The following is a 144,179-nucleotide window of genomic DNA, read 5'->3' as shown; positions in this document are numbered from 1 at the left end:
TTTATTTTCAGCTTCGAACTGTACGGACAGATTCGTCACTTACAATAACGAATAAAGCAGGTTTCGAGTATCTGTGTCCATCAGAGTTTTTAATTTTCCCCGGATTCAGAGTTACTAAGAGTTAAGTGATCGCAGTATGAAATAAACTTTTGATAGAAATGTAGCCATATACGTGTCCCAACACAGCTGTTAACAGGCATTGACAAGACGGCTATCGCGTCAGGGTCCTTAACAGGTGTGTAGCCTACTAGCCTGACCGTGTGGCGGCGGTGGAGAGGAAAGAACAGGTAGGGAGAACTGCGGGAATATTCAGCTCGAAACGTTTAGTTTTACTTCACGGTGAACTGGGGCAGGCATTTATGCTTCTTCTAGTTTTTAGTTTAATACGTGGTTCGTTGGTAATGATACATTTATACTCGTGACTGAAGTTATTCATTCCTTAACTTCCTAGAAGTGTATGCACACAACTCCGTTGCATTTTCAGGAAAGAGTAATGTTCCAAAAACGTATTATTCGGGGGAGAACTATTTTAAATTTCCATTCCAGGTGATACTTCCCCATCCCAACCATCTTCCCCTACAACCCACCCACCGCGTGAAATGTATTGCCAAGAAGGCCAGCCGCTAACGCAATACGAGGCTTGCTAGATTCGTCTTCCTGTAGGTACCCACAAAGCTGTACGAATTCGTAGTTAAATTAAATTTTGATCGTTACGAGGGAAGTGCCTGTTTATAATGCCCATTTTCTATAATGTGTCGCTTAAAGGGACGTCATAGTTGCGCAACGTACCGCAGCGTCCTGGGTTCAAGTTCAACTTATTCGCCATTCGTTGACCTTGTAGATTCTGCGCGCTCTCCCAGGGTTAGTTTCTCCAGATGTTCTTGCTGCCAAGACGGGAATAAACATCACTCTTTAGTTATGGCAGTTCAGTGTCACAGCTTTGTTTATTACTCTTATCTCGTGAGTGAAGCCGACTACTGTGGAGTGCAGAAATAGCACGCGATAGTTTACGCAGCCTCTGAATACTTTATACTCCTTCAAAAGCTGTTAATGATAACATACATCTACCGTGACATATTGCCAATTCATTCTGCAAACAGAATTGCAGTTAAAAATAAGGTGTTGTAGTTACATTTTTGTCAATGTGGACAGTGTGCGGATACACACACACACACATTTTGTGCGTCCTAAAAACGTACAGTCGCATATATTCAAAACATGTATGTTCAGTACCTGTGGCGTAACTGCTTTAGATTCGCACTTGTGTACAGAAAAGACAACGCCCTGAGCGCTTGCTGGCAACGGTGAAACAGATTCTAGTTAAGCATAGAAAACAATCTTCAGGCACTGACAGTGTGTGCAATATGTACATGATGTATTTATTTATTAAGAATAAATCGGGCTTCATGTTTGCAATCAAGAGTTTTTTCAAATGCAGTTACCTCCACTTTGGAGATCACGTCATTTGTGTTTGCACTGAATCCTGCACGTTTGGACGAACACCAAAAATATGGCGCCCGATCAGTCCCTGAACGAGGTCACTTCTTCTGATTAGGTTATTCAGCACTTTTCCGATGGTCAGATTGGCAACATGATTGTTTAGGTTGGGCTGTAATAACAAAATACTTAAAATTGTGATGATTTTGTTATAATAAAGAATCTTCATGTAAATTACCCCAACGTAAAACTAGACAATATGATTTTTGCTGTTTTTTTAATCTATGTTTACAAAAATGTTTTTTTTTTTTTTTTAAATTTCTTCAACTTTCCTAGCCCACTTTTATTTTTAAGCATGGCCTCCTTGAGACTTTCTACCTGCTTGCTTTTGTGTGGTGTCCTGATCACCTGGTGTCAAATTCCCGGAGGTCTCATGCCAGTACCGGTGGACAGAGCTGATGTCAAAGAAGCTGCAAAGTTTGCAATTGATGAATACAACAAGATTTCTAATGATAAATATCTCTTCATGCTGAAAGAAATTACAAAAGCTGAAACTCAGGTAAGTATTTTTTTGTTCTCTTTATTAAACTCAATAAAGACCCTAAACTTAAACCTTAAACCTAACCCTAAACTTAACATTGCTTACAGTTTTTAAACAAATATTTTGCTCTTAACAGGTAGTTGAAGGAGTCATTTACTACATGGATGCTATGATCGAGCTTACAAGGTGTGAGAAAAACCAGGGTTTAAATTCTAATTGTTCTTACTGTCAAGGACAGGTACCAACAGTTTTTTTTCCTTTTTATTCTATTTTTAAAATGCTGTAAATTGTTTTGTGTGACAGAACTATGTTTAGTCTTGTTTTGGATGGTACAGCAGATATGCTGTGTGCCCCTTTTTCACCACATGTCAGTGGTAGAGGAACTCCCTCTGAGGACCTTGGCATTGGGAGTCTCTTATTAAAAATGAAGTATTCACATTTGCATATCAGAAGCAGCCATATTTATGCCAAACTCTTACTTTTAATAGGAATGAAAAAACAGAATGTGGTGTGTTTATTGAATTGAGCAGTTTGTCCTTGTTAAGAAGGAAAGATTCAAGCAAAAATATGTCCATTAATGGTGGTTATTTATAGTAGTATATGATGTAATTTAATTGTTCTTCTGGTGCCAGCTGTTTTATTTATTTATTTTCCTAGAAACTGTGTCATTTCAAAGTACTGGAAGTTCTCTGGAAACACTACACTGAACTTCTGGAAAGCCAGTGTGATGAGATATAGCAAGCGTACTTTAACAATGGGTTTGTGATCTTTCTGTTTAATTCTACTGTATATTTAAATCCAAAGAATCTGAACATAGTTCAGTTTTCGGACATGAATATGGAAATAAATTAATATCTTCACAGTATGTTAAAAATCTGACAATTTGATTAATGTTTTTTTTTTTTTTGTTTTGGTCACCTTCTTGTTTCACTCAGTGTCTAGACCATCAGAACTCGCAGTATTTTCTCCGATGTGTCACAAGTCAGACCTTATTGTAGAAGCTTACATAAAAGTGTTCTACTTTTGAAAAACCAGGTCCTCATCAAAAGAAACAGACAATGACAGATCACATCACACACTAAATGAACGGGCAAGGGGTTGGAGGCTGCGTTGCATAAAAAGGTGTAAGTAGCAGAACACAAGTTTTAGTCTTAGAGGACAAAGCATGAGAATATGATAAAATAGAGTGAATAGAAAATGGAGAAGACAGAGAAATACCACAAGACTTGATAATGGAATAAAAAAAAATCTAAATTCTTAATATTTTGTAATCCCCTGCTAGTTTTTATAATACTGGTATTAGAATGCACACGCACATGTTACTCATCTTAATACTACTCACACATACAGTATGACAAACATACTACACAGGTAAAGACAACAAAAAAAGAAAAAGTTGCAAACTGCTAAACTATACAATGTAATTACCTGGAAGATGGTTCTCTTAAACAGATGTGTTGAATCAAAATTCAAATGTAATTAGATGGTATCAACTGCAGTTTCTCCTGTAATGCCAAGTCACCAGTCTATTGGATACATAGGCAAAGACTTAAGGATTATCTACTATAATGAATGGATAATTGTTTGTGTGTCTGTCCTGTTGCTGTGTCTCTGTCATTCCAAAAGATGGTGCATCATAAACATTTCTGGTAATAAAATGCATTGTATTTATCATTCCAATAGGTGGTGCATCTCAAACATTAATAGTGCTTTTACAAATCCCATTCTAAATGGCATATAACAGAGACATATGTGATGCATGGTGCACCGTAAATGTTAAAGTTGAGGTCTGCGTTGATTACTTATATTTCAACCATTTAAAGATGAGTAGCACAGCTAGTTAATTATAATCTAATAAAATCTTACATTTCAATATGTTAGCCAAGAAGTTTGAAGAGGGATCCATCTATACCTTGGGGTTAAGCAGATCCCAACAGCTCCACTGGCTTTTCTGCTTCAAAGTTTTTATGTTTTTGTCATATTCCAAAAAAAAAAAGACAATTTGAATAGGATCTCTTCTGTCCACTGCTACCAGGAAATTCAGTACTTCTTCCTGATATACTCTTTAAGTTCATTTTGAAATTTCTGCACAATATTTTTATATTGTTCAGTTGATTGACTGTATTGTTTATCCTATGAATCAGTATCCTAACTTTGTTATGTTACTACTGCTGTATGCATGTAAATTTTCCCTTGGCATCATTAAAGTTTGTCTAATTTATTAACCCAGGGTAATTAAGATCGGATGGGACATCAGCCTGAGGAAGAAAACATTGATGTAACAGGATTATTGATTGTTTATGTAATCATTGTTAATCCCTGGTAAGTGAGGCCCTTAATTTTGGGATGAATGCTGCACATAGAGAAGGGAACAAATAAGAAAGAAGAACAGGAGAGCGATAGATGATCTTCGTCACCCGCAGCAGACATCTGCATTTTCTCAGTGAATTGGTAATATACTCTCCAGTGTGAAAGTAATCTGAAACCACTATGCACTTAAAAAGGATTCGTAGTAATCCATCATCCATATCCTTACAAAAAGTACCCAATAAACAGTTTTTTTTTAAATATACATTTCATACTTCTAATACCATTGCTTTTTCTGTGCTTTATTAATTTTGCTTTTTAGTAATATCTGTATATATATAGTTCACTAAGGCAACACACCCATGGAAAGCACGCCGGAAGGGGCGTGGATTCACTAAGCCGCCAACAAGTAAGACACCTATGGCGCACGCAGGGAGGAGCCACGCCCACCAACTCCAAGACCATTGGATACGACGACAACTCGCAGAGCCACGCCCACCAACTCGGACGCGATGACAGAAACAACAGCATCATTTATATTCGTCTGTCGTAGAGGCCTCATGTACCTCTGAGCCACCTTGACTGTTCATAAAGGCATGTTTCTCACGGAGGTGAGTCGCCATATGCAGCGTGTAAAACGGTTTGCGAGGGGTATCCCATGGGATCCTTAAAACAATCCTTTACAGCTGAGGTTAAAACACAATGAAGTAAGCAGTCTTTAAAAACTGAGTTTTTGGTTACGACGCACGACCGCGTGCACCATAGCAAACTGTTTTACACCCTACATACAGCAATTCGCATCCGTGACAAACATGCTGCATCTTCACTCATAGACAATTATATGTTGCTCTCTCCAGAGTTCCATCTTTTCATTCACTTTCTGTTGTATCCTCAAACCCTCCCTTTTTAGACAACTGTGTCTTTCCAGAAGTGTTCAACCATGAATAAATAATTATGTGGCGTTTGTTATGCCGCGGGTTCACTATTGTATTGTAATTTGCTCTCGCCAGAGTTCCATCTTTTCATTCACTTACTGTTGTATTCTCACACCAACCCGTTTTAGACAACCGTGTTTTTCCAGAAGTGTTTAGCATTCAATAAATAATTAAGCATGAGATTGAGCGTGTGTCTACCCAGCGCAGAGTGGCGTGGGTAGGCCGTTGAACCCCATTCGGGCTGCAAACCGTGGAATTCCCACTAAGTGCGACTCATACGCTCCCACTGTTTTCGTCCCTACCCTTTGTGCACACTCCCCTCCCACCTCGCTACTACTGTGGTCGGGTGTCTTGGTGGATTATATATAGAAAAGAAGCCAAAACCGCACAGAGCAATGAAACGTCCACATGAGTCACAGGTGCATCTGGACTGTGTAAAGACGACAATGATTCAAGTGACGAGCTGGAGGTGGGCACATGAGCGGTCAGTGCATACTGAACGAGAAATCAGCAGACTAGCATGACGGAGGGAGCTGAATGGACGTCCTTCTCCTCTCCTCCTGTTCCACACTCCGCGCCTGAGCGCACCCCCATCCCTCCGTCTGGCAGGAGAAGGCGCGATTGCGGTCCGCCAGTTTTCAGTCACGGACGATTGTGTGTTGGTTCGTTCCGTGCATTGTTACAATGTTGCTTTTCTTGCTGATTTATTACATTACCGATTTTTCAAATGTTAATTTTCTCCCTGTGCTTAAAAAAAACGGCCTGTGTCAAGGTATATTGTTAAGAGCACCTTGTGTGGATGATTACTATATTCCCAAAGGGGCTAGCAACTGAGGAGGATGTCTCCAATAGAAAGCAGCATAGTGAATGGGCATCAGCTTTGGAGAGTGACACTGGTATAGCACAGGTCTGAAGACCTCCATTTGATCTGCTTGTGCAGAGCTAGTAGGTCTCTTTGCTTGAAGCAGCTGTCCACAGGCAGATAAAGCTGTACATGTAGGGCTCTTTAAAGTAGATATATTTAACACTCACATACAGGGTGAAACTTGGAAATGCACAAAGCAGTTGTGGAAAATGGGATGGTGGCAAAATTGGAAACCATCATGAAAGATCCTCTCCAGGAGGCACTCTTTTGGATCACTTTTAGGCGCAGGCTAATTCCACAACGGTGTGCTAAGAAGTTCCTCAGGGGTTCATTTCCTCCCACTGCTATCAGGAAATTCAATGCTTCATCCCAATGTTCTCTAAGTTTCTGTTTATTTACTTATTATTTGATTGATTGGTTCTATTATCTATCCTGTGGGTCTGTATCCTTGTTTTTATGTTTCTGCTGCTGTATACATCTGAGTGTTCCCATGGATTTAATAAAGTTTATCTAATCTAAAAATGTCATTAACAGAAATTATAGTGTAGGTGAACTAAAATCACAAACGGGGACTTCCATGATAATATACTCAAGGTATAATAAGAGCACCCGGTGTGGGTGATTACCATATTCCCACAGGGACTACCACCTGAGGAAAATACTTTTTCCAGAAATATCAGCATGATGAGTGGGTGCCTGCTTTGTTGATTGTATCTCACATCTGAAGACAACTGTTTGGTCTGCTTATGTCAGGTAGCACGTCTTGTTTGCTTAAAGCAGTTGTCTGTGTGCATACAAAGCTGTACACACAGAATGCTATAAAGAAGCTATAGTAAATAAGATATATTTCTAAAACAATAGTGTTGAAGGTTGTTAAGATTATTAACAGTTTCTCTGTACTCTGTAAATATGGTAATACTATGTGACGGATGGCAGCCGATGCCATTACTCATCCAGGATGCCGCTGAGGTGGAAGGACGGTCGGAGAGGACTTCCAGGGGGCACTTTTTTTCCCTGAACTGTTATTTATCAGTCCCCCGGGTTGCAATGGTGCCTCAAATGCAAGTGCAGGACTGTATAGGAATTTCTGTTTGCCAGCACAGCCCTGCAGGGATCTGCTTCAGCTGCACCTGGGAGGAATTTCTGACCTCCTTAGTGAACCACCTGGAGTGCACCCGGGTGTGGCTTTAAAAGGATCTAGCCGACTCCCATAAGAAGCCAGAGTCGGAGGATAAGGGTGGTGAGGCTCATATATGAAGAGAAAAGAGGCTGCAAGGCTCTAGAGAAAACGGACACAGTTTTACTCTGCTTGGAATTCTTGGTATCGGTCCTTGTGGACTACTCTGGATCCAAGTACCTTTCCATGAAATAAAGGCGTTTGTTGGACTGAGCTGCTGGTGTTGTCTATTTGTGTCAGGTTGGGGCAGCAGGTGCGCCCTGGGTCTTCTCAACTACTACAGTGTACTACTACATGTATTACCACCATAGCGGTCCCAACCGCAGAAGTGAGTAAACAGTTGGGGACACCGTGTGTGTTATCACACTTGTCTTAAAGATGTGGTTCATTACAGGAAGGAAAAAAAAAAAACCCTTTGTTTTTCTTTTTAAAACATGTTTGTCTCAAAGTTTCATCAGTAACTTAACATTTCAGGATATACAGTAAGGAACATTGGGGCGATGCAGAGTCAGGCCACAGAAACTGCAGAACTTGTAATTTAAGAAGACGGATGGTAATTTTAAGATCTGAGGTTGAAGTACAGAGACAAAGCATGTGAGTCATCTATAGAATACACAGTATGTCACTGGCACACAGTCAAAAATACAAATAAGTCTTTTGGGTCAAAGAAATGCTCAAGTATGTCAAGCAAATTATCATGTTTTGTGGAAGGGCAGAGAGGCCCTGAGGAGGAATAAATGCAGGAAGGAGCATATTGCAATGGCATCTAAATTAGACTTCTTCTGCAGTGAGGCTCAAGGCAGGGGTGTGTAATGAGAGCTGCAAGGTGCTTGCTGGTGATGCTCTACTTCATCGGCTGTCAGTCAAAAACACAACTTTCAGTACAACAAGATAATGAGGGACTTTTTGGCTGCTAGAGGAAATATTACAGATGTATTGAGATCTCAGGATTAAAAGCATCCTGCTTAGGGATCAAATGGATCACAGTTGGAATGATAGAAAATAACCCAACCACATTCTTCTGTAGCAGTGGAAATATTCATCCATCCATCCATTATCCAACCCGCTATATCCTAACTACAGGGTCACGGGGGTCTGCTGGAGCCAATCCCAGCCAACACAGGGCACAAGTCAGGAAACAAACCCCAGGCAGGGCACCAGCCCACCGCAGGGCACACACACACACACCAAGCACACACACACCAAGCACACACCAGGGACAATTTAGAATTGCTAATTCACCTAACCTGCACGTCTTTATTTTTTTAAAATGGCTTTTAGATGCTTCCTTGCAGAGTCGAAGCCAACAAACTCTTCTTTTTTCTGAGCCTGAGAGCTGAAATTCAGTCTGTCAGGCTAAGCATTGAACCCTTTCTGCTTAGAAACGGCTCATAGTTCAGGAAGGGAACTTTAGCATCTAAACTGAGCATCTGAATGAGTAATGACTTTCTCTATGAAGTGGCAAAAGACAGCAGAAGACAAGCTGAAGAAGTAGTAGCATGGTAATGCCAAGGATCATGCAGCAAAGAGAAAGAGTGCACTTCAACACATGAAGAATCCTCCACTTGAACCTGGAGCAGCAAGAAAGCAACAACTCCACATAATACAGGATATCATCCATAAAGACTTGGTATCGTAAAACTATTTATCTGCTGAGATAAAGTAGAACTCTAAATACCAGCCTATATGTTAAATGTTTGCCTGTCTAGCCTGTCTGTGACTGTATCATAATTCTATAATCCTTGTGTTTATCAATAAATTGTATTATTCTGTGTCTTAAAATAAGTGCACTTCAGTTACCTTGATATAAGTCTAAAGGTCAGAGACCCCCTTGTACAACAGAGAAACGCAAGATAAATAAAGTATTAGCCCTGGCAAATTATTAGATTCATTATCAGTATTGTCAAAGACAAAACTGATAATTAGTTAACCAAGTTAAACATATCTTTTTAAATCTCACATTTTTATGGGCATCTAATTAATTATTAATCATCAAAAATCCTATAGTGTTACAGTGGGCTACATTGACACCCTCAGCAGCAAATGGAGCACCATTAGTGCGACCCTTACATCTTCTAACGGTATGCTTAATGTCTTAATGTCTCTGTTAATTTGTGGTAGCCAAATAAGATGAAAGAAAATGTATTTTGCATGGAAGGCTATTAGTACTAATGAATCTAAAGTTCATTTGAATTGCTGACGTGTACAATTACATTTTACATAAACATACATGTCTCAAACCTACTTAATCCATTTCAAGGTTCTGGGTGTCTGGAGTATAGCAGACAAAGCAAGGATCAATCCTGGATGAGATGTCAGAGTAAAAAAAATCAATAAAATTAAGGAGACGATAAATGAAAGGGATAAGTCCATGGAATTAGAGAAAAGGCAGGATTCCTGGTAGGAGTGCACACTAATGCAAAAATCCACACTTCTCCCTCACACCAGGCTATTTCAAGTAGAATTTAGCTGTGATTTATATACTTTATTTATTTTTTCAATTTTCCTAGAACCTGTAACAAACCTGTCATAATATATGCTGCTAGATCTTTTCCGTAATAATTTCCTTATTAACTGTGTGTCTTTGGGAATGCTGGAGGAAAAGTAGAGTACTTGGTATTATTGTTAGCCAGGTTTCCTCCCATTCTTAAATGTCTTTTTTCTTGCCTTTTCTATTTATTTTTGATTCTATTATTACAACTGTTTATGTTAATGTTGTTATTTATGTTTATTAATTAGATGGTGTATTTTTGCCAGTTTTGTTCATTGTTTGGTTTAAATGTGTGGATACTTGGCCTGCCTTGTGTTTTGTGGGAGGTTCCCTGTCAGTCTCTAATGAGGGACTGCTCTCAGCCCTACAAAGGCTCATGGGAATTGCAGTCTCTCTGCAGTACCTTGTATTTACTTGGGTTTTGGAGATATTGTCTCCTATTGTTTATTGTTGGTCTTTAGAATTTCTGTCTCTTTGACATTTTTTGCTCTATTTAAGGAGTTGGTTACTGTGGATTACCTTTATAGGCAACACCTTTTTTGCTCTTTTGGGTATTTTGCTGTGTTTCACTCCTTTGTTAATAAAATTTTAATTTTATAAAGATTCCTTACAGGAATTGTCTCTGCTCTGTTTTCCCCTGGTGAGACATTTTCAAGAGTATGAGACTGTTTGCTGTGTTTTGAATTTTAAAAATTTATCTCCATTTTGTGGCCTAGTTGGACCTTTAAGCCTTCGATTTTCATGGATCATGCTGGTATTGGTTAAGATTTGTTCTGTGGGCTTTTTGGAAGCCTCAACTCGTTGCTGTTTTGTGGAGCCAGAGATATACGACAGAAGGAGAAAATCCCACAGGGAAATGGGGAGAAGCACTCTCTACAGAGACAAAGACAGGGACAACACTAGCCACTGTGCCAACAGGAAATTAAATTGTATTTGGTGAGGGTTAAAGAATGAATGCACATAGTTATTAATAGTTCATTATATTTATTGAATAAAAAAGAATGTTATAACCTCAAGAAAGTTTAATGTTTCTCACGCTGTTTGAAAATGACAACATTAGGGTTTCCTTTCAAAACAGAATGAATGAATTTATGTTTACTGAATTTAATTTGTGGAAGTTGCTGGCAAAACAGTTAAATTGTTAAAAAATTGTTATTTCACTTATGTGATATACAGGATAAGAAGCATTTACATAATGATCCTGAATGTTTTAAGGAATAAATATACATCAACACCAGCTGAATAGTCATTAAATTTAAGTTTGTAAGTACAGAAATGCTGAATACACTCAGCCAGACAGAAAACAAGTTGAGAATTATTACAGTAAGTTATTTTGAGCACATCGTAAGTGTTTGCATTTCAGCTCCAGGTGGCAGGACACTCATAGTTCAGTAGATGCATCCCTTCAAGCCAGACTTTAGCCCACACTACGAAATTACAGATTTTCTGGAGAAAAAAAACCAAACAAATCCAATGAATGATACATTTACAGTTTTATATTGCACCTCATCATTGATATATTGGCAGATCTCCAGCTGGAGACATCATTTGAAGATTTATTGATACTAAAAATTTAGATGGTAAATAAAATGACCATGAGATGATGTTATCATTGGAATCAGATGAATAAGCAGAACATGAAGTTAGTTCAACATACAGTAAAAGTTACAGAGGAATGTAGTATAAGACAAATAAAGTGGAATTATATATAATTTTCCTATATTTTATTATGGATGGCGCATAAGGGTGAGGGTCCTGGCTGTGATGGGGTAAGGATCGATACCTTGCCGGGAGTCCAGTGTGATGCACGGATGGGGGAGACAACCTGTCAAGAGTACGTGCTCCCCTGATACTCTAGATGACAGCATCCCTGGGTTAGGATTCCCACACAGACACACAAAAGGCATGCTGGGACCTGTAGTCCTATGGGTCAGCCCTGACAGATTCCATGGGGGCTGCCAGGGGCAGCTGCTCGGATTACAAATCCCTACTTTATGGGGCTTCCGCATGACACCAAAGTGCTTCCAATGGGCTATGCCTTAGCACCTGAAGTACTCCTGGGTCCAACATAAAAGGAGCTGCTTGACTTAATCCGGACGAGTTGGAGTCTAGAGGAGCTGGGTGTGGAGGACAGAATTGTGCTTGTGTTTATGTCATGTTTGCCTATTTTGTAAGGTAGTTGTGCCAATAAATATTTTATTTAAACTGGGACTTGTGTTGGTGACGTTGTACAGGGGCCATGCTTTTGTCTCTGTCATTTCATCCAAGGGTCATGCCAAGACCAACCACAATACTAAGACAGAGAACCACCTGGTAGTCTAAGCACAAAGATGAACAGCTTACTATTCCTATTGTATTATTTTGCAAACATTTTTACTTTTCTTATATTAGGGGCAAAATTGGAAACTTTAAGTTAATCTATGGATAAAAAGTATAACTTTTTACTCTGCCTGTTCTGGTACTGCACCAAATTGCCTGGGGCTATAGATGTTAAAGAAATGGGGATGTAATAGCAGTTAACTCTGACTGTGACCAGACTAATACGAATAAACATGCAAAAGCTATAGATAAGATTTTGGGCATTCTTTTATATAGCAAACAGACTACCACAATAGAACAGATGGAACAGATAGATAAATAATGTAGATAGATAGCTAGATAGATAGAACTTTATTTGTCCGCAGGGGAAAATAATAATTCTATTTGTTGATTATTATCTTATTTACATTAACTGAAATATTACAAGCTCTTTTGAGGAAAAAAAAGCTTTATTTGAGGTTTATTTTAGTAACACAGTGTATATGTTAGGATGGTCCAAGCCCCCTCCTGGCAACACCCCTTTAACTTCACCTATATTTTATAGTATGTAAAAGTCAAATAAAATAAAAAAAGGAATACCGTGTCATAAGAGAAAGCACAAACTGAGTTGATGGTCTCCCCTTTCCTACACCATGTCCTCTTGATCCGTATTTTGAAGTGGTACATTAGCCCAGCAGCCATCTGTTAGAAGCACATATAATCAGTTGAGTGCATAGCTACATTCAGAATCATTATTCAGAAAAGTAGTTATATGTTACCTGGATCTTTGTCTCTACAGTTTCCTTCCTTAAGACAACATAGTCATCTTCTGACTCATTGTTGTATTCCTGCACAGCAAATTCTGCTGCTCCAATTTCATCAACCCATATCATTAAAAAAGGGTCAATCTGTTCAGATGATTCACACCAGGCTGAAAGAAGTCCAAAAAGCAGAAGCACGCATACACTGGGCCACCAGTAAGCCATACTGATAAGAAGAATGGAAGATATAAGTTCTGTATATTTTTTGATATTAACAAATGCTATGCAATACACATACTAAACACTCCTTAAAGTAGAGATTGGTTATTCTGGTTCAGGCAGATCATTGAAATTCAAGCAAACAGCCTAAAAGATCAAAGATTAAATAAATAAGGATATAATGTTCATACTACGAGTTTTAGTTTTATTCTTGTATGGTTGTAGAGTCAATACTAACATGCGCTAAGAGTACAGTGAAATTTTTACTTGTATATGTTAGGCAACATACAACATGATGCCACAAGTGTTGATTCACAAAACTTGCAAAAGTGTACTTCACAGCGAATTTGCTGGGTTCGCCGGTAATCTTGTTTGCTGAATATTTCCCCTAAAAGTTTGCCATGCGGCTGGTTTAGACAAGCTGTTTTTTCCCAGCTCCCCATGATGCTTTGGTAGGCCAGAGTCACCCCAAAGAGCTGAGTAATAATGTTTGATGGGGGTGTCACTACTGGAGCTCTGCTACCTGCCTGATGAGCAAGACACACTTGCTGATCTTTCATGCATGCATACTAACACAGAAATGTGCGGCGCTTTGCATATGTGTGAATCATTGTTGGTGTATATATGCATGTGTGATGCAACTACACAATCGGTACTCCTGTCAGATTTGTACCATGTGTGTTTTAAAAAAAAAAAGACAAAACTCAGTATTTTAATTTCAGGGGTACATTAGCTGACCATAACATTGGTTATTCTGCAAAGATTCATTGTATGTTGTGTCTTCACTGCTGGATTAAGTATGTTATGCTGCTCGCTGAATGTAGCATCAATCACGCAGTTAGAGAGACAGCCTCCAGAGCATATAATGCTAATCCCTTGCATCACAGGCTCTGTGTGTGTTAGTTATTTGTAGTGATAGAAGTTTGGGAGACACAAAAGGAGATAAAGGACTCAGAGTGTTATGGATTTGGAGAATAATTTTATCTCAGGGAGCCACAGTGCACAGGGGTTAGCATAGCCTCCTCACTGCTCAGGTCACATTTTTGGCCATCATAATTGGTCCAGCATTGTTGGTAGATGCCCTCAGGTACCACAGACAGCACCATTATAATCTACTGAATATTACTGTAGTTCAGGTTCTCTTTTACCATGGACTTCAGTGCGCATTTCATCAAGTTTGCTGAAATTCTTTTTCTGTGTTTTCATCGGATAGCAGATTCAGTGGGGTTTGCTCGTCCATATTTGCTACTTTCCATCTTATGTTGATTTTTCCAGGATAGTATGATTTTAAAAACTTGTATTTATACAAAACCTATAATAATAATCTCCCTTACTATCTAACCCGTGTATGAAAATTAATAAATTCTGTATCTATCACAATTTAATTTATATGGTATAAAAGATTAAAACTAGTACTGCATAAGTGCATATTTTGCCTTTGTTCACAGTGATGAGTATGACTGTTTTCATACCATATAACTATTATCCATTCCTAAATATTTAGATCTAATTATAAGCAGTTACTAATAACTTCTTTTGTCTTTATTTTTCCTTATCAATATCCTGTGGTGTGGCTCTGTGCCACTGCCACCTAGCCAAAACAGTCTGCATCTATCACCATGATGATACTTGCAGCTTTGAATTGTCCATGGCAGTTGATTCCAAGTTCAGGCCTGGGTAACGCCTATGGCTGTGAACTTTTATTTTAACCAATTTCACAGTCAGGGCACCATTCTTATTTGTAGTTGATCTCACTATTTTTTTTTTATCTTCCTATTCCAAGAAACTCCTAAACATTTTTATATTTGCCTAAACACATTTTCGTTTATCAAGCTTGTAACAACACTGACGACTAAAGAGATGTAATAACTTTAGTGGCATATTAACTTGTCTCCTTGTGTGAAAGAAACACTTCCCAATAAACAGAGAAGTGAAAACGACAATGAAAGCATGGCTCCCCTTGGCATTCAGTGTTGTTTACACCAGTATCTGCACTGCTCATTGTCAACCCTCAGTGTTTGGATACAAATAAAGGTGCAAACTCTACAGAAGGGATACATTAGAAGAAAATCATCAAAATAAATGGAAGCATTTAAAGAATACTAACACTTGTGAATGTCTTAGAAATATTTGTAAGTCTGATAACTAAACCATGAGATCAATTAAAAGTAAACAATTGTGAAATTGGCTGGTAATAAAATCATGTAGCCATGGGGGTCTTCAAGGACTTAACATGAAAACCTCTGTTTCAGGACCTTTCAGCACTTATAGAAAATAATGAATCATTTTATCACACTTACATTCTGTAGAATGTCCAGATGGCACTAGGTAGTCTTTTAGCCTTAAAATCCTTGAGATTTATTATCTCTTGTCAGCTTAAGTTTTTGATTTATTCTACTCTTTGGAGATATAACCATAGCACGTTATTAATATCAAATCATCCCTTGCTATTAACACATTGGCTCCACACTGTTGTGTTCTGAGTCCTCTGCTGCACCCTCTACACAAATGACTGCATGGCGGCACATGATTCTAATATCATTGTCAAGTTTGCTGATGACACAGCTTTGATTGTCCTGATATCTAACAACATAGAGCAGGCTTACCTGGATATATATAGTCTGTCACTACTCCTGAATTTCTACAAGACAAAAGAGCTGACTGTGGACTTTGGGGAAAAACAACAGAGGCACTACCATCCCCTCAGTATTAAAAGCACTCAGGTAGAGAGGGTGGGGAGTTTCCACATTTTTGAGGACCCTACCTGGTCCAATCACATTAACACATTAGTAAATAATGCATGACAATGTCTTTACCACTTCAGACACCTCAGCGGTTTTAGGCTGCCTTGTCAATTACAACAGAACTTCTACACTTCCACCATCAAAAGTATTCTAATAGGAAGCATCACCTCCTGGTTTGGAAACCGCATGTAGCAGGGCTGTGAGGTTCTGCAGAAAATGATGAGTTCAGAAGAACACACCTCTGAGTGTTCAGTCCCTGACTTCAAGGACATCAACTGTACACAAGCAGTGTTGAACCAGGGCAAAGAAAGTTGTCAATGATTTCACCCATGCCAACAATGACCCCTTTTCTGTGCTGTGGTCAGGTAAACACTACCTCTGCTAAAAGTCCCATTCAAAGAGACTGAGCTGGAGCATCTGTCCACAAAATACACATTTTGAATAACGAAAGTGTCTAAAACTAAATGATTGAAAACTCTCTTGCATTAAGTTATTTAGTTATCATTTATTGTGTATCACATATTTTAAATCAAAATGATTTTTGAATATTTATAAAGTCATGTATTATCATATTGTAATTTCACATGGTTCTTAAAGGCACAGTCATTGGAGCTGAGCAACTAAGCATTTCACTGCATATTGTACTGTGTGTATAATTTAACCCTAAGCCTAACCGTAATTTTTTTGTTTTTTTTTTGGAATTTGACTTTTACTATCTTCATTACTGGAAACTTACAAACTAGAGATTCTTCCATTTCCACTTATTTTACAATGTGTGAAAATGTGTTATGTAAATAAATGTTTAGGTTATCTGTTTAGATATTATTTGTTATTTGTGATTGATATTTTCTAATACAGAATTAAGTAAAAATGTGGATAAACAGGCCATTGATCTGCCCATTTTCAGAGTAAAGTCAATGGCTATCCAAGCAGCCAGGTAACAATATAGGAACCCACCCTGGATGAGACAGCAGGGCATCATATAGCATACTGACCCACACTCACACAAACTGGGACAGTCTACAGTTGCCAGTTAATTGAGCATCTTTGGGATGTGGGAGGAAAACTAGAGAAATGGGGTGGGACTACTCGGCACAGACAGACATAGGAAGGACATACAATTGTCACAGATACATTGACTGGGCAGAAATTGAATAGAGTTTCCTGGGTCTACTAACCTCAGCTCCACTGAAGAACAGTCTTTTTTTTCATAAAAATCCTACTTATTTTTCCCATTTATTTTTGTATTTTTATTATTTTTCATATATCTGCTATTTTGCATTTCCCATTGTTTATACCTCCCAGTTTCAGCAATGTATTACTATAATTTTTTTTTCTTTCTAGCCTTTTAGGCAATTTTACACTTGGATAATGCTCTTCTATCTGATAACCTTTTATAGAGGTTTAAACTTATTAAAGGTTGACGCAATTGGTTGATAAGACAGTGGACATCATTGTTGCAGTGGTTTCAGAAAGTTTCATTTTCTGCCTACTTTATTGTGCTGTTTGATTTAATTTAAAATGGATAAATTTGCCATTTTTGTCCATCAACCTAGGGGCTTCTACAAAGTACTGAATTAAGGGTCTGAATACTTATATGAATGAGGGACTTCAGCTTTTGATTTTTAAAAAATTAGTAAACCTTTCTGAAAACATCTTGCCACTTCATCATTATGGGTTATTGAGTGTAGATTGATGGGCTAAAATGGCAAATGTATCTTTTAAAATTAAATCCACAACACAGTAAAGTGCAGAAAATGAAGGAGTCTAAATATTTTCTGAATTCACTGTATATCTTTGGATTCTCATTGTCCATAAGTCAGCTTTTTCTTCATCTCCGTAACATTGCTCATCTGCATTCTTTCCTCAGTGTGAAAGATACTGAAACAATCATTCATGCTTTCATCACTACCCGTCTGGACTATTGTAATGCATTGTTTTATGGCCTCCCGACTAAATGTATTAATAGATTACAGTGTGTTCAGAATTCTGCTGCTCGTTTACTTACACACACTAAAAAATCTGCTCACATCACTCCTGTCCTCTATGATTTGCATTGGTTACCAGTTTCTTCAAGAATCAAATATAAAATTATTCTTCTCACCTTTAAAGCCCTTCATGGTTTAGCCCCTCATTATCTGTCTGAGCTACTGCTTCCTTGCACTCCTGCTCGTGCATTAAGATCATCGGATGCTAACTTACCCACTGTACGTAAATACAGGTTAGTTAGTAACGATTGGTGCTAGCACTTTCAGTGTGATAGCCCCTAAAATTTGAAATGCTCTTCCTCTCAGCCTTCGTGAGGAAATATTTATTATTAATTTCAAACTCCTGTTAAAAACACATCTTTTCAATGAGTATTATTCATTTTCTTGTATGTAATTTCTACTGTCTTGTTAATGTGTTTATTGAATTGTAAAGTGTCCTTGAGTGTATGAAAGGTGCTACATAAATAAAACTTATTATTATTATTAATAATAATAATAATAATAATAATAAATCTCCATATATTTTATGAGCCTGCTTTCCAGCATACATGAAACTTACTTACATGAGACCTGGAAACAAACAGAAATAAAAATTTGGATGGACACCAGTTAACGCAGGGCACACAACCATCCAAACTTACTATAGCTCAGTTTGTTGTCACCAGTTAACTGAACAGGTCCAGGTTGGGATACGGGTGGAAAGTGGAGTACCTGGAGAAAACACACAAGAATGTGAGAAGAACTACTGCCCAGCTGAAGAAGTGAACCTGAATCTCTAAGGTTGTGAGATAGTAGTTCTAACTACAGTGTGAGCATCTCAGAAATTGCACTTGATAGCATAGCAGTATTTGTGGACTTAATAACAAGATTAATTTCTTCAACTGGTATAAAACAACATTATTAATACCAAAGAATTTTCATAATTTCTGTGATGTCAATATTTTTTTTAACAAAATGTTCTTGAATCAAGCTTGAATCAGCATTTTCTCTTCTCTGTTTACCATCCATCCATCATCAGACTTACTTAATGCAGTTTAATTTAATTGGGGCCAAAGTCTTCCTATGCTGCAAGGGCATAAGGCAGGAACCAACCCTAGCTGGGCCACGGATCCATCACAAGGGACACACAAATTCTTATATTGGGCTGATTAGATGCTCCAATGAATTAAACACCAGCATCTTTGGCAAGTGGGAGGCAAAGTGAAATAATCAGGGAAATGGCCAACTTCACTGATTTGTCTTTTTTTGTCCCTGGGTCTTCCAGCCATGCTGTATTAAGCCGCTGTTCAGGTTTGTCTGTAAATCTTCTGTTTGTAATTCCATCTCTAGATACACAGCTTATAGACAGAACTTGACTTGCTCAGGTCAAAATTTTACTTTTTACAGAAGCTCATTCAATAAATAAATATTATCACGCTATGACAAACAACAACCCCACTTTCAGACACACCAGAATGACTACAAGGAAAGAAAACTAAAGAGAAAAAAGCTTCTGATTTGGCTAAAGATCAAAAGAGCAATCACAGTCATGAAACAAATTGCACTAGTATTTGTTAAAGGTGTTTAATAATTATCTGTATAACACCCTTAGAAAAAAGCTTATGCTATTTATAAATATATTTAAAAGCCTTGTTAGTTTTTTTATAATTCATCCATCCATCCATTACCCAATCCGCTATATCCTAATTAAAGGGTCACGGGGGTCTGCTGGAGCCAATCCCAGCCAACACTTTTGAAAATTCAGCATTACACTGGTATACCCCTTATTCCTTTTTTTGTCTGTGCCTAATGCTTTCTATACAATTTCTTCACCAACTTTCAGAACTAATGAGCGGGTAACTATATTGGCATCATTCTCATTTTTTTATTAGCACAAGCACTCCATTAAGTGATAAACATGTTCCTTCAGTCTACACAGGAAATTGTGGACCATTTACTGCAAGTCACTAAATTTAAGTAGAGTTGATAAAGAGATGTAAGCAGTGTTACCATTTTCTATGAGTAAAAAAGATAACATCTTATGGAAAACTTGCCATAATTTCCATACATCTCTCTCTCTCTCTCTCTCTATATATATATATATATATATATTTATATATATACTGTATATACTGTACTGCTCAAAAAAGGAACGCTTTTTAATGAGAGTACAGCATCAAGTCAATGAAACTTGTCGGCTATTGATCTGGTCAGTTAAGTGGCACAGGGGGTTGTTAATCAGTTTCAGCTGCTGTGGTGTTAATGAAATTAACAACAGATGCACTAGAGGGGCAACAATGAGATGACCCCCAAAACAGGAATGGTTTAACAGGTGGAGGTCACTGACATTTTTCCCTCCTCATCTTTTCTGACTGTTTCTTCCCTAGTTTTGCATTTGGCTACAGTCAGTGTCACTACTGGTAGCATGAGGCGATACCTGGACTCTACAGAGGTTGCACAGGTAGTCCAACTTCTCCAGTATGGCACATAAATAAGTGCCATTGCAAGAAGTTTTGCTGTGTCTCCCAGCACAGTCTCAAGGGCATGGAGGAGATTCCAGGAGAACAGCAGTTACTCTAGGAGAGCTGAAGAGGGCTGTAGAAGGTCCTTAACCCATCAGCAGGACCCACTGAGGAGGAACAGGATGAGCACTGCCAGAGCCCTACAAAATGACCTCCAGCAGGCCACTTGTGTGAATTTCTCTGATGTGTTATTAAAGTGTTCCTTTAATTTTTTGAACTGTTTATATATATATGTGTGTGTGTTATATATCATATATACAGTTTAAGGTGTACTGAATGAAGAGAAAAGAAGACAGGACTGTTCCATGTGATGATCCAGTGCTGTTCACATCCACATCAGAGACACAGTCCCTGAACCTCACAAACTGCAGTCTGCTTCTTACGTGGTTATTTAGTAGGTTGTGTGGTTCCTTGTGTAACCATTGCTTGACAAAGACCCATTTAATTCTGGGAAGGGTTCTTCACACATCAAACTGTTTCTTTAGGCCTTGAAAAGGTTCTAAAATTTTGGACCAAACAGAAATATTTATTATATATAGGCTATGTCAGGATTTTGGCAGATCAAGAAACCCTGAACTTAGGCAGTGTTATTGTACGAGGGACGTTCAAAAAGTTTCCGCAATTTTATATTTTCATTAAAAATGGTAAAGGTGGGAGGAGTAGTAATTGGGCATTAAAAAGTTGGTATGACGCTGGGAACATTGCATCACAAACGAAGGTGACTATGTAGAAAAGTGATGGAATTTGTTTTTGAAATTCTTGACAAATAGAGTTTAAAAAAAGTGCGGAAACTTTTTGTACGACTCTCGTATGTAGCAATAGGCCTTTTAAAATCATGAGCCCATTGGTATTTCACAAGTCTCTTATCATTTATTCATGATTCCTTATTGAACCAATGTTGGATCTAAATAAACAAAGGAACTTTCTGGAACCTTCATGTGAATGATTCCCCTGAAGGAGCAATTTTGGCTCTAAGTAACATTTTTATTCTTAACAGTGTTGTTAGTTTTGTTGCCTTACATCTCCAAATCTGGTTGCTGTCTGTGTGTGCTTTGCATGCTCTCCTCATGTCTTCCTTTATTTTCCCCAAATGCTCCAGTTTCTTGTCCCATTCCAAACACAGACATATTAGTTACGTAGGCAGTCTAAACCAGCCCACTCTTGCTGTGTGTGTGTGTTTGTATGTCCAGTATAGGCAGTGCCCCAGGGCCAAGGGGACCATAGTGACAGCATGGGTGTTGTTTTGAAAGGGTTGACATCGGAATAAAAATGTTAATTGTGTTATCATTCCTACAACTACATAAAGCTTACTTATGACCATCAACCTTTTATGTAGCTTCCTGCATATGTTTGATGTATTACATTGATGGTGTTCATTCATTAATTGCATTTAATGTCACATGGGAAGGCCTAATTAATATTTTTGAACTAAGGAGCTTAAAATTCTAGTTACCCCTCTCTGATGGACTGGTGTATTATCCAGGGCTGGCTCCTGCCTTGAATATAATTCTGTTGTAAACTTCTAAAATGATTGAATGGAAAATGATCATTTGCAAATAAATAACATCTTGTAAATTCTCTAAAAGTGAAGTTATATTTGAAATGGACCCTTTAATTTTTCATATATGCCAGCCTGCTCATTTTGAGCTGATTCACAGGAAAGCTGGAGAATATTCCACCAAGCATCAGGTGCAAGGCAGGAACAATCCCTGGAGAGGTTGCCAGCTCATTACAAGATAAACACACACACACTACGGCCCACTTAACAAAGCCAGTCCAACTTACCTGCATGTCATTGGACTGTAGGAGGAAGCTGGAGCACCAAAAAGAAACCCAAATAGACAAAGGAAGAACGTTTAAACTCCACTACCAGTGTGCAGCCATGCCACCCTTATTCTTCACAACTTCTGTTTTTTCTTATTTAGTATTTGACCACTGAAATGCGCATACCCAGTGATTGTCTTGTTTAGAAATGTCAAACTTTTCTCTACTTCATCAATATTTTTGAAATACGTAAGGACAATACTGCCTAGCTTCTCTCTTGTAGCCATTATTCAATAACATTCCTGCCTTTTCTATGTGAATGAGCTGATAATTATCTGTATGCCTTGGGTAAAATGGCGCGCCCAGCACTGCCACCTTCTCTCCTGTCTTTAGTAATTTTGAAGTAGTCATTTAGAGCAAATTGTAAATGTGAACACAAGTATGTGTTCCTGAGTACAAATTATCTGACTTATAATGCAAATCATATTTTCTTTGTGTGTGCTTTTTACCACCATCGAGTCCTTTTGTAAATGAAAGTGCAAACTTACTGTTTTTCTCATCTTCAACACATGAATACAAATTCCATGGTCACAGAATAATTTCTAAGTATGTTTCTACAGGCTTAAATAGTATTTATATATATACATTTTTTTTCTAGTTTGAGGACTACAGTCTATTGTTTTCGTGATACAAATGCAGATTTACTCATGACTTAAAATATCATTGTTATCAGGTTTCTTGTATGTCCGTTAACACCCTAACATGTTTATCCACATTCCAGGAAATTGAATAATTCTTTTTTTCTGTTCAATTCAAGTGGTTTCCTGATTCAGCGTAAGGTATATTTTGTTACATTTCTCAGTTTTTGACATTCCCTTACTTTCTAATTAAATCCCACCCATCATATTCTGCAGTCAGAACTCTCCCACTATCCCAACTCCCTCTCCGTAGGCCCATCCACTTTTAATAATCTTGGCACTTTACTGGATTGTGTGACTTTCTTGCAGAACCATTGGTTGATAAAGAGTAATTTAATTCTGGAAAGGGTTCTTTGCATATAAATTTGGTTATTTGGGCTTTGAAAAGCCTCTAAATATGTGGACAAAAGAGAAATCTTTAATGTGTTTTAGGCTACCTAGCAGCAAACTAACAGATTGAAAAAGCCCGTGTTATTCGGCAAGAATCTGTTTAAAATCAGGAACCACTGGTGTTTCACAACTTTGTTATTATCCGTTCACAGTTATTTTTGGAACTTGTGGGCCTAAACAAAAGGTTCTTTCTGGAACCTTCATCGTTCTTTTGTACCCCAATGCCATTGTTTCTTAAACTGTGGGTCACCACATAATTGTGTAGTAAAATTAGCTGAGTTCTTCTAAGTGCCAGTTCTGTGGCCTTATTAAGAATACTACCAGATGTTGTAATATGCGAAATAATGATGTATGACAAAGAGCTTTTATTTCTATGTCACATAAATACAATAATGTGTTGATTACAGCCAACTGAGTTGAGGTGATTTGTACTTACAGCTGAGGGTCATAGGAAAACAATTGAAAATGTTTTTTATTCTATTGCCATTGCTGCCATTTGTCAATGTACTGTTCAGCTGTCATTATGGTGATGCTCTTCTTGGGTCACAGTATGATGTGATTTTCTTATTTGAGTCCTCAGATTAAAAAGTTTAAGAACTTCTGCCCTATGGCATCGCTCTGAATACCCACTCTGGTAACCTTTATTTTTAAGAGTATACATCTGTCACATTATATTAACTTTTACAAGCCATAGTAAATTAGCCCTGATTTTGAGAAGGAAGGATGTGGAATTCTCTACTATAATGCTGAGATTGCTCTGATATTTTTCGGGTAGGGATGGCAGACGTTTCGGGGTAAGGTAGTATACATGTCGCCGAAGAATGGCAGTGTGTTGTATATTGATTAGCGTAAGAATGTCACTGTACTCTGTACACGTTAACAATAACGACCCTGAAAACCTGTTCTACAAGGGCTACAAAATAACACGTCCGACGCTGTAATTCCATTGCGTTAAGTCGATTTTTATTTCAAACTCGCACCATGTCCAGGTGTACTATTTCCCGTATGCCTTCCGCGCTAGTGGCACAAATAAGGCAATGATAGCAGCACAAAGCGCTGGGGGCCCATAAGGTGCATAGCCTGTATGACGCGGCGAACTAAAGGACTAAAGTAAAGCGCTCGACTTCAAGGGGGCCATACACAACCCACCCAGTCTCTCCCCGCATTCACATGCCTCACTTGTAAGTACATTGGTAACTGAGGCGCATCTCTACGGGGCCGAAAAACTAATTAGCATACCACTTTCAAACCCACTTGTTTCGCCCTGTTCCGTACTTGTTTCCGTGAACAATTTTCCAGACCTGGAATATTCTACTTTTCAGTCGTTTAATATAAACTTTTAATATATTCCCTTATCTTTTCTTGATAAACGAAATGAAGATACACCTTATATGTCTCCAGCTAATTATAAGTCCTGAAACTGGCGCAAGCAAAATATAAAATCCACTTTCAATCCAGTGTCAAACCGCATAATTCAAGTTCGTTTATGGCAGAGCGGCGCTACAGTACATACGGTCTGTCCGGGTAGATTCGGGAGCAAGACAGGAAATAAAAAATGGAAGACGGCGGCTTATCGTCCAACACACTCACGCACATCCGCACTCTGGCAGGGTTTTTCAAAGTGGACCGATGATCAAGTCCAGCACGCATATATAGACGTCAACGACGAGTAAATTAGTCAACTCCCACAAAAATTACATGGAAACCTGACAGGGCGATTTGATCAGGAACGCGAAACACAAGTTCGACCCTTGGTCATTTACTGTATTAAAATGAATTACCGTCCCGGAATTCTATTTTGAGATTGAAATGTCCTCCCTGCCCGGGTTTATTTTACTGTCCTGCAGAACTCTCAGATGAAGCGCCGTATAATGTAGAAGCTTACCTTTTGAGTGAAGGTTCGCCGTAGCTGTGATGACAACGCTTCGCAAACACGACTTCAGGGGCTCCGGCCGTCTCGCCTGCTTGTCACTGCTGATTGGCTTACGGTGACAGAAGTGGCGTTTCTGGCTTTTGCAGTCATTAGGACTTTAATCGTTTAAACTGCGATACTATGTACTAACACAATAAACGCAGTACTGTATTAATAGGTGTGCTGTGTTTTTAAAATTTTACTGAGTTGGGGTATTATCCGTCTAATTTCCTTTTTTTAACCTGTTTCGTGTCACCACAGAGTTGCCAAGACGTCGGATGTCCTGCCGACTACTTGTGAATTCCTGGCACTTTCTTCTACTCCGATTCTGTTTCTTCTGTCCTTTTTATTAAAAGTCGTATTTCCAACCTGATTGCATACAAGCACAATTTCTCCCTCCAGCAGGGCCACGGTGAAGAAAAAAAATACTATATGTCGAGAATAAAGTCAACATGTTGACTTTATTCTCGCCGTTTATGTCGAGATTAAAGTCGACATTTCCACTTTATTCTCGTAGTTTATTTTGTCATCAAAGTAGAATGTCTGGCAGTCAGTCATTATCCAACCCGCTATATCCTAACGTAGGGTCACGGGGTCTGCTGGAGCCAATCCCAGCCAACACTGGGCGCAAGGCAGCAATACTACTACAAGGCAGGAACAAATCCTGGGCAGGGTGGCAGCCAATCGCAGGACGCACGCACACGCATACACCCACACTAGGGACAATATAGAATCGCCAATGCACCTAACCTAATGCATGTCTTTGGATGGTGGTTGGAAACCGGACACAGGGAGAACATGCAAACTCCACGCTGGGAGCACCCGGGTGTGTAGTTTTTTCATTTTGAAATCTCTTTCCCTTGAACAGTTTTCAGGATGGAAAGAAGGAAAAGACTCAGATTGTCTTGTTTTTTTTCTTCTCTTTAATAATTTATGCCTTCTGTACTTTATTTTTGATTGTGTCATTGCAATTGAACTGTTTTTTATTGATAACTAATTGCCTGACAAAGGACTGTTTTTTTGTGGCACTTAATGGAATAAATAGCTTTAAATATTTTTCTGCATCTTCAGCGTATGTGTCTGTCACTACCACTCTGGTTTATCCTCAGCCATGAATTACAAGATGTCCAAGGTGTAAGTGTACTGGGGGTTCAAGGAGAAAGAGACATCACACACTTACATGATAAATGAATATTTAATTTATTAGATTTTCTCAAACCCTGTCTTAAATTATGTAGCACATTAAATGCTTTGTATTAAGTGTTTCCCGAGCCATGTTAATTGGTACGTTAAACTGATTTTGTTTTGCACTAAGACGGGGTGTCAAACTCCAGGCCTGGAGGGCTGCAGTGGGTGCAGGTTTTCTTTCTAAACCTTTTCCTAATCGGTGTCCAGTTTTCACTGCTAATTAACTCTTCCCTCTATTTTAATAGCCCTGTTTTAAAGGATGGAGTCTTCTGAATTGATTCTTTTCTTCATTAAATGACAGCCAAACAGAACTGAGACATGAAATGAGCCAACAGATGACCAGCTAAATTGGGGCTTCAAACTCCAACCAGTTCCTTAATGAGAAGCTGATTCTTGCTGTTAATTAAACCCGTTATTCAATTCCATGACTTGTTGCTGCTCTCTTTTTGCCACAGCAGACATTTCCAAAACTGTTGATATTCTGTTTTTTTTTCTTCTAAGAACTCCTAAAATGTTTTGGTAACCTGAGGCATCAACCTTACTGAGACCTCCATCTTTATTTTCAGATTTTGTTAGATGGGTACAGGTGAGCTGGTCATGTCCTGCTTGTTTTATGTCTCATTACTGTCCGGCTGCTAATTAAGGAAAAAACAACTAAGGGGCCTGAGTCAAGCTAATTAAAGCTAAGAGTAAAGAAGTTAATTAGCATCAAAAACTGGTCACTAATTAAGAAGATGGTTAGAATGAAAACCTCCAGGCTCTCCAGGACTGGAGTTCAACACCCCTGCACTAAGAGGAGGCGCAGGCAGCGATCGCCTCACAGAATACATTAATGTCACGATATTCCTGCTCCCTGAACATTTAGAATGCTAAGATAAATACTTGGTATCATATTCATGATGAAATGCATTAAAGAATTTGTTAAACACTTGGGGCGCGGTGGCGTAGAGGTTGAGCTGCTGCCACGCAGCAGAGGGAGTCTCGGGTGTTCCCTGCCTTGAGTTTGCATGTTTTTCCGGTGGATTTACTCGACGTGCTTCAGTTTCCTTTCAAAGTCATGTAGGATGTGGGGCATTATCAAACATGTATAACGCAGAATTTTTTTTTAAAAGTCCTGAACACTCCGTTGTCTATTTTATAACTAGTTTTAATTTCACAAAGATGTTTATCATGTGGTGATTGGTTATGTGGAGAAAGAAAAAGGAAGAATAAGAACTGGGGTTTTGGTACGTCAGATAGAGACAGCACGCATGCAATAAAGAATTGTGTGTTCATGTCTCCAACCACCAGATCACAAACCCAGCATTTACACAATCCTTCAGTTAAACCTGTGCGATACCCATTCATACATAAAGCTTTATGGAGCCTCGTCACACCTGCCATGAAGTTCACTACATTGAACGTAGACCTGGGGACCCCTTACAGCGAAGGAGCAGCACTACCGCCACGCCATCGTGCCCCCCGGCACTCATGTTTAATACACGCTTTGATGCATTTCATCATGAAAATGACAGCAAGTATTTATCTTAGCATTCTAAATGTACAGAGAGCAGGAATATCATGAAGTGAATGTACTCTGTGCGGAGATCGCTGCCTGAGCCTCCTCAGTACAGGAGGAAGTCAGTTTAAAAAGCGCGTAGCGATTAATAACTCGGTCGGGGAACACTTAACACAAAGCATTTAATGTGCTACATTAACTTATGATGGGGTTTGAGAAAATCTGGTAAATTAAACATTAATTTTGAGATGAGGTTTAGTTTATGGCATTCTACTTTAATGACAAAATATGAGAATAAAGTGGAAATGTCGACTTTACTCACGTCATAAGCGTCGTGATTGAAGTGGAAATGTGGAGAATAAAGTCAACATGTCGACTTTATTATCGACATATAGTTTTCTTTTTTCTTCACTGTGTCCATATTTTTTTTCTTCACCGTGGCCCTAATACGCTTCAGTAGAGATACTAGATAAAAAAAAGCAATTTTATTCGGCAAATGACCTAAAACGATATTTAATTGGTAACACAGGTGTTCCACAACAATGGCCATTTTAAAAGCTAATTATCGACTCTGATCTAATGTTGGAAGATATGAGCATAATTGAAAAAATAATAATAACAATAATTTTTAGAAAAATTGTCTGACATTTAAAATCCCTTCGGTATTAGTCTCTTAGTTTGAAGCAATTAATTGGAAGAAGAAGGTATTGCTAATAAAATTAAAGTGGTTTCTTTCAAAATCGTATTTACCTTGTAAATCAGGTGCCCTAGTAAGGTTTTAAAATGACATTGGTTTAAATTGTGAATTTTGTGACTTTGAGAAGAAATGTATTGTTTGTTTGATAGTTAGACCTCTTATATCATTGAAAGATGCTGAGAAATTAGTTCACGCTTTTATTTTCAGTCGGCTAGATTAGTGTAACGCACTCCTCTCAGGACTACCCAAAAAGACATCAATCGACTGCAACGAGTGCAGGATGCAGCTGCTAGAATCCTAACTGGGAAAAGAAAATCCGAGCACATTTCTCCAGTTTTGATGTCACTACACTGGTTACCTGTGTCATTCAGAATTGACTTTAAAATACTGCTTATGGTTTACAAAGCCTTAAATAATCTTACTCCATGTTATATTTTGGGAATGTCTGAGACCTTATATTCCAAATCGTACCCTTAGATCCTCAAATGAGTGTCTGCTTAGAATTCCAAGAACAAAACTTAAAAGAAGTGGTGAGGCGACTTTCTGCTGTTATGCACTTAAAATTTGGAGCCTGCCAATAGGAATTCACCAGGCTAATACAGCGGAGCACTTTAAAAAACGGCTAAAAACACATTACTTTAACATGGCTTTCTCATAACTTCATTTTAGTTTAATCCTGATGCTCTGTATATTCAATTAATTATCATTACTATTCATGGTGGCTCCAAAATCTGTACTAACCCCTACTCTCTCTTCTGTTCTTTTTCTGGTTTTCTGTCCACCTAATCTAAGCAGCATGATGTCCCTACATTGATGGATTCAAGGCCAGAAGTCCACATGACCGTCATCATCAAGTCCTTCCATGAGAACCCTGAATGCAATGAGGACTGAATGAGGTCATTGATGTTAGGTAGAATTGCTAGAGGGGGCTGGGTGGTCTCGTGGCCTGGAACCCCTGCAGATTTTATTTTTTCTCCAGCCGTCTGGAGTTTTTTTTTGTTTTTTCTGTCCTCCTTGGCCATCGGACCTTACGTTTATTCTATGTTAAGTAGTATTCTCTTATTTTAATTCTTACTTTGTCTTTTTTTCTCTTTCTTCATCATGTAAAGCACTTTGAGCTACATTATTTGTATGAAAATGTGCTATAGAAATAAAGGTTGTTGTTTGTTTTTGGATGTATGTACAATATGTTGTTTTTGGGCAATCTTGAATTTTTCTTTAATATCGCTAGTGTTAATATTTTCTGAAAGAATAATAATGGTGTTTTATTTCTTTTATAACGAGAATGTGTACTATAAAATGTGATATATTCTAAACTTATTTATTATCATTAGTAAATTTCACACTCATAATGGAAATGATCCAAAAACACCTTACACAATGTAAAATTGAATTTGCTTTCTATATTAATGCATTAAAAGGAAAAAAAAACAAAACAAAAGTAAGCAAACAAAAATACTTGAATAAACTCTAATATCAAATTTACCTTTTAATATTATTCGTTTACAAAATACCCCAATGCATACAGTATACAGTATGTACAAAATTTGTATGTTTTGTTTTTCATTTTGAATTTTTCAGACATTTTAAACTGAATATTATTTGTAAAAGATTTATTAAAAGAAGAAAAACTTCTTTCCCATCATATCTTTTCTCCTCATGGACCTTTCTCCTGTTTAACCCACCCCTATAAAATAGAGGAATTTCTTCTTGAACTCTGGACTCTGTTGCTGCTAAGCTGGCATTGCCATTCATTCTTCATTCTACGCTCTCATTCAATAATGTAGTGCTTCCTGAACAACAAATCCAGTCCCAGCACCAGCGACTGGTTGTGTGTTATAGCTGGAGACAGGATGGCTGTTGGTCAGGGATGTGGACCTCTCCTTATGTTTTTGGCTACTAAGATTTGCTTTCCAGTTTCAATCATGTCTCATGGCAGTCTCGATACTTCTGGCTCTCTTTTTCTTTTGACCTCTCCTTGCAAGTCAGGGTAGTGGGTTGGAGTTTTGCTTTTATTTAAAGTTAAAAGATAATTAAAATAATTAAGATCCCTCTCCCCTCATTCATTGGTCAAGAGTCCTATCTTCAATTTAAAAAGTCGATTCTATGAGGTTTTGGTTTCCTGTTTATGAGTTACATTGTTTATTCCATAACCATTTAACAATATTTTATCAAAAAAGCAAGTGTTTGAAACAGTTTGAGCATACGATTGATAACTGACATGTTGATTATATGAGGGATATTCAAAACGTTTCCGCACTTTTTTTTAAACTCTATTAGGATTTCAAAAACAAATTAGATCTACATAGTCACCTTTACCAACTTTTTAATGTCCAATTACTACTCCTCCCTTCTTCAACGTTTCCAATGAAAATATAACAGTGCAGAAAGTTTTTGAACATCCCTTGTATGATGACATGAGTAATGTGAGAAATGTTTTTCTATAGTTGTTTTTTTATATTGTTTTGCGATTGCCCAGCATTGGTCACTATTGGTCCCATTCTATCAGAAACTTTGTTATGTCAGTTCTCCACAAAAACATGAGTTCAAAATTTTTTCCCAGCCACTACTACAAACTACACAGGGTAAGTAATATAACAAAATATTATTTTTGGGTGGAGTAAATTAGTGTTGAGCAGGCACCTTTCGACTTACAGGACAGAGTTTTGAAACTGCCAGGGTATTTACAGAATGGTGCAGGATGAGGAAAACATTCTGATTTGTAATCAATTTTGCCTTCGCAAATTTCAATAATAATGTATATTTGCCTCAAACAAAGAAGGATTTATACATTTTTCATTGTTTGTAGTGCCTTTTTTGAGTGATTTATTCATTTTTGAGCTAATCCTTTTAATGTTTTTTACATTTAATATTAATTATTTTGCCCATTTTCAGAGGATACAGTATATTGTGGGAGTATTTTGTTATGATTTCTATTTTGTGATACGTGTTGTATGAGGATTAAGTGTATCTATTCATTCCTAGTTATGACATTTATGTCGGGAGTTAGCAGCAAATATGTGCTTTGCCTCAGTCGTCATTATTTAGCATATTCACCATGGTCTCACACTGTCTGTAGAAGTGTATTCATGTTTGTTGATGTAAGCTGAATCTGTCCTTTAGCTTGTGAATACAAATGGTGATGTGTGCACAATCAATAGCATCAGCTTTAGGGAGCAAACTATGCCAGTAACCTATTGTTCCTCGATGTTTGGTGTAATAAAGTCTTCTATCTATCTAGTCATGCATGGCGTATACAGAAAGGCAATGGCTACTGCAACTCCATGAAGTTTACCAAAAACAGTGCTTTCACATACCTTTATATTATATCACTGTTACAATGAAAACTGATCCAGAGGTGAAAAATTACAGCTTTAACAAAACTCGACGTGTGGGGTCCAAAGGATGGCTCCTCTTCCTTTTGATCAAGATTGAAACTTCAGTGTTTAGTGGACTGACACTTGTTTTTGAAAGCTTGTACCACACTTTAAACTCTGGAAACTTCTGGATATAATTCAGGCAGACTTTACACTTCAACAACATAAACCTTTATTATAGTAGTTGAACAACTTCACAGATTTTGAGTGACTAGTGCTCTAGAAAGTCAAGTGAAGAAAGATCCTACTAGCACAAGAGCAGACTAAGAGAACTTTATTTAAAAGGACAGTTGTCAAAATTAATCAGAGAACACAATATTAAAAACAGAAAAAAGCATTTTCCATATTTCACAAATGTAACATTTTGTCTGTTACAATACACTTTTAACTTTAATGATCATTCATTTGGTGTCTTTTTTTTAATGATTTATTAATAGTGATGTGTTAGCTTGCTTATTTGGAGTGTCATGTTAATCAGTGGAACCCATGGAACTGCAAAAAGCACAAGTTCACCTGAGCTCCAACGTTATTTCTACGTATTACTTTTGGTTGTTCTTTGCAGCCAAATCTGTTAAATCACTTGATTCCAAAACTCTTCATATTAATGGTTTGAGAATGTTTGGCTTTACAGAATGCTAAATTAGTGTAGCTGTTGTGCACCAAGATATTTTGCACATATTACACATTTGTTCTTCAGCTCCAGTCAGAAGGACAATCAGCCCTCACCAGCTGTATTAAGTCCAACCAGGCTTGTTCCCATACTTGGAAAAGGCAGACCTTCTGCAAGAAAGAAATTTTTATATTAAAAATACAACCTTGGAGTAATGTGTAAAGATTAATATTGTTGAGATTGCCAAATTGCATATTCTTTCACATGAATGCCATCCATCCTCTCATAAATCCTTCTTAAATCAGCTCAGTCTGGTGACGGAGGGTGACACGTGACAAGAAGCACCCTGGAACAAGCATCAGTGCTTTGCGGGGTACACCTATACAGTGGATTCAGAGATGATTTGAGGGCTGTGAAACTTGAAAGTACACCTTATGAGAAGCATTTAACAGTTGAAGTGGACTCAACCCTATCATCTATTAAGACAGTGTTCAGAAGCCATTAAGAAGACTAACAGAATGTGAGGTTATATAGCACCCTGATGTGTAGAGTACACGTCAAAGGAGGTTATGCTCACACTTTATATAACACTTGTGAAACCTCATGTTGGGTACCATGTGCAGTTTTGGTCTCCACACTGCAAAAAGTACATGGCAGTGCTTGAAAGAGTCCAGAGAAGACTGACATATGTGAATTATGCGGAAAGATTAAAAAAGCTGAACCTTTTCAGTTTAAGCAAAAGAAAATTAAGAGTAGACACGATTACGTGTTTGAATTATGACATAGTGGATCGAGACTGTTATTTTAAAATGAGTTCAATCAAACACGTGGACACTGTTGAAAACTTGATAAGGGTAAACTTCTCCCAAACATTAGGATGTCTTTCTTTACACAGAGAACCATAGACACATAGAATGAGCTACCAAGTAGTGTGGTGGACAGTAGGACTTTAGGGACCTTCACAACTAGACTTGATGTTATGTTGGAAGAATTAAATGGATTGGACAGGTGAGCAATGGCAGCTGGTGAAAACAATTTGGGTGGGGGTGCAGTTTTTGTGGGGACAAACTGAAGCAGCACTTATTTATTACATAGTGCCTTTCACATCTCTCTACCTTTTATATAGTGCCTTTCACATCTCTCTACCCATTATACAGTGCCTTTCATTTCGATCTGTCTAGTCAATCCACATGCTTTCATGGTCGTTGTCATAGTGTCAATGCACATCTTCATCTGTGCAGTATCAGACCCATAGACTAAAATGTATTATACCCTTTCCACCATGCTACCCAAACTGATGTCAGCTTTCCCATTTCTACTGTGCCCCAAAACTTCAGTCCGTGATATCCATAGTCCCCTTATTCTCCCAAAAACCTGCCCTTTGGATGTGAAACATAATAGGTGCAACCCGCCACCCAAATCTTATACTACACCTATCTGTAAAATGCTAAATCCTCTGCCAACTTGCCCAGTTCCCCATTCTGCCAAAATCCACACCATAATGTCCGCACCCCACCTCTGTAATCTTAAAATAACGTGCACTTCTGTCTGTCCTATAATACATTCATAGCAGTCCAAAACTTATTTTGCCTCTACTAATAGAGTGCCCATTCCTTGGCCATTCCCACTGTATTCCATAAATCCTAACCATGCAATCAGTAGTCCTCTGATGTTTTTCAAGTCTTACATCCCAGTTTATTATTTACCACACCCATAGACTCACTCCCACCCAAATTTTATTCTACCCTTGCTGCCAGTCTGCCCAGTCCTATGTTAGTTTACCAGGCTTACCTCACCTGGGCACAGATTCACAGATCCCCATGTCTTAAAACATAACTCCAACCTGTCTTGTACTACACCCACAGGACAAGTCCAATCTAAATCTTATTCTGCCTTTTTGATCAGGGTACTGATACTTCCATTAACATAAATTTTGCCCTCCATTCCTTTAAGCCTGAAAACTTCTCAGTTACTTTCTGCTTAAACTGAGTCCATTCACTAAGCCTGCAAAACAAAATGTAGCCTTCATGCTATTGTCTAGATCAGTGATTCTCAACCTTTTTTTTTTTGGTGGCAAACACTTTTTGTAACCAAAACCATCCCAAGGCATACCACTATCTTGCTAACCATAAACACATTAAATCTCTTACATATGCTCAACAATCTCTAAAAGGGCAGGACTACCAGAGAAGCTGGTAAAAAAGCAGCCCTGAGATCAGCATTCACAGACATGGCAGTTAGTGTGCACTTCGCTGGCTTCTCCCAGCTGGTTTGTCCCCTTGCCCTGCCCTCTCTGCCTCAGAGGCAACTCATATGCCCACTATCCACTGATCCTGTGAGACCCTCTGGCAACCACACACCCAGGCAGATGGTCTCTAGCAGCCTGGAGATGCGTCTGAAGTGCTTGAAGTGCTGGGTCTACAACATAGGAATCAATAGCTGCTTTTATGCCAGCTTCTCTAGCTAGGCCTGTCCTCCTCAGACAAGTCTCAACCTCCTGAAGAGCTTGTCCCTCTCAGGTTCAGACCCAGGTGAGCTATATTATTATTTCCATGGCACACCTAGGTAGCTCTCATGGCACAGTCGTCGAAAAATACTGATCTAGATGACTGGAGCTACTTTCATGCCACCTGCATTTTCCAGAAAGGTGTTTTAGTTCTCATACCCCTGTCATTGTCCACAATGCTTAGGTACAGATACTTTGAAATAGTAAGCAGGGATAGCAAAAACAAGGCATTACTTACATCACATCCAGTTAACCAACTGTGTTTGTTATAACAAGAGTGGGAAAAAGTCAGTGTGTAAGCTCGTCCTCAATCACTTGCCTGCTGCTGAATTCTTAAGTCGGGTCAGTCCAGTCCAAGTTAATTTATCTTCTTTTGAACAATTTAGGAAGGGGTGTTTCATTAAAGAAATAACTGAATTTTCTTTGATTTCTGAAGTTCCACTTGAAGTTGTCCTCTCCCTAAAGTTGCGCTCGCTCATCTGTAGTTATGTTAATGGTGGGTGTGAACTGTGAACCATTGATGTAAATGTGAAATAGTGTGTCAATGATTGTCTAATCACATTGGATTAAAAAAACCTAAAACAATACTAATTTGCTGTAAATAAATGTGGGATTGCAGACATCCGTGACCCTGTAGTTAGGATATAGCGGGTTGGATAATAGATGAATGGATAAATGTGGGATTGTCTGGGGGCACAGAGAGAATAATCAGAAAGCAACCAATTAAAGGGCAGCTTCATGCCACCTGCTTGCCAAGAGATCAATGACTTTCATAGACTCTTCATCTGGCTGGCATATTTCACTCAGGAAATATAGGTCTTCACACAGATATTAGACAAGTACAAGTTGGAACCAATTTTTAATAGATGTTGACATGCGCTGTCACCAGGCATGCTGGGCAAATGAACACATTTATTTTATGATTATTTTGCCTTACTTGATTCATTTAAGTAGAGTTTTTAAAATATTTGGAGGGGGTGAGACACCCCAGTGCTTTGCATTGCACTGTTGTATAAAGTTCTAAAGTTCTGTTCAGATCCCTTGACTTCCTGCACACCTTATTTTGTTGTACAGTAGATTTAAATTTAAATCGATACATTTGCTATGTTTGTGCATGAATCTACACTACGTAATTCACAATGACAATGCGGAAACATGTTTTCAGAATGGTTTGCAAATTTATTCAAAATCAAAAGCTGGCACAGCCAAGCAGAAAAGAGTGTGTTGCCTGTTAGATCATCTAATGTGGTTTACCTAATTCTGTGTATGAAAAGTCCCAGCACTGCACTCTGTGTGGGAGAAACTGGACAAACACTCTGCCAAAGAATGACTTTACATAGGTTCCACATTAAGCATGGCAGTAGGGATGTTCCTGTAGGAGCTCATTTTAACAGCAACGGATACTGTGATAAGGACTTTTAAAGCCACAGTGCGCATGGATAACTTCAAGACACAAGAGAGAAAGGAATGGGAAGTTAAACCGATGCTAAAAGTTAACACATTATAACACTGTTTAAAGTACTAGGGTGTTGTACTGTGTCAGCCATTATGGATGTCGTGAGAAGTTAAACAAAATGACACCTTTTATTGGCCAACTAGAAAGATTACAATATGCAAGCGTTCAAGGAAATTCTCTTTTTCAGGGAAGATGAAGAAGTGGCTTGAGTTGCCTCGAAAGCTTGCATATTGTAATCTTTCTAGTTAGCCAACAGAAGGTGTCATTTTGCTTAACTTCTCACAACATGGTTTAAATAAAGACAAGAGTTTTATGTCCAGATATGAGGATTGTTTACATCTCTCAGACTGACCCAGACATTTTGACTACAGGTCAACATTATATGGAAAACTCATCAAAATCTTCAGAAGAGATTGTTGGACAGTTATCTTATCAAAGAATCTTGACTATATATTGTTCTCCTCTCTTGCTAAATGAATCTTAAGATGGAGAGGTCTGCTAGTTTTTTTACGTTGAAGATAACCCAGTTAAAGGTCTTTCAATGTTGCGTCTCAATCCTAGTGTCTATATCAGGGGTCTCCAACTCCGGTCCTGGAGAGCTACTGTGGCTGCAGGTTTTCTTTCTAACCTTTTTCCTAATTAGTGACCAGATTTTGTTGCAATTAACTGCCATAATTTTAATTGATGCACAACTTAAGACTCAGGCCCCTTAATTATTTCTTTTTTCCTTAATTAGCAACTAAACAATGTTAAGACACAAAATGAACCAACACATAAACAACAACCTACGTCCATCACACAATAACTGAAAATAAAGAAAGGTGACGGTCTCAGTAATGTTGATCTGCTCAGGTCCACAAAACATTTTGACAGCGCTCTTAAAAAATGAAAATCAACAGTTTTGGAAATGTCTGCCATGTCACAATGAGCGCCATGGAATTAAATAATGGGTTTAATTAGCAACAAGAATCGGCTTCAAATTAAGAAACTGAATAAAGTGAAGTTGGTTGGAGGCTCCAACTTAGCTGGTCATCTGTTGGCTCACTTCACATCAAATTTCTGTTTAGATGCCATTTAAGGAAAAAAAGAATCAATTCAGCAGTCAGAGTCTCAAGAAAAGTCAATTAAAATAAAGGGAAATAGTTAATTAGCAGCAAAACCTGGTCACTAATTAAGAAAAGAGTTAGAATGAAAACTTGCAGCCACAGTAGTTCTCCGGTACCTGGAGCTGGAGACCCCTGCTGTCCATATAAACACAGAGAACTCCAGTTTCAGTATTACAACCTACCTGAAGAAGGGGCCTGAGTTGCCTTGAAATTCTGCGTATTGTAATTGGTTCAGTTAGCCAATAAAGGGTGTTATCTTACTTGAGAGGGCGGCACAGTGGTGAAGTGGGTAGCGCTGCTGCCTCACAGTTAGGAGACCCAGGGTTGCTTCCCGGGTCCTCCCTTTGTCTGCGTGGGTTTCCTCCAGGTTCTCCGGTTTCCTCCCACAGTCCAAAGACATGCAGGTTAGATGCATTGGCGATTCTAAATTGTCCCTAGTGTGTGCTTGGTGTGTGTGTGTATGTGTGCGCCTTGTGGTGGGCTGGCACCCTGCCCGGGGTTTGTTTCCTGCCTTTCATCCTGTTTTGGGTGGGATTGGCTCCAACAGACCCCTGTGACCCTGTAGTGAACATATAGCAGGTTGGATAATGGATGGATGGATCTTACTTGACTTTTCATTGCATCCATAATGGATAAAATGGTACCACACCTTATTAATATAGATAAGTTTAAACAGTCCGTTGTGATCATGTGACACAGAGGCCAGTGTTCATATCGTGAATTATCAAGGGCTCAGGTTGATGTGAAAAGGAGATGGATGTTATTTAGCTCACAGCACATGAAGCACTAAATGTAATTATAAAAAACAAGGAATTATCATTGTAGCCAGTGATGATGTTTAACTTTTTTTTTTTTTGCAGAGTATATAAATGGTGATTTTTAGGAAACCACATAACAACTTTATGTTATAAGACAAAACTTTAACCACTTTAACACTTAACCATCAGGAAAGAAAGTGGGTACCTGGCCATTACAGGAGGTGCAAACAGAGTTGATGGGTTCCCCCTTCTTACAATATGTACACTGGATCGCAACATCTAAGTAGTACATTAGCCCAGACACAACCTGTTAAAAAACATTTTCAGAAGAATGAAAAAAACAATCATTTTAGGAAAGAAAAAAAGGGTGATTTGTTACCTGTCGTTTTGCATTCACAATTTCCTTCTGTAGGACAATATAGTCATTATTTTGGAAGTTGAATTCCTGCACAGCATATTCAGCTGCATTAACCACATCAGTCCCATTCACTGGAACAGACTCCAGACCTCCTGGAATTTGACAGTAGACTGACAGAAGGCCAGAAAGCAGCAGTAGACCAACTTTGGGCCAGATGTAAGCCATACTGATGAGAAGAATGGAGAAAATAGGTTTGTGGCATTAACAAGCGCTATGAAATACAAACATTCTGAGAAGCATTACTTGTCAGTGCTTTTTCCTGCTACAGATCCTGATTCTGTAAATGACCAAATTGAATAATAATAAGGTAACATACCTTTATTTTTAATGGGCAATACAATGAAATATTGTTTCACACAAACCTATAGATACCTTAGATTGAGGAATATAATAGTAGACATTAAACGATAATAAGCATACATTTAAAAGTAAAAATGAGAAGATTAACAGTTCCAAATATAAACAGAGTAAAATTAAAGGTAAATATGTAAGCATAAATAAATACATAATAAATGAAGTCACAGTTAGACTTAGTCAATGTAATGGTGATGAGTTCCACATGGGTCATGTGTAAGTGTGTGACTGTATGTGGTTGATGCAGAAGTTCAGTTCAATCAGTGGTGGTTCTGTTATATGAAGGGACAGTAATTGCTGTGCATTTAATGGGCTCATTGTTTTGGGGTAAAAGCTGTTCTTCAGCCTGGTAGTGTGGGCATGCAGGGCTCTGAAGCACCTGCCAGAGGGCAGAAAGGTGAAAAAGCTATAGTCGGGGTAGGTTGGATCTTTACAAATGTTCTTTGTTTTTCTGCTGCAACGGGTAGTGAAGATATCTTACAGTGATGGTAGCTAAGCACCAGTAATTCTCTGAACCATTTTGATGATATGTTGGAGGGCCTTCCTGTTCTTAGAGGTGCAGGCAGAGTACCACACTGTAATGCAGGACTCTGTGGTGCCCCTGTAGGAGTTAACCAGCAGCTATTATAGGAGTTGTGCTTTCTTCTGGCTCCTCAGAAAGTGAAGCCTCTGAAGGCTTTTCGTAACCATTGCTATAGTGTTAGTTGTCCATGACAGGTCCTGGATAATGTGGACTCCCAATAATTTGAAACTTTGAACTATCTCAACCCTCTCACCCTTAGTGTTGATGGGATGGTGTCTGTGTCAGTTTAAGAATGGGTTGAGAGATCAAAATCTAATGATAGACATATTGTATTATATACTTACTCCAAATGGATCTGGAAGAGAACTGCTCACGTTGAACTCAAGACACCAAAACTCCTGCAAAAATACATTTGTTACTACATTTACATTTTCAGCTTAAAATATTTTTCCATTCTTATGATATTTCAAATACTGGATAATTAAAGAAGACTTTATTAAACAAAAGCTAAAATCATAATAATATTAAAATAATGAGTGGGAAAATGGTAAATACTGCTGCCTCACAATCTCAGATATTGGTTTGGAGTCCTGGGCCCACCCAAATTCTTGTTGAGTTTGTATGCTCTTCCTATGTATCTGTATTTGTTTTTCTCTCACATCCCAAAGTTGCCCAACTGGAAACTCTAAAATGTGAGTGAGTACAGATGAGTACATTAGTATGTCCTGTGATGAACTGGCTCAAAACAAATGGACAGACCACAAACACCTGGACAATTATGACACTATAATCAATATATTTGGGTTGCATACCAGAAAATGAAGGAGCAATAGTGATTCTTCAGAGCAGTGCCACCGGGGAACAGTTTCAGTTCCCAAAAGAAATATCCACAAGACGATTCAGGAAACTCTCTTTAGTTAAACCTGTAACAGGCTCCATAAATACCCATGAACAGACTGATGAAACACCAATATGTTTATGATTTGACTCTTGCTGCATAAAATCATAGAAATTAAGTTCAGGTTTCTTTGATCTATTTCATCATGCTTAAGTTCTTACTGTATTGTACACATTAGGAGACTTTTTAAATTCCAAAGAGACGATTTCATTTGCAAAGAACACTTCCCAGAATTATATAGTTTTTTGTCAAGCAATAATTGTAAGAAGACAACCCAGTAAAGAGCAATTAAAGAACCAGAAATTTCAGAAATGTAGGACAGAAAACAAAAACACCTTCTGTGCATATTTACTAGATATGCATGAAGCTCGAGGTTGCAGAGAGTTTGGGCCTAAAGACTGATTTATACATCTGTGTTGAGCCTACGCCTGCCTTGCACCTCCTCAAAAATGTGACTATGCATTGACGCAGACCTTAAGCAAACACCTACAACTGTGATTGGCCAGTTTGGTGACTGCATATTTCCTGAAATATGTTTCCTTTCCTTTTCTGCTATTCCGAATTAAAATAGTGCAGATCAAGGAAAGACTTGTTGAAGACGTTATAAAATATACACATTTATAAGATACTTGATCACAGATGTCAGCCAATTCATGGCATGAAATATTGGCTAACTTTGGTTTAAGAAGTCAATAAATGTAAAAAAAAATTAAAATATTTTGAGGGACAAATACATTCACCTGTGGAAGAAAATGTGTAACAATTGAAGCAGTGATCCTTGAGGGCAAAAACTGCATTTCAATGGATCCTTTCCTACAAGCACCGCTAAGTAGTGTTTGGGCATGTGCCTGCGGTGTCGTGCGACACACAATTATAACCTGTTTTCACAGGTGTAGCGTATGGAGTAGGCTTGATGCAGAAATATAAATCGGCCCTAACCCAGAAGTGGGAAGGAGAAAACCAACCCTGAATGTGGTGCCAGCACACTGGATGGCAAATTCACGCTCCTACTGGGATGTCTATGACCTTAATATGCTTGTGTTTGAGATGTGAGAAGCAATTCAAAATACCCAGAGAAAATGCACAAAGAAATTGGGATAATGTGTAGACCCCTCCACTTGACTGTAATGAAGCGGAGATTTAATCAAGTTACTTTAATACATTTTTATAACACCATATATTTGTACATATTCAAGCCTAGAATGATTCACGTCTGCAATCATGGCTAGTTTCATTATGCTTCAGAAACATGGCATGAAGGTGGAATTCTTTTTGTTTAAAAAATGTTTTGTGGGTTATCCCTTGCCAGTTATTCTATGGGTATATTTTTCAGTCAACCATTATAAATGTATGCATTTGCAAATCAATGGATGTATTAAAGAAATTGTTTTAAGACTAGAATTACTATATACCAGGTTTATGGCATATTGTGGGTGTGGGAGCCTGTTCTGGTGGTGCTAACCATGAAGTAGGAACCAACCCTGAGTGGGACAACAGTCCATGACAAGAAAAGTACAGCAAGAAACTGATGGGAGAGGCTTCTAAACACCACCATTCTGACACTGAAGATGTGACAATAACCTTCAGGGTAAAGACATGGTTCTTCTTCCACTGCCCACCCGAATTATGGGCATGGGTTTAAAGTTCTGATATATAGATATATATATATATATATATATATATATATATATATATATATGTAGTTGGAGATCCACAAAGGGAGATAATGAATCACATATCATAAAGTTGTTGCTTTCATCTCCTGCCAGGAGCCGTCATCAGAGGATAATGATTAGACATGCAAGAATCAAAGGCAATATATAGCAAAATTAGGTGGTGGGAGGGGTAGGTGAGTATGTGCGGTGGGTTGGGGGAGTAATGAGGTGGGGTTAGGAGGGTGTTGGTTGTCAAGTTTTGTTTATTATGAGGATGTTCTTCTTCTTAAGTTTGCATATGCTGGATTTATGTCCAAATGTCTGTTGATGGCATTCTCATTTGATAGCCAAGATTCGGCCAGCTCTCTGGCACTTTTAGTACCGGCCTTAAATTTTACTTGTACATTGTCCCAGTTAAATGTATGTCCAGTTGAATTTGTGTGCATATAAATCAGTGATCGTGAATCCTTCCTTCTGATGGCGTTTTGATGCTCCTGCATACGTGTTGCGATTCTTTTTAAATGTTTGTCCTATGTATAACGCTGGGCAAGAACTGCATGGAATGCTATAAACTGCGTTTATTGTCTCTGCTGCCGATTTCTTGTTATTGGCATTAAAAAGGACAGTGCACAGATTGTTTGTAGGTTTGTGTGCTATTTTGATGCCTGATTTGGACAGGATACGTGCGGCACCTTCTGACACTCCGTGATGGTAAGGAAGTGTGTGCCAGGTGGGATGGGGGGGTCAGATTGGAGTTGACTGTTTGCTGGGTTCTCTGGCGTCTCCTATGTAGGCATTGTTTAATGAATGTCTTTGGGTAGCTGTTTGAAGTGAAAAGATGGAAAAGATAGCATCTTTTGTTCCTTTTTGTCTCCTTCCTATTACAATAGGTGTAAATTCTTCTGAATAAAGTCTTAATACAGCTCCATTTATGAGATGCTGAGTGATTGCTGGTGAAGTGTAATAGCTTGTCTGAATAGCATTCCTTATGGTAGACACTTGTAATCAGTGTGGAGTCGATACTTCTTTCTTTCTATAATTTGGTTCAGCCTGTCTCTTCGAGAATTATATGAAAACTTCTGCACCTATTTCTACAAAATTTTGCATTTATTTCTGTTATATTCTAAATCTGAGCAAAGGCCAATAACATTTTATACGTTCTACATGTAAATATCTAAAAAACAAATAAAAGAAACAGACAAGTTGTTTCATATTTGCCCATTTTTCTGGATCTTTGCATCAGATCTCCAGAACATAAAATGATTTTTACTTCAAAAGAGTTACAAATAACTGTGTAGCAAAGCAATGCCAATTTCAGGTGTTTTTATGTTAACCACGATAATAAGAGAATTTTTAAATATTTAAGCTTATTGATAAGGAATGAGATTTTTACATTTACAGCTCAATGACTCTTTAATGGTTGATCAAATCAAAAATCCATTCCCTGTTTTCATTTTATTAAAAATGGAAAAGATCTAAATTAATTTTTGTTTAGGGCAACTAAGTGAGCAAATGACCCATTAATGACAAGATCCATGCTTGAGCCGGAGTCACAAAAGTTTTTTGAGACGTCAATGAGTCAGGGGATGTGAAACTTTGTAGGGATCAGCCGGGAGTGATGCCCATGGAGAAGGGTGTATGTGCCGCTTGGCCCTCATTTGTCCCTAACCAATTGAATTTTATGTTATGATTGTGGTGCACTCTACACTCTCTATAACATTTCAGTGTTACTGTATTGAGATAATTATTATTACTGCTCTATGACCTGTTTGCTACAAAATTACTTCTATTTCTCAAAATCTCACACTTGATTTAACAGGAATATTTTACAAGGGTCTATGAAGCTCAGAAGCACTATTTGTTAAACAATACTTAAAAATGCACATTTCTCTGGCATGATGAAGAGTTCAGAAATGTCAGATCTGCTGTTTATTTTATGCATGTTACGAAGCGTACATTTTATCACTCTCATTGGCAAAGCTGGGTAGAAGAGCTAGTACAGCATATATACAGTAGATTCAGAAATTATTCAGTCCTCTTTACTTTCTGTACACTTTATTTGTGTTGTAGATTGAATTTTAAGTGAATACATTTGCCATTTTTGTTCATAAATATACTCTCAATAACCAATAATGACAAGTGAAAAACAACATTTTTTCAGAAAATCTTCTAAATATATTTAAAACAATACTGAAATCTTTCATTCATAGAAGTATTCAGACTCTCTGCTCTGGAACTCCAGATTTTGGTCAGGTAAATGAAGTTTGCCTTAATTCTCCTTGAGTCTAGAACGTGTCTGGAACCCACCTGTGGCAAATATAATTGGTTGGACATTGTTTAGTAAGGCACACATCAGAGTATATAAGGTCCCACGTTTAACACTGCATGTCAGGACATCAAGTCATAAAGTCGGATGGGACTCTGCAGACCTCCGTCATCAAATTTTAGTGAGGCATAGATCAGGCAAGGGTATAAAACATTTCTAAAGCTTCGAGTGTTCCCAGGAATGCAGTGGTCTCAGTAATTATGAAATGGAAGAAGTCTGACACCACTGGGACACATCAGAGTTGGCCATCAACATCTTCCTCACAGGTTCTCCCATTTCAGCACTACTTCATTAATCAGTTGTTTGCTGGCAGAATGTAAAACTTTGTCAGACAGCATTTAAAAGACTGAAAGCAGAAGGAAAAAGATTCTCTGGTCTGATTAGACAAAAGTTTAACTCTTTGGACAGAGCTCCATGCACTATGTTTGCCGAAGACCAGGAACTTGTGAACTTCACAAGCATGGTGGTGGTGGGTGTTTCTCAGGGACACGGAGAATGGTCAGAATTGAGGGAATGATGACTGGAGCCAACTACAGAAAAGCCCTTGAAGAAAGCTTGATACAGAGTGCACATCAACTTAGACTGGGACAATAAGTCACCTTTCAGCATGGCAAGAACCACAAGCATACAGATAAGACAATGCTGGAGTGGCCTTCAGACAAGTCTCTGCATGACTGCCCTTGAGATGTTCAGACAAAGCCCAAACTTAAACCCACAGAACATCTGTAAACACCTGATGATGACAGTTTACAGACACTTCCAATCAAATCTCTTGAGAGGATCTACCAATAAGAAAGGAATAAACTGCCTAACTCCAGGTGTGCTACGCTTGTAGAGACATCACCAAGAAGACCTGAAGCTGAAATTGCAACCAAAGGGGCTTCTACAAAGGGTCTGAATACCTCTGAATGAGAAGTTTTAGTTTTTGATTTTTAATAAGCTTGCCAACCTTTCAGTTTAGTCTTTATTGGGTATTGAGTATACCTTGATGGGCAAAATAGGAAATTTATCAGCTTAAAATTAAATATGAAACACAATAAAGTGCAGAAATTGAAAAGGTCTCTAAATACCTTCTGACTCCCCTGCATATAAAAAAAGATTTGGATCCAATAGTAATAATCTACAATATGCTTATAGATATGATGTTATATAGAAAGACGTCATGGTGAAAATAAACAAAATTACATACATGAATGCATAACAGCGAAGTTTTAAATTATTTTTTGCTGCAGAATTCCCCTTTCTTAAAATCTAATTTTATTTTTTCAATGCAGGAATGCGCGACTATTTTTTCATTTATGTTAGGTAGAATGCCCAGAGGGGACTGAGCGGTCTCATGGTCTGGAATCCCTACAGATTTTATTTTATTCTCCAGTCGTCTGGAGTTTTGTTTTTTTTCTGTCCCCCTGGCCATTGGACCTTACTCTTATTCGATGTTAATTACAGTAATGTTGATTTATTTTGTTGTCTTATTGTGTCTTTTATTTTTCTTTTCGTTATTATGTAAAGCACTTTGAGCTACTGTTTGTATGTGCTATGGAAATAAATGTTGTTGACTAAACATACTCCTGAACGTGGTGTTGTGGCAGTTCGTTGCTGAGCACACCCCCAGGTCAATTTACATAAGCTAAGCAAAAGTTACAAGCCTTCGTAATAAAGGAATCAACTGCATAAAATATAAAGGACACAGCGTCTTGGCAAGAAATCCGTCTGGGGTCCAAGCAATTTGAACCAGAATGCCTGGTGCTGTGTCGCCTCCATTTAATGAGCAGCCGATCATATCCCACCAGAAGAAGCGCATGATATTTTAACTACCCTGCCGTACCTCGAAACCACCTTTCAATTCGAATATTTAAATACGATGATCCCTGACTAAGGGAAACACGGGTTACCCATTCATCTATACGCTTATCCATCTGTCCATCCAGTTCTCCCATTAAGGCACACTCACCTGGAAGGCTGCGTTATAAATGATCAGTTGAGCTCCTGCACATCCAGACTCTTCTGCCTTTACAGTGTGTCACGACACTGACTGACTTTCGGGCACACCCGTAATTTCGTCACTTGCTACGTGCCGATTGGCTTAGACAGATAACGTCTCTTTTACAATAAACTGTGACAAACTATTCCCTAATGTATTCAGGCGGAAAGCATAGATCATGTCCATTTGTGATGCGGGAGCAGGGGGCAGCTGTCCTGAGAGATGCTTGAGTTGGAACATGAGTGGTTAATAATACTTTAGAAAATATGGCATATATGTACATTTCGGATTATACTAGCGAAGAAACCAGAGGAGGATCAATTTTATGTTATTTATTTATAACAAGGAAAGATTGTCAAATAAATAAGCAATAGTGTTCCAATGGGTGGACGAATGGACAGATTAAAATACGTTAAAATGTAGACAACTATAGCCTTAGCCACATTATTCTCAATACTTACTGGGGTAGGTTCCAGCTCCCCTGAGAGCCAGCTCTGGATAAACGGGTTTAGAACGTGCATAAATGGAAATAAGACTGGATAATCAATAATACAACATGGTTTAATATAATCAATTACTAACTTAAATTTACCATCGGTACTGATAAAGAGTTTGACTGGACGATGTGTAATCATGTCCTCACTATTATATTACATTTCACAACTCTAGACCGGACGGTGCTGGGGCTAAGCAGTTTGGTTAAAGACTGAGGCACGAAACTTGTATGAAAACAAAAATTTAAAATCGACCCAGCCTGTGCAGGATTACAAACACGAAAGCCTCCCTGATTATGTGAGAGAAAGGGTGAGGCGCAACATAATCGAGAGTAAGGAAACGAACCTGAGGCTTAGGCTAATCGAGTAATGGAAACCCCATAACGCTGCGCTTAAATGCCACATGCACTTTTTTGGGTGAGGCGTGCATCCTGTAATCGCATTTGAGAAAGCACAGAGAAAAAAGGTAAATATTTCTCTGGGTGGTTTTAACCAGCACACTTACTGAAAAGATTGAATGAGTTATTAAAAAAAAGGCAGACTTGGCTGAAAATAAAGGCACCAACGGGATTGGTTGAGTGGAGAGTGGGCTGTCCTCCGCCTCCGCGACCTTCTAATGCAATTAGTGGCTCTACAAATGTAAAGGAGGATGCTCTTTTAAAATAAGCACTATATGTTGAAACAATGCACACGCATTAGTTAGAAAAAATTGTATTGTATTAGTTTTTTTTTTTGTTACAATTACATTAGCGACCTGTGTGATACATGTTTTATGGTAGGGAGGAATATTTCTGACAAAACAAAATAAATACGCAAATAAACGTATTGCAAAACGTGACAATAAATAAACAAGTATATGTAAGCATATTTTATTAAACTGGTTATGAAATCTTTTGTTGCTCGTTTATTTGTGTACTTTATAATATTTTGCATGTATTTCTGTAACAGTGCACACAAATAGTGAAATGAAGATCGTCATTTTCACCCATCAGGGTTGAGAGGGTTGGCTCCAGCGAGAACTAATTTTATAAATGGTGAATTGTCTATGCTGAAATTTTCAATACGTGGATTTGAGAGTAAAAACAGTTGCGGGAAGTGGCTGTTTTAAAGGATTGCGGTGCCCAAAAATTATATATTTTATATGTTATTTATTGTATGTACTTTGTAATAAAGTAGTTGGTTTATAGTAATGGTTAAGAAAAGAGAATCAATCCTACTTTTTCACGCAGAGTGCTGGCCCGTATGTTTACAGGGTCCATGAGATGATTAAGCACTCACTGAACACTGAAGACCCGATCTAGAGGGTGACGGAAGAACACACAGTTTCAATCGTTACAGGAGACGAGTGACAATGAGTGTCATGAAAGACGAATCAAAATAAAGGGACAAAAGGGAAGGAAGGAGAAGTAAATAAAGCATGTCTTCAGGCACGTATCGACACAAATTGAAACCCACGTCGGGGGTTGGGTGCGGGGCTGAGTTGTGGGGGAGGGTGTCAGGTCAGAGGTTGCTTCGTTTTTAGCTCCCTTCACCATTTCTTAAAATAAGCCAATTTTAAGTAGGTTTGATGAGTTTTCTTGCAAATGTCTTTTAAATAATAAGAGCTAAAAACAAAAATGACCTAAAATTACTATTTGGTTCAAAGGGGTAAACTGTGGAATTTTATAAACTTGACAACAATGCAATGAGATTCTGGCAGACCCCTTTAGGATTGCTGGATAAAATTCGTGTCCAAAAATGCCTACACATTAGAGCATCGGTTGGTATTTCACAGATATAGTTTAAAAAATTGTTTTGATTATTTTGTTTGATGTTTATACATTGTTGGTGCTGAATTCAAAAATGAAAATAATTTTTCTCTATCACGTCATATAACGTATTAGGTAACTTCATTGAGTAAAAATAAGCAAAATGAACATGACAGAGACATGAAATTCTGTGAAATAACCTTCCAGTCCTACTATAATCACAAACTTCACTGAAACACAAGTATCATTAAACAATTACCAAGGAGTCCCCAAAGCTGACACTTCTCAGCGCATGCAAGTTATGAAAAAACACAATCCAATAAGTGCACGTCAAAAAGATTCACCTTCTTTCTTTGTTTACCCCAGCAAGAGACCAGCTATGGAAATATGTGCCAGGAGCGAGGAGTGCATCACTCAAGTCATATATGCTGATGAACAGCAGAGGGCGGTATTTTGTGGGCTATTATTGACAGATGGGTATACGTTGAATTCTACCAGACGTAGGGGACGCCGTCACAGAGAGCTGCAGTCCCGGTGCCCTTTAGATCGTTTAACTTTCGCCGTGCTTCTTTTAACTTTGCTAAGCCTTTTTGATCATTATTACTGGTGTTTCGTTCTTGCTATGTTTTGAATCATTGTCCATGTTGTAGCCTTTATTTTTAAGCCCAAACCCCCGTCCCCGTGTTGACGACGCGTCGACCTGGCTTTGACTCCTACGAATAGTTTGCCAATAAATGCATTCAGAAAAGAGGACACAAGAACAAATCCCAATGCCCCTTAAAACAACTACCATCTGCCCAGATTGCGCGGATAGTATACTTTACTGTTTACATGGGTGTGTAATTTTTGTGCAATCACATGATAGTATTTCTGTTCCTTTTATATGTTTTGATTTGCGGCTTTTTCATTTTTATTCTAATTCTTCTATGAGATATCTTTGTGAAAAACGATTCAGTAGTAAGTGATATAGGATAACTCATTTACATTTGAAATGCAAGTTATGTGTGATGTATAGGAAATAGAAACATCGTTAGAGAAGAGTTTCCTTACCAGGACTGGATGCATGTTTTATGGTATGGAGGAATATTTCTGACAAAACGAAATAAATACGCAAATAAACGTATTGTGAACCGAGGCAATAAATAAACTACAAGTATGTGTAAGTATATATGATTAAACTGGAAATGTTTTGTTGCTTGTTTATTTGTGTACTTTATATTTTTTTTTGCATGTAACAGTAACAGTGCACACAAACAATGAAATGAAAATCGTCATTTTCACCCATCAGGGTTGAAAGGATGGGAGCGGGTTGGAAAATGGATGGATGGAAATTGTCGATGCTGAAATTTTTCTTTTTTTTTTTTTTAAATTTTATTATTTTTTTTGCAATCATTCCATATAAATCAATCAAATTTTTACAAAAAGTAGAATTGAGAACAAGTCGACCTCCACCCCTGAGAGAGAGCGCAAGGCAAACGGAGTAAAATTTAAGGCTTGTAAACATACCTAAATTGATAAGTTTGATAAGCCAATAGAGATGAATGGAGAAGAAAAAGAAATACAGAAATAATTGCTTCCTCTGTGCTTTAAGAGCTTATTTTAAAATATTACTGACGTTGGTAGTTACAATTATAAAGATTAAAAGGATAGATTAGGTATAGATATAGCCTGCTCTCTTTCTCTCCCCCCCTTAACCCCCTCCCTCCTATTTTGCCTCCCCACGTGAGGCTAGACCCCACTTCACGCAGTCCCGGTCCTCTGACATACCCAGAAACAGAACACGTCCAAAGCAAAACAAGACCCCCACGCAGCAGCGTTTTAGGATTAAAAAATAGAGATATCTATTACGAATATAGTCTAAATACTATATGCCTAAAATTTAATCATTAACAAATTATGAATTTAAAATATATATAATGTTCAGCAATCTTAATGTATTTAGATAATACACCCGGATAATAAACCCGGGGAATGGTGTTAGAAAGTGGTCCAGAATAAGCATAATAAGTCTTAATGCAATAATAGCAATAACAATAAACCAAGGGTATGGGGTTGAACAGTCTCATTTAGGGTAGAGAAAAAATAATTAGATAAGAGAGAAAAAAAAAAGGAATTAACCACAAACGTCTGTAGCTGTAATTAAAACATAATCAGATAGCGTCCGAGTAATAATGAGGATATATAATCATAAAAACCCGTATCTTAACAAATAGATCAGACTATAGGTTATTTATCCTTGCCATATCATGAACGGCTATGACTCACTATTATGTTTCAGAATAGTGCCGGGATCAGCTTTCTTAATTCCTTTTCTGCTTCTTCCTGCTGTTTCAATCCGAGTCGTGAATGTCTTCTTGACATCCTCCAGTTGATCAGCACGTGTGCTCAGTTTAAACGAGGTTTCCTGAATGTGCTCTTCAGTTTTACCCAGCATATCTTTAAATACTTTATTATCCTGCTGCCGCTCCTGTCGCAGCTTCTCAATTGCCTTTTTCCTTGCCTTCTCGCTTTTCTTTATATCTTTCTTTATCTCTTGCATGAGCTCAGCGATCATCACCTTCAGTTCAGACAGATCAATTCTGCTTCCGTGCACTGTAGGTGAGGCGGCAGGCTCTATTGTAGCCGGTGTTCCCGATGTTCCCGGCTCGCGTGGAGTAGCTGAAACTGCGGACTGCTAGGCCTTTTTCAGCTTCAGGTGATCTTCTCCAGTCGGCGAGTTATCGAAACCTGCTTCACTCACGCTCGTACATTCGCTCCCCATTTCACTCTCAGCCGAAGACGATGCGGCGGACCGTTGTCCCGAGAAATCTGGACTTTCGCCCATCTGATCCAGGTCAGTCTCTGAAGGGCCGTACCTTGAACTTGGGTTTGCCTATCTTAGCTTGGATGTAGCTTTATTTTTCGTTTCATTCGGACCCCCTTTCTTGTTGGCCATGTTTATACATGGTTGCATATACGGTGCCCCTCAGGTTGGACAAATACAGGATATCTCAGGATAATAAGCAATAATATGAAAAATAACACCGCTGCTAGGGGAGCTCCGCTTCAGAAGTTAATCTCTCGCAACGGACGAGACCAAATTCTGAATGCTGAAATTTTTCAATTCGGTGGATTTGAGAATGAAAAAAGTTGCCTAGATTTACGGCGGGAAGTTGGCATTTTAAAGGATTGCGGTGACCAAAAATTATAGATTTTTATATGTAACTTATTATATGTACTTTGTAATAAAGTATTTGGTTTATAGTAATACTGTAGTTATGAAAAAAATTAATCCTACTTTTTCACGCAGAGTGCAGGCCGGTATGTGTATACTGGGTCCATGAGGCGATTAAGCGCTCACTGAACACTGAAGACCCGATCTAGAGGGTGACGGAAGAACACACAGTTTCAATCGTTACAGGAGACGAGTGACAATGAGTGTCCTGAAAGACGAATCAAAATAAAGGGACAAAAGGGAAGGAAGGAGAAGTAAATAAAGCATGTTTTCAGGCACGTATCGACACAAATTGAAACCCACGTCGGGGGTTGGGTGCGGGGCTGAGTTGTGGGGGAGGGTGTCAGGTCAGAGGTTGCTTCGTTTTTAGCTCCCTTCACCATTTCTTAAAATAAACCACTTTTACATATGTTGACGAGTTTTGTTGCGAATATCTTTTAAATAATAAGAGCTAAAAACAAAAAAATGACCTAAAATTACTATGTGGCTTAAAGGGGTAAAATGTGGAATTTTCAAAACGACAGCAATTCAATGCGATTCTGGCAGACCCCTTTAGGAGTGCTGAATAAAACTCTTGTCCAACAAATGCCTTCACATTTGGGTATCAGTTGGTCTTTCACAGATATACAGTAGTTGAAAAAAATGTTTTGATTATTTCGTATGATGTTTATAACTTTTTGGTGCTGAATTCAAAAATAAAAAAACATATTCTCTATCACGTCAAATCAGGTAACTCTGAGTAAAATATATAAAATGAACATGACAGAGACGTCTCTGAAATAAACTTTCAGTCCTACTATAATCAAAAACTTAATTGAAACACAAGTATACTTAAACAATTACCCAGGAGTCCCATAAACTGACACTTCTCAGCGCATGCAAGTTATGAAAAAACACAATCCAATGAGTGCACGGCAAAGAGATTCTCTTTTTTTCGTTTTTCCCCGTGTAATTATGTCATTTTAAACTGGATGAAAGAAAGATCTGAAGATCTAGAACAAATGGCAACTCCCAAGGAAAATCCTACAAGTAAAACAAAAAGCGTCATGGATTAACAGTAAGCATACCCAACAGATGAATTGATTTGGCATGGGAAACGACACCCAGCATCCTGGACACAAAGAAACACCGAGATAAAAAGGAACGTCTGTGCGGAGTAACAAATACCCAAAAGTGTGTATCTATCTATTCAGGATAGATATTGAAAGACATCCGTATTGAATTTGAATCACAACAATAATTGAAAAGTTAAAAAACGAAAAAACATAAAAAATGTTGGATTTGGACCAAAACTGAAAATGTCAGCTCTTTTCCCTGCACTTTTACTGTAGCAGGAGATGTGGAGCTTTCAGTCCACTTTGTCACTGCAGATTTTCTCTTGCATTGCTCATATATCCAGGGTACATGCACCCTTAAACCCCAACACAGCACCAACTCTGCAAACCACCTATTTGTGCCCCTTTGTGCAATGTCAGTCCCTCGCAAAAAGTATCCACAGGTTCACGGATAGAACATGCTAAGCCTGGAAGGACTGGATTTTCACTGCGGGTTGAGGCGCACAATTTCGATAAACCGAAAGACCACGTTAGTTTGGATCCACAAAAAATAATCGGAGCGAGTGCGGAGCCACAACAGATTGCACACAATGAACGCCGAGAGCCAAAATTTAGCTCCGAACGAAACAAACGTACTCGAATGTAAATTACAGCTGAGAGAGCAAGGCGCGCTAGACAAAGCCGATGTTAGAGAGCGCTAGAGCAGGTATTATGGGATGTTAGCGGATATGTGAGATTCATGTGTGTTTGTTTTTCCTTGTTTGTTATTTTCCTTAATTAGTTATAATAGTGACAATAGTTAAGAATTTCTAATATACCAAGTCAGTCACGAAGTGTGCGTTAATGACCACAGGTGGGTTTATCTGCATTTGACTTGCATTGCATGTTTGTTATACGTTAAGGTGCAAAGTTGTTTAAAGTGTACAGTTTAGCGTTTAAATGTTGGGAATGTGCCTTAGTGCTATTTACATTCAGCAATATTCTTTCAATAAACAGTTTATGTTGTTACGTCAATGTACTTTACTATAGGTTTGTTGATACTGTTCACTCATAAAACTTTATTGATATAATTTGAGTAATACTGACATCTAGTGGACATTAGTGTAGTTTACCAATAGGTTTTCTGTATTCTTTTTTTATTGTTGACCACACACAAACACCTCCACTTATTCAAATATTTCTAATAAATAAGTCAATTTCATTCTAAGCTTCTGTGTGGAATTCTCTGCCTCATTTCCCAGTGTCCTGCCCGACACTCCGGAGTAAACACTACAAGTCGTGGACTAGTCACTGATACAGTAGTCCTTTGCTGCAAGCGATCAATGCTTTTTCAATTGTCGTGGGATGGAAACTCAGGTGACTAATGATGTATCCATTGACTATACATGACACACAAATAGCATTTCAAATATAGAACAGATATCCTACATCTCGAGTTGAGATCTTACTATTGAAAACATTTTACACAAAGACATTTTCAAGAAGAATTAGAATGAAAATTAAAATGGGGCAAAGCAAACATATACAAGGAAAATACATACAAACAATAAAGTAAGTATACCCTCCATGCTTTAAATGGCAGTGTGACATGTGTTTTAAAGTCCCCTTTTCTGCATGAATTTAAAAGCAAAATATTCATATGCGTTAACACCTGCTCGACTCGTCATCAGCACGGGGCTTTGGGCATAAAAACGAAGGCAATGGATCAAACAAATTACAAGAACGAAACAACAGTAATAATGGTCGAAGTGGCTTAGCCATGGAAAAACACATTCAACGATCTAAAGGGCAACGGGACTGCAGCTCTCTGTGACTGCCTTCCTTAAGGCTGGTGGCGCTTACTTCTGAAAAATACGCTTGCGCTTCTGCAAGTTACGTTTGCTTTTGAAAATTACGAGTACAAGTCGCAAGCGTGAAAAATGTCAAAAATACATCATTGGATGCACAAGGCATTCTCTAGCAAACAACAAACAATCGATTTTTTACTTCACATCTGCCACAAATGTGGAGTTATTTTTGATAGTGCTTTTGCTTCATACATACGGGCAAAAGCTTTGGTCGTCGGTGTTGCGTGTTTGGGATCTACTTGGTGGTCTCAGGGACCGGAGCCATCCCTAGCAGTATTTAATGAACGTTCGTTGGCAATCAGCCTAGGCTGTGACGCTAATCCATTATGGAGGTGCGCCATTGGACCCTCAATTTACTTTACATGCAAGTCTTCGGGAGGTATGACGTTAACCCCACAGAGATATGAGGAGACCGTGACCGTTTCAGGCCAGCCTGAGGTTATTCACTTCCAGGCAGTTCCTTATTCACACAATTTGTGCAAAGCAGTTACTTATTCAGCGTTAACAGCCCGTCAAAATATTGTGCAGCATAAAAAGATATTAACGTGCGTCACTAAAAAAAAAGTTTTCCACATTTTGTACAGAGTTTTCGAAATGTGTGCCATGGAATTAAATAACGGGTTTAATTAACAGCAAGAATTGCTTCTCATTAAGAAAGTGATTGGAGTGACATTGGTTGGAGTTTGAAGCCCAGGTTTAGCTGGTCACCTGTTAGCTCGTTTCACATCTCATTTCTGCTTGGCTGTCATTTAATGAAGAAAGGAATCAATTCAGAGGGTTGAACTCTTCTAACAGGGCTTTTGAAGTGATGGGGAAAAAGTGAATTAGCAGTGAAAACTGGTCACTGATTAGGAAAAGGGTTAGAATGAAAACCTGTAGCCACTGCAGCACTCCAGGCCTGGAGTTCGCCATCCTTGCTATAGGTGGTTCATCAGTTGTCTTTTTTTAGATGTATTTTGAGGATGTACTAACCACTGCATACCAGGGTCACCCCTGAAGGCCTGCTGTTTTGGAGATACTCCAACCCAGTCATGCAGCCATCACTTTAACTTAATACTGATACTCTGTATGTTCAATTCTTCATAATAATTATTCACAGTGGCTCCAAAATCCATACTGACCCCTACTCTCTCTTCTGTTTCTTTTTCCGGTTTCTTTGTGGTGGCGGCCTGCGCCACCACCACCTACTCAAAGCATCATGATGCACCAACATTGATGGACTGAAAGCCAGAAGTCTACGTGACCATCATCATCAGGTCCTTCCATGAAAACCCTAAATACAAAGAGGACTGTTTGATTTATGTTAGGTAGATTGCCCAGAGGGGACTGGGCGGTCTCGTGGTCTGGAACCCCTACAGATTTTATTTTTTTCTCCAGCCTTTGGAGTTTTTTGTTTTTTCTGTCCACCCTGGCCATCGGACCTTACTCTTATTCTATGTTAATTAATGTTGACTTATGTTTATCTTTTATTGTATCTTCTATTTCTCTATTCATTTTGTAAAGCACTTTGAGCTACATTTTTTTGTATGAATATGTGCTGTATAAATAAATGTTGATTGATTGATTGATCACAATGTGGCCCTTGTCAAAGTCCTTATGTTTGTCTATTTTTCTTACTTCTAAAACATCACCTTCAAGAGCGGACTGTTTACTTGCTGCCTAATCTATCCAACCCTTTGACAGGTGCCATTGTAATGAGATAATCGATGTTACTCACTTCACCTCTCAGTGGTTTTAATGTTGTGGACGATCAGGGTATGCTGTGATGTAGCTTTTATAATCTATAAGCTTGAAGAATAATTCTGTTAGTTTGTTGTTATTTTGCATTTTTATAATAGTAAAATTGTCTGAGCCATACTTTAATAAGGAAGACTCAATGAAGTTAACACTGAAGTATTCAGAATGGTTAGTATGGTAGTGTAGGGCTACTCAGCTGCAAAGTTTTGTGACCTGTGCTTGTACTTCTCAAGCACCTTATTGCACAAAAACTGTCATCCATAGCTCAAAAAGCTTGCAATGCAAATGTAGTCTTATACTTGGGAGTAATCATTTTTTCTCATTTAGGACACTACAACTAAATTCACCAGGAATTAGGAGCACTCATGAACTGTCCTTACTTGTATTGAACTGCCACAAGATACGCGCCCGTGCACACACACACACACAGTGTAGTACCTCAGAGAGTGAATTAACTCAGTCTGTTCAAACTTTACTTAAAAACTCATCATCTTTCTTAAAACAATCAACAGAAGCTGGGACACCTGTGGAAATTGTTTGCTTCAACTTGCTAGGCTTAATTTACTTTATTTGCTGTAGAACATCTGTAGGTTGTAACCCATCTATTGCTTCCTGGAGAAGGCCCATTTGTAATATTCTGAAATTTCCTTTTTGTCAGTGTTTGCTAACCTAAACTTTAAATTTAAAAATCTAGTAATTTACCTGCTTACCATTTAACCATTTTAGAACATTCATTGCATTTGAACTGATTAAATTTGAAGAAAAACTGAGGTGTTCCAAAATGTCTGACCGGTAGAGGAAATGTAATGAGTCCAGTCAGACAATGACAGAAATATTTGCTACCTATATTTAGCCAGTTCTGACATAACTCTGATTTCTCGTATATTTGAATTGGTTATAGGTTATGTATTTTTATAAATAACAAAATACTTGGCTCAACTTGAAATTGCCTTTGGCAATTGCACTATAGAGTGATGTGATACTTGATTAAATCATAATGCACTGTATAGTAAACATAATCAATAATTAGTATTGCACTGTAATGTATACATTTATTGGTTATACAAAATCATTGTTGCTATATTTCAATAATTCAACACAGAGTTAGCTTGTATAAAAATTTTATAACTTTTGCTGGGCATATTGAACACATTATGACCTGCAGAACAAAGTCCTCTTGAAATGTACACAACCAGAGAGAAAGCAGAAAAGCTGTAGGCCTAGAAATGGTCACAATTTAAGTTGTATATGTAGATGTGAATGATGGGTAAATGTTATAAACAATTTTAGAACAAGATGATAGAAGACTGCTGTCTTTTTGGAAGTCATGACGCCATCCAGCCTACTGACCATTTTGCTGAGCTAAGACCACCTGGACACAGCTGGACAGATGGATCCTAAGCATCAGACAGCAAACTTGCCCTTATCCCTGCTGTAGCAGAGACTATTGTGAAGTTGATATGGTGCTGCTGTGTCCATTTATTCCAAGATAAACCAGCATAAAAAAACATTGCTTTTGTTCCTCTAAAGTTTGTGCATTTTGCCCTTCATCACCTGTTTTAAAGTGTGTGTCAGTGATTCCAAGTTCATCTTAAGCTTGATATAAAATAATCTAATATTCAGAATCCATGTGTATCCCTGAAAAATACAAATTACCTACACTTTTAGAATTTCATGAAAAATAATTCAAGCCAATCTATAGCTAAATGAACAAGCAACCACATGTTTCTCCAACACCCTGAGCTGGAAATTAACTGAATCAAGCAAACTTATTTTTTGTTTACTGGAATAGTTTTTTTTTTTTAATAGGCGAGACCTTTTATAAATGTGTGTTTTATGAACTGCTTTTACTTCAGTTATTCTGCATGACAATTTCCATCTTTTGTCTTTTTGATGTGCTTTCTTACTAGTATACAGTAGGTGTACCACATGTACACTGAATACACATAGGGCATGACATCACACTTTGTTTTCTTCCACTGTCTTTCTTAACTATATAATATATATATATATATATATAATATATATATATATATATTTTTTAAGTTGAATCTTTGAAACTCATCGTTTATCCTAAAACATGGGTAGGCAATTAAATTATTATAGTTATGTTTACATTGTACCACAATGCCAAATTTTCACTCATATGCGACACTGATCAAATCTTTTTAGAGAAGTATGGATAACAAAAAAAAGGTCTTTTCGGTCAAAAAAGGAGCTATATTTAATGAAGATGCACCAGAAACTTTATATAAAGTGTGACAGATAGGGGGCGCTATCGCTCCCTTGAACCCCCGTCCACAACTCCAGACACCAGGTAAAAGTCCAAACAATGATTTTATTCTCACAGTACAGTGCACAAAGCACCCTCTCCTCCACTATATTCATAAACAAACCAATAACTACAATAATAACAATCCTCCACACACCCAGACGCGTTGCCACCCTTCCACCCAGCTCAGCTCGCCGTCTGGGAGCTCCCATAGTCCTTTTATAGTACCTGACCCGGAAATGTTTCCCAATCCCCAGTCCACGTGATTCTTTCACTTCCGGGTCAGGTACAAGTCCTTTTCTTTTCACCCTGGAAGCACATCACTCTTCCTCTTCCTCTGACGCACTTCCGGGTTATAGGGCACAAATAAATCTTTGGTCCTCCCTACAGCTCCCTCTTGTGGCCCATGTGGTATCCAGCAGGGCCTTGTATAAAAACTACATAGTCCATGACTCCCTGCTGGTCTTCGGGGCACCTCCATACTGCAGGGAGGGCTCCATCTGGCGGCCTGGGGGTATTGGCCGGGATGACAAGCTATGAACAAGATACTACTCAGAGTCAGAGTTATTATCCAGCAATATTCCGTAAAAAATGTGTTCTGTTTAAACTGACATTTTTCCTGATCTGTCCCTTAACATCAGTAATATTATTTCTAATATTGATGGTGGGGGGTACCACTGCAATTAACTGGAAAAAGACAACAGAGAAACACAGTATAAGTTAGTGCCCAGTGCAGATCTGACAAACTGTACACAGTACCATTTCTAATCTATTACAACCAATGCAAGTAATTAAGAAAAAGCCAAATTAGAAAAGTGGACTTGTTGAAGTTTTTTGAAATGCTCGACATTTGCTGCCTGGTACTTCTCTATTGGCAAAGTTGTTGCACGACTACAGAAAGCTGCCAGTTTTTACGGTTGATCTTGGAATAAAAAGCAAAGCAACGTTTGAGAAAAGAAATGTTGGGAGCAGACACTGCAAAATACAGGCAGGGTCTAAAAAACTCAAAGCCTTCTATATATTTAATAGAAACTTGAAATCAATTCTTTTTTTTTTTTAAATTTTTTTATTAATTTTATTGCAATCCATACATAGCAATCAAGTTTTTACAAAAAAAAAGAATTATGCTAAGAACAGATCGATCCCCACCCTTGAGAGAGAGAGCAAGCCAAACGGTGTAAAATTTAAGGCTTTAAAAATACCTAAATCAACAAATTCTCTGTGCTTTATAAACTCATTTCAAAATATTACTGATTAGATCCTGCCATGTTTTGAAAAAGTCTGCACAGATCCTCTAACTGAGTATTTGATTTTTCCAATTTTAAATAATATAACACATCAGTTTCCCACTGACTTAAAAGAGGAGAGTTTGGGTTCTTCCAGTTTATCAGAATAAGTCTGCGTGCCAACAGTGTAGTGAATGCAATCACAATTTGTTTGTCTTTCTCCACTTTAAGACCCTCTGGAAGAACCCCAAACACAGCTGTTAATGGGTTAGGAGGGATTGTGAGTCCAAGACTGTCTGAGAGGTAATTAAAATTTTTGTCCAGAATAATGTTAATTTGGTGCAGGCCCAGAACATGTGACCTAGTGAGGCTGGGGCTTGGTTGCAACGCTCGCAGGTTGGATCATGCCCTGGAAACATTTTGAAGAGTTTTAGTCGAGACAGATGTGCTCGATATATAATTTTGAGTTGTATAATTGTATGCTTTGCGCATATGGAGCTTGAGTGAATTCTCTGCATTGCTACTTTCCACTCCTTTTCTGATATATTAATTGAGAGGTCATTTTCCCAGTGTCCTCTTGGATCTTTGAAAGGAAGGGATTGTAAAAGGATTTTATATATTGTAGAGATGGAGTCTAACTCCTTGAAATTGAGCAATAATTTTTCCAGCGTGGATGAGGGTGCAAGATGAGGAAAATCTGGAAGGTTCTGTTTAACAAAGTTCCTGATTTGAAGATAGAGAAGCTGTTAAATTTGGAATGTAATTGTTCATAGGATGCAAAGACGTTGTCTATATAAAGATCTCTAAGCAAGTTAATTCCAAATTTTTCCAGATATTAAAACTGCATATGTTTGTGAGGGTTGAAAGAGGTGGTTCTTTTGCAGGGTGCCACAGAAAGAAGCTTCTCCGTCTTAAAATGCTTTCTACATTGGTTCCAGATTCTAAGTGAGTGGAGCACAATTGGGTTATTAGTGTATTGCCGATAACGTGTGTTTATTGGAGCACAGCAAGGAATACAAAGAAGTACTGCAGGATTTTACTTCTATTGCGGTCCATGCCTGTGTATGTTCTTCTATTTGTGTCCAGGTTCTTATCGACTGTATATTTGCCCAGTAATAAAACTGGAAGTTAGGTAGAGCCATGCCGCCTTCTGCCTTTTGTCTTTGTAGGGTCGCTCTTTTGATGCGTGGATGTTTAGAATTCCAAATAAATGAGGTTATTGTTGAATCTAATTGCTTAAAGAACGATTTATTAATGTATATTGGTATGTTTTGAAATAAAAAGGAGCTTAGGAAGAATATTCATCTTAACAGTGTTAATTCTTCCAGCTAGTGTGAGATGAAGGGTTGACCATCTATGCAAGTCTTGTTTAATTTTTTCCATACAGACACGAAATTTTGTTGATAAAGAGCTTTATGTTTACTTGTGATGTTTACCCGAGGTATTTAAACTGTTCTGCAATGATAAAAGGAAGGGTGTCTAATCTAATATTATATGCTTGAGAATTCACGGAAAGAGTACACTTTTATTCAGATTAATTCTGAGACCAGAGAGCTTTTGAAATTCTGTGAGTGCTGCTAAGACTGCAGGCACAGAATTTTCTGGGTCCGATATATACAGTACCATGTCATCTGCATATAATGAGATTTTCTGTTCCAGTCCTTCTCTGCTAATCCCCTTTATCTGATCAGTATTTCGACAATGTATTGCCAGTGGTTCAATGGCAATTGCAAACAGCAGTGGTGACAAAGGGCATCCTTGTCTTGTGCCACGTTCTAGTTTAAAGTAGTCTGAGCAAATGTTATTGATGCAAACTGAAGCTTCTGGGTTAGTATACAGTAATTTAATCCATGCACAAATGTTCGGCCAAACCCAAACTTCTCCAAAATAGTAAAAGGTATTTCCATTCAATCATGTCGAATGCTTTTTCTGCATCCAATGATAATAATATTTCTGGGGTGTTTGATTTAGTTGGTGAGTATATTACATTAAACAGGCGTGAAGATTTGAAGATAAGTGTCGGCCCCTAATAAATCCAGTTTGGTCTTGTGATATTACTGAGGGAGCACTTTCTCCATCCTTCTAGCTATGATTTTAGAGAGTATTTTAACGTCGTTATTCAGAAGTGAAATTGGTCTGTATGATGCACATTGTAATAAGTCCTTATTTTGTTTTGGAAAGACAGTGATTAGTGCTTGGCGAAAGGTTTGTGGAAGAGATTGGTTATCTCTGGCTTCTGTAAATGTTGCTAATAGGAGGGAGCTAGCTGAGGGAGAATTTCTTGTAAAACTCTGCAGGGTAGCCATCAGGGCCTGCTGCTTTTCCACCTTGGAGTGACTTTATAGCATCCAGTAATTCTGATAATGACAGAGGTTTATCAAGTTCCTCCACACTAAAAGCGTCAATTTGTGGTATCTGTAATTTATCCAGAAATGCATTAGATTGTATATTGTCTTCTTTAAACTCAGTAGTATATAGGGATTTATAGTAGTCTCTAAAAGTGTACATTATATTTTTGTGTTCGATGATTTTATCTCCGTTCGTGTTAGTAATTACGAGATTGCGCTATGCATCTTGCTTGTGAATTTGTTGGCTAAAAGCTTATTAGCTTTCTCTCCATGTTCATAATAATGATGTCTGGATTTGTAAATTAGTTGTTCAGTTTCTTTAGTTGTCAAGAGGTTTAATTCTGAATGTAGAGCCTGCCTCCTCTTATGTAGAGTCTCGCTTGGTAGTCTGGCATGTTCTTCATCTATTTTAGTAATTTCGCCTTTTATCTCTGCTACTTTCTTCGCTTCGGATTTATTTCTGTGGGAAAGATATGAGATAATCTGTCCTCTTAAGAAGGCCTTAAGAGTTTCCCAGAGTATTCCTGCAGAGATCTCAGGGGATGTATTTGTCTCTAGAAAGAATTCAATTTGTTTGGATATAAATTCAGTACAATTCTCGTCAGCTAATAGAAGCGGATTGAGACGCCATCTGCGGGGTGAGTGTATGGGGCTTAGTAATTTCAGCTCCAAGATCATATTTGCATGGTCCGAAATAACAATAGCATCGTATTTACAAGATTTAATCTTAGGCAAGAAGTTATTATCTATAAAGAAGTAATCAATCCTTGAGTAGCAATGATGTACTGGTGAGTAGAAAGAATATGTTCTTGAATTTGGGTTTAAAACCTCCAGGGATCTGATAAGTTGTGATCAGTTATAAACTTTGTAATTATCTTTGCGGTGTTAGTTGCGTTCCCCTGTGGAGGAAGTCTTATCTAAAAGTGGATTTAGAACACAATTAAAGTCCCCAGCCATTATAAGTTTATGAGTGTTCAGATTGGGAATGGATGCAAATAAATTTTGTATAAATTCCTTATCATCAACATTAGGTGCATAAACATTTATCAAAATCATTTTACAGTTAGATAAGTCTCCCATGACCATCACATATCTCCCTTCAGGATCCAATACTACATCTGATGCTACAAATGGTACTGTTCTATGTATGAGAATTCCCACCCCTCTAGTTTTCTTTGTAAAACTAGAATGGAACATTTGGCCAGTCCAGTCTTTTGCAGCCGGAACTGATCCTTACTTAGTAAGTGGGTTTCCTGTAAAAATACTATTTTAGCATTTAGACCTGTTAGGTGAGAAAGTACTTTCTTTCTCTTTAATTCGTGATTCAGGCCTTTAACATTCCAGCTTACGAAGTTAACTGTCCCATCATGGAGACACTGATTCTGAGTTTTTGGTGTCATATTATAGTCTTAACTGGAAGTGAAATAGTTTAGGTCTTAATTTCCTATTCCCCCAAGAGTTGTTGCCATGCAGCTTATTATTACGTTGATAGTTATAATTATAAAGATTGAGATGATAGATTAGATATAGATCAAGCCTGCTCTCTTTCTCTTCCCCTTAACCCCCACCCTCCCTTTTGCCTCCCCAGGTGAGGCTAAAACCCACTTCATGCAGTCCCAGTCCTCTGACATACCCAGAGACAGAGCACGTCCAAAGCACATCAAGCCCCCATGCAGTGGCGCTTTAAGGTTAAAAGATAGAGATATCTGTTACCAATATAGTCTTTAAAAGAGGAAAAAAAAAAAAGAATTTTGCACTTATATATATATATATATATATATATATATATATATATATATATATATATATATATATATATATATAATCTTCATCAATTTTAGTGCATTAAGATGATATCCCCAGATAATAAACCCAGGTGATGGTGTTAAAGATGTGTCCAAAACAAGCATAACAAGTCTTAATGCAGTAATAGCAATAACAGCAAACCAAGGGTATGATATTGAACAGTCTCATTTAGGGTACACATGAAATAATTAGAAAAGAAAAAGAGAAAAAAAAAAGGAGGAAAACGTAATTAAGCACAATAAAACATAAACATTTAGCGCTAGTAATACTAAGTAATAATAAGTATATAAGAATATGAGAATATATGCTGATAAAAACCCGTATTTTAAAACAAATAGATCAGACAGTAGATTATTAATCCTAGCTTTATCATTTACCGCCATGACTCACAATTATGTATCAGAATAGTCCGGGATCAGCTTTCTTAACTCATTTTCTGCCTCCTCCTTGCTAGCGAAAACATAGAAATGACCCTGCCATTCCACTTTCAGTTTTGCGGATACAGGAGGCCGTATTTGACATTGGCTTGCCGTAGCCGCTGTTTAATATTATAGAAGGCGCGCGTTTAATAGCTGTTGCTGGAGAGAAGTCAGGAAAGACGAATGTGGCAGTCTTCATATATAATATCTTCCCCTTTTTTCCTGAGGAGTTCCATCACCTCTAACTTAAATGATAATCGTTCAAAACGAACTATAAAAGATCTTGGTCGGGGTCTGACGGTGTTTGATCCGCGTACGCGGTAAGCCGCTGCTATCTCAGATTCTGCTTTAAAGTCGCCCCCGATTATTTTAGAAAAAAGTTCAGCTGCGAATTTCACAGGGTTTGAACTTTCTCGATTCTCCGGCAGACCACTCAATTCTATGTGAGACAGGCAGCCAGTGTAATGAGACCAAGACAGTTTTCAAAAAAAAAAAACAAAAAAAAAACAAAATAGGCCAATACTTCGTAATCACTTGGCAAAGGCACAACAGGTTCAGAGCAGAGGCTGAGATGGAGGATTCTAGAAGTGCCGGACAGGAGGGCCACCCATTACTTCAACATGGCACACATTTCTCCATCCTTCTTGTTTAACTACTGCCCCATAACACGACCAGACACTTCTACTTCACTGTAACTGTTAAAAACATAAACACAATAGATATTCACTCATGGAGTTCAAACATTAATCGGGTGTACCCTTACTTCTTCTTCTGCCTCCTTTCTTGGTACAACTGTAGAACAATTATTACTAAAGTAAACCATCACAATTGATAAAGTTCTGCTTAGAGTAAAGTCTAACTAATAATATTATTTTTAATTATTGTGTTTTTTGTTGGATTTTGAAACAACCCCAACTTAATAGTCATTATATATGGCATTATTTTTTTTCCTTTTACATTATGCATACAGTAAGCATTGTGTTACACTCTCTGTATATCTGAACTATATCTGAACTAATGTGCTATGCTCAGGTATCATTACTTACATGAAAACATCTTCCTTTTCTCTTCTGCCTTAGTTTTGTTTTAAGTTAAAATTAAGTCTCGGTTCTTTCAAAATCCAACAACAAAGCACTGTAACTTCAGGAAATAAATGTTATTTTGCAAAACAGAACAACATCCCTTTTTAGTGACTGCTGGTACCAATGCACCTCAGTCTCTGTGTTTGTGAGTATTCACGCTCTGAGGCTTTCCTGTCTAAAATTAAAAAGCCCATATTAGTCACTGGACAGAGTGAGCAGACATACAGTACAATATGAAAATCAACAAAAGAAAACATCTTGCTGCTAAAAATAAACAACCGACAATGACATTTAATATATTATGGTAAAAAAATATAATAACATTGTGCAAGCCATCTCATTTTTCTCATAGAACAGATACCACAGAGGAACAGATAAATTTCTTAAATATTAATGATGAACTTGAGTGATAATTTTAATGAAGAAAAATGCAGGATAGACAAATAGAACAACAGTTCTGATTTCTTAAACAGCATTGTTAATGTAATTGGTTTAACTTTCACAATACAGCAGATGGCAATGGAAAGTTCAAGGGAAATCAAAAGATGTTATCATATTTCCAGACAATAAAAAATATAAAATAAATACACGTCATAATGCAAAAGAAACAAATAGAAGTGTGAATATCTTAATCTTTTACAATTTGGGGAAACTTTTTTCTATGATAAGAGATCATTGCATAATTTAACATAATAAACAATTTTACTTTTGACATTATTTATGGCATGTAGTGTTGATAATTATTTCTCTGCATACATTTTTGCATCCAAAACATAATTAAGATCAAGATAAAAAAAAGATACAAGTGGAACTTGATGCTACTGGCTTGCAGCCAGACATGATACCATCTATGTAAATCTGCAACTGTCGGAGACTGTTGCTGAGATTGTCCTTACTGTTAAATACAAAACACCATTGTGGTTTTCTCTGATTAGATCACAATTAAATTAACTTTCCATTGAGGTTTAATTTTTCTGGGCCTTAGAGCCATGAGATTCATCCATTAGTGAAATCTGTTTTTATTTAGTCACCTGCAAACATTGAAGAATTGCTTGTCAGCCAGTGAATTAAACAGGGTCATGAAGCTTTACATGTAAAGATAAGCTTACTTTATTTGCTTCTATATTCTAACAAATGATAAAATTCATTTTCTGCCATTAACTTGGCCCCCAACCTGCAAAAATTATACTTTAACAAATATAAATGTCTTATTTTGAGGGAATACATGTCATATTTTACCTCATGAGATTAAATATCTCATTTAACATTGTGCATGCAAGATAAGCTTTCTTCATTTAAGAGAACTGGTCTTCAGTTATCTGACCTAGATATTAAGTATAATTCCAAGAAAATTCTGATGTTAAAAAACTGTAATATGGAGCAGTCCATGGTGTATTTTCTTTTTTTAAGAACCAAACATTTCCAGGCTGCTTTATTTCACTCTTTTGATGATTTTGTTTTTATTTATAAACTTGCTTACTAGATCTGATTACTTGATCAGAGTCTTACCAGGTAATTTATTTTTGCTGCGCCGGCAGATACCTTTGCTAATTTCAAGCATTTATTTCTTAAAAATCATTTTGTATATCTTATTTTGTTACTGGTATTTTTGCAGTGCTGAATTGTTATTTATTGGGGTAGTGAATGTACTTATATTTTATGTTATAATTCACACTGTAAAAAACAATTTTTAACAAGACGTATTTCAAAGAATAATATAAACAGTAAAAAACAAAAATAATTGACCACCATTCATGTATTATTAAGACATTATCATTTATTCCATTAGTCACATCACAGCAAATCTTTAATAATAAATTTGAAAATTTCTGGATTGTGTTCAGGGCTGCAAAGAATTTAGAACTGCTTCGTTTTCCGTTCCTTGTACCTCCCCGTTAATGGTATTTTTTACTAAACAATGGTAATGTATTCGCAGCAGGAAAAAATATTGTCATAAAATGGCCGGGGAAAAAATCCGTATTGTTGAAATAACCAGACACTCACCTTCATACAGAATATTAATGATTTATGGTAGAAGTGATGCGACTTTGCCAGTGTTACTCCGTCATTAAAACGATCTAGCGCAGGAACTTGGTTATTTCAACAATGAAAGTAAACTTTGAGAAAGTTTGGAAGACTTTTTTAAATGTTTTAATCTGAAATAAAAATGTGATGTGACATAACTATTTTAAACATTGGAATGAACAGCTTATACTTGGAAAATAAACATACTTAAATCGCTCCATTACAATACCTTCTGTGGTTTCGGAAAGATGCCATCAAAAATGGTTCTCACTCGAACTCTCAAACGACAAAAGAGAGACTATCATTACCGTGGAAACCTCCTGTCAAAGGTGAAAGGGTACCGCGCCTGCACTCAACTTCATGGCGGCTCACCCAACTATCTAGGAAAATATAAACACGTTTTTAAAGCGTTATTGTAGTGATGGGTGGAGTGAAGCCTCACGAAGCATCAAAACGTTTCAAGCAATTGTGTCGGAAATCGTATCGAGGCTTCGAAGCATTTCACACTCACCTCCCTAGGGACACCTCCTGGCCATTTTCATTAACGTTTAATTCCTGAGAACCCCAAAATGGGTTACTTCTACATGCTTCCTAAAATCCACAAAGAAGGGAACCCAGGAAGGCCTATAATCTCAGGAATTCGCTCCCTTACAGAAAATATTTCAGGTTGGGTGGAGCACATCCTTAAATCCCTCACCCATAATACAACCAGCTACATCCAGAACACCACTGACTTCTTAAAAAAACTGCCTGCTTTAGGCCCCTTACCTTAAGGAACCTTATGGCGCTTTTCCACTGGATAGTACGGCACAGCACGGTTCAGTATAGCTCACCTTGGTTTGGCTCAGTTCGGCTCGGTTTGCGTTTCGACTGCAGTTTAGTACCGCTTTAGAGTGGGCGGGATTATTCACATGTCATTATAGTTGCGCCGCCTCTACTGCTCACTCTTCATTTTTTTTAACTTGTCCCTACACTGTTTGTAAGTCCGATGGTAGCCATGTGCGCCCAAGAGCTTAGCGAACTCCTGAAAAACTTTTTCCATCCAGCTCTCGCTGGATCTGCTCCTCGGCTACCAACGAGAGGAACGTCTGTACTTCCTCAATAGACCACGAAACAGCCATTTTTGGTTAAAACAAAATGGTGCGTCCGAACCTTTGCTGGCTGTGCTGAAAATCTAGCGGATCTGTTGTGTCTCGTGTCGCAAGTTCAGTGACGCAAAATGACGGTTTTCTCCGGCCAATCAGTGACCAGCAGAGTTTACACGTAACGGTTCGGCGCGCTTGGAACCTCGGCTGAGGTGGTACTAAAAAAAGGACCAGGTACCAGGTACTGTTCCCAGTGGAAACCCCCCCAAAAGTGAGCTGAACTGAACTGTGTCGTGCCGTACTAAACATCTCCCATGATGATGGCATATTGGCATGTGAAATGTACCTCAAACAACATGATTTACTCACAAAGTCAGTAATAGAAATGATAAAATTCACTCTGACACATAATCTATTCTCTTTTGGACAAGATTGCTACTTGCAACAAATGGGGCCTGCAATGGGCTGTTGGTTTGCACCTCACTATGCAAACCTATTTATGGCAAAATTGGAGGAAGATTTAATTTCAATGTGCATCGTAACACCAATGTTGTATCTCCGTTACATAGATGACATCTTCATAATCTGGACTGCCAGTGAGAAGGACCTCCTCCATTTTCATAATTTATATAATTCTTTTCACCCCAACATAAAGCTGAAGCTAAATTACTCAAAAACAGAAGTCAGCTTCCTTGACACCACCGTTCAACTGAAAGACAACACCCTTGTAACTTCTGTTTTTCACAAACCAACAGACAGACTAACCTACCTGAAAAGTGATACCTTCCACCCCAAGCATATAAGGCGCTCCATTATTTTCAGCCAAGCAATACGGTACAATCGTATTTTCTCAGACCTGACAGACCGGGATAAACAACTGCAGGAGCTCAGACAAGACTTCATAAGACAAGGATATACCCCCAGAACAACAGCCACTCAAATAAGAAGAGCTACTGCCATACCCAGAAACAACCTTCTGGAATATAAAAAGAAAGACAACAAGAACCGCATCCCCCTTGTTGTCACCTACAACCCACATCTTGAAACACTTTGAAAAATTATAAAAGAACTTTAGCCAATACTAAACAATGACCAAACACTGAAAAATGTTTTTCCTGAACCTCCCCTCCTGGCATACAGACAACCACCAAACCTTCAGCAACTAATTGTCCGAAGCTCCCTAAGTGAACCAACAGAAAATGGCACATCTCCATGCCTACAGAAAAGATGCAAAACATGTGCCCACATTTATGATGCAGAATGTATAGTTATACCACACTGCCGACTTGAACATCACATAAAGGGATCATTTTCCTGCAGATCATCTAATGTAGTCTACCTAATTCTCTTTATGAAATGTCCTGACACTGCACTCTATGTGGAAGAAACTGGACAAACACTCCTCCAGAGAATGAATTTACACAGGTTCCACATTAAACATGGCAACACAGATGCTCCTGTAGCGGCCCATTTCAACAGCCATGGACACTGTGAGAAGGACTTTAAAGTCACAGTGCTTATGGGCAACTTCAAAACACAACAAGAGAGAAAAGAATAGGAAGTTAAACTCATGCTAAAATTTAATACATTACAACATGGCTTGAATAAAGACAAGAGTTTTATGGCCAGATATGAGGATTGTTTATATCTCTCAGACTGACAGACAACCTGTCAACAGATCCACATTGTTTTGAAAAATTCATTGCAAACTTCAGAAGACTTTGTTGGACAGTTATCTTTTCCAAAGATCTTGACCATACATTGTTCTTCTCTCTCTTGTTAAATTAACCCTAGCCTGAATGAATCTATTAATTTTTTACATTTAAAATTTCTCATTTAAAGATTTACCAATGTTGTTTCTTGTCCTATAGTGTGTATATAAACACAGGGAACTCCAGTTTCTGTATTACTTCTTGCCTGAAGAAGGGGCCTGAGTTGCCTGGAAAGCTTGCATATTGTAATCTTTTCAGTTAGCCAATAAAAGGTGTAATTTTTCTTGGCTTTTCTCTACATTAACGTTACACAAACTCTTGATCCACTTCAATGACGTCTGTTAAAACTCTTATTGCTTTTGCTTTTTCACTGCTACAGACTGGCAATAAAGAGAAGGGTTCGTCAGCGGCTTCTAGTGTCTGATGTCTAAAATAGTTATATATATATATATATATATATATATATATATATATATATATATATATATATATATATATATATATATATATATATATATATATATATATATATATACAGTATATATAAGAAATAATGGGAAAATGATTAATCCATTCCCATGAAAAAAAAAAAAAATCCTATTGCTATTGGCATATTATACATTGATAGGGTTGTATAAAATAATTTAAACACTGCTTAATACTAAAATACATAAATACAAAAGCAATTAGATGAAATAAATGAAAATTTTACCTCACTTTACTTTTTAATAACATCTTTGTTTTTCACAATCGTAGATATTGTCGTTCTTGGCAAATGGTATGCAACAGCCATGTCCCGGATACGCATGCCACCTTCATACTTTTCAACAATCAATTCAAATTTACATGAAAAAAACACAAAATCACGTTGTGACGATGCAGGTTTGCTGTATGCTCCCATTTGCTGCCGGGGATCCCTTGAATCCTACACCGTCGGTAATGTGCCTCGCTGCTAACCTCCTCGGTAACAACAAAGCAAGGGGATGGTGAAAAAGTGCAAAGTGCTTTTATTAAAACAATTAACAAAACAAGGTGTTCAAATTAAAGTGCAGTCTTGAAAGTGCCAATTAATAATCCATAAAATCAGAAGTGAAACGTGGAGGTTAAAAACAATAGAAAAAAGTCTTCTTAAAAACAATGAAGTTAAAAGCAGGAAGCATTCTTTAAAAAAAAAAAAAACAAGAAGAAGCCCGGTGCCTGCTTCCCAACTGGGGAGTCGCCCTACTTGCAGCTGACCTTCGCTCTGCCTGCTTCAGCCACTTTATCCATGCGCGCTCTCGCTCTCTCTCTCTCTCTCGCGTCCGTTCTTTCTTTTTACTCCCCTTCAAGCCAACTCGCACTTCTGTTTATCAAGATAAGCAGCCCTCTCTCTCACTCACTCACTCAACCTCCCATCTTTTTTTATTTTTACTCCCCTTCTAGCTGACTCATGCTTCTGTTTATCAAGATAAGCAGCCCCAGGAACAATCATGAATGCGGACGGTCCCTCAAAAATGCACATTGGTGAGAAACGCCCACATCGCTAATCGCCCTGACAACCTTCAGCCACATAACCACCACGCCCCCTCACCAAGCTGCGAGCGTGGTGATTATTTATTTTAAAGCTGGACTTTGACAGGAGCTGTGGACCCGCTATATCACACATGTGAAAGTTCACAGAGAGTTATAGCGCGGGTTGTTCACTGAATGCTAGCAACTGGCGCACTAACGCTCGTGGGCAGTCATGGCTTTGTCTCAAGAGAGGTAAACAAGGTTAGCACGCGAGTCGTATTCCAAGCAAAGGTCGTATACCAAGCAAAATTTTTTGTGTCCAAACAGGATGTATACCAAGTTGGACTTATTCCAAAGCAGACGTGTACCGAGGTACCACTGTATATATATATATATTTATATATATATATATTATATATATAACTACCGCCGACAGACAGAATGTATTATACGATAGCAAGAGTTAAACAAAATAAGACGTCTCACTCTTGTACCCCCAGCTCTTTCAATGAATATATACTTTTGCATTGTATCATTATAATCACTCCTGTTATTAGTATTATAATCAACCCTCATCTTTTCTTGAGATTACATTTAATAACCTTAAATGTTTTCTTTTGTTCTGACTTAATTAAAATGGAGTAGACGGAAAATAAAGGTTTATCCCTGTTCTTTGCTATGATATACTGTAGGTAAGCACATTTGAGAAAGAAAAAGTGAAATCCTTAAATCACAGATGTTATTATTCGATCAAGTATTGAGATATTTAATTTATTAATACTTTACAATATTTTGTGGAACACAAAAGGAACGAGTTTGCTACAAAGAAATGACACCGTCAGTGGCTCAACTGACTAAGGGGGTTGCTTTTCAAAAGCTGAGCGTAGTGCAAACCCGAGTTCAATCTGAATTGAAGACTCATCAAAATTAATGATAAAAAAACTATTAGGAGTTAAATATTTATAACCAATTTGAAGTAAATGATTCTGAGAGATACTGTGGAAAGATCGCATAAGAGATCTGTTCGGGAATCATCCCCACTTAGAATCGCCATCACGATGTCTAATTGCATAAGGCAGCTCACGTACTTACACTAATCCATGTTCTTTTCATTGCCATTTGACGTCCATGAACCCCTCCATTGATAAAGGCGATAACAAAGCCACTGTGGTAGATCAGGTTGAATTTGCTCTGCTGTACCAAACATTCAAAGGTGTCAATCCGGAGCACATCAGAGAGGCTGACAGACACGGCGCAGATCATTCACCAGCACACTGACACACAGACACACACGGGACACTCTAAGGTGAGCAGTGCATGCTCGCTTGCTCGCTCTCGGTCCACGGTGGAATTTGCTGTTAAATGAAAAAAAAGAAAAACAGACCCTTTTGGATGACAATTCACAGTGGGTGGACGTGGGACCCAAACCCACGCAAACCTTATTATGGAGCCGCAATGCTACCACTGCACTACTATTGTTTTTAACAGAGTAGATGTATATAATGTATGTTTTTTATGTATGTATGTATGTATGTAATGAAGAAGAAAACAATTATATATACTGTAGATGTCAGCATTTGTATGATGTATAATTTATAGTTTTATTTTTTGCCACTAAGTATTATCGGGCACAATCATCTAAAATGTACTGATCATCCACAAACATTCATTTCACCTGGGAATTCTGTCGAGTTTTTGAACTCTATTGATGCCATATGTACTTCAAATGGGAGTTCGATGAATAATGATTCGAAGCACTAAGCAGACATGCGCACTGGGTTAACAAAGGCTCTGAAGCCTCGAGCAGACATGTGTTGTACTGAGATTGCATCATGACAGGGCTTTGAAGCCTTGAGCAGACATGCGCACTGGTTACTGAATCTTTTGTGAAGGCTCAGCACACTCAAAGGCATTGACCTCTACATTTTGAGAGTCTATCTGACACTTAACTCTCTAGTAATATTTTGTAATTCGTATTGAGATTACACACTTCAGTTGATATAGTTAAGTGACGGCCTGAAACTACAATTCAGGTAGTTGCTGAGAATTAATTATTGTTCTTGTGGATTGCTGTGATTTCCTTTGTCTGATACAATTGTGTCAAAGATATATTCTCATATATCAACTTTATATAAATAAAATAATTAAGTAAATCATACAACCTTTTTATGGAACGCTTAATTTTGTTCAAAACCGTACGTCATATAGTATACATCTATAAATATCATTTTTTCGTCTTCATTAGGAGAATACAACAATGATACTCTCGTGTCAATTAAACCAATTTAATGTGCATATGACAAACAACATATTTCTACATCTGCTGCAGTAAGAACAGTAGTAGTTGTTCAGTTGTGCGGAGCTCGTTAATTATCCCGATTAGGTGGCTCCATGGTATATTGCAACTGTCTCTCAGTAAAAACAGAAGGAGTTCGCGTCGTTGATCCTCTTCTTGTGAAAGGTTTTTTTTTTTTTCAATTCCTCCATTTAAAATCGAACTTGAACGGATAGCGAGCGAATTGAGCTATCGAGGGAAGGTTGGGCCGCCAAAGTCGGGCAGGGGGCACACGTCCCTAATTATATTGTGTATGTAAAGAGTTTCACTGTAAAACGTAATAAGCTTCATGTTTGTGTGTTTGGAGACCCTGATGTCGTACTGAATTTGTATTTTAGATAAACATAACATAAACTGCTGTCCAGCATGCCTAAATGTGTCTTTCGTTTTTGATCGCTATACGGCACTTCCAACTTGGGACAATTCGCTATAAACAGTTTCAGGCAATCAGCGCCTTCTAAACATGCAGAATGACAGTGTGAACCTTTACTGTAGCGGCGCAGCATCTTCGTTTCAGTCAGTCATTGTCCTGTTAAACTATTTACTGTTAAGTGCTGCTTGAGCTACCGTTTATAGTACAACAGTTGGCCTACCTAGTTCTGAAATTGATATTGAAATGCACACACAAGTCTCCTAAATTATTTATTGAAATGCCTACATTTACAGTGTCTGTTTTAGGAAGTCATAGTTTTTACTTGTTCCCGTTATTAGGAATTATAATTTCTCAGTGTCACATGTTATTCGTTACTACTCGCAAGTTCCGTAAACTGTAAAAAAAATGTTAAATTTACGGTAAAAATCTTTTAGCTGGGGTCGCCAGGATTTTACCGTAAAAAAGAAGGTAACAATATATTTTGGTCTACAGTACCCTTTAAAAAATAATGTTAAATTTATGGTAAAATACTGGCAGGTGGGTTGCCAAAATTTTACTGTAATAAATAAGGAGACAATATTTTTAAGTGTACAGTATAATTTTGTAGTAAAATCTATTTGGTCTTTGCAACAAATTCCAGCAGAAGGGAATGTTTAACCATAACCAGAAATTCATGTCATATAATAAATATGATAATAAACAATATGTATTGGTGGGGTCAAACCCTAATACACAGCTTGTATCAGTCAAGTAACAACAAACAATAGCAAGCATGTACCTTTTAATTATACATACTCAAAACAATTCAATGTTTAAGTAAGTTACAACACGTTGTCTGTTGGGGAAGTAAAGTTTTCTTTTGTGGTGTATGGTGTCCTACTTATCGAATACAACCCACCATAAATTAGCTTCCACAACCTAAAAAACCTTCAGCACGTGGAGAAAAATAAGTCTGCTAACTTAGGTTAAGTTTTTTTTTCCCAGCGATTCAAAGGTATGCCGTTCACCAGGAACAATATTGTAAAAAGGGGCGTGTCCTTATGCAAATATCGTAGCCGGTTTTACTGAAACAGTGATTTACCGTTTTACATTTTACGGTTGTTTACCTTCGTTATTTAACAGTTTTACACTGTAAAATTAACAGATTTTTTTCAGTATAACTGTAATGCATCAATAAACGGTATTTAGAATATTTTGAAGGTAGAAAAATATTGATTTTACAGAACTTGGCTGTAAAAAATAATGAAATTTATTGTTTAAGATATACAGGTAATTTTCAGTAGAACATAAGGTAACTTTTCTTTTTTTCAGAAAAGGTCTTTTACTTTCACCATTTACAGTATTTGTACCGTTAAATTTACTGACATTTTTACAGTGTATCATTTAGTTTCTCTTTTATATTCTGTACAAGCAAACTTTTTAAAAGGAGCGTTAATTGAACTGACTATAGCAGACTTGTCATCTTCTTAAAATGACTTTATTGATTTGATATTGACAATTAATCATAAGGTCAAAAACCAAGGAGGATATGAGTTTGCATGGACTGTGCTGTTTCTTTGTTTTCGTGACATCGCGTCAGTAGAGAGTGCGTCACGTTAACAATGCATTCTGTCCTAACTGACAGCGCACACGCTTTTTTATATTTTCTAAAGGCCAATGTGTCTCAGTTGGCTTATTAATATATTTTGACAGTGTATTTTAGTGAGAATGATTATAAATATATTACCCATGTTCATTTCTCATATATAACGTTTGGTGAGAATAAATAAAAAGTAACAACACATATAATAGTTATGTTGCATTGTTTATGATTAAAAAAATTCATCGTTTATCTAAAAAGTTCTACTTATACAGTCAATTTATTCCATTTCTGAAGGTGTGCACTGTCAGTATTCTCCATTGCATTTGTCCCCAGTGTAACGTGTGCCAGTGCAACTGAGGGTGGCAGACGAGCGGGTGACAAGGCACATCCTCGCCCTGATGCCCCTTGTCATGAATATTCCCATCTTGTGCTTTTTCTCGTTCCTGCCAATTTATATTATTATTGGACACGTATGTAGAGGAAATGTGTGTCTTATTTTATGTCTATGAAAGGAAGGACGGTAAAGCCTTGAATGAAACTGAGTGTTGATGCTTTGGGTAACAAGACAGGTTTAAGGATCAGGGAACGTTAAATGTGACAGTGACTGCGGGGGATTGTGGAACTGGAAGATGTTTTAAGAATACAGAAACGACAAAAGCTTAGTCTTTCAAGAATTCTATTTACATCGAATGGGCAGCGCAGTGGTAGCGCTGCTGCCTCGCAGTTAGGAGACCCGGGTTCACTTCCCGGGTCCTCCCTGCGTGGAGTTTGCATGTTCTCCCCGTGTGTGCGTGGGTTTCCCCCGGGCGCTCCGGTTTCTTCCCACAATCCAAAGACATGCAGGTTAGGTGGATTGGCGATTCGAAATTGGTAGTAGTGTGTGCTTGGTGTGTTTGTGTGTGTCCTGCGGTGGGTTGGCATCCTGCTCAGGATTGGTTCCTGTGTTGGCTGGGATTGGCTCCAGCAGACCCCCGTGACCCTGTATTCGGATTCAGCGGGTTAGTAAATGGATGGATGGATATTTACATCAATGATTTACTCTGTTGTGCTGCAGTTCGGAAGATTACTTATTTACCCCCTTTGATAAGATGCATTCAGAAGGAAAGGATGTTGCTGACAAAGTCAGGTGATTTTTTGAAAGTTTGGCTCCAGATGTGCTTATCCAGCTGCACCTTTTTGTCAGTACTTGAGAGATCTTTATGTTCACCTCTGGATGAATTCACAAAGTTTCTTTACAACTTTTTTGTCTCATTACCGCAGAAATCCCGAGGCTTTCCTTAAATTGCAGAAGACACTGTTGATGGCGCTGAAAGACAGTTGTGATTAGTTATGCAGCACACGCTTTTACTCACATTGCTTTTTAGAAATCAATAATACAAATCAGCTACAGATCTGGGAATCACTGAATAGTAAAATCGTTTAATGAGGAGTGTCTTGCGCATATACTGGTGTAATGACCAGGTCGGCTTTAGTGAAGCGTTTCTTAGCCACTCTGATATGATCGATATGGGGTAGAATAGATTCTGGATTGTTATAATACGTGCTACCTTACGCAAACTATGCTCATCAATTTGTTACAGGTACTGGGTAGACACGATTCCACACCAAGGAAAAAAGGTGCCCCATTGTAAATCGTTCATAATGTCTCCAAAATGTATTTGTTAACTTACATACAAGTACTACATAACTGTTTTATACAAACTCCTTATTTCAACATATGCGAGCCCCAAGGATTTGAACTCGCGTTAGCGCATCTTACCGCTTTAGCGGGTATAACTGTAGTTTAGCAAAGGAGTGAGTGATGAAATCCTCCAATGACTGCGCGGATATTAATGACGTCATTACGCAAGCCGGCCTCAAAATCACGTGACGGGCGCTTTTAAAATAAGCCTCGAAGACGCTTCGAACTTCAGTGCTTCTTCGAAAGCTCGACGTAGTGTGGAAGTCTTGTTATAGAGTGGCCCACCACTAATTGTTGATTGCTGTAGCATAATGCACAAAATGGCTTCGACTGCTGCTGGAAAACAGCGAATAGGGAAGGCTGCTAAGGTAAACATGTTAATAGTATTTAATAATTAAAAAATAGCTGGCAATGTGGCCTGTTTTGTGTTGTTTTATTAAGATGTACAAAATACCTATATATTTTACAGGCTTAATAAGTATTAGGGCCACGGAGAAAAAAAATGCGGACACAGTGAAGGAAAAAAACCAAAAACTAAACGTCGACATGTCTACTTTATTCTCGACGTACCAAACCCTCAGTTCCTATCCTTCCTTTTTCTTTCTCCACATAACCAAACATACTGATAAAGGTAAATGTTGAGAATAAAGTCAACATGTCAACTTTATTCTCGACAGTTTTTTTTTTTTTTTTCCCCATGTCCGTATTTTTTTTTTCTTCAACGTGGCCCTAATGCGCATCTGTAGGGCTATACCACAAATAGCATTATAAATGCAAGTTGCAGTTTTATTATTTATGTATATAGCTTAGCTTGAAGCAAAGTCCATATTAATGCAATTTGCCTAAATGATGGTTCAGTTGGTAAAGATGTCATCACCAAGTTGCACTTGTTTTTATTTGGTGAATAATGTGTAATGCACCTGGGCTTGAAGTCTTGAAATAATAGTATTATTACTGGAAGTTGCACTACTTTATTATTTATTAGTTTAAATATTATGCAGTTTAATGATGGTAAAGGTGTTTAAAAAGTCACTAACGTGTCAATGGACAGAGATTGTTAACATTAACAAAGTGTAGTTGGTCTGCAAAAAATATTTACTATTTATTCCTGTTCAGTGCAATACAATTTTTGACAAACACCTTTGGATATTTTTCTACAGTAATCCCTCGCTATATCGCGCTTCGACTTTCGCGGCTTCACTCTATTGCGGATTTTATATGTAAGCGTATCTAAATATATAACACGGATTTTTCGCTGCTTCGCGGGTTTCTGCGGACAATTTACTTCTGGTACATGCTTCCTCAGTTTGCCCAGTTGATTTCATACTTCGGGACGCTATTGGCGGATGGCTGAGAAGCTACCCATTCAAAGCACGCAGTTAAGTTCCTGTGTGCTGATTGGCTCAGCGACGGAGTGCCGAATTCGTTTCCAATCATGATTACAATCAAGTGAATTAAATTTGTAAATGATATGCAATTAATTTCTGTGTATTTGATAAAGCGTCCGTCATGGATGTGAATCTAAAACGGAGACCACACCGAAACAGTAGCACTGCTAATCATAAATTACAAATCTGAGCAAAAACGTGTACACATGGTCTGAGGTTGTTGTGAAAATGTGCGTGGCATTACACCAAGTTTAGATTTTATACATCTCGAAGCGAGTATGAAAATGGGTGTTCTCAACATTTTTGTTAGTACGCACTGTACTAACACCAGGAGTCTGCATGTGAAGTATCCGCTGTTAATGTTGCCATTGATGGCAAAAGATTTATGTCCCCTCTACCAGCAATCCACCATTCAGACCATACTGGTTGCTAGAGCCCACCCTCTATGCTTTGATGGCCGAAAATAAGTTTTAATTTCATTTTATTTCATGTTATGCACTTTGTCACTGAAATAAATTAAATAAATAAGCAACTAAAATATTTAATGAATCATTTAATATTCTATGCTCAAATATTATTGTATTTGTCATATTTCACAATACATTTATTGGCATATTAATTTAATATTGTCAGAAATATTCCTCCATAGGTCTTGAGTTATGATGAACTTGAATTCAAGCCATTATTCAGATGCCATCGAGCACATAAAACTCAAGTTGCTAATTTCAACTGAAATTCAATACATTTTCATCTACTTTTTTTATACTTATGAGCAAAGAAAAGTAGTTTTGATGAGGATTAGTAAGTAGAAGCTGTCATTAACACTAACCTTGCAGTATTTATACCTTGTCATCATTTTCAGTCATTTTGTGATTTCATGCATACATGTTACCAAATGTAAGCTGTGGCTCGCATTCTGCACAGTAAGCTCCTTCACAGGTAAGCGGCTTTATCTGGCTGCATCATTTTCACCTTTTCAACTCCATTGTATCAATATCAAAAACTGTAGCTATATACCCTTGGTCCAGTTTAGTTTAAATTTAAATTTATTTGTGCTTTATGATTTAAATAATGAAATTAAGCTATACGTTTGAAAAGTTTTCCTGCAAGATAAATAATAAAACATTATGAATTAAATCTGGAAGCTCCTTCTTGCCAGACTCGGTACAAGGAGGCTGCACACAGCTGAATAGACTAAGCTGTGAATAGCCAATCTTCCTCTAACCACTGCATTGATTCTTGTCAAGTTTTTGTCCCCAGCACAATACTTAGACCAGAGGTGTTTCTGAACTACTCTTTTCTGATTTACAGTATGTGAAAACCGCTGCATCATTTTATGCTGTGATTTTTTTTATATTAATTCCAAAGCTCTTACAGGACAGTTATTTATTGCTATTAAACGATAGAAAATCATGACTATTCTTCTTTTGAAGAGTGCTCATAGCTGTCAAAACCTGTTTTAACAATTACTCAGTTTTATACTTCCCTAGTCTGCAGATGTTATGATTCAACTGACCAAATGACATGAGAAATGGGTGTGCAAAAAAAACAAAAATTGAAACTGACTGACTTTGTTAACAAAAAAGCAAACAATCGGTACATTTCATATATGTAATCTGTTACATAATTTATATTCGTGCAAAGTCTTTTTTAACACTAGAAGCACCATAACTGACTCCAGTTGAAACTGTTTTTAAATCCTTAATTATTTCATCAGTATGCTCGTCACTCTCCTGTCCTTCCTTGACTTTTCCTGCATTGCAGCATTTCAAATGTTTGTTGTTACAACTCTGAAATCCTATTTAGCAAATACGAGAGACATTTAAAAAGTTTCTGCACTTTATTTTTTAACTCTGTTTTATTAAGGATTTCAAAAACAAATTTACATTACTTTTCTACATAGTCACCTTTGTTTGTGATGCAATTTTCCTAGCGTTGTACAAAGTTTTTAATGGAAAATTGCTAATCCTCCCATCCTCACCGCTGCAAATGAAAATATATAAAAGTGTGGAAATTTTTTTACATGTCCCTCGTATAATTGATATTTTTGTTCTTTCCCCCACATAAGACTTGCCCTGTGATCCCCCTACAAGCAATGTTCTCGAACGTTCGTACTTGAGTCTGTAACCTCAACTGCATTTGCATATTCATTTTACCCCCAACAGATCCTTTCCTGCCACAGTTATTAAAATTACAGAACATTGTTTCACAGATTTGAATTGCTGTCTGTCTTCAGCGGACAACTATATAATAATGACAATCACAAAAATCTTACACTTCTAATCACACACATTGTTTTCTTACTTGTGATGAAGAAAAAAAAACACATCTGAAAACTGACAGCACTCCAGTTCCTTCAGTTAGGTAAAGAAATGACTAAGCTCGCATTGCACTATTATTGTAATGTAAATGGTCAGCGCATATTTGGAATATGGAAGGGAGACCATGCAAAGTTGCACATAGTGGATGAAGCAAGTGAGCTGTGAGTAAAGAGTGCAGCAGTGGATGGCAGCTTACTCACAAAGATTTTACTGATATGGTAGACCTGACAGTTAATGCAAATACAAGAATAAATGAATGACATTCTTTGTAAAAATGGAAGGACTGATGTAATTTGGTACTTCATTATAATGAGATACCTATTAAGAGAAAAAAATGATTTGAGTACAGTTTTATTGAAATTCTGGCGCATGTGTTGAATTATATACATACACAATCATACATTGAATCGAATACATTTACCAACCTTAAATTTCATTTGCTATAAATCTACCCAAGCCTGTATCTTGTCTAAGTCCCTCTGTAATGATTCAACAGATTCCAGATTATCTGCCAGATAATCTGTCCACCTATCTTGGTATCATCTGCAGACTTAACTATCGTATATCCATTGGAGATCTTATCCACAAGTATGTCGGGAGTCGATTTTAACATATAATTTGTGGTATTTTTATAATGTTGGTCATATAAGTCGAATGTGGAAAACTCACACTATTGGTAAGAGATTGATATGCTAATGCCCACCTGAGAGAGTAACCAAAGAGCACACTGCCTTTTTTTTTTCTATTTGGGTGTGGCAATGTACTGTATCAGCTCTTGCTCCTAGCCCCTCTCTCTCTCTCTCATGCCCACATGATCACACAGTAATGCCCAAACTATTCCGAAGCAATGTTTGCACCAATTTGCATTTTTTGTATCTAATCATACACCTTTATCATAAGAGTATCTCTTATCTACAATGGAGCATTTGATAAGAAAAAAAATATGAAGCTGGTTTTAAATTAAGTTGCTGAAGTGGCGAAGGAAATTGGTAGCTGCACTGCTGCAACAAACTTCGATGCGCCTGAGAAACTGATGCGAGATTGGAGGAGGCAAGAAGGTGTTAGTTTTTTTTTTTTTTTTTGTTTTTTAAGTGTTGTATTTTTGAACGGGCACATAAGTTGGAGTCTGATATTATGATCGATTTTTCGGGTTTCAAGACCTGACTTAAATGTGAGCATATACGTTAGCGTGTTACTTCTATTACTGTCCAAATCATTTACATATATTAAATATAGTTGTGGCCCTAGCACTGACCCTTGTAGAACACCACTCTTAACATCGGTCAATTCTGATGAGGTTCCTCGTACCATTACCCTCTGCTCCCTGTGTCTGAGCCAATTTTACACCCATCTACAAACATCACCCTGAATTCCCACTTTGAGTTTGTTACCTTTTAGGTGGCACCTTATCTAATACTTTCTGAAAGTTCAGATAAATATCATAAGCTCCACTTTGCATACACTTTTGTTGCTTCCTTATAGAATTCCAGCATGTTAGTAAAACATGACCTCCCTCTTCTGCACCCATGCTGACTATTCAGTAAAACTCCTGTTCTTGCGACGTGTTGCTCAATCTTATACTTAATTTCTTCCATTCATTTTCCTGGGATGCATGTTAAACTTAATGACCTGTAATTGCTTAGATCTGCCTGATCACCCTTTTTATTCAGCTGGTTAGTATTTGCCATTTTCCAGTACTTCGAAATTTCCCCCAGTGCATGGTGATTTCCTTAAATTATGCATCAAGGGTTTTAGTGATGCACTGATATGGGAATTCTAGGTGATACCGATAACCAATGTTTTTGTCCATCTTTGCCAATACCGATAATTGATGGCTGATTTTTTTTATTTCTTTACTTCAGGATTGAATGTTTTTAGTTATGATACAGCCTATCTCTATAGAAAAAAAAAATACTCCTGGTCATATACAAAAATATGTCTAACATACACATTTTAGGTAACTTAAGCACATCAAGCCACCATTCCATTACAGAACATGACATTAGCTATATTAACAAAAAAATGAATGCATATTTTTGTGCCATAATCAGACATATTTTAAAGTGTAACTAAAATAAAATGTACTATGAAGCCAGTTACCTTGGTCCTAAGTTCGCTTCTTTTAAAAGCACAAATTGTAGGTTTTTCTTAACAAAAAGAAGCATTTTTGCCTTTTCACCAGCAAGTGTTTCTCTTTTCACCTGGTATATTTAACACAGCTGAAACCGGGCGTTCGCTGTCTACACTGATACAAGGTGCCAATAGGTACTTGATCAATGCCTTGGCCAAGGTTGGGAAACGGGCTACATTGCTTTTCCAATACTGGAGGGTGCAGTTATTTCTGGTGATAGGGGGCCTGCTGTGACAGTTATTCAGCTTGTAATAATAATTTTGTGAAATTTTGGATCATTGTCCCAGGGCTTGATTGACACTCAAAAGGGCAAATGACCCCTTAGTAATTTTGTTAAACCAGTTTTAAGTGAGAGGCAGAAACCAGATCTTTTTGTAAACAAGTGCAAAAAATGTTTCAAAGTTTGTGTAAAATTGGCCAGCTGATAAATTTTAACATGTCAATAAATAAAGGTTCCGATCAGTTCCAAAGAAATAAAATGAGTAAAGTTCAGGTAAGAATAAAAATCACAAATTAATAAAATTCTTTCCTTAAAATGAACCTCTCTCTTTAAAATGAACTAATCCACTCCAGGAGAGTAAAATCACCTTTACCACTGCTGTTTTGACCAACGGGCTTCTATTGCCTAGTCCCCATCCACTCTATTGCTCCTGGTCTTCAATGTCCATTAAAAGAAAACTAGCCGAAGCCCCCTGTACCATATGGCGGTACAAGAATAGGAATGGGAAAACGGTGAAAAAGGAATTCAGAAATCAAGAAGAAATAAATACTTCTTGAGAGATGCAGGTGTGAATAGGTGTTTTGGTGGTGATACCAGATAATGAGTCGAAAAATCTAACCCTAGAAAAAGCCAAGTACAACTGACCAAGGCTGAAGACTGGTTGTTAGAATTATTGTGAAGAGTAAACAGCATGTGGGTATGAGGAAGGCCGCACTTCTGAAATTCGATTACGTAAATATAATCAATACCAACCTGAAAAAGATAATTCCTGCAGTTTAATCCAAAAGACTCGTACTACAATATCATATCTGTGCTCCAGTCTTTGGGTATCAGACAGTGCATGTAGAATTTGAGGCCAAGCAGGATTACATGTGAAAGTGATAGATAAATGAGGCTGTCCGAATTTACGTACTATGGCCATGGCGTCCTGATAGTTTTGTTGCATGTATCTTGGACTTCCTGGAAATATATGGACGGTAATATGATCATTTTGCCTACACGTACGTTATTTTCAGCATTTGCTTGCAGTGCATCTGACAGCCCTTTGTATTGTTCCACACGCAAATCTTGTTGTTGTAATCTGAGATGGTTGAGACGAGTGCCCTTTTAACATGCGCATATACGACGTACTGTTGGAATAGTTTACCGCTTGAGTGCAAAATACTAAACATATTCCTCATTGCTAATCTGTGCGTGTAAAATTGCCATTGAGTAAGCCTTCTTTGCTTGGCGGTTCTTTTATCGGGAACATATTGTAAATTTTTGTGCCTGCCAAAGTCTCCGTAAGGGAATAAAAGTGGGTAAACCATAGGATCGCAGTTCCTATTGAGTGTGGAAATCTATTTACAGGAGTTGCCTATGGGACAGATGCAAATGTCCCTTTTGGCAGGCGGTTCGCCATCTTCTCCGACAAATCGCTGCAGCATTGGTGTGACATGGCGGGGCATTGTATCGTCGTCAATCCTTGTCTAGGGTTTTCCTCCAAGCATTCGTACAGATGCTGTTGGATTGGACTGAGCAATTTCTTGCATGTGTTCTGAGCATGGAGTCTAGCTGGAGAAGTAAATTTTCACTGCATGTAGCTCTTATCTTGCGTGCGTCTTGCTTGCCCTTAGTTAGGGTTGGCGGGCGTGGCTCTGTCTTGCTTGCGCTCAGTCTTGCGTGCCTTTAGTGAATTATGTATATTGATTCTTCCTTGCCCAGTTTTGTCAGAACGAGCCATTCCTTCACCTTGCAAAACCCAGTCTTCACATTTGAACATCCTGGATCCTTCACAACTACTCGCCTACTCTTACCCTTGTTGCTGCGCTTAAAAAGCATTACCATCTTCATTACCTCTACCAGCCACACCTGCTTCTGACCTTCTGCTGCGGTGATTATTCATTTGCTGTTAGGGACATCGTTTCTCCAGTGCAGCGTGTACCTCTTTAAATTAACTAATAACAAAGTTGAAAATAAAAATCCTGTCACTGTACCCATGGCATGCCTTGCCAAAATGTAAGTAAGGCTGTAATTTTATAAACTATTTACTCTGTACAGGAATATACACTTTTTTTTTTTTCCTTCTGGTTGACTGAAGTGTTTTGCATTTAGCAGTTAAACACTGAATTGATTTTATCCTGAATTGGAGAGTAGTACTTGCGTTACTGCATCCTTTCAGATTATTTTCACGCCTGGTAGAACAAACAGTGTAAAATTGGAGGATGAGCACACAATAAAACAAAAAACATGTAAAGATGTAAAGTATCACTTCTAAAAATACTTTCTTCTTTATGGATGTTGTATTTGCCCAGCTGATTCAAATGTGCAATTTTGCTTTTCACTGATAAACACTGAAGCAGTTTTTTGCCCTGTGGCTGAACAGCTCTGGAGGGTTTTTTTGATTGAAAATGTATGCTAATAAGTATTTGTAAAAATATATATTTCTATTTGCATTTTTGGCTGAAGTTTTTATCTGAGGTAATTTACAACATTTATGATACAATTGGTTACTTTTCTTTTTGGTTGTCCATTTGAAGCACAGGCAGGTCAAATGTTAACCACCATACCATGCTGGCTATATGTATAAGCTGTGTGTCAATGATTTGTTTTAACATTGACTTGATTCATAAGTTCACTGTCTGTACCTTTTGGGAGTAAGAGGCCATTAATAAGAGCAAATGGATCTAGAAGCCACTTGCCATTGCCTCTATGGTTATAGTGCTGAAGAAGTGCATGGCGTTTCAATTGTTAATGTCCTCTAACTTTTATTTTGGCATTAGCATGTTTTTGAAAAGTGACAATCAAAATTTGTTATCATTTAAATACATTTTAACTCCAATTAATCTTAGTTGTCAAAATTGGTAGAATAAATTTAAAACTTCTGTCTTCTGTGCCAATAGAAGCTTTCTGTGTAAATCAATCATTTTGTTAGGTTCTAACACCTTATTTCGGACTGTGGGAGAGCTTGCTGGCATGTTGCTCTGTGAAGTCATGCTGCCTGTGCTGCTCTGCTCCTATTCCTTCTCTCCTGTTGTCAAGATTCTCTTCCTCACTGTTCTCCACTTCAGCATTTTCTACCCCCACTGAAAAACTGTAGGTAGATGTGTGTCTGGGGCAGAGGGACCCTTGTGGTCAGAATTAGTCTGGCCTTGCTTTGCAGAGAATGTCCATTGAGATGCCATATCTGCAATGTGTTTTTCAATTGGCACTGTTGATGATGATGTAAAATGTTTTGTATGTGCTTGTTGTGAAGTGGTGGGAAAATTAGACTGTTGTATCATTGCGCATGCTGAGATTTTTTTGGGAGTGGTATATCCATCCATAAGTGACGAAGTCTGGTCTTGCAGTATATGAAGGAAAATTGCCATCAAAGTGGAGGAGAGGGAGTTAAAGCATCCTACAGTAGCGTGTGGGGGTCTGGCATGGCTGCCCTACTTCAGTGTACTCTGTATCTCAGTACAATTACTATTGGACAACAGGTCAGAGAAGGAAAAGTGTTCTGAACCATCATGAATAATCAGTTTTAAGATGCTCAATCTATTTTCTTTAACAGATGTATATGTAAATGTAAGCATTTTATTCTCTGAACTCCCATTTTCTCATTATCTGTTTTCCGCTGATCTTTTTAAATATGGAGACCAATCACAATAAAATATATAACAGATCTATCCAATTGATTGCTAACTGTTATGTAACACTTTAAAAGCTTTCAGTACATTTATCTATTTCCTTATGTTCTGTACACTCGATAGGATATCTGACAATTCAAGTTCCAAAAAAGTTTTGAAATAAAAGTATCATTTATTAGTAATTAAGTTTGATTAAAACACATTAGTAATATTCATTATTTGTAAATGTGGTATGGATTTTAATTTGAGTTAAATAGTATTATCATACATTACATTAGTACATAGTTCCAATACCAGTTCTGTAGTACCACAGAGCCTTTTATGGAGATCCTGGGTTACTACAAGTATAGCTACTAAGTTGCTTAAATGATAGGAGGACAAGGTTTACATTAGTCCACTATTTGTGATTTGATTAAAGGGACTTCAACTGCTGTGTGTTTTTAATCTTAAATTATTAATGTTAAGTACAGTACTTGGGGAAATCCATAATTTTGATTGTGTAATAATAATTCCTTGTGCATATGAGTTGCATCCAGCAAATTACAAATATTACATTTATTTGGGCAGCACCCATGATTGTTGAAAACTAGTACTAACAATCTTCATTGTTGTCGAGAGTAAACAACTTTTAAAGGTCACAGTAATACTATGGTGTTGTACCGTATTAGCCACTTTTGCCTGAAGGAGCTAGAGTTGCCTCGAAAGCTTGCATATTGTAATCTTTTTCAGTTAGCCTATAAAAGGTGTCATTGTACTTGACTTATCACAGTAAAGAGTATTAGATAAGCACATTTTTAGAGTTTCAAATGAATTTGAGTTTGTGGCATATTTGTTTTCTGTTATTTTTCATTTAGTGTTGTGCTCTGCCAATGTCCTTTTTGTAAAAAAGTCATTTTATTTTGGTATGTCATTAAATATTTGTCGTTTTTGATCTAAAGGAAGAATAAATATCTGTATGAGACATCTGTGATCTATTAATAGACATATTTATGGCATGTATTTGTTTCTTGTTGGTTTCCATAAAATAATACTGCAGTTGATTTTTGTTTCAGGTGATAAACAAAGCAGCTTCAGAAGTTCAAATAACGGCAGAGCAGCTTCTGAGGGAGGCTAAACACAGAGACCTTGAGCTACTGCCTCCTCCCCAAAAGCGGCAGGAAACTCAAGAAGAATTGAACAGTTACAATAGGAGAAAAAGAAAAGTAAGCTCAAGCTTTATTACTGCCACTGAATAGAATTGTGATGTCATATAATAATTTTTCAGTGTTCCAGTTGTTAGTTTGTAATCAGTTGTCTTTACTACTATTGGAGTATGTACTCAAAGTACTGGCTATTAATTTCTTTTTTTAGACTCTTAGGTACTTTTACCTATGATGATTATCAGGGCTGTGGAGTCAGTACACAAAACCTTCAACTCTGACTCCTCAATTAATGCTACCTCTGACTCCTTTATTTGTAATTTAAGCCAAATATACAGTACCAGTCAAAAGTTTGGAATCACTCAGAAATTTGTGTTTTTGATTAGAAATTGATACCTTTTTATCAAGAAACCACTAAATTGATTTAAAGATATAGCCAATTATTTTTAATCAATTCACATTAGTTTTATATACTTTGAGACAGTTCTGTATTGGTAGCTGAAAGAAAATTAAGTTGTTCCTGCAGCAACATAGTACTCACATATGGTAGTAAAAATGTGTAAACAATTGCATTCATGGAAGACACAACTGTACAATAATAGTATGAAAATATCAAGTAATATTGTCCCTTTGCAAGTAATTCTATCAATCTCTATGGGAGTACACTGGTAGGGCAGTGTGTAAGTAGGTAATTCCCATTATGGAGACAATGGGCATCATCCATAATGGCCTCTTCACACCTTTTTTCTTCTGCTGCCACCAGTAATGTGCTGGGTTTCCCGATCAGGTTAGGCAGGTTTTTGATGTCTGCTGAGGGGCTGCTACTCCCCCAACAGAGAAAACAGTCGTACAAAAACCGTACACTGGCCACTAAGATCTATTAAAATATACCCAGCACGCATAGGAGTCCTCCCATCTATTTCAGATGAGCAGACAGGTTTTATCAAAGGAAGACACTCCTTTTTTTTTAATATTCGCACCCTCTTTAATATATTGTACTCCAAACGTCATAATATTCTCCCTGAAGTGGTCATTTCATTGGATGCTGAAAAGGCATTTGATAGAGTGGAGTGGGAGTACCTCATTGCAGTCCTGAAGAAATTTGGCTTTGGCGATAGATTTATTTCTTGGATTCGTCTCTTGTATACTACCCCCCTTCTGTTTGTACCAATAACATAAAATCTGACTTTTTTCCTCTATTGCGTGGCACACGTCAAGGCTGTCCTCTCTCCCCCTTACTTTTTGCTTTAGCTATAGAGCCACTTTCGATAGCTCTCAGGACTTCCTCTTTGTTCCAAGGCGTGACTCGTGGAAATATAGAACACAGGGTGGCCTTGTATGCAGATTTACTTCTGTATCTCAAAAACCCGACTAATTCCCTAGCACATGTTATGGAAATACTAAAAGATTTTGGTTTCTTCTCTGGATATAGACTTAACATTCAAAAGAGTGAATGCTTGCCTATAAACAAAGCTGCGCAGCGGCTCAGACAGACTGACCTTCCCTTTCACCTGAGTTATACTGGTTTCAAGTATCTGGGAGTGAATGTGACTAGCTCACCTAAGGCTCTACGGGCTGCTAATTTCACTCCTCTACTGTCTCATGTAAGGTCAGCTTTTCAAAGATGGGCTAATTTGCCGGTATCTCTATTGGGCAGGGTTAATGTAGTTAAAATGAATGTTTTACCCAAATTTTTATACCTTTTCCAGTGCATTCCTTTGTTCTTACCCAAATCTTTTTTTTAAATCTATTGATCAAATGATCTCCTCATTCATATGGAGAGGTAAGTCTCCCAAAATTCGCAAACCATTATTACAAAAGTGCCGACTCAGTGGAGGTCTGTCTTTACCCAATTTGATGTTTTATTATTGGGCAGCTAACATCCAAAAATACATTTATTGGCTAAAAGATCCTCAGGCATTTTGGTGTCAGCTAGAAGCTCAATCATGTTTTTCAACCTCTCTCCCCACTTTATTATTTTCATCCCTCCCTGTATCCCTTACTCAATATACAGATAACCCTGTTGTACTTCACTCTCTTAAGATATGGCATCAATTTCAATGCCACTTCAAATCTGTTTCTGCTTCAGCTTTGGCCCCACTATGTAGTAATCACCTTTTTCCCCCTTCCCTTTTAGACTCTGCATTTTAATTTATGGGATAAAAAGGGCATTACATGTTTTTCCGATCTTTATAAGGATAATCTCTTTCTTAACTTTATGGATATGTCGTCCCTATATGGTTTGCCTTCATTTCATTTATTTCGTTATTTTCAAGTTAGACACTGTGCTTCCACTATTTTTTCTGAGTTTCCCATTCGCCCACCTAAACAGTCTTGGGAAGACTTATTCGAACTTTCTTCACATAAGAAATCTCTTACCTCGCAAATATATAATACTGTTCTTTCAATGGACAGTTGCTCTGACAGTAAAACTATTTCAAATTGGGAAGAGGAGTTGGGTCTGGACTTCAGAGAGGGCTACAGGGATAGTGTAGTTAAGGGGATTCGTACTTCCTCATCTTGTGCAAGGCTTTCTCTTATTCAGTTTAAAGTAGTACACAGGCTACATTGGTCAAAGTCTAAACTATCTAAAATTTATCCCAATGTTCCTGACCTATGTGACCGATGCAACTCCTCTCCCTGCAATTTAAGCCACATGTTTTTTCTTTGCCCCAAAATCCAGTTATACTGGACCTCCTATTTTGACATTATTTCTCATGTTTTTGGAATCCGACTGGAACCCTGTCCTTTGATTGCTATATTTGGGGTTCCTGGAGATCATGATACGTCTTTTAATAGTACACAATTGAATGCAATCGCTTTCACTTGACTGTTAACACGACGTAGAATATTATTGTCCTGGAAGGCTCCGCATCCCCCGACCATGGCCCGCTGGCTGAAGGATCTTATGTTCTTTTTAAAACTTGAAAAAATCAAGTTTAGTCTGAGAGGGAGGGCTGATGGGTTTTTGAAGGTCTGGCAACCTTTTGTTTCTTATTTTAGATCCTTGGAAACAATTGCACCTGATTGAACTTTATTTATTTATTTCCTATTTTATTATTATTATTATTATATATTTTTTTTAATTGTTATTTATCTTATTTTTTGTAACATCCTGTGTATTAGTTTTTTTTTTTAATTGCTTTCTTGTTGTTTAATTATTTAATGAAACATTATCTATTTTATCAATTTATCTTTTTTGTGGGCCTATGGGTGGGATATGGGGTTTAGGCATTATAGGTTTACTGTTCGTATCTGATAGTCAACACTAAAATGTTTATCGATACCTTTGGCATTTTATGTATTTGAAGAGATGTGTATTTATGTTGCTGTTAAATGGAAAACTGATAAATAAAAGGGAAAAAAAAAATATATATACCCAGCAGCGAATCATATACAGTGCAAAAGTTTGGGCAACCTTGTTAATAGTCATTATTTTCCTGTATAAATCGTTGGTTGTTATAATTTGTTCAAACAAAATCAGGCAGGTGCATAAATTTGGGCACCGTTGTCATTTTATTGATTCCAAAATGTTTAGAACTAATTTTTGGAACTCAGATTGGCTTGGTAAGCTCAGTGACCCCTGACCTACATACACAGGTGAATCATATAATGAGAGAGTATTTAAGGGGGTCAGTTGTAAGTTTCCCTCCTCCTTTAATTTTTTGTGAAGAGTAGCAACATGGGGGTCACAAAACAACTCTCAAATGACCTGAAGACAAAGGTTGTTCACCATCATGGTTTAGGGGAAGGATACAGAAAGCTGTCCCAGAAATTTAAGCTGTCTGTTTCCACACTTAGGAACATATTGAGGAAATGGAAGACCACAGGCTCAGTTCAAGTTAAGGCTCGAAGTAGCAGACCAAGAAAGATTTCGGATAGACCGAAGCGAATGGTGAGAACAGTCCGAGTCAACCCACAGACCAGCACCAAAGACCTACAACATTTTGCAGCAGATGGAGTCACTGTGCATCGTTCAACCATTCGGCGCACTTTACACAAGGAGATGCTGTATGCGAGAGGAAGCCTTTTCTCCGCCCACAGCACAAACGGAGCCGCTTGAGGTATGCTCAAGCACATTTGGACAAGCCAGCTTCATTTTTAAATAAGGTGCTGTGGACTGATGAAACTAAAATTGAGTTATTTGGGCATAACGAGGGGTGTTCTGCATGGAGGAAAAAGAACACAGCATTCCAAGAAAAACACCTGCTACCTACAGTAAAATTATGGTGGTGGTTCCATCATGCTGTGTGGCCAGTGCAGGGACTGGGAATCTTGTCAAAGTTGAGGGACGCATGGATTCCACTCGGTATCCACAGATTCTGGAGACCAATGTCCAGGAATCGGTGACAAAACTGAAGCTGCGCCGGGGCTGGATCTTTCAACAAGACAACGACCCGAAATGCTGCTCAAAATCCACTAAGGCATTCATGCAGAGGAACAAGTACAATGTTCTGGAATGGCCATCTCAGTCCCCAGACCTGAATATAATTGAAAATCTGTGGTGTGAGTTAGAGAGAGCTGTCCATGCTCGGAAACCATCAAACCTGAATAAACTAGAGATGTTTTGTAAAGAGGAATGGTCCAAAATACCTTCAACCACAATCCAGACTCTCATTGGAACCTACAGGAAGCGTTTAGAGGCTGTAATTTCTGCAAAAGGCGGATCTACTAAATATTGATTTCATTTCTTTTTTGTGGTGCCCAAATTTATGCACCTTCCTGATTTTTGTTTGAACAATTATTGCACACTTTCTGTAAATCCAATAAACTTCATTTCACTTCTCAAATATCACTGTGTGTCTCCTATGATATATTTAACTGACATTTTTTATCGTAACAACCAACGATTTATACAGGAAAATAATGATTATTAACAAGGTTGCCCAAACTTTTGCATCCCACTGTACATTGAAGGATGCAGGTCTGTTTAACTTTGTCCTTTTTACTGTTATGTATCACTGTGTACTTGGAGGCTTGCACCTCCTTCCTCTCCTAACCTGTTATAGTGACTGATACATGGGGCTCACATAAGTGTCCTTGCTCTTGGTTCACAACCATCTTTTGTTTTGAGTTCTGCATGGTTCTCGCTGCACTACTTGACAAAGTTCTCCACCACTTTTCTGTCCTCTCCTCTCATTTTTAATGCAACCAACAGCAGAGGAATCTTTTAAGAATCTATGTAGGTTATATAAACGGTTACTGTATTTAAATTAGTAGTGTAAAGGGAGACAGAACAGTTCCCACAGGTACCCCATTGTTAGTGACTTCCATTTCAACTGTCTTTTTGGTATTTCATGATCTAGCGCACTGTGTGGACATGATCTATTGCATCCAGGCGGCTTTCAAATCATCTTTGTTCACATTTTTAAGAATTGTTTTGAATAATTAACCCTTACATACTTATTACAGAAACTGAATTCGAGTTTAGTGTTAAACTGGGACAATAAAGGATACAAAAATTTATTTATTTATTTATTTTTTTTTTGAAAGGAATTTGAAGATTATATTAGAAAACATCGTCAAGTTGTTCATATTTGGATTAAGTATGCCACTTGGGAAGAAAGGTTAAGAGAAATACAAAGGTTAGTAAAGATTAATTCATTTGGAAGGCTGGTTGTCCTTAGATTAAGTTTTCTGTTTACATTGCAAGTATGTTTACATTCTGAAATGGCTTGCATTGTACATAACAAAATAGTTGTAATTTTAATTACAGTATAGGCAAAATAGATTCAGAAAAATAAGAATTCTTGTTCTATTTGCAGTAAGCTTACCAGTTTTGCTGCTCTCACCTCACACTTACTCATACAGGAACAATTGTGAGCCACCATTTCATTTTATATACATGTCTTTAAAATGTGAGAAGGCACTGGATTTTCTGAAGAAAAAATAGTGGGGAAAACGAACAGATACAGTGAGAATGTATAAAGTCCACAAATGCTTGAGACGGAAATCTAGCTCAGGACTCGAGAGTTATTGTTCAGCATCACTAACCATTATACTAAGGTAGTGCAGTTCTGTACATCCTTTGATTTTTGCATCCACATACTTTCTAAATATATCCATTTTATAGTATGTATATTCTAAGAATACTCCTGCACATTTTGGTAACCTTTTTAAATCACAAAGTATATCTAATGTAATCTAATAATAAATCCTTGCATATTACCAGTGAATTTTAGAATAGCCATTAACATTTTTACTTTTAGTATATTTAGAGTCATAACTTACTGTCCACGTGCCTCATGTATAAACGGTACATATGCCCAAAAATGTTGCATAAGCCCATTTCCATGCTGAAATCGCGATGTATAAAACCTAAACTTGGCGCAAAGCCACGCACATTTTCACGGTAGCTCAAACCCTGGCGTGTGCAAGTTCTCCGCTCAGTTTTGTAAATCGGCGGCACCCAGCATCAAAGCAGTGCTACTGTTCCAGTGTGGTTTCCTTTTCCTTTTTTAGATCCCCATCCTTGACGCGGCTTTATAAATACACTGAAATTAACCACATATTGTTTTAGTTTAATGCATCTGATTGTAATTAACCTGTAACAATATAATGGTCCAGGAAATGCTCAAAGTGTTCTAAATACCATAGCTGCTTTAGCATTACTCTCACTGCACCTTTTTCTTCTTTCAGCTGCTCCTGTTAGGGGTTGCTACAGCTGATCATCTTTTTCCATATTTCTCTCACTGCTCCACTCGCAATATTTATATCACTGTATCTGAGTGGGGAATCGCAGATCTACAGCAGCTGATCGGGAAAATTATCGGGATACATCATCAAGCGCATGTTGTCTCTTGAACTGCTCTCAAACGACAAATGCTTCAGAGCCTTTCCTGTACTGACCTTGCGGTTCAGAAACGGTTTCATCCCAAGAACTATAAACCCATTCAGTCAGTCTATCAAGTGCTCCTTGTAGAACTGTTTGTACTTATTAGTACAATCACCTCACTGTAAACTTGCACTACAGTTATAATATTGCACAACCTGAGCCACTTTATAAACCATGTATTTACATATGATGACTATCAGTTTTAAGATGAAATGCAGCAAAATGTTTATTATACAGATAAGTATAACTTCATTTAAATAAGCTATATTGTCAATAATTAAACATGTGAGGACACGGTGTTGCAGCGCTAGCAAGGAACTGGCGCGCCGTTCACGGATTGTTCCAGCCTTGCACTGTATTCTTGCTGGGGCTGGAGCAACACTAGATGGATAGAATAATTAAACATGTACTACGAAGATATTTCAGTGTTCCTTAAGTTTTGAAGAATCGGAGTTCTAAGCTTACAGATGGCTTAATGTCTATTACAGAGCTGATTGTGTGACCATTGGGTGTTTGGAGAAAGGGCAGGAATTGGAGGTTAGTACGTTTTGAAAGAGACAGTACTGCTACAATAAAGTATTTAATCGAAGGTCGCACTCGGCACACCGTGTTCCCATTTTTAATAACCTGCTTTAACTCCTATCATCATGAAAATGATATCACGTATACATCTCAGTATTTTAATTATTTAGAGAGCTGTAATATTACAAATGTAATGGATTCTCTGTCCTGTCGGAGGAAGAGCAAGCCCAGAAGTACTTAGTGATTCACACACACAGGGCACACAGAAGATCAATTACAAAACGAAACATTTAACATGCTACTTTAGTTACGATGGGATTTGAGAAACTAGTAAATTAAACGATTTTAAGATGAAGTTTATGATGATCTACTTTAATGACACAAACTGTGATTAAAGTAGAAATTTCGAGATTAAAGTTGACATTTCGAGTTTTTCCCCCACTGTGTGCCTTCAGATCAATTTCCTTTTGTTTGTACCATTTTTTTTAAACAAACAAATACTACGTTTTAGAAATTCTATTTTAACCCATGCTTTTGCCATTGTCTTTTCATTAAAGGCTGAGCCAAATGGCTATTTATATATTGATTTGCATATTCAAAGAGGCATGATTCTGGGAGGAGTTGGGGTAGGACAGCAGGTGCGTGCACGTGCGTTACTTTTCACGCTGACCGGGATTTATGTAGCAGAAGAATGTGGAAGTGGGCGAACACATAGATTTATGCATCTGGATTTTTTTTTTTGTTCGTACAAACATTTCTGCTTTTGTGCTTACACCGTGTTATAGTGTGAATTCTACGCACTGCGTTATGCATGAGGCCCCACCTGTTTATACAAATGTGGATAAATTTGCGGGTACTCTTACAACTCACTAAAAATGCTGTATGCCACCTGAAAAGTGATTAAATAAACGTCAACTGTTCCTTCTATACCTGCATATGCCTTTTGATATATCGTTGAATAAAGCAAAGCAAATATTGCTTATTCTACGAAGATATTCTGAAATGGCCTGGACACCTTTGTTGGTATACCTAGAAATAATAGGACTTGAATGATTTTTCAAACTAGCAATTTTCCTTAATTAGTATTGTCCATATCTCCAATCGTGCAGTCAGTTATTAAGCCCATTTAAATGAAGAAAAGTAGTCACTCTGCTGTTTGGTGTCATTGTATGTCCCACATTGAGCATGATCCAGAGAAAGCAAAGGAAAGAGTTGTCTGTCAGATCAGAAAGAGCATTACAGACGAGCATGCTAAAGACAATGGCTGTAAGCAGCTACAAGTAGCTTGATCTTCCTGTGACAACAGTTGAAAATATTACGAGACTGAAACCAGCCTCTTTGGAGGAGGCTGCTAAAGGAAAATAGACCCCAGAGTGGGTAGAAAGATGGTAGGAGTGGTATACAAAAAGTCAAGGACAACTTCCAAAGAGATACAATTTGAATTCCAAGGTCAAGATCCATCAGTGCCTGATTGCACCATCTGTCGCTTTTTGAGTGACAGTGGGCTCAATGGAAGACCCAGGAAGACTTCACTTATACAGCCTGGAATTTGATAAAATACTTATTGAGAAGCCACAAAGCTTCTGGCAGAATACCCTTTGGAAAGATGAGACAAAACTGGAGCTTTTTGGTAAGGATGCTTTGATCAGGTTTTTTAAGGCTGATGCCAATCACCAATTTCATGTTGTTTGATCATCTGATAGCGATTTTTTTTTTTTTTATTTTACATTTTTTTTTTAATCACTTTGTCCTATATTAAAGTGTATTTTTAAAATTAAACTGTTAATCACGTGTGTGTTCTTTTATTAACCATATGAAATTATGTAGGCTTATTCAGTGACATAAAAAATAAAAATAAAATTTCCTTAAACATACTTTAATATGTTCAAAAAATATTTATCATTAATACATATGGTATAAAAGAAAATAAAGCTGCTCATAATTATAAGCTGTCATTTTTTTTTTTTTTTTCTGTAATGTACTGTACCTATTTGAAACATGGCTAAATTTTAAAAATAGTAGTTTTCACCATTTCTCTTGCAACAAATTTACGTATAAAAATATATCTTCTATATAAATGTCTACACGTGGAAGTGTGTGTGTCCGGCCCGGAAGTGAGAGATGGAGTTGGGTAAGGGCTCCACCTCTGAGGAAACAGAAAACTTTCTTAGTCTGTAAGAACACGAGCAAGGCCAGCACGTCAGCAAAACGAAACCTCAGAAGAAAGACAGTCACTTAGCTGCTAACATCAGCAAAACGGTATCCCTTTTACTTTTCCTCCTGACACTAAGCATGTCAGCAAAACGAGTCGTCCTAGGAGAGAGATGTCCAGAGTAGTTCCTTTCAATTAAACTGAAATCTCGAGTGGTGTGTGTGTGTTTTTTTTTTTGTGACGATGTCAATAGCTTATAGGATATTGCCAATTAAATGCTGCTTAAATATACAGTAAATATACATGCACATTTTAATAATTTTAAATCATGAATTGCACTGCAGCTTTTTGCTGTTAAAATATACATTTACCTTTTTTTTTAGTGTATAAAGTAGACATCTGATTTTAGATGTGTAATTATATAAAATATAGATTACCATTTTAATTACGTAGTACCTGTTTCATGTCTTACCATGCCTTATGCTGTATGGCACACAGTAACAACAAATAAACACGGTACAAATCCTTTTTAAAAGCCTATTGTTTACTAAGCAGTAATTTCAATTTGTGTTTTTTTTCTTTTTCCAATTTAAAGTGTGAGCTGCTGCATTTTAAACAAGCTGGCTGTCCAAACTCAAGCGGTGTCCATTTTAAAGGACAAAATAAAAAACTGAATTCCTTAAAGTAGCTTTTCTTGCCGTTTATCTAGTTACACCTGACAACTTCTCCGATTTTACATTTTTTTCCCTCCAGTTGATTACTCCACTTTCTTTAACATAAAGGGTAATATACTAATCATGTCTTATTCACTAATAAAAGAAGCTTCTAGTTCCTGCTTTTTGTTTACACTGCAGGAAGTTGGCTGCAAACGAAAAAAAAAAAGACATGCACTCACTTAACTACTGTAATGCCTTGTGTAAAGCACTGCAACTAAATCGCCATAAAGCTTAGAAACGCAGAGGCAGAAAATATCAGTTTTTGTGATTGGCCTTTTTACCAATCGCCAGCCTAGTGTGTGTGGTGTGTTTTGTTTTTTTTTTTTTCCTCTTCCTTATGACCAGGGAAGCCATTATGCCCAGGTCTGGTCGGGAAACGTGTCCATTTATTTGGAGCTTTGCTCCCAGTTAAGGAACTATCAGTTCCGTTTGGGATGCAAGTCAATTTAATAAGGGCCACCTAGTCCAGGTGTGACCTCCTTGCCTGTATTGGCCGGGATGCCTTTATGTTCCTTTGGGACCTCTTGTCTGGGTAAGGGACCTTCCTGGTTCCTGGCTGGGATGCCCATCCATCCTTGGTGCCACCTACACCACTTAATTCTTCAAAAAAAAAAAAAGTCCCTGAAGTCCTACTGTCTACCATATTACTTGGTAGCTTACTCCATGTGTTTCGTTCTTTGTATAGATGAACTTCCTAGCATTTCTATCAGGTTTCCCAACTGTGTCCCCATGTTCTTGATGAATTCCTTTTAATGTAACAGTTTCAATCCACTGTACTATTTTTCCTTCATAATTTTAAACACTTCAAACATGTCTTCTACTAATCGTCTTTTGTTAAAACTGAAAAGGCTCAGCTCTTTTAATCTATCCTCATAATTCATCTCTTGTAGAAGTGGAACCAGGCTACTTGCTCTTCTCTGGACTTTTTCTGGTGCAGTTAATCGTTTTTTGTAGCCTGGAGACCAAAACTGTACACAGTAGTTCAGATGAGGTCTTACGCAACAACAACAACATTTTATATAGCACATTTTCATACAAACAGTAGCTCAAAGTGCTTTACATAATAAAGAATAGAAAAATAAAAGACACAATAAAAAAACAAAATAAGTCAACATTAATTAACATAGAATAAGAGTAAGGTCCAATGGCCGGCGGCGGGGGACAGAAAAAACAAAAATACTCCAGACGGCTGGAGGAAAAAAATAAAAATCTGTAGGGATTCCAGACCATTAGACTGCCCAGTCCCCTCTGGGCATTCTACCTAACATAGATGAAACAGTCCTCTTTGGATTTAGAGTTCTCACGGAAGGACTTGATGATGATGATTGTCACATGGACTTCTGGCTTTTAATCCATCCATCATTGTTGGAGCATCATGATGCTTTGAGTAGATGGTGGTGGCGCAGGCCACCACCACAAAGAAACCGGAAAAAGAAACAGAAGAGAGTAGGGGTCAGTACGGATTTTAGAGCCTCCATGAATAGTTATTATGAAGAATTGAACATACAGAGTATCAGGATTAAGTTAAATTGAAGTTTTAAAAAGGCCATGTTAAAGTAATATGCGTGCATAGGTGCATAGCAGCAGAAGGCCGCCTCACCACTTCTTTTAAGTTTTGTTCTTGGAATTCTAAGGAGACACTCATTTGAGGATCTGAGGTTACGATTTGGAATAGAAGGTGTCAGACATTCCGATATATAAGATGGGGAGAGATTATTTAAGGCTTTATAAACCATAAGCAGAATTTTAAAGTCAACCCTGAATGACACAGGTAACCAGTGTAGTGACATTAAAACTGGAGTAATGTGTTCGGATTTTCTTTTCCTAGTTAGGATTCTAGCAGCTGCATTCTGCACTAGTTGCAAACGATTTATGTCTGTTTTGGGTAGTCCTGAGAGAAGTGCGTTACAGCAATCTAGTCGACTGAAAACAAATGTGAACTAATTTCTCAGCATCTTTCAGTGATATAAGAGGTCTAACTTTACTTATGTTTCTTAAGTGAAAAATGCTGTCCTAGTGATCTGATTAATATGCAATTTTAAAATTCAGATTACAGTCAACAATTACCCCTAAGCTTTTTACCTCCGTCTTAACTTTTAATCCTATTGTATCCATTATTGCCAATCACTAAGATTTCAGTTTTCTCTTTATTTAACTTGAGAAAGTTACTATTTATCCATTCTAAGATACAAGTCAGACATTGTGTTAGTGAATCAATAGAATCGGGGTCATCAGGTGCTATTGATAAGTACAGCTGTGTGTCATCAGCATAGCTGTGGTAGCTCACGTTGTGCCCTGAGATAATCTGACCTAACGGAAGCATGTAGATTGAGAATAACAGCGGACCCAGGATAGAGCCTTGTGGAACACCATATGGATATCATGTGTCTTGAGTTGTAATTGCCACAACTAACAAAATTTTCTTCCTGTCAGGTAGGTTTCAAACCAATTTAAGACACTGTCAGAGAGGCCCACCCATTGACTAAGGCGATTTCTAAGAATATCATGATCAATGGTGTCAAATGCAGCACTCAGATCTAAGAGGATGAGAACAGATAAATGGCCTCTGTCTGCATTCACTTGCAAATCATTTACTACTTTAACGAGTGCAGTTTCTGTGCTGTGATTTGTTCTAAAACCTGACTGAAATTTATCAAGAATAGCATGTTTATTTAGGTGGTCATTTAACTGCATAATGACTGCCTTCTCAGAACTTTACTTAAGAAAGGCAGGTTAGAGATGGGTCTAAAATTTTCAAGAGCTGAGGGGTCGAGATTATGTTTCTTAAGTAGGGGTTTAACTACAGCAGTCTTAAGACAGTCTGGGAAGACCCCGTATCTAATGACGAATTTACTATGTCAAGAACATTATCAATTAGCACGCCTGATGATTCTTTGAAAAACCTTGTTGGTATTGGGTCAAGGACGCAGGTGGAGGGTTTTAATTGAGATATTATTTTTTAAATCGGTAAATCTATCCTAGTGAAAGAGTTTAATTTGTTTATAACAGGATGCTGGGGTTTAGGAGGATCCTTAGTGTTGGAGGGATATACTATGTTATTTCTAATATCATTAATTTTTTGATTGAAAAATACAGCGATAGCCTCACAGGTTTTACTGGAAGCACTTAGGAGGCATTCCTTTGAGTTACCTGGGTTTAGTAGGTGATCAATTGTAGAAAATAAGACTCTGGGATTACTAGCATTGTTATTTATAATCTTGAGAAATAGCAGCGCCTCTCAAGACGGACAGTGTTATTGTATTCTGTTATTTTGACTTTTAATATTTCATAGTGGATAGTAAGTTTAGTCTTCCTCCATTGACGCTCAGCTCTGCGGCATGTTCTCTTTAAATCAGACACTCTTTGGGTCTTCCATGGTATAACAATGCTAGAAGATTTTTTCACTGTCTTTTCAGGTGCAACTATGTCAACAGCAGCTCTCACTTTAGTATTAAATCTTTCCACCTTACTATTTACATTATCCTCGCTATTATAGCTGGCACTATAAACGGACTGATTGCTTAAAATGTTTGTAAGTTTTAAAGCTGCTGCGAGTCAAAGAAGCGTTTTTAACAATATGCTTCTCATGAGTGTTTTTATCATTATTTCTATATTAAAAGTAGAAGAAAATGGTCTGATAGACCAATATCAATGATCTGTTTTATATCAACTTTCAGTCCTTTAGTAATCACTAAGTCTAACGTATGACCTGCTTTATGTGTAGGCTGATTTATGAGTTGTCTCAAATCAAAAGAATCCAGGAGGTTCATAAATTCTTTTACTTTTAGATCACACTGATTATCTATATGAAAATTAAAGTCGCCAACTATTAGGAGTGTGTCATAGTTAGTAATTAAAATTGACATTAAGTCAGAGAATTCCTCAAAAAAAGACGCGTTATATTTAGGAGGTCTATACACGGATAATACTAGAACTTGAGAATCTCCATGAATAACAACGAGATACTCAAAGGACTTGAACTTACCAAAACTGACATCTTTACATTTTAACGGCTCGAGTAAATGTTAGCCAATCGCCCCCCCTTTTTCCCTGGCGGTCTGCACGAGTAAAACTGTAATCCGGAGGCGCAGATTCGATTAAAACTGCCGCGCCATCTGAACTAAGCCATGTTTCACTTAGTGCAATAAAATCTATTTTTTTTATCACTAATAAGATCGTTGATAAAAAACGTTTTGTTAGTTAAAGCTCTAACATTTAATAGTGCCATATTTAATGTTTCGGAGGTGCAGAGATGAATACTATGTGCGTTATTGATATTTGGAATAGGAACTAAATTATTTTTATTAGCGCCGCTCTGTATATTTTTTGTTTAATCTGTGATCTGATTTTATAGTTTTAATACATTGTTCCTCTAAAATAGTAATTTTAATTAGATTATTGGAGTTTATGCCGTATTTCCTAGATTTTCTACGTGCATTGAGATTGCTTATTACAGTATTAATGTTGTGCACTTTAACGGAAGATTCTATTAAACACTTATCATGTCCTAGCACAACAGTATCATTTCGGAAGGGGTTAAGAGCAGAGATAGATAGTCAAGATAAACGAATTACCTTCGATATGTTTTCGGAGAGGACCCGGGCGCCGAAACTGTTCGGATGCAGGCCATCACGCTTGAAGAAAGCGGCCTTTCCAAAAAGAGATTCCAATTGTTGATGAAACCGACATCCTTCTTCTTGCAGAAACCCTGTAGCCAGTTGTTCAATCCTAGCAGACGACTGTAGTACTCGTTGGATCGTCTGACGAGAGGTAGTGGACCCGAAACGAAGATCTTTGCCGATGGGGTCCTCTCCTTCGTGTCTTTAATCAAAGCTGCGAAGTCAGCCTTCAGGATTTCTGATTGTCGGTGCCTTATATCGTTTACGCCGGCATGCAAAACGATTGCTCCAACTGCCCTCTCCTTGTGTTTCTCGTAGACTGCTGGCGCACGTCTCATCACATCTCGGACACGAGCACCGGGAAAACAAGAAACAAACGATTTTCCATTAGGGCATGCGATATTAAGGTTTCTAACAATAGAATCACCTACCACTATTACATCACCAGGGGCTGAAGGCGAACTGGGGACGCGGAGAGGGTCAAATCAGTTCTGAGATGGGATGCTCGCCTGTGCCGATTTGAGGTGCTCTGGCCTTGAACCCCTGCCTGCATAGCTGAAATCCACCAAGTTCATCAGCGGTGTCGCTCCTACGAGACGCGGGGTTGAGGTCGGCACAACGCGGGGTTGATGTTTCGCCGGTTACAGATGGCGAGGAAGGTTTATTCAGCAGCCAGGCCTTCAGACCTCTAAGGTATCTCCGTTGGGACAGGAGTTTCTGAATCTGTTCGTCGAGTGCCTGGAGGTCTTCAACTACGATTTCAACGCGAGTTACCCCGCTGTCGGCCATTTTCTGCTTCGTGCCCTAGGAGGAATGAGAGAGAGAGAGGTTAGCCTATTTCAAACGCATGCATTATTAAACTTGAGCATGACCTCCTTGAACTTTGTATTATAATGCTTGTAGTTGTAATCTATGGAAAGAACTGAAACATGCAGTCTGGTGAAGGCCCCCTTCAAACCTGACAAGGCTGGAGCAGTTTGCTCAGGAAGAATGGGTCAAAGTATCTGTTAAGAGGCGAAGAAGTCTCATTGAAAGCTACAGGAATCCGTTGTTTGGAGTGATTACCCCAACAGGTTGTGCAACAAAATACTAGGTTATGAGTCCCATCACTTTTATCCATCTATTCTCATTTGTGTTATTATATGAAATGTCCTTTTGAATGAAAACTTTAAAGCAAAGTCTGATTTTTGTTAAATACGGAAATAACCATGATGGGTGCCAGTTGCTTTTATCAGTTTCAAGTTATTTCAGAGACTGTTTGTGGGTTTTAGTTTTTTCGTGTAGGTAGGGGGTGGGAAAGTCATTCCTGGAGGGCCACAGTGGCTGCAGGTTTTTGTTCCAACCCAGTTACTTAATCAGAAGCATTTATTGCTCAAGTAACACTTCTCCATCTTAGTTGTCTCGCTCGTTAAGATTTTGAACCCTTCTTGCCTATTTTAGTTTTAAAAAGCCGTATTCTTGGTTTTTAATTGCTCCTTATTAGCAATAAGATGCAAATGACAAAAGAAACTGGCATTTCTCCATTTAACTTGTTTCCATTCACACCTTTTGAATATTTAATGTGCACTATTTGGTTTAATTAAATACTTAGAAGGAAAGTGAAGAGAAAAAAAGTGTATGGCTGAGAATTACTCCTCAATTTTAGACTTCAAATAATTTGGACGATATCCTTAGAAAGGAAAAAAAATCTAGGATATGGGAATGACCTGACATGGCAGATTTAAAGCATTAACAAGTCATAAAATTAAATTCTTGGCAAGGATTATTTTCTAATTAAGCAACTGGGTTGGAACAAAAACCTGCAGACACTGCAGCCCTCCAGGACTGACTTTTTTTTTTTTTCTTAGTTTGACACACGTTTAAAATTTTTAGGTATATTTGCTATTTGTCCTGTGTTTTTTCTTGTTTAAGTGTCTTGTGTTTTTCAAGCTATTGTTTTTTGTTTGCCATAAATGGGTAAGTTGCAGTATACAGTATGCAAAAACTCCTTGCATTCCAGCAACTGTATTTGTGTAGTCATTGGTACTACCTTAAATTTAATTACAAATGCAATGTGTTTTTCTTTTGTTTATGAAGGAAATTTTAAAATATTTTCCAATTCTAGGGCACGTTCAATTTACGAACGCGCATTAGATGTAGATCACAGAAATGTAGCTCTTTGGCTCAAGTATGCAGAGATGGAAATGAAGAATCGACAGGTGAACCATGCCAGAAATATTTGGGACAGAGCTATTACTATCCTCCCTCGGGTCAACCAGTTTTGGTAAGAATAGCTTGGATCAGAATTTTGACAAACCAGAGTTCTAAGATATATGATCACACATTTGTTTATTATTTGATTATTCTATAGTTGGCATTCTTCAAGCAAAAATAAGTCGGTGTGTTTCTAATTAGGTACAAGTATACATATATGGAAGAAATGTTGGGGAATGTTGCTGGTTGTCGCCAGGTGTTTGAGCGATGGATGGAATGGCAGCCAGATGAGCAGGCCTGGCACTCCTACATTAATTTTGAATTAAGATACAAAGAAGTGGAAAAAGCCCGCAATATTTACGAGAGCTATATCCTTTTAATTAAACGTTTCTAAGTAGTAGCTATATCTGAGTTGTAAGCAAAAGGTTTGTAGGCATTAATATTTGAAATGTCTTAAGTGATGTAGTTAAATGTTGAGGATGTCAATAAAATATGATATTCAGTTACAGGTGGGGGATATTTTATGTAGATTCATTATTAAATTCAGGGGTTTCTAAGGTCCCATTTTTATAAAAAAAAAAAAAATCCTTTACTTCTATGAACTTGTATTTGTACACCCGGAGGTGAAAAACTGGATTAAATATGCTCGTTTTGAAGATAAACATGGATATATTACTCATGCTAGGAAAGTGTTTGAAAGAGCAGTGGAATTCTTTGGGGAGGAATATATGGACGAACAACTGTTTGTGGCATTTGCAAAGTTTGAGGAAAAACAAAAGGAGGTAATTTTTCAAATTTAAGTCTTGAGTAGAATTTATATACTGTACATGTAGAGTTTGCAACTAATTATGAAAATACTATATATAGATTTACTTGGTTTTGATTTTAAACCTTCACTAGTCTGAAAGAGTCAGAGTAGTCTACAAATATGCTTTGGACAAGATTCCTAAACAACAAGCTCGGGAGCTCTTCAAGAACTATACAATATTTGAGAAGAAATTTGGAGGCAGATGGGGAATTGAAGATGTAATAATTAGCAAGAGACGCTTTCAGTATGAAGAGGAGGTTAAGGTAAGTTTTTTTAGATACGATGATCTATTCAAAAATTAACTTTTCTGAAGGATTAATTTTTAAAGCAATTTATTCTATTGCTTTAGTTCCATGTTTTTTATTATTACTACTTTCTAGGCAAATCCTCACAATTACGATGCCTGGTTTGATTACTTGAGACTTGTTGAAAGTGATACAGATTCAGACACTGTTCGAGAAGTCTATGAGAGAGCTATTGCGAATGTCCCACCAATCTCAGAGAAGAGGCATTGGAAAAGATACATTTATCTGTGGGTTAACTATGCACTTTATGAAGAACTAGAAGCCATGGTAATTTTATCTGAAAGGAAAAAATAAAATCACAAAGGTTTTTTTTTTTGATCATGTGATTTATATATGTGTCATTTTATATAACTTTGGCCACATGTTTTTTGTTTAGGTTTGAATAAGGTTTTAGATTTAAATCTCATCACTACCTTTGAGCAAGTCACAAATATGTGTTTGACCAATTTAAAAACATTTCTAATGAATCTGTTCTATTAGGCTCTTTGTGTGAAGTCATTTGCTATACCTTTTATCATTAAAGAAACTTTATAATATCAAAGTAATTTTCACCCTTAAGTATACTAAATAATCAAAACTAGTCAATTTAAGATTATACATTAACACAAGAAATAATTAAATTTGTTTAATTACAGGATTCAACACGAACAAGACAAGTTTACCGGGCATGTCTAGAACTAATTCCACATAAAAAGGTATTGCATTTTAATTATTTTGACTCTCAGGTTAAGTGCTGGAGGTGACTAAAGTTGTATTGTAAAGTTCTATTACAATTGTTTTGTATTAGATAATTTGCCAAAAGTTGCATCACTAAAGTTTTTACTGATCAAATTATGACTTGAGTTCTATACAGTAAATAGTACTGTATTGTTATTTGAAATACATGCATTTTATGTGTGTTCCGTGTCTACAACGATCTGGGTAAATGTTGGATGGCAAGAAATGTTGAACACAAAACTAAAACTTTTTCCATGTTATAGTAATAATGAAGTGAAGTGTATAATGAACCTGAGCCCAAGCGGTGTTTTGTTACTGGACTTCTGTGCTCATCACGGATTGTACATAACGAACACCATGTTCAAGCATAGGGGTGTTCATATGTGCATTTGGCACCAGGACACCCTAGGCCTCAGGTCGATGATCGACTTTGTGGTCGTGTCGTCGAACTTGCGGCCATATGTCTTGGACACTCGGGTGAAGAGAGGGGCAGAGCTGTCAACTGATCACCACCTGGTGGTGAGTTGGCTTCGATGGTGGGGGAAGATGCTGGTCAGACTTGGTAGGCTCAAACGTGTTGAGGGTCTGCTGGGAACGGCTGGCAGAGTCCACTGTCAGAAGTAGCTTCAACTTCCACCTCCGGCAGAACTTCAACCATGTCCCGAGGGAGGTGGGGGACATTGAGTCCGAATGGGCCATATTCTGTGCCTCTATTGTTGAGGCGGCTGACCAGAGCTGTGGCCGCAAGGTTGTCGGTGCCCTTCATGGCGGCAATCCCCGAACCCGTTGGTGGACACCGGCGGTGAGGGATGTCGTCAAGCTGAAGGAGTCCTATAGGACTTTTTTGTCCTGTGGGTCTCTGGAGGTAGCTGATAGGTACAGGCAGGCCAAGCGGAATGCGGCTTCGGTTGTTGCTGAGACAAAAACTCGGGCGTGGGAGGAGTTTGGGGAGGCCATAGAGAACGACTTTCGGACGGCTTCGAGGAGATTCTGGTCCACCGTCCGGCGTCTCAGGAGGGGGAAGCAGTGCAGTGTCAACACCGTATATGGTGGGGATGGTGTGCTGCTGACCTCGACTTGGGATATTGTGGGTCGGAGGGGGGGGGAGTACTTCGAAGACCACCTCAATCCCACTAACATGCCTTCCAATGAGGAAGCAGAGCCTGGGGACTCTGAGGTGGGCTCTCCCATCTCTGGGACTAAAGTCACCGAGGTGGTCAAAAAACTCCTTGGTTGCAGGGCCCCGGCGGTGGATGAGATACGCCCGGAGTTCCTTAAGGCTCTGAATGTTGTAGGACTGTCTTGGTTGACACGTCTCTGCAACATCGCATGGACATCGGGAACAGTGCCTCTGGATTGGCAGACCGGGGTGGTGGTGGTCTCCCCACCCCCCCCACCCTTTAAAAAGGGGGACCGGAGGGTGTGTTCCAACTACTGAGGGATCACACTCCTCAGCCTCCCTGGAAAATTCTATTCGGGGGTTCTGGAGAGGAGGGTCCGTCGGATAGTCAAACCTCGGATTCAGGAGGAACAGTGTGGTTTTTGTCCTGGTCGCGGAACAGTGGACCAGCTGTTCACTCTTGGCAGAGTCCTGGAGGGTGCATGGGAGTTTGCCCAACCAGTCTACATGTGTTTTGTGGACTTGGAAAAGGCGTTCGACCGTGTCCCTCGGGGAATCCTGTGGAGGGTGCTCCGGGAGTATGGGATACCGGACCCCCTGATAAGGGCTGTTCGGTCCCTGTACAACCGGTGTCAGAGCCTGGTCCGCATTACCGGCAGTAAGTCGAGCCCGTTTCCAGTGAGAGTTGGACTTCGCCAGGGCTGCCCTTTGTCACCGATTCTGTTCATAACTTTTATGGACAGAATTTCTAGGCACAGCCAGGGTGTTGAAGGGGTCCGGTTTGGTGGATTCAGGATTGGGTCACTGCTTTTTGCAGATGATGATGTCCTGTTTGCTTCATCAGGCTGTGATCTTCAGCTCTCTCTGGATCAGTTCGCAGCTGAGTGTGAAGCGGCTGGGATGAGAATGAGCACCTCCAAATCCAAGACCATGGTCCTCAGCCGGAAAAGGGTGGAGTGCCCTCTTAGGGTTGGGGGAAGAGATCCTTCCACGAGTGAGGGAAGAATTGAGTGTGAGATCGACAGGCGGATCGGTCTCTGCATCGGTCTGTCGTGGTGAAAAAGGAGCTGAGCCGTAAGGCAGAGCTCTCAATTTACCAGGCGATCTACGCTCCTACCCTCGCCTATGGTCATGAGCTATGGGTAGTGACCGAAAACGAGATTGCGAATACAAGCGGCTGAAATGAGTTTCCTCTGCAGGGTGTTTGGGCTTTCCCATAAAGAGAGGGTGAGAAGCTCAGTCATCCGGGAGGGGCTCAGAGTAGAGCTGCTGCTCCTCCGCATCGAGAGGAGTCCGATGAGGTGGCTCGGGCATCTGATCAGGATGCCTCCTGGATGCCTCCCTGGTGAGGTGTTCCAGGCACGTCCAACTGGGAGGAGGCCCCGGGGAAGACCCAGGACACGCTGGAGGGACTATGTCTCCCGGCTGGCCTGGGAACGCCTTGGGATTCTCCCGGAAGAGCTGGAAGAAGTGGCCGGGGAGAGGGAAGTCTGGGCCCCTCTGCTTAAGCTGTTGCCTCCACAACCCGACCTTGGATAAGCGGAAGAGGATGGATGGATGGATGAGTGTATAATGTGTGAAGACTTTAGTTCAAATATCAATCTCTTTCACAAAAGGTATAACAAAACAAGTGCGCTTTTATTCAAGAATATAACCAATGAAAAACAAATCATTTAATTTACGCGTTGCCGTCAATGAGTAAAAACCCAAGCCCAAATATCAATTGACAGAAAGTCAATGTGTATGCTTGGCTGATGCAGAGGTAAGAACTGCTGTCTTGTAATCAAGAGGTTGCAGGTTCTTGTCAGAGCTCTCTATTTTGAGTAGTGAACTGCTATTATTACTATAATACAATAAAAACATCCATTTGATTTGAGTCTGTAACACCCAGTTTAAATTTTGGCTACTCCTAAAAGAGCTTTTTTTTTTTTCTTCAGTTTTATTCTGTCAGTGATGTTCACTTGGTACAACGAAGTTGCCTCTCCTTCTGAGTTGTTGCCGTTTATCGCCATTCTTTTCACAAGAGCACCAATGACCTCTGGTGGTGCTGTGGTTGATGCCTGCTCAGAACTATTTGTTGTACTGGCAATCAAATATACAATGCCCTGTGACCGTTATCATGCAGCGTTTGCACTTTGACAACAAAGACACCCATGCAGAACGTGTGAAAAACAGATTTGCTGCAGTTTGACATCTGGCAACATTTTGTTGAGAACTGTGTTTTGAGTTACAACCCAGGGCAACTTATTACTGTTGATGAGCAACTGTTTCCAACCAAGGTCCGTTGTCCTTTCTTGCAGTACATCTCAACCAAGCATGACAAATTTGGCATAACACTTTGGATTGCAGCAGATTTGGAGATAAAGTACATGTCAAGTTGGGGAGCATGCACTGGTACAGTGCGTTGCCGCACCCACCACATGGCGAAGCAACTCTGAATCCCTGTTGGCAACACCCCAGGCAGACATGCGGTCCAGTCCTACCCTCTGGAAATGACCCTCTCATCTGCCACAGCCAGGTGTTACGTGGGCAACCCCTTGGCATGGTCCAGCCACTTGGGTCCCCAACAATGAGTATCTTATGAGCCGGATCACCCTCGGGGGTTAAACGTGCCACATGGCCATAGTGCCGTAACTGACGCTCCTTCACAATGCAGGTAATGTGCCTCATTCGGGACTCCATGAGCAACCACTCATTCGACATGAAGTCAAACCAACGGTACCCAAGGATTTTCTGGTAGGGAATCCATTCCCGGACGGGTTTATCCATTCCCGGTAATTCGGGAATACCGCATGTCATTCCCAGGAATCCCGGGCGTCTGGGGATGACAAAGTGCAGGGGCATCTCACATGTGAACGATTTTAGAATGACCAACATTTATTTTTAATAAAACTATTGCAGTATGTTGACACCAATAAAAGACTAACCTTATCTACAAGCAGTTCATGTTGTCATGTAATTACATGTATCTAGTTCAGGGGTGGCCACACTTTTTCGGCTTGCTAGCTACTTTTAAAATGACCAGGTTGAAATGATCTACCCACATTTTAAATGTTATATATAAAATGTGCCACAGCGTGTGGTTCATTTATGTGACATTATGTAGATCGGGGTAATTACATTCATGGTATTCGTAGTCTGAATCCCAATCGGATTGTATGGGTAGTTACCTACCAGGTAACGTTTGTGTTGGCAAACATCCACCACGCTGCCCTCTTCAGTTGTGAGAAGCAGATCATAGAATGTTGCAAAGTTTTACTGTCAAATAATGCAAACAGTATGCGACACGTGTTTCGCCTTTATTCTGGGCTCCTCGGGCATACACACTCGTAGCACGTCCGCGTCGAAGGCAAAGCCACTCTGTGTGGTTCGTTTATTTGACAGCATGTAGATTGGGGTAATTACATTCATGGCATTCGTAGTCTGAATCGCAATCTGATTGTATTGGGTGCATGTGGGATGACCAGTGTGTTAGAAGAAAAGAGATCTCCGTCTGGCCGCCCTGTATGTCAATCAAGTGGCAAATTCCATAGGGAGGATATATGATAGACTAACGTTGTTGTTTAAAAAAAAAATTTTAATGCAACGCTATCTACCTGATCAGATACTGATACTCTTGTTCTAAACAATGCCCACGCTTGCGTTGCTCTGAAACACTGCCATTTTTCAGCTTTTACTGATGCATCCAGTTTCTTGTCATCATTCTGTGATAGCAAGTTTCTTGGCACAGATAATGCAGATGCAACAGACTGACGCTTTACAATTTCAAGTTGCTGTTCAAAGCTGTTGTCTGACAGACGTCAATGAAGTCTGCCCTGTCCCGGCATTCATGAGCTGCCGAGTTCAGACTCCTCCCATTCCACTCTGCTCAGTCTTGGTGGGAGCCGGGAGACTGACTACTGCTGCTGGTTGACTGAATCAATCTGAAAAACGGTACACTGAGGGCCAAAAAACCGTGCCACTTAATTATTTTCAACTATAACTGTTATTTCTTGATCGATTTTTACACTTCTGCACTCTATATCTGCAAGCTTGGCCGTTCCCGGGAGTTACAGCAGTTTCATTGCCGGGAATGAAAAATGTCCGCGAATCCCGGCTCCTGGTAATCGGGAACCTGGAAATGGATTCCTTATTTTCCGGAGAGACACAGTACCAAAGAAGTCCAGTCTTCGTCTTAGGTCACTGGATAACGCCCATGTCTCTCAACCATATAGCAAGACAGGAAGGACCAGGACTCTAAAGACTTGGACCTTTAGCATAGATATCGGGAGCGACACACACCCCTTTCCAGCTACCTCATGACCCTCCATGCTTTCCTAATCCGTCTACTGACTTCACAGGAAGAGTCACCAGAAACATTAATGTCACTGCCAAGGTAAGTAAACCTCTCGACAAAGTCAACACTCTCTCCGCAAACATACTGCTGATGGCCATGCCCAAGAGGTCATTAAGGCCTGGATCTTGGTTTTTATCCGGGACACTCGTAAGCCCAGACGCTCTGATTTCTCCCTCAGTCTCTCGAGCGCCCCAATCAGAGCCTCCATTGACTCCGCAAAGATCACAGCATCATCGTCAAAGTCAAGATCCATGAATCTTTCTTTAACAGATGCCCCACAGCCTCTGGACCCAATGACCTTGCCCAACACCCAGTCCATACAAGCATTGAACAGAGTAGTAGCAAGAACACACCCCTGACGAACCCCAGAATCAACTGGGGGGAAAAATGCAGAGGTCCTGCCTCCACTCTGCACAGCACTCACAGTATCTGTATACAGGCCAGCCATGATATCCAGCAACCTCGAGGGGATCCCGCACACCCTCAGGATGGTCCCACAGGGCAGCTCGATCAACTGAGTCGAACGTTTTGTGAAAATCGACAAAGGCTGCAAAGAAACTCTGCTGATATTCGCGTTTTGTGCTCTGAGAACCCTCAGTGCCAGGATGCGGTCGATGGTAGACTTCTTAGGCGTAAAACCAGACTGCTCTGGTCGCTGGTAGGTGAGCAAGTGATCACGGATCCTATTGAGGATGACCCTAGCAAGGACCTTACCCGGCACAGAGAGCAGTGTTATCCCCCTGAAGTTGCTGCAATCCAGGGGATCACCCTTCCCTTTCCAGATAGGGACGACAAGTCCCGTTTTCCACTCGGTTGGGATGATGCTAGTCTCCCAAATGGAAGCAAAGATTGCTTGCAATGCCAGGAGGACAGCCTTACCACCAGCCTGGAGAAGTTCACCTTGGATACCACAGATCACTGCAGCCCTTTCACCCCTCAGCTGGTTCACCACCTGTACAATCTGTTGGATTGGGTGGCTCACAGCTAATTGGAGGATCAGCTTCATGAACCGTGGACCCAGAGATATCCAACGCCCTAGTTGGAGGATCAGCTTTGAACAACTGGTCAAAGTATCCAGCCCAGCGGGTCATAACTACAGTGCCATCTGTAAGGACCATTCCATCAGCTGCCCTGACTGCGACTCTCCGAGGAACAGATTCAGATGTGCGTAATGCTTTGATACCTCTGTAAGCAGGATATGGGTCGCTAGACCACAGATGGTGTGTCACTTGCTCACAGATTCCTCTAACAGATGCCTCTTTATCTGGCCTCCGAGTCCTTGCAGCCGTCTTTCTCAGTTCCCGGTACAGACCAGAGTTGCCATTGAGCTGTGTGCTGTGACTCCTCTGGATGAAATCCAGAGTGCCCTGCGAGATGAAACGCCTCCTTCTGGGAACAATGGTAAAACCAACACAACCCTCCGCAACCTTCAGGGTCTTGTCGCGGAAGGTCTCCCACATCACATTAGGATCAGCAGTTGTACCCAAATCTGAAAGTTCCTCACACAAATTGCTTGCAAATTCATTAGAAACAGCCTGGTCTTGGAGTCTGGCCAAGTCCAGGCTCATTTTCCTAGTAGGTGATAACCTACTGGACCTAAGCTGGATTTTAAGAGTAGCAACAAGTAGTCTGTGGTCAGAATTCACAAACTGGGCACTTCTATAGACCCTGTAGTTTTGCAAGAGCCTCCAGCGTCTGCCCATGAGGATGTGATCGATCTCCTTCAACGCACCACCAGTATTGGGAGTACCAAGTCCAACGATGCAGTTCAGGGCGCTGGAACTAGGATCCAGCGATTCGCAGCCTCCTTTTGCAAAGTGAAGGAACATGGAGCCACCTTCACCACGGTCACCAGACCCATGGGGACCGAGACAATCCTCATAGCCAGCCCTGTCAGTGCCAGTGGCTGCATTGAAGTCTCCCATGACCAGAGGAGTGTCACCTCGTGGGCACGCATCAACCACCGAGCGAAGCTGCGAATAAAATGTCTCCCCCGCTGAGACATCACTCACCGCGGTCGGAGCATACACTGATACAACAGACAAGGCACCCAGGGAGTGCCGTAATCTGAGTCCCATAATCTGCTCGTTGAAAGGAGTGACATCGGACACCATCGGAAGAAGCCTGTGCAATGCCATTCCTTATTTAAAAAAAGATCCTAGTCGTCCCACAGGAGAGACTTTCCAAGACTCCTTTTCAAATGACGTTTTTATGCATGGATGTGTGTGTGCATGCATGAGAGAGGCATAGACCGATTTGATCTCATTCAAGTGGTTACTGGAATATAAAATATTTCCGCAAAGGTATAATAAAACAAGTGTGCTTTTATTCAAGAAGTGACAACAAAATACCAAAAAGATATGATTCACCGGCGTTTGTGTGTCTGCTTATATCCCTTCAGTGATATATTTTACAGGTAGCAAATTTATACCCGGTGTTAGACTCAAATCAAATGTATGTTCTTATTATATTATAGTAATAATAATAATAGCAGCTCACTACTCAACAAGGAACACCCGGACTCAAACCCTTAATCTTTTGGTTATAAGGCAGCAGTTCTTACCTCTACCACCCAAGAAGATATGTCAGTTTTCTGTCAATTTGATATTTCAGCTTGGGTTTTTAACTTATTGACAGCAAAATGTAAATTCCTTTATTTTTCTTTTGTTACATTCTTGAATAAAAGCGCACGTGTATTTGATATATGGACTAAAATCTTCACACATTATATACTTCACGTCATCATTACTATAACATGGAAAAGGTTTGTTTTAGGTATGTGTTAAACATTTCATGCCGTGCATTTCCTCTCGTCCAACATTTACCCAGATCATTGTAGACATGGAACACACGTGAAAAGCATGTATTCCAAATAATATATTATTTACCCTATACAACTCAAGGCACCTCACTCCCAAATAAAGAGACTTGAGTTGTTAGAACTTGAGCTGTGACGGTGGGGATGGGATAGCAGGCTGCTTTCTGCTTGTGCTGATTGACACATTTGCAAAACAAAGACATGCATGAAGAGGGGTGAAGGAATTTAAGGTGGCCCGGGATTATGACTTTTTTTTTGTAGGCTTCTGGGATTCTAGTGTTCAATGAAAGAAACCAATTAAGATGTGGTTTGATGATGTCCGATGACATGAAGAGAATGGGTCTCACCTGAAAAATTGCATAGGACAGCCAAGAATAGAGGAAACGTGCAGTATTAACATATCAGGGGGGTAAATGGCTAACCATTAAACTGGTGATTGATTTTTGATGATGGTGATACGATAATAAACAATATCTGATGAGCTGTAACCTGTGATTGTTTTTCTTCAAAGCTGTTAGGTTTTAGGTTTGTGAACGGTTAAATGGTTAATGTTTTGTTCTGGTAACACTCTTAGTTCTGATCAATGCACAGTTGGCATGTCTGAAGAGATAAAAGCATCTTAAGAATTGTTACTCATCATTTTCTTTTCTAGATGGAAAAAACTAATTATCTTTAAGTTTCAAGGGGGGAAAAAGTACTTTTTTCATAGGTTTCAGGGATTCTAGTATTAAGTTATGTAAGGTGTTTTGCCGCCTTACAATGCTTGCAAGAGACAGATTGTCACTGAGCAACCTTCTTTCAAACCTTTGGTAGTATTTATATGGATTAATTAAACACTGTTATTTGAAACTCCTATCTCAGCAGACTTTGAAATGTTTAAACTAAAATATAAGTGTGAAAATAATATAACGATAAAATCTATAGTCTACTTTGCTAAGGGCTAATTCTAGTCAGTTAAATGACCAATTGATACTGTATCTTTTCTGGATAATTTCAGCATTTTAATGTGTAAAAATGGTGTGTCTTTCACTTTGAAGAATGTTGTAAAAATATTTTTGTTTTATAGTTTACCTTTGCTAAGCTGTGGATTCTTTATGCGCAGTTTGAGATCAGACAGAAAAATATTCAGTTTGCCAGACAAGCACTGGTAAGTCAAGCTTTTCTCACATATGCATTATTTCCAAATTAACATTCTTTTTTACATAAATGAAAACTATATCAGTACCAAATACCAGATTTAAAAAAATTAACAAACGTCACAGAAATGTAAGAGACCCTTTTGAACATACTTTTATTCACAGTAATTATAGTAAGCAAATTCACTTCAACTTCACTGTGAATACCCTACAATAAAAAAACAATTAAAAAGACAACACCGTAGTATTCAATTTAAGTATACAAACATAACTTGTATTTTATCTTGCTTTTATTTAAACCTGTAATCTTCCTTTTCTCAGGGTACATCAATAGGCAAATGCCCAAAAAACAAACTGTTCAAATGGTACATACAATTAGAGCTGCAGCTGAGAGAATTTGAACGCTGCAGGAAGCTCTATGTAAAATACATTGAATTTAATCCTCAAAAAAGTACAACCTGGATGAAATTTGCTGAACTGGAGACTATCTTGGGAGACCTTGGTAGAGCACATGCCATAAATGAACTTGCCATAAACCAGCCACGTCTTGATATGCCAGAGGTAATAGTTAATTTTGATTCTGAGATTGAAAACCTTTTGAATGGATGAACCAGTTTACATTGTTTTTTTTTTTGTGAAATTTTAAGTACATCATATGGCAAATGAGCAATTTTTTTTTTGTTCAGTCAGTTTTCTTTTGTATTTCCTTAATCTGGCTGGGTGCTTTCCAAATTCTATTTTCAACAATATGGCATATCCTTGGTGGTGAAGAACATTCTTTACAATATTTTCCACCACTAATTCTGTCCATTTTCACTTTCTCTTTAACATAGAGAGTGAGGAGCCACTTGAACCACTACCAATTTGTAGCATCCACCTTGATGATGCAATGGCAACAATTTTGTGCCAGCATTCTAACCACACACTGGTTATTAGGTGGTGAAAGGGTGAGAGAGATTGTTAGCCGGGGATTGGAGACGGGGAATGATGAAGGGCTAGAATGACTAAGCTGTGATGGACAATTTAGCTGGAAAACCCCTTATTCTTTATGAAAGTTGTGCAGGGATCTGTTATTACTACAGAAAGGGCCTCGGTTTTAGTCTTATCTAGAGGATGGTGCCAAATTTTACAGCTCTGTTTTCCTCAGCACTGCTCTGGAGAATTGAGATCCATAAACCGATCACAGGGTAAGTGCCCCCTGCTGGCCTCACCAACACACCTTCCAGCAGCAACCCAAGCTTTTCTTGAATTGGTCTTTCATGCAAGTACATGGTGAAGCCTGACCATGCTTAGCTTCTGGAGGATTACCCGTTCTAAACTGCATGTGGTGCGGCTGCTGGATAAATTTGTCCCATCAGTCACCACCCTTGCTACATGCCTACACATACAGTATATCCACTGATTCAGTGCTTTCTTGCTCTTAAAGAAATAATATCTATACACATTTTCTTTAAATTGATTTGTTAATGTACAAATAATAATTAGATGGAATTGTCTAACTGTGCGTGGCTGGTAATGAAGAAAAAGTCTACTCGGATTCCTCATTTTCTTGGCCTCTGTCATTCAGCTGTATAAGGAGTACTCCAAAAATGCACCACTGATGCAGCCAAGAGTATTGGTACCCTTTCACGATTTAAAAAGGAATCAGATTTTCCGTGAAATAAGTTGAAACTGACAAAAGTAATTGGCATCCACCTTTCTTTATTCCATATTTTATGGAGAAGACACTTTGATTTAAATCCTTTTTTTTTTTTTTATGCAGAACGAATAGAAACTTTATTATCCATTTGTCTGCTCAAAGCCTGTAAATGAATGTGGGTTTTTTTTTAAATTGTTCAATAGTTTCTTTTGGAATCTGCTCCTACATAAATGGTAAACCCAAAGATGCCCGGGAATGAGTTTTTGACTTGAAGACCCACCTCTCCCCATTGTTCTTTGGTCAAGCATTCTGTCAAAAATATATAATTTTTAGATGGAGTATTCCTTTAACATAAAATGTCTGCACTGCAGTAAATGAGATGTGTTGCTTGTTTATTAACACATACAAATAAGAATTACACTGAACTCTGGACATGTGTCAATAATAGATCTATAATAACCAGTTACTGCAGTGCAAAACCATCCAAATTTAAATGTTAACTCAGAAAACAAAGAGAGACATCAAATATTGCTCCAAAAATGGGTGTCCTTTCATTTCCCTTTTGAACATCTTAACTACCTGTTAGCTGTGGAGCCTGACTAAATTTTTGAAAAACTTCTGTTTATATTTCCTTTTAATAAAAATGAGAATGTCGACACTCCGCATGTAGCCGAGACCTGTCTGCTATGACTATATCCCACACTATTGAAACTCTCACTTACCGGATATAGGATCAGATATATTATTTAACAAGAAAAGCAGGCATTGGGAGTTTGGCTGCTTTCTCTGTCCACTATACTAGAGGACAGCTGTTGAGTGCAGTACAAAATACACTTCTGTATAATTTCACCTTGCTATAATCAAGTGGAAGGTTCATAAAACTTTTCTCACTTCCCCAATTCACGAAAGTCATCAATTGTAACTTGCTGCTCCCAGTAATGTTTGAGTATATCATGAGAACTGTTACAATACAGTAAGTTTGTGCTTTTCTGGTTCCAGTAGTGTTCACCTTAAAATAAGCTTGTGGATGCAGTGGGACATTTTTTTGAAACAATGCTGTGATTCTCCTTGTTTGAATAATTCACATACTAAATTGTGTGCAAAACACTTACTTTATGGTGCCTATCCCTTTTTTACATACAGTGGTGTCTGTTTTGTAACAACAGTTTTCACCTTCATATCATTTATACAAGTAGTGAAAAGCTGTTCTGCTGAAGTTTACCATGTTATAGTTTAGTCCTAGTTTTTCAGTTGTGGTTAGAAATTAAATTTGGAAATGTATATTAAAGAAAAATCTTGTCCTAAACCAGGGCCTCTTTAGGTATTTATATAGTTAATCAAACCAAAGAACCACGAAGGTTGTCCATTGCATCTTTTAACTGTCTCTTCATGAAGAGGGGAGCACCCTGTACAACCATCTCCTAAGGGACAGCTTCCCTGAGCAGAGATGTCAGCAGATGGTCAAAGAATAAGTGCAGAGGTCAATATTTATAAGCAACTGAATTTACATAAGTGCTTAATTAATTAATGTATATACAGTACATCACCTGACATTTACTCTTATTGGTTCATTGGCTTGCAAACCTAACTAACATATCCAAATGAGTCATTTCACTACTGTATATTCTTGGTCCTCACAATACTTGAGTTCCTGTTTTGTGACATCTGTCAAGTCTTACTGGGCACACAATATCCCAACATTTTGAGCCATCAGCCAGGACCACCTTGTTCTTTGTTGTTCATTTGACCTTTATCTGGTTTCTTGATATGCTTGAAAAAGTTTGACATATATTAACCCTTTTGTACTTCAAAGATGGATGCTACATTTAATGTGGAAAGCATACAAAAACACTTCATGTGCAATAGCCATATTACCCCTTAATGACTGTGACCCCAAAGTATCATTTTTCTTCCACAGTCATATTTTTTAATTCCCTACTTTTGACAAGACATTTTTTCTTGTGTCTGTTTCATTTCAATCATGTTATAATGTCATACAATACATGATATAAGGCCACACTACTAATTGTTTTGTATCCAGAAATGTCTCATGCTTGTTACTTATCCATCAAAAGGAAAAAACTGGACAAATGTGGAAAAAAAGTTGATTTGGTAATGTTTATTTGATTTCTGCTACTACTGGTGAACTACTTTGGATTTAGATTTTTTTTTTTTTTTTGTTGTGGAATTTTGGATTCTGGATAAAGCCCAAACTTAGTTTTTGTGTGTGTGTGGTCAAGGATATATCCTGGGAGAAGATGCTTTCAGGCCTGCAGATACAGGTAAGGAGAGCAAAAAAAGCTCATAGCAAAAGCTATTCTAACAGGAAACTATATAACTAATGTTATTCATGGAATATGTACTACATTACCTTGTTGCCTGTTAAAATTTTACATTTTTTTAATACAACTAATCTTGTTCCTTTGCATAGTCTATCACTCATACATAAATCGTGCAATAACATTACGATACATCCTTCTTTCAACAGTAATTCGGCCAGTGGAAGACAGAAAAGAAAAAGAATAGGAAAGAAGAGTATTGTGCACTGTTGGTGCTTAAGACTATGTTGTACTTTTGGGAACGAGGAAGACGTTGCCCACAAGTGAAGAAAACATAATAAAAAGGTTCTGCTTAGATTAGTGTGCCTCCAGTTACTGTCTGTCGGTTTGGGTGGCTGCTACACTCTCTACACTTGTCACAACGAAAGAGGCATCCCGGCCAGATAAAGGCCCCAGCCATGCACGACAATATATACAGTTTATTAATCCCCAAGAGGAAATTTTGTCTTTTGGTGTGTTAACCACTGTGTACTGTAGCACTGGCATTTCCCACTTTGTTTTAATTTGGCACACAAGCCTTTTGAATAGGGGGCAGCTTCCTGACCCACTGAACGTCTGCTAAAATGTCTCTTTGGAATGCAGTTTCTGGGTCTCATCTGATAAGACTGCTCAGATATATAACATATAAACAAAGAAACATAACTCAATGACCGGCAACCCTGATAAACAAAACTTGGCACTAATATGAACCAAAAAGCATGGGTTTTGTGTGAACAAGAAACCAATAGGAAACATCCACTCCTTCCTGTATAACCAATTGCATGAGCTAGATCTTTGTTCTCTTGATGCCTTCTGTGCTCTCGGCCTGGCTGTCCATAGCAGGGACACTAGAGTGTGACCCTAACAAGGACTGAAGCAATCCCTTTCACTCCAGACAGCATGTAGAACTTGATACCAAAGTATGCCCATTTGGATGCAATGTATTTTATTCATGACAGCCTTCCCTTGTAATCTATGACATTTTTGTCAATATTTGTAACACGATCATGAACATACACCTTTTATCTTCACTCTGTACACTTCAGACTTTAAATATAACACTAGGTCATGCCATTTGCTGAACAATTCTCAGATGATTCTGCTCTTATGGGGTGTATGGATAAAAAGGGATAGGACAAGGTATAGGTTCAGGTGGAAAAGTTTGTTTCTTGGTGGAGAAAGAAAGAATTGTCTGCATCTTAAAATCAACAAAACCAAAGAACTCATTAGACTTTTGCCGCACCAAAGAGCCTCTATGTCCAGTCATTATTCGAGGAGTGGAAGATGTGGTGGTCCACTCATGCAGTTACTTGGGGCTTCATATTAATGACAGGATTGACTGGTCTCCGAGCACTTAAGAACTTGCACTCTGTGTTAATGCCATGAAGGTTAAAATAAGGAATTCTTCCCCCCCCTCAGTCTTCACTGGCTGACCCCAGGAAACTAACCGGGAATGCTCACCAAGTCAACAACTCCTTTGTAGCCCTGCAGGTGTGTACATGGGGGCATTCACCAGAGGGATGCTGCTGTCTGTTATGCTGGGGTAGTATGTGGCCCTACAAAGCACCTTACTCCATGCTCCCATTGTAATGGACTGCCACCGGGTAAGGTATCAGAAACCTGTGCCCTTTATATATCAGCCTCGGTTTTAGTCTTATCTAGAGAGTGGCGCCAATTTTTACAGCTCTGTTTTCCTCTGCATTACTCTGGAGAATTGAGATTCACAAACCGATCACAGGGTAAGTGCCCACTGCTTGTCTCACCAACACCTCTTCCAGCAGCAATCCAAGCCTTTCTTGAATTGGTCTTTCATGCAAGTACATGGTCAAGCCTGACCATGCTTAGCTTTTGGAGGATTACCTGTTCTGTACTGCATGTGGTGTGACTGCTGGATGAGTTTCTCACATAATAGTCACCACCTTTGCTACATGCCTACACATACAGTATATACACTAATTCAGTGCTTTCTTGCTCTTAAACAAATAAAAATATCTATACACATTTTCTTTAAATTGATTTGTTAATGTACAAATAATAATTAGATGGAATTGTCTAACTGTGCGTGGCTGGTAATGAAGAAAAAGTCTACTCAGATTCCTCATTTTCTTGGCCTCTGTCATTCAGCTGTATAAAGAGTACTCCAAAAACGCACCACTGATGCAGCCAAGAGTATTGGTACCCTTCACTATTTAAAAAGGAATCAAATTTTCCGTGAAATAAGTTGAAACTGACAAAAGTAATTGGCATCCACTTTTCTTTCTTCCTTATTCTATGGAGAAGACGCTTTGATTTTGATCAGGACTTAACATATTTCAAAAAATTAATGTATGGGAAAAATGTATTGTGACTCCTAATCCAATATTTTGTAGCGCACACTTTGGAGACAATAACTGCAAGCAAGTGCTTTCTGTGGCTCAGAATCAGACTTCTGCACCTCTGAGATGGCAATTTGGCCAGTTCTTCTTGAACAATCTGTTCCAGTTTCCTTGGGTTTGCTGGGTACCTTCTCTTCACAGTGAGTTTCAGCTTTTTTTCTTAGATGTTTAGTTGGATTCAAAACAGGACTCCTATCAGGCCACTTCAGAACATTTAATGTTTTCTTTTTGGCCATTCTTTGGTATTCCTTAGATGTGTGTTATAGGTAATTATTCTGCTGCAGGACCCCTGATACGTAACTTCAGAGCTTTCAGATGCTAGGCAGTTTGCTTCACTCCTAAATTCCTTGATGATCTTCTGATTTCATTGTGCTCTGCACAGATTCAAATTGGTGCCTGATGCAACGTAGCAACCCCAAAACATTAAGGAGTCTCCTCCATCTTTTGCAAAGTTTACTGCCTTTGCTCGATGCTGCCTGTTTGCTCTAGCACACTGTGACCATGTAATAGACTAATATAGTGTATACATAGAACATTTCCATTTACAGCTTATTGGACAACTGCCTAGTTTTTGATGTTTTAATCATTCTGTAAAATGCTAGATTTTAGCATTGCTTTTATTGATCAGAGTTGTCCACCTGAAACTTATGTACAGTATAGTTCTTTAAAATTGGCTAATAGATTCAGAAATGCCCAATGTTCTATCAAATTGGGCATCGGCCATATAAGTCAAGATTGCTGAACCTTTAACGACTTGTATATTAAACCACAGGCACATTTTGTTTTCAGTCAAACATTTTTCCATTTACCATTGCCTTCAGATGCCTCTGGCGCTTCACTTGCCCTTGATACCAACATTTCTTTTGCAAATATTTACTTGTCACATTTTATTCATTCAACATTCAGACTTTAAACCTCCTCACTCGTCTTATCTGCATGTATGATACCTGTGATAAAATTTTTCTCTATAGAGTACCTTCACAAATTCCATCATGCATTTATCATTGCAGACAAGCAATCTAGCTCTGATAACTACACAAATTCTAACAACTAGCCAACCCGCGGCATACCATACGCTGCATAATCAGGCCGGTTTTTTAATGATTTTTAAGCACAGGGAGAAAATTAACATTTGAAAAATCGGTAATGTAATAAATCGGCAAGAAAAGCAACATTGTAACAATGCACAGAATGAACCAACACACAATCGTCCATGACTGAAAATTGGCGGACCGCCATCAGATAGATAGAGAGATATATATAGATAATAACTTTCTTTCATTGAAGTCTTGCTTTTAGAACAGTTTATTAGGGTTGGACATTACTCCTATTGACTGTCCACTTTTTAAAGCATGAAAATTTTAACTGAAAATTGTATAGGATTTTGTGTAGTTAAACAAAGGAGCAAAAAAATGTCTACACAAATATGATTATGTAGGATCATTCAAAGTCAGAAATTAAACATTTTGTTTATAGTTTCGTTTAATAGAGTAAAATGGAATAATGTGTAGTAAATAACAGGTTTCATTACGTTTTGACTTAATTTCAGGTTTTGTGGAAGTCCTATATATTGATTTTGAATTAGAACAAGAATATGAAAATACCAGGGAACTGTATAGAAGATTGCTTCAGCGTACACAACATGTCAAAGTAAGTTTTGACCCTTTTTATTATTCTTGTGTTTCTTTTTGTGGTACTTTTGGGACAGGTGTAATAAACTGCTGGCTGTGGTGTTTGAATTTTGGAAAGCAAAAAGAAAAATGTGATGACCAGTGTTCCGGTAGTTTTTCAATTTATTTGCATGACATTTAAGACATTGGTTTTACATTTTGTTTTCCAAAAGTAAATTCTTTCAGTTTGAAGTGTATTCATGTTATAATCACATTTAATAGAAAGCATTCTAGCGAAGTCAAAGTTAGTGGTTTCAGCTTTTAGAGTAAGCTGCTAAAGGTAGAAAAGGAGCTTTCTAAAAATGTATTTGATTCTTTCAGTCTGGAAGTTTTTAAAAAAAAAAAAAAAAATTCCAAAAAGTCTGATTTAAGACTTGCCTTATTAAAAATTTTCTAATGTGAGCAGAGTATTTGAAACCATGAAGACTGTTTTGGTAACTGAAGATAAATTATGTAAGGTGTATAACAAATTATACTGAAATTAACTGCCGTTATTTCAACTTTTAAGATATTTTATTGAAGGTTTTATTTAAAAAAAAATATGTACTTTAAAAAAATAACCCTTTAAGCATGAAACAGTACACTTTACCCCAATACAATTCATATTGAAATTCAGCCTTCACAATACAATATTCCCATGATATGAAAGTTTCATTAAAATACGTACTACATACTTAGTGTTGCTTATTTTTTAGACATTCATTCATACATATATATATATATATATATATATATATATATATTCCCATGTGGGAACGCTTTCCACGTTCAATTACACTGCTGTACAAGAACGTTATCCAGTGCTCAACTCTCTTTGCTCGCCCACCCCTTCCAAGCCATCACCCCCAAAATCCCCGCCAACCACATCTCCTCTCTGCCTCTCACGTAGTGAAGAGGGGCGCTGAACACAAGCTAAGGCAATGTGGTCGTTCCTCAGAAACCCCCTTTTAAACAGTGATACAATGGGAAACAATTTTTTTTTTTTTGTGTGTGATCTGTATGTCACACCACGCTTCGAAAATTTAAAAGCCCTACAACAGCTGTCATTTTGCCTCCCTGCCTTGTCTCATGGGACGTTAAGGTGTCTTTGAGAAAATCCTGTATTGACCCAAGATTTTTTTTATAATGGAGAGATTTATAAACACCACAGTTTAGAGTAAACATTGCACCCATTTAACTTGGTTTCACAAAGCAATTTTCCACTGCCCAATTTCTGCAGCTATAGCCACATGTTCGTCGTCGTCGTCATCGTATATCCTACTCCATTATCTTGCCTGTCATTTCCAAATGTTTTTAACTAAGAAAAATGTAAGTAAATTTGTATTTTATAAAGGGTAAAAGGCCTTTGTACCAATGAATAAATTCTGTTTTTTTTTTTTAGAAATACAAGTGGTAATCCTTTTTAGCTAATTGATTTATTTTTACATTTTTTTTTAATAGGATGAACTTGATGAGACTGCAAGTATGGAATCCATATTATTGGACCTTCAAAAAATTAGTTCCTAGCCGTCGTCCAAACATCATGTACTTGAGTTATATGGGACTGAAAACTTTATCTCCTATAGACAAAGCTGATCTTCAGCTATGTAAGAGTGCTTGTATATATCGATCAACCATCCCATGTGACCCTGATGTTTACGAGCTCTGTAATAACATGGTGGAATTGCAAATGGCTTTCCCGAAAGACACCTATGAAGCATTAGATTTGTAAATACAATGGAGAAATGGTATAAGAGCGTCCCTCAGAAATTGCATTCAGGTTTAACAGAAATGTAATTCTGAACTATCATGTTTAATCTCTAATCCACATTAATGCAAAATGCACAGTACATGTAAACATAATGGCATGCAATTTTTCAGAAATAAATTGAATTTGGATAAGAATTTTTGCATGTAGTGAAATGTGTAAGAGAAAATGCATACCACAAACAGTGGTATGTTCCCCCCTGTTCCCCTATTGTATTATTATGTAGCCTTTGTCAGAATGCCTCAGATATCACAGACTTACCACTGCTTATAAGGTATTATAGTATATAACTTATCCCCACCTTCCCTCCTACATCTATAATCTATACTAATAAAAGGCAAAGCCCTCACTCACTCACTCATCACTAATTCTCCAGCTTCCCGTGCTGAACAAAAACCAAATTACACAATTGAGAAGGCAGCAAAAAAGTATGAAGCGTGTGACACATACAAGCATATTCATAACTGCAGCTACTGCGGAAACAAAGCACACCGTGGAAAAAGTCAATGTCCCGCTAAAGGAAGACAGTGTGTTTTTTTATTTATATATATATATATATATATATATATATATATATATATATATATATATATATATATATATATATATATATATATATATATATATATATATATATATATATATATATATATATATATATATATATATATATATATATAAAAAACCACGTGCATGCAGTGTGTCTCCGATAAAGAGGAAGACGAGCTGTTTATTGATGCAGTAAGAAACGAATCGATGAATGAAACCTGTTATCTTTACAATGATTGACAAACGCTGAATGTAACTTGAACACAACACATCCTACAAATATGAACCTGATTGAAAGAAATAATGATAATCAAATCCTTGATGACAGTAACACTCACAAAACAAATACTGTATATTGACAATCTCATTATGTTATTTTTAAAATGTTCCCTTTTCTTTTTTCATAACTTCTTTAACACACTACTTCTCTGCTGCGAAACGTGGATCTATCTCTCTCTCTCTCTCTCTCTCTCTCTATCTATAAACCACACGCCGTGGCGCAATGGAGACTTACTACTTGCAGCTTGCGGTACGAAGTGACATGATGCGAGCAGAGTTCTGGTGCCCCCATCGTTCCCTTGCTTTTGTGCGCGATGCGCTGGAAAAATAGACAAAATTATGTCTCTGGAAATAATTAATGTTGATGGAGTACAAATGCGTCACCGCGTAGGTAAATATCAGGGGGGTTCAATAGGGAAACCTCAATATAGAAAAAAAGTTTAAATTTCATCACAAAAATAACAAACAAGTATTAAAGTAATACCGCTCAAATGCAATATAACCAAATTAATGAGATTGTATAAAATATCAAATTGATCTACATATTGAATTGCCTTAAGAAGTGGTCAACTTAAGTTGGTCACCTTAAAAGGTCGGGTGAGCCTAGTGGATAGATTTTGTACAAATGTTTTTCATTTTTCTTCCTTGATGGAATCTGGCACCCCCAGCAACAGTTGAAGTTTGGGCAACCTTGTGATTTTGTTTGAACAATTATTGCACACTTTCTGTAAATCCAATAAACTTCATTTCACTTCTCAAATATCACTGTGTGTGTCTCCTATATGATATATTTAACTGACATTTTTTATTGTAACAACCACCGATTTATACAGGAAAATAATGACTATTAACAAGGTTGCCCAAACTTTTGTATCCCACTGTATATGTGTATATATCTCTATCTCCTCACTAATTCTCCAACTCCCCGTGTAGGTAGAAGGCTGAAATTTGGCAGGCTCATTTCGAAATTCTACACGTAATGGTCATAACTGGAAGCTATTTTTCTCCATTTACTGTAATGGAGTTGAGCTCAAAAGCCGTGGGGGGCGGAGTTTCGTGTGACATCATCACGCCTCCCACGTAATCGTGTGAACTGACTGTCAACGCAGTACGTAGAAAACCAGGAAGCGCTCCAAAAAGCGCTGAAGAAAACATGCATTATATAATTGAGAAGGCAGCGAAACAATAATAAGCGAGCGAGTTACATATACAACCATATTCATGAGTGCTGCTACTTCGCAAACAAAGCACAGTGTAAACCTAAAGCTTAAATTAAGTTCATAGACACGCTGCCGCTGGCATTTGTCATGCCCACGGGTAATGCGGGATACAAGTTTGAGAAGACGCAGGATATAAACGAGAGTTTTGATCACTTTGTAACTAAGTTAAAATTGCAGGTAAAGGGCTGTGCTTATGCAAATTCCAAGAGACTGTGTTTGTGGGGGATTGACAGTTAAGGCGGGTGGGGGAATCACGTCATCCTCTCCCCTCCCTGAGCTGAGCTCCGAAGCGAACGCAGTCTTACAGAAGTGACTTTGTGACGCTGCTACCAAATACTCGCAGAAAAATCCACAACTTAATACACACACTGTCTGTAGAGTTTCTCCAAACTGAATCCTCCAGGCACTTCTTAAAAAAATAACGTAACACGATTGTCAATTTAACCTTTTGTAAGTGTTTCCTTTTCTTAGCACAAGCACAGCTGAGAAGCGTTGATGCATGTGCTCCATACCGCGTTAAAAAATAATGCATTTAATCACACTTTCAATTCCAAGCAAAGGGGGACTTCTGTCAATGCATGATTTCCTGGTACACCAATTACATTGATCAGCGTTTCCTAATTCATTTTACCCTCGCACCCAATTGGTTTGAGACGAAGTATGAAAAAATGAGGTTAACAAAGAAAAACAGATCACCAATTGAATCTTTATGAATAATCGATTGACCATTAATAATTGTTTTGGTAGAGCCATACTCGGTGTAATCCTCCTTCCATTTTATAAATTTTCCGCCACTAGATTTGATTTGATGAACGTTAAAAACTAAGAGCGAACGAAGCGAGGGTGACTTATTCAGGCAGGCAACCGATGGCTCAATAGCTCGAATTTGGATATAAGTAGATTCTATTTAATCCCCAGAAATATCTTTGGTAGGAATGGAAGTTGAATTTAGTCTTTAAATTTCTATGGTAAAGAAATAGTTATGCAATGATGACTAAATCTAACTAGACTTTATATATTCCACTTTTGACTTTATATATTCAGAAACAAGTTTAACTTTATATATACCGACGCTGACTTTATATATTCTGACGCTGACTTTATACATTGATTTTCTGAATATATACTCAGCAAAAAAAGAAGCGTCCCTTTTTCAGGACTGTATTTCAACAATGTTTTAAAAATCCAAATAACTTTACAGATCTTCATTTGTAAAGGGTTTAAACAATGTTTTCCATGCATGTTCAATTAACCATAATCAATTAATTAACATGCACCTGTGGAATGGTCGTTAAGACCTTAACGGCTTACAGAAAGTAGGCATTTAAGGTCACCGTTCTAAAAACGCAGGACACTAAAGAGACTTGTCTACCGACTGTGAAAAACACCCAAAGAAAGATGCCCAGGGTCCCTGCTCATCTGCGTGAACGTGCATTAGGCATGCTGCAGGGAGGCATGAGGACTGCTGATGTGGCTAGGGCAATAAATTGCCATGTCCGCACTGTAAGACGCCTAAGACAGCGCTACAGGGAGACAGGAAGGACACTTGTAGGCCTGTTGTAAGGCAGGTCCTTACCAGACATCACCAGCAACAACGCCGCCTATGGCCACAAACCCACCTTCGCTGGACCAGACAGGAGTGGCAAAAAGTGCTCTTCACTGATGAGTCACGGTTTTGTCTCACCAGGGGTGATGGACGGATTCGTGTTTATCGTCGAAGGAATGAGCGTTACACCGAGGCCTGTACCCTGGAGCGGGATAGATTTGGATCGATGGCTAGGGCCATTCCCCCCCAGAAATGTCCAGAAACTTGCAGGTGCATTGGTGGAAGAGTGGAGTAACATCTCACGGCAAGAACTGACAAATCTGGTCCAGTCCAAGAGGAGGAGATGCACTGCAGTACTTCAAGCAGCTGGTGGCCACACCAGATACTGACTGGTACTTTTGATTTTGAGCCTCCCTTCATTCAGGGACACATCGTGAAACATTTTTAGTTTGTCTTATGGTGTTGACTCTTTTACTGTTCATACAAATATTTACACATTAAGTTTACTGAAAGTAAAAACAGTTGAAAGTCAGAGGACGTTTCTTTTTTTGCTGAGTATATTTGCCTGTTTGGCACCCCATAGTATGTGTCTATGTATGTATGTGTGTGATATATATCTCTATACTAATAAAAGGCAAAGCCGACTCACTCACTCACTCATCACTAATTCTCCAACTTACCATGTAGGTAGAAAGCTGAAATTTGGCAGGCTTATTTCTTACAGCTTACTTATAAAAGTTAAGCAGGTTTCATTTAGAAATTCTACACAACGGTCGACAACTTCCACCATGTTGAACTTTATTTATGGCCCCATCTTCACGAAATTTGGTAGGAGGCTTCCCTGCGCGAACCGAAACCGATGTACATACTTATTTGGGTGGTATGACGCCACTGTCAGCCGCCATATTGAATTTTCCAAACGTCACTAATTCTCCAACTTCCCGTGTAGGTAAAAGGCTGAAATTTGGTAGGCCCATTCCTTACAGCTTGTTGACCATTATGAGTAGAATTTCGAAATGAAACCTGCTTAACTTTTGTAAATAACGTCCGCCATGTTGAACTTTCTTATTTACGGCCCCATCTTCACGAAATTTGGTAGGCGGCTTCCCTGCACTAACCGAAACCAATGTACGTACTTATTTCGGTGGTATGAAGCCACTGTTGGCCGCCATATTGAACTTTTCAACAGTCTTTGTTACTTATTGGCCCATCTTCAAGAAATTTGGTACACGGGCTCCCAACGCTAACTGAATCCTACTTACGTACATACAGTATATACGTCCATAGACTGCAGCTCGGCCACCATGTGAGGTGGCGTTCGGTCTCCCATCCCAAAGCCTCCCACGTTGTTGGCTACCTGCCTATATAAGACCCGCCTTGCTTTGCCACGGGATTAATGTCTCCCTACTGATAACTACAGCCTTTTTGTTTAATCCACGGCTTCTCCGCTGTTTTATTGTTCATTTATTACAATTATAGTTATTGTGTAGGTATTTTAGACTTACTTTACATTTCTCAGGTACCCATTTCCTTTATCATTCCAACGCCCATTACCATGTCTATCGAGGTGATCACTATAGATCAAAGAACTGTCAATTACCGAGTGGTTTTCCATGCCCGGAGATGATACCTTTCATTCTCTTTGTTACATATTGCACGGCCATGTCAGGCTCACTCTTGATATCCGGAGGAACATTGTGTCTTATGTATTGAATGACTGGGACAGGTTCAAGGTGTGGACTGATGACGGTACAGGAGATAATTATACTACACAGGAGCACTAGAAGAGTGAAATGCTTAAGCCCTCCACCTATGGTTCTACATGTGAGTTGATGGCTGCCGCTGAATTGTTCGGTTGTCGCTTTCAAGTGTACCGAAATGGCCAAATATTTTACACCTTTCGACAACCGCCAAAGCCTCTTAAACATCACATTCACAGGTTGTGATTTCAGTAGTGGATACTTTGATGTTTATGAATGTTTTAAACTCTCAAAAGCTGGATGTGATTTTATCGATGAAACCGGTTGTGTGCTTACAACGCTTGACAGATGCCGAATGTCTCTTCAACACAACAAATCCTGCAAATACTGTCGTAATTGAAACAAACCATGAAACTGAAACCGATTAAAGAGTAAGCCCAGCGCACATCTTGGTCATGTTACAACCGGAGTGCCGAACTGACAACATGGTATACAAAGAGATCCTTAACAAATTATTGATATATTTTCCCTCAGTTTAAAAAGGTTTAATTTTCTTCTTAATAAAAATTTTAATGCAGTACTTCGCCGCTACAAAACGCGGGTATTTTGCTAGTCTTTTCTATAATGTTCTAGAGCAAGGTGACAAAATACTACTCCCTAAAAGAACTTTTTTCAGTTTTAAAATGGAAGGCAGTTTTTAGTATAAATAAGAGATGAGAAAAAAAACTATTTTTCAATTTTTTGTTATTTGTTTATGGGCAATTGAATTTAACTGGTGGACAAGTGGATTTTCTAAGTTTACTTGTCCGTGGACAAGCAGAAAAACATTTGATTTCCACACCCCTGCATAAGAGCACTCTCACTGTTCTCATACATTTTGCCAAACTGGATTTTCCAACGATGTATCAATAGGAAGTGCAACTTCAAGTTTGTCAGAATTATCAATAGGTGAGCGGGATACAAACTACACAGACAGATATAAAACACATTTTACTCTCTTTTTTTAAAGTAATAATATTCTGTTTCCACGTCAGTAGTAACAACAATTAGAGGCAAGGCCTTGGGTAGCACTAGGTACAGAATCTCACAAAAAGAGAGCTGCTTGTTCCTGTTCTGATCATACTATGTGTATATAAACTGCTCAAAAAAAATTAAAGGAACACTTTGAAAACACATCAGATCTCAATGGGAAAAAGAAATCCTCCTGGATATCTATACTGATATAGACTGGGTAATGTGTTAGGAACGAAAGGATGCCACATCGTTTGATGGAAATGAAAATGATCAACCTACAGAGCCCTGAATTCAAAGACGCCCCAAAAATCAGAGTGAAAAAATTATGTGGCAGGCTAGTCCATTTTGCCAAAATTTAATTGCAGCAACTCAAAATTGTACGCAGCACTTTGTATGGCCCCTGTGTTCTTGTATACATGCCTGACAACATCTGTGCATGCTTCTAATGAGATGACAGATGGTGTTGTGGGGGATCTCCTCCCAGATCTGGACCAGGGCATCACTGAGGTCCTGGACAGTCTGAGGTGCAACCTGGTGGCATTGGATGGACCAAAACATAATGTCCCAGAGGTGTTCTATTGGATTTAGGTCAGGAAAGTGTGGTGGCCAGTCAATGGTATCAATTCCTTCATCCTCCAGGAACTGCCTGCATACTCTCACCACATGAGGCCAGGAATTCTTGTGCACCAGGAGCCACTGTACCAGCATAGGGTCTGACAATGGGTCCAAGGATTTCATCCTGATACCTAATGGCAGCCAAGGTGCCTTTGACAAGCCTGTAGCGGTCTGTGTGACCCTCCATGGATATGCCTCCCCAGACAATCATTAACCCACCACCAAACTGCTCATGCTGAATGATGTTACAGGCAGCATAATGTTCTCCATGGCTTCTCCAGACACTTTCACTTCTGTCACGTGCTTAGGGCGAGCCTTCTCTCATCTGTAAAAAGCACAGGGCACCAGTGGTGCATCTGCCAATTCTGGTATTCTATGGCGAATGCCAATCGAGCTGCATGCTGCTGGGCAGTGAGCTCAGGGCCCATTAGAGGACATGGGGCCCTTGGGTCACCCTCATGAAGTCTTTCTGGTTGTTTGGTCAGAGACATTCACACCAGTGGCCTGCTGGAGGTCATTTTGTAGGGCTCTGGCAGTGCTCATCCTGTTCCTTCTTGCCCAAAGGAGCAGATACTGGTCCTGCTGATGGGTTATGGACCTTCTATGGCCCTCTCCAGCTCTCCTAGAGTAACTGCTGGTCTTCTAGAATCTCCTCCATGCCCTTGAGACTGTGCAGGGAGACACAGCAAACCTTCTGGCAATGACACGTATTGATGTGCCATCCTGGAGAAGTTAGACTACATGTGCAACCTCTGTAGGGTCCAGGTATCGCCTCATGCTACCAGTAGTGACACTGACTGTAGCCAAATGCAAAACTAGTGAAGAAACAGCCAGAAAAGATGAGGAGGGAAAAATGTCAGTGGCCTCCACCTGTTAAACCATTCCTGTTTTGGGGTCATCTCATTGTTGCCCCTCTAGTGCATCTGTTGTTAATTTCATTAACACCACAGCAGCTGAAACTGATTAACAACCCCCTCTGCTACTTAACTGACCAGATTAATATCCCATAAGTTTCATTGACTTTATGCTATTCTCTGATTAAAAAGTGTTCCTTTAATTCTTTTGAGCAGTATATGTATGTGTATATATATATATATATATATATATTAGCAAAAATTAAATTGGACTATACCATACCCTGCTCAGCGGCTCATGTGGGCATTCATCATGGTCAGTATCTGAATATATTCTTCCATGACCACTACCATTCTAATTTTCATGCACTTTATCTGTCCTCTTCATCTTTCTTTCTGATTTCCTTTTTACTGTAGTGACCTACTGTATTCAAAAGAATACAAATAACCCTCAATTACAACATACTTCCACAATGTAAAGCTACAGAACTTAAAGAAATGAACAGCTTAAATTCAGACTTTACATCTTAGAAAGCATAAAGCTTAGAGATCAAATTCTATTTTAGTGGCTGAACTGGAGATATGTACACTCTGCTCTTTGTGTTGTGATTCATCCATCTCAGGAACTGACGATATGTTTCTGTGGGAATGACCTTCAATCTTTTTATTAACTCGAACATTTCTTTTCGAATATTTCTTTTCATTACACTGGCCTTTTAAGAAAGCACATTAGTGCTAAGTATTGAGCAGTGTAAAAGGACTTTTAAAAATATGTACTGTAGTATTATGCCATTATTTTTCACAAACACTTCCAATATAATTTGAGCCCAAGTCTTGTGATAAACATTTAGGATATATAGTAGGGTGTACTGCATGCCTTTCTCAACTTGATCTGGGTTGACCCATCAGGCATAAAGTCCGAATCTGTATCTGAAGAAATGACAAGGGCTAGCTGCTCATCAATATCGGTTTTCTTTGAACAAAGATATAGACGTAACATTCGATTCGAATTTTCTCTGTCCATAAAGTTGGCACAGTGTGACTTCTGGCAACACAATATTTAAACAAATTCATCTGCAGACCCTTTTGAAGAAATGCCTTTTGGGAAAAAACGCTCCTTCCCAACACCAAGAAGTTCTTCAACTGTTGTATTTTTTTGGCAGCCAGGTGTCTTGTTCCTCCTCTGTTTTTTGTTTGTATTTGGTGATACTTTCCAGATGCCGATTATCTTTTGATGCATACTTATTTCCAAAGGCAAATGATCTTTTGGATATATACTGTGTGATGAAATAACTTCCACAAAATCACTATAAAGTGTTGGGGATTTGCCCCATATATTGCTTGGATGCAAAATTGACTCATTTTTATAGAGTAGAAAATGGCTGCAGGAAATGATCTGGCAGGAAGTTGGATGTAAATGGAAGTGACGTCATCAGGACTGGACAGAAATGTGTTTTAAGAAGAACCTGTTGAGGAGCCATTTTCACTGGTAATAGTAGTTGATGGTGTGTAAGTATTGTTATTTTTCTTCCTTCGTTCAATAAAGGTAGAGAGAGAGATATCATTACCACAATTGAACCCCTCATCTGTTAAAGTAACACCTCTGGGCTTGTTGACTGCCTCCTAAGCGCACGTGTGTGACATGACCCCAAAGCCCAGACCCATCGGGTCGGGCGGCCAGAACCGAGAGTTTGTGGACTCGGGATAGAGCATAGTCGTTGGCCTGAAGAGAACCTCAACGATAAGTGACTCTGAACCTGAAAGTTTGTAATTCCAAAAACCACCTAGTACCACAAGGATTAAACTCCTGATTCAGAGCCATCCACTGTAAAGCGGCATGGTACGTCACCAGAGTAAATTTCCGTCCCAATAGGTAGTAACTAAGATGTATCACAGCCCAGTTAATGGCCAAAGCCTCTCGTTCCACCGCCGCATACCTGGTCTTCCTATCCAAAACTATCCACTTGCAGAGCCACAGCACCATACGTCACCGCAGTTTTAGACCCGCAGTTGTAAACCCGGAAGTGACATTTCAGGACTTACTTCGTACATTACTTTCGGAAGGCTTCGGCCAGTCTTGGCAAGTAAGTCTTCTCCGAGTCAGAACTGACGTCACCATGGTTTGAGGACGGATTATCAGAAGATAACTTTTGGAAGGTTTCGGCATGTCTCGGCAAAGCCCAGAAAGTAACGTCGGGTCAAGGACCCATTCAGAAATTAAAAGATAAAACTGATAAGAAAAAACAGTACAACAAACTAAATAATACACATCCTTGTGAAGTTCAGAGGGTTTCTGCCATCGCGTTGTGTCATACATCAAACTAAACAATACGGATCGTTTCTGTGAAATACATTTAATTAACATTTATGTTGTGTTCAGGTCTGTGGGAACCCTTTAACATGTCGACAAAATTAAAATCGTTAAGATTTGTGTTGTTTGAAAATAGTTTTTCATTTACATTCATGAAACGAAATATACAATATAATTTACGATGTTTGCACCACGTTAGATTTTAGTAAAACTTGAATAATAAAAGTGATTACATTTTTTAAAATGTAGTATGCATGCGTGCAATATTGTTCTAAACCAATTTAGAATAAACATTTTATCCATCCATTATCCATCCTGCTATATCCTAACTACAGGGTCACGGGGGTCTGCTGGAGCCAATCCCAGCCAACACAGGGCGCATGGCAGGAAACAAACCCTGGGCAGGGTGCCAGCCTACCGCAGATAAACATTTTAGCCAATCTAATATTTTTAAACATGTGAAGAAAACGGCAATATTCTACACTGAATCATGCTATATATTAAATGCCTTACATAGAACTGCTCTAGTTTTTGTCACTTATTATAGGCCACCAAAAAAAATACTATTAATATCCCTAATTTATTTATATAGCACCCTTCCTATGCCTAAAATTCAGAAAGAACAAGACGACCTATATAACTTTGGCTACAAATATCTCCACTAAATAAAGATAAATACAAGATATACAAAACATTCAAATAGAATAAATGACAATAATCCAGACTAAAATACAACATGTAATACTACAACAAATTTTTGAACAAATAACATAATTTGTGATAATGCAAACCCCGAGTACCTGGACAGATAGAGGGGGTAATCTGAAAGAAGGAGCAGAATGTCCGGTCTGTTTAATGTCGTCTTAAACAAATGAGTTAAAAACAAATGAATGGAGTCAGTTGATGTCATTCCACAAGTCAGGGCACTATATACAGCTGAAGGCTCTGCTATCACCCACAGAGTGCAGGTTAGTGTGGGGCACAGAATGAGAGGACCTTAGTGGGCAGGTCAATAACAGAATTTGATACTCAACCCTGTAAGACACAGGGAGCAGTGAAGGTGCAGCAGGATAATAATAATAATAATTCATTACATTGCACTTTTCTCAGTATGGCTGGGATGTGCTCGCTGTTGGTGGTCCGTGTCAGGACTCTTGCAGTTGAGTTTTGAATCAGCTGGAGCTGTGATGTACGATTACAAGTGGCACCTGCCACCAGTGACTTACAATAATCAAGGCTGGATGTGATAACAGCAGAGACAAGATTCTCACCATTAGAAAAGGACAGGAATGAGCAAACATAAGAAAGGTGACACAGGTGGAAGTTTCTTAATGTAGCTTACATGGGTGAAATAAGAAAAGGAGGAATCAAAGTGACACAGAGATTCCTTGCAGTAAAAGAGGAGCTTGTTTTCTTAAGTTGCACTTTAGCCACTGCAGGAGTTCAGTTATGTTGCAATTTAATTTAAAGAGTTTTTCTCTGTTCAGGTTTTAATTTAATTTCACTGAAGCAAGTTGTGAGCTGAGAAGGCTGTGATGAAGTGTCACTTTTAACATTGCAACAGATCTAAACATCATCTGCATAAAAGTGATAAGCCAGTCCAAAGCTATGAATAACTTGCTCAAGGTGAAGCACAGAGATACAGAAGAGCAGAGGATGTCATTTCATTAACAAAGGGAAGTTAGATGGAGGAAATCCTGTGAGAAATTAAGGCATGAGGGTTATCCTGGACATGACATAAGCTGCATGGCCACAACACTATATGCAATAACTTTTACAGAAACTGGGACAGGAGCTCCTCAAGATGAAGGTAACAATGCTTAGCACAATAAGGAAAAATAAGCCAGAGCTCCCATCTCAACTGCTGGCCACACAGAATAGGCCAGTGAAGACCTTCACATTTTCTAAACAATTGACACATCCTTGGTGCACAATGTGACCTGCACAGGGATAGGAGATTCCATGGCCAGAAATGATAATGGACTGTAATGCTACAAAAAGAGGAGTGGAGAATTTAGACAAAACATTACGCTGGATGCTGGCCACAGGCAATTTTTTCAACATATTGAACATCTCGTAAAAAATACTTTTGTCATCTGAACAACCTTGAACCGAGACTGGAACAGGGAGAAGGAGCAGGGTAAACCATTGGTGACACCTCACATGCTACTGGGACTACATGTGCCAAAGACCCAGCATATACAGCCATTATGTTGATTCAACAGTCCAATCCACAGAGGAACCGATGACGGCACCTGTAGTGTGTATGCATAGTGAGTGTGTTTGTGTGTCACTGTGTGAACTGTACAGTTATTACAATATTGTGTAGATAATAAAAATATTCAGTTCTGCTTGATAAACACACAGAATGTGATCTGAGGGTAAAGAGTAGACAAGTTATTTATATTGCTTGTTAAAATAAAGTGACCATCTGATTTAAAAAAAAAAATAAAAATAAAAATAAGTCCCTCAATAGTAGAAAAAATGTAATCATAAATTGAGATTCACCACAATTATCTTTCATGCTTCTCAAAGAGAAATTAAAATACGATGTTTGTAAACTACTGCATATGTGAAGGGCTGAAGTGTGGGGCTATCTAAAACTATAATTGAGTGTACTTCAGTAATGTGTGTAGTGACTTAGAAAACCACAGTATTACATTATTATTACACAGCAGCATCCTCATAATGTCTAAGATCTCAAATCTTTCGCTGCTGTACCAAAATAATGTTCTGTCCTCCAAGGAAGCCCTCAAAAAAAACACTACATTATTTCCAAAAGCCGACATTTTGCCGAAGATATTACGTATTTCAGAGAGGGAATTGAAGATTTATCGGAAGAAATTGCAATGTTGGCAGCCCTTTTAGACTCTATTTTTGAAAATATCGAAGAACTGGTGGAAGGGACTTGACTACACTCCAGTTCAGGTGACGCAGTTCCCTGCTCTGGACGTCCAACCTTTGACATTCCAGCTGAGTCAATAGAACACCTTCTGTTATGCGGTTTAAAAGTACGACAGATTGCAGATCTATATGGTGTATCGGAGAAGACGATCACAAGGCGAATGAGCCAGTTTGATATACGGCTGTATTAGCTTAGGTACTTTGACATGGAATGCCAAAAGCAGCGCCAAGCAATATTTTGATCTGAGTATTTGACTCTTGTTTTGCAAGTATAAATTCAGGGGCATATTGGCATATTTGCAGCTACTTTTTCAAACAACTTTAAAAATCTGATCAGTGGCAAACATTGTAACAACATAATTTCTTCCGATAAATCTTCAATTCTCTCTCTGAAATACGTAATATCTTCGGCAGAATCCATTTCATCGGCAGTAGTAAGCATTTTTCTAATTAACTCTTGTGCTATCGATTCACCAATCAGTAACTAGAGGGTGTCTTAGAGCCCACCCTCTCAACTTTGATGAGTGAAAGTGACACTTTTTTATTTCTAGTCGTATTTCATGATGGTTTGGAGGAATGTTACGGACAAATGAAATAAATAAATAAGCAACAAAAAACATATTTCGTGACTTATTTATTTATGCTCTCATTTCATGACACATTTATTTATGCTCACATTTCACAATACTTTTATTTGCACATTTATTTATTTAATTTTGTCCGAAATATTCCTCCATAGTATCTGAAAGTATTCTCTGTTATCATAGTTCTTCAAATTTCTCATTTAAGATTTTTTATATTATGCTTCGAATACGTTTAAATCATGAAATATACCTTAAATCTGCCCTTCTATTCCAGTTAGGATAGCTTCCATTAGGTACAAGCAGTGACTCTGAAATTTAGGGAATTGTAAGCTGTTCTCTAATTTTGATTGAGATTATATATATGATAGACAGAGAGATAGAAACACACACAATACATTATCTATTGTGATATATGGCCAGCTGTTCATCCCAGTCAATACCCCCACGCTGCCAGCTGGAGCCCTCCCTGCAGCATGGAGGTGCCCCGAATGCCACCAGGGCATCATGGACATTGGAGTCTTGTATTCACAGCCCTGCTGGATACCATGGGGGCCGCTTGGAGATGCTGTAGGGAGGAACAGCAATTATTTGCCTTACACCCCGGAAGTACATCTGAGTCACATGGACGAGAAGAATGACGTGCTTCCGGGGTGAAGAAGAAGACATTTTATATGACCTGGAAGTGATAGGAGATCACATGGACTGGGGATTGGAAACACTTCCGGGTCAGGAACTATAAAAGGACTAGGAAAACTCCCAGACAGCGAGCTGAGCTGTGTGGAAGGGTGGCAACGCGTCTGGGAGTGGTGGAGTGATTATTGTGGTTATTGTTTATTATTTAATGAGTATTGTGGAGAGGAGGGTGCTTTGTGCACTGTTGTGTAATAATAAAGTCAACTATTGGACTTTTACCTGGTGTCTGACGTTTGATCGGAGGGTTCAAGGGAGCGATAGCGCCTCCAATCTGTCACACTATCTATCTTATAAACCCACTTTATTCTGAACAGGATTCTGGGTGATCTAGAGACAGTCCTATAAAGCATAGGCTAAAAGGCAGGAACAAACTGAACAGAGCATCTATCTATTGCAGGGTGAATTTGCACACGCACGCATGCACACACACAAGTATGTGTATTATATACTGTATATGTGCATAGTACTGTGTTAAAGTCAAAAAATTTTTAACCAAAATATGAGCAGTTTCTGCAAGTATGTTGCAAATTCCAATATTATATATACTGTATATGCATAAATACTATTCAAAATGCACACATACATGTATATATACACAATAGGCATGCTAATAGACACACACACAAAAACATTAAGAACTGCTATTAACATCATGCAAAACAAAAAAAGAATGAAAATTTGAACTCCATGCAAACTCTGAACCTTGAACAGTGAACTTTGAACAGGTTCCAAACTATTACACTTAAGCAACCTGAAAAGCATCAAGTATCGACCATCTCCCAATCCATAAGGATTGGCTGAATCAAGAAAGAACATTTGCCTGTCTTTAGGCTTCATGACCTGTGAAATACATTTTGAATATTTTTGAATGTAGAAATAATCACTTCAGAGGGGAATAAACATCCACAAACTTAATTCCACAATACAAGTTAATACATACACATAGCATTCAATGACCAGGCTTCCAAGCAGGAAAAAGCAGTTCAAACTGAGCCAAGAAACATTACAGAGGCCAAGCAGCATTGATTGTTTTCTCGTTTATAAAATGCAGCACATAAAAACAGTTTGACAAGGGAGCCTACCCGAATGTTGTAAGAGTCAGCTATGCATTATTCAGTGTGGCATAGTGGTTAAGGCTATGAACTTCAAACCCTGAGGTCATGGGTTCAATTCCTCTTACTGACGATGTGTGACCATGACCAGGTTACTTACCTGTGCTCCAGTTGAAAAAAAGAAATGTTATTAGTCAATTTGGGTAAAAGCAATAGCCAAATAATAATTCTCATTTGTGGGTAACAGTAAAAAATCAAGCTACCATTAGGCAATAAAAGATCCTGTCTTGAGAGGGTGCCTGAGGAATAGCTTTTTGCTGACCGTACATATAATATACATACCAAAAGCAGTTTGCCATTAACGAGAGTGTGAATTGAGTACAAATGTTAATGTAAGTGACTATGCACTGTTAACTGTTAAACATTGTTCCATTTGCTCCTCTCATCTTTTTAACTGATTTACAATTGCTGTATCGTTATTTGCTATTTTTCACCTCTCTCCTCACATTTATCCTCAGTTGATCCATGTAGATTTTTTACTACCTATATTCTTCACTATTTTCAAATATTTGATATTGTCTTTCTTGATTTATGACACTGCAATTCATAATTTATACATTATTAGTCTACAAACACCTGGAACTATTAGCTTACTTATAGCCTGGAATTAAAGTGCAGACATTTTTAGTTTAAAATTTCCATCTTATCCCACAACTTCGACAGAAATACAGCTTCTGCAGAATATTGCAGAAAACTGACAATGAAGTTAGTAATGTCCTTCATAATAACCATTTTAATTAGCCCAAGTATAAATAATGGCCCACCAGGTTAAAAATCCTGTAATTATTTCAGTATAAATTCAGCCGTACATTACAATTCTTCCATGAATTTGCGCTCTAAATACAAAAAAAGTAAATAAATAAAAATGTAATTTCCACAGTTTTCCAGTGAAGGGTAAATAAAGCGAAGAGTAAACAAACATTAGTGTGTTTCAAAAGGACAACAGAACAAAGATGTAGGAGGGTAAAGATCAGAAAATTGGTAATAAAAGAAAAAAAAAAACAACCTAATGCCACCACCCAGGTCCTGCTCACATCAGGCTCCTTCCAACTCTTCTGAACAACCAAGAAGACGACTGTTTAGAGGTGCTACCAAAAGACCAGTAACAACTCTGAAAGAGTCACTGGAGTTCATTGCAGAGTGCAAGTGACCCTAATTCCAAGCACTCCACCAATTCATCATAAAGTATCACATACCTAATAACACAATCCACCTGCCCAAAACTGGATTTAAGAATGTTGTTTTTTAATATGTAACTTATTGCAACATAAAAGTAGGGAGTTATATGGAAAAAAGTCTGAAAATTTGAGGCACTTATGCAACAAAATACTATATGTATATCCGTAACGTTTAGCCAGATACTTTTTCCATATCATGGCAATGTAATCTCAAAAGTTGTTATCAACACTGGAAGAGACTCCAGTCTGTCAAAAATCCACCCACAGTCACCTACACAAGGCCTCACAAATTAGCCTAACATTTTCGATCTCCTAAAAGTTTGCAGAAAAAAAAAATCCATGTGGATGTATGAGAGCCTTAGGCACTGATTGGACCAGAAATTAAATCAAAGTTCCAGGGGCTGTGACACTTCAGAAATGCAATGGCTACCTCACAAAACTGTTAAGTATTCTAATGATGTTGGTTAACAAAGGAAAGAAGTAAAGAAAGCATACACTTTTACAGTATCTATATATATAATTCACTAAGGCAAGACACCCATGGAAAGCACGCCGGAAGGGGCGTGGATTCACTAAGCCACCGACAAGTAAGACACCTATGGCGCACGCAGGAAGGAGCCACACCCACCAACTCCAAGACCATTGGATACGACGACAACTCGCAGAGCCACGCCCACCAACTCGGATGCGACGACACAGAAAAAACGACGTCATTTATATTCGTCTGTCGTAGAGGCCACATGCACCTCCGAGCCACGTTGACTGTTCATAGAGGCATATTTCTCGCTGAGGTGAATCGCCATTTGCAGTGTGTAAAACGGTTTGCGAGGGGTATCCCATGGGATCCTCGTCCCTACCCTTTGTACACACCCC

At 38.3% G+C, this 144,179-nt stretch overlaps 4 protein-coding genes across 6 annotated transcripts; 2 read left to right on the top strand and 2 right to left on the bottom strand.

Annotated features, from left to right (window-relative positions):
• Positions 1-190: 190 nt before the first annotated feature.
• On the top strand, positions 191-2,857 carry LOC120516861 (cystatin-like). The gene is made up of 4 exons (XM_039738839.1): positions 191-287; positions 1,774-1,996; positions 2,115-2,216; positions 2,636-2,857. Exons 2-4 carry the CDS (start codon positions 1,793-1,795, stop codon positions 2,714-2,716), a joined length of 387 nt encoding a protein of 128 aa, XP_039594773.1. The 5' UTR covers positions 191-287; positions 1,774-1,792; the 3' UTR covers positions 2,717-2,857.
• A 7,863-nt stretch (positions 2,858-10,720) lies between these two features.
• LOC120516663 (cystatin-8-like) lies at positions 10,721-25,407 on the bottom strand. Its single transcript, XM_039738510.1, has 4 exons — positions 25,002-25,407; positions 12,831-13,038; positions 12,652-12,753; positions 10,721-11,199 (listed from the first exon to the last, which is right to left on the bottom strand). Exons 2-4 carry the CDS (start codon positions 13,035-13,037, stop codon positions 11,113-11,115), a joined length of 396 nt encoding a protein of 131 aa, XP_039594444.1. The 5' UTR covers position 13,038; positions 25,002-25,407; the 3' UTR covers positions 10,721-11,112.
• Positions 25,408-31,943: 6,536 nt separating this feature from the next.
• Positions 31,944-49,985, bottom strand: LOC120516388 (cystatin-like). Of its 2 annotated transcripts, XR_005630839.1 has the most exons (5): positions 46,350-49,985; positions 39,864-39,917; positions 38,604-38,808; positions 38,430-38,531; positions 31,944-32,568 (listed from the first exon to the last, which is right to left on the bottom strand). XR_005630839.1 is itself a non-coding variant. In XM_039738022.1 (4 exons), exons 2-4 carry the CDS (start codon positions 38,805-38,807, stop codon positions 32,482-32,484), a joined length of 393 nt encoding a protein of 130 aa, XP_039593956.1. In that variant the 5' UTR covers position 38,808; positions 39,864-39,923; the 3' UTR covers positions 31,944-32,481. The 2 variants fall into 2 exon arrangements, 1 of the variants encoding a protein (XP_039593956.1); XM_039738022.1 differs by lacking the exon at positions 46,350-49,985 and having other exon boundaries at positions 39,864-39,923.
• A 28,165-nt stretch (positions 49,986-78,150) lies between these two features.
• On the top strand, positions 78,151-127,011 carry LOC120516701 (crooked neck-like protein 1). Of its 2 annotated transcripts, none has more exons than XM_039738570.1 (14): positions 78,151-78,279; positions 88,635-88,784; positions 94,215-94,306; positions 105,670-105,828; positions 105,960-106,126; positions 106,362-106,540; positions 106,659-106,829; positions 106,947-107,138; positions 107,507-107,566; positions 116,929-117,009; positions 117,320-117,559; positions 123,325-123,470; positions 124,880-124,980; positions 126,441-127,011. In XM_039738570.1, the coding sequence occupies exons 1-12, from the start codon at positions 78,223-78,225 to the stop codon at positions 123,343-123,345; spliced, it is 1,569 nt and encodes a 522-aa protein (XP_039594504.1). In that variant the 5' UTR covers positions 78,151-78,222; the 3' UTR covers positions 123,346-123,470; positions 124,880-124,980; positions 126,441-127,011. The 2 variants fall into 2 exon arrangements, with proteins under 2 accessions (XP_039594504.1, XP_039594506.1); XM_039738572.1 differs by having other exon boundaries at positions 121,126-123,470.
• The last annotated feature ends 17,168 nt before the right edge of the window (positions 127,012-144,179 follow it).

Source organism: Polypterus senegalus, chromosome 16 (assembly GCF_016835505.1).
Source record: "Polypterus senegalus isolate Bchr_013 chromosome 16, ASM1683550v1, whole genome shotgun sequence".
Classification (NCBI taxonomy): Eukaryota; Metazoa; Chordata; class Cladistia; order Polypteriformes; family Polypteridae; genus Polypterus; species Polypterus senegalus.
The sequence above is the reverse complement of the archived record's forward strand: the minus strand, read 5'-3'. Positions and strand labels throughout refer to the sequence as shown.

Coding starts and splice junctions, on each gene's coding strand:
- LOC120516861 (XM_039738839.1), top strand. CDS start 1,793: ATGGCCTCCTTGAGACTTTCTACCTGCTTGCTTTTGTGTGGTGTCCTG. Junction 1,997..2,114: donor TTACAAAAGCTGAAACTCAG/GTAAGTATTTTT, acceptor TGCTCTTAACAG/GTAGTTGAAGGAGTCATTTA. Junction 2,217..2,635: donor GTTCTTACTGTCAAGGACAG/GTACCAACAGTT, acceptor TTATTTTCCTAG/AAACTGTGTCATTTCAAAGT.
- LOC120516663 (XM_039738510.1), bottom strand. CDS start 13,037: ATGGCTTACTGGTGGCCCAGTGTATGCGTGCTTCTGCTTTTTGGACTT. Junction 12,754..12,830: donor CTGTAGAGACAAAGATCCAG/GTAACATATAAC, acceptor TGCTTCTAACAG/ATGGCTGCTGGGCTAATGTA. Junction 11,200..12,651: donor GTGCTTTCTCTTATGACACG/GTATTCCTTTTT, acceptor TTTTTTCTCCAG/AAAATCTGTAATTTCGTAGT.
- LOC120516388 (XM_039738022.1), bottom strand. CDS start 38,807: ATGGCTTACATCTGGCCCAAAGTTGGTCTACTGCTGCTTTCTGGCCTT. Junction 38,532..38,603: donor TTGTGAATGCAAAACGACAG/GTAACAAATCAC, acceptor GTTTTTTAACAG/GTTGTGTCTGGGCTAATGTA. Junction 32,569..38,429: donor GCACCTCCTGTAATGGCCAG/GTACCCACTTTC, acceptor TCTTTCTTGCAG/AAGGTCTGCCTTTTCCAAGT.
- LOC120516701 (XM_039738570.1), top strand. CDS start 78,223: ATGCACAAAATGGCTTCGACTGCTGCTGGAAAACAGCGAATAGGGAAG. Junction 78,280..88,634: donor GAATAGGGAAGGCTGCTAAG/GTAAACATGTTA, acceptor TTTTTGTTTCAG/GTGATAAACAAAGCAGCTTC. Junction 94,307..105,669: donor AGGTTAAGAGAAATACAAAG/GTTAGTAAAGAT, acceptor TTCCAATTCTAG/GGCACGTTCAATTTACGAAC.